This window comes from Balaenoptera physalus, assembly GCF_965194825.1.
Source record: "Balaenoptera physalus genome assembly, chromosome: 11".
Classification (NCBI taxonomy): Eukaryota; Metazoa; Chordata; class Mammalia; order Artiodactyla; family Balaenopteridae; genus Balaenoptera; species Balaenoptera physalus.
The window spans coordinates 8,464,093-8,608,271 of NC_138896.1; the positions used below are offsets into that span (position 1 = coordinate 8,464,093).

The window sequence follows — 144,179 nt, forward strand, 5'->3', positions numbered from 1 at the left end:
TTTCAAAAGACTTTCCATTTCCCAAGAAGTGCCTTGACACTTTCTTTGAAAATGTATATAGATGTGGGAAAAAGGTATATGCAAGGTATATTCAGATACTTTATCTGTAACTCTCAGTAGGATACCAGAGTGAAAGAGTGGGCCAAGCATTAAAAATAATTTATGTGGTTACGAATCTATTTTCATCAAATATAGTTTTCTTTTAAATATTTCTTGATGTCCATTCCAGAATGAATCGAGCAATTCCCTTTGATTCTAAAACCATGTGAAGAGTAACATCCATATTATGATAGCAGAAATCATTCCACCCATCATTTAAATATATAGGCTTTCTGGTGAAGAGCAGCTTTGTTCCAGATATTTGGGCTTGGTAATGTTCACAAATTCCAGAATTTTCTTTAAATGATGCAAAATGAAAAAATAGCACTCAATTTTACTCAAAAATCCAGATCTATAATATTGATAAAATCACCATAATTTAACTTTCTATATTAGGAGTGCCAAAATAAGCTAATATTTAATTTTGAGACAAGGAAAGAAATAGAGAAAAAGAAAACCCAATGCCTATGAAAACAGACATCTAAAATTTTAATGATTTAAAAATAGCCTGTATATACAATGTGGGAAAGAGAGTGATACAGATTGAACATTTTGGTTTGGAAAACGTGAAATGTCACCACTTTGCTCAAGTCTGTCATCTCCTAGAAACGCACTTTACACAATGAAATCTACAAGGACACTTTTCAACCTCTTCTTCGTTGATTTTCAGCAACCTGCTTCTTCCTTCGCACACTCTTTCTTGTAACAATACAGCTTCTTCTGGCAGAGCAGAACGTCAAGAACTACAAGTGCGGTGGTTCTGAAAAGCACCTTCTAGGGTAAGTTTCACTGATTATTTTGTATCCCACTTAGATCATGCGCCCTCCTCTCCTAAATCCTTTCCTGTTCGAATGATTTGGTTGTTTAAAACAAGCAAGTCAATTAAGTCAAGGCATATATTGCAAACCAAAACGTTTTCCAATCGGCTGGAATAGCATCATTAAATAAAAACTGGACTGATAAACCGTAATTTGCTTCTTGACTTGGTAATATGTGACTACATTTACCCCCCGGGTAAGAAGTGTGATGAATCTGATGGCTTGTGGTGTGTCTGTGCTGTGCCAACCCCAGCAGGGATGAGAGGACAGACTATGGAATGGACGGCTGCTGTGCCGAGCTGGGAGACGGTGGTGGGCGGTGTGCACAGGGTCATTGGCCAGACAGAGCTGTAACGCCTAGATGGGCTCCATACAGCTGCTCTGAGTGCCGGGTCTGCATGTGCGTGTTTTAGGGAGGGTACAGGATCAAGCATCGGATTCTCTTAGAGTGGGATGTGGCCTGGTGGCTCTAATGTTTAGGTGATCAAGGAACTGGCCAGTTTCCCTCAGGTAATGGGGTAGTAGCACCTAAGGGAATGTTGAGAGTCAGAAAGGCCCCTACTTACAACTGGCAGATGGGACCATCCTTCCTTTTGTGGATGATCATAGTCTGATGTGTCTTTATGAATTCCTGCTGCAAATAATATATTTTTTGCAAATCTAAAAACATCCTTTGGAAAATCGCATGGCCAAGTCACTCATAAATGCCAATGATCAAAAAGCCCTGCGGAAACACATCCTCTCCATGCTGAAACAACCCTAAGTGGGGACATGGGCCCTAAGTACACGTGTCACTCCGCCAGCACCTAACATGTCAGAGTCTGGATTAACATATACTTTCCGAAACTTTCTCTCTAAGAGGGCTTTTTCAACCAGAAGTGAGGCATCTTGCAATAACGTGCCCAAGACAGCCAGTTTTGGAAGGGGTTTCAAAAACAAAAACAAGGCATAGCATGCCTCCTTATTGGAAGGTGCACACCTGCAAATATACTTTGCTTCCCAGACTTGGGAGTGACAGGCTCAGAATAATCGCTAGTATATGTAGAGCAATATTACAACCAGCTGGTATGTTTTCTAAAAAAACAAATGCAGCATTAGGAGGTGCTTACTAAGGTGCTTCTTAATTCATGGTTTTCAATGGAATGTATCAGACAAACATCTACGAACGAACACGAACACAGAGTCATACACACACACACGGACAGGATTCTGTACAGTTTACGTCTTAGATGCTTAGGTGTGTACACAAGAACCACGCAGGAAAAAAAAAGTTCCCCTAGAGTTCCCTGAATTTCTGAATGTCGTCTAACCCATCAAATGTTAAAATATTTCATTTTCATATAAAATATCTACAAAAATAGATAAGATTTACAAAAACCAGAGAGTATTTCCAGTTTTCCTCAGTAATCCAAGTCGGTCCCTCTTTGGCTGGTCGTCTTCTCAGAATGTCGCCATCTCCAGCAGAGAGCGCTTGAAGAGCTGCGCGTTCCTGGACAGGTCCGTCACCTGGTGGACCATCTCCTGCAGCGCGGAGGTGCTGGGGTAATGGAGCGCGGCCGTCTTGGTCGCCAGAACTATAGTCTTGAGCTGCTCGCAGAGCTGGTTGCTGGAGTTCATCACTTTGTTGCGAACGTCCTGGGCGGCCACCTGCCTTGTCAGCGTGTCTCCGATGAACACCAGTTTGTGGGCGCTGAGGATGACGAACTTGCTGTGCGCCACGAAGATCCGCGGGGGCTGGGCCGAGCTGAGGCAGCTGAAGAGAGCGTCGATGGCGTTGAGGAGGGAGATGTAATGGGTCTCACACTGGTCGTAGTAGAAGCACAGCAGCTGCCTGTCCTGAGCGCCCACGCCGCTGCTGGTGCTTGGGAGGCTCTGGGAGGGCTTCCACTTGGAGATGTCGTTCTCCACGGGCTTTGTGATTTCTTGTTCCAGCAACTGGAACTGACTCAGCTGCAGGGAAGGAAAAAGCCGAGTTTGGTAAGGATGAGGCGGTGCGCCGAAATGGAAATTAACCAGGGCTTGCAGTTAAAACGCGGGGATCTACATCCCAGTGTGAGGTGCTTATTAGATGCCAAGACTCGTCCAGTTGCCTGGCTTTCCTAAGTTGTGAAATGTAGAGGCTGACAAAGCGGATCCCTAAGGAACCCTCCAGCTCTGACTCCTGTGATGGGACACGATTGGTCTCTTCTGTCCTAAGGCTGGAAGGCAGCATAGGGTTTAAACCCAGCTCTGTTACCTACACCTTTACGAAGGTTAAATGAGTTAATATTTGCAAAGTGCTTAGAATAGTGTTTGGTATAATGGAGACTAGGTAAATGTTTATTAAATGTTGAGTGGTGGTCAGGGAAAAGCAAACGTAGGGATCTCTTTGTCAAGTCAGTCACTGACAGTTTGCTCCTTCTGGGGGAAAGCCTTGACTTTGTCCCTTCAAGGCAATTAGATAAATGACAATTCATGACCCTTTTCTATTTCTCCTACTCTTTCTGTCCAGATTTATAAACGTTATTATCCAGCACTACAGGGTAGACTACTGCATATAAATACACGTGCACTGTGGAGGAGAACTTCTCTAAGGGAATCTGAACGCAGGCTGTGCATCGTAACACTTAGACCCCCAGAGCGGTCGAAAGGAAGGGGCCTCCCACAAGGTCAGACTCAGTGTTAGCTTTCTCCCTTCTCTCCTCACTGCCCCCAGCTGGTGTATTATTTGAACTGCAATGATAATAATTTCCAGCTATTGCACCAAGTGTCAGGAGAGGCTCTCTTTTACAGGCAAGGACTATCTATCTGTGACCAGAGTTTAGGACTCAGTCTTCTGCCCTGAAATAGGGCTGAGTCTGAGCAGGGTCAACCTCACGCAGCTTCTCCCCTGAGAAGTGCACAGCGAGCTTTCCTTTTCTGTAGACCCTGTTTTCTTCTTAGGAATTACTATGATTTCAACAAGTTCCCGGAAGCCCTGCAGTCTTACTTGGCCAAATGCCAAAGCAAACATAAACAGATACAGGGCGATGCTTCAAGATATTCAGCTTATGCTTTTCCAAGTATGTTCATAAATATATCATATCATTAGGTCGGAGGGGAGAGGGACTTTCTCATTTTATAGAGAAATAATCGAAGTTCAGGGAGGTTAAGTGACTTGCCTGAGGTCATATGATTGGTTGGCCAGAAAGCACAGATCAGAACTCTGGTTTCCTGAGTTCAGTGCGCCATTTCATGTCCCTACACGCCATTTCAGTTCATCCTAAAAGGCCTATAAATCCTCGATCCATTTCTCGTTATTTTTGTGCCCTTGTATTAGCAATACCCATTATTATTTGCCCCACTCATGCCCAACTTTTGAATGAAACTGCCTTGCCCAAAGCCCTTAGTAAATGGACTTGGATATATTTTGAAAACACTGGATCCTGCCCTCCTCCCCTTAGATTGGACCAAGAACAGCCAAGCCATAGGCTTGGGTAATAGGGGAGAGATAGAGATAGAGATGATAGAGACAGAGAGACAGAGGGGAGATAGATAGAGATAGATAGATAGATAATGGCCCAGACTCTTTTTTAAGGAATTTGATAAACCACAGAAGGGGCTATTAGTGAGGAAGCTGAGATGAAAAACTATATATAGGAAAGGCTCTGAGTGTCCAGCTGTGGGTTCTGTAAAGTTACAGGGGAGCCAAATGAGTAGATAATCAGAGGAAACTGCCAGAAAATAGAGGCCAAGGAAGTCAATTTAGAGAGACACAAAGTTAGTACAAGGAGAGGAAATTGACAGTCCTAGTTCTTTAAGACATGGCTAAATCTTCATTTTCTGTTCTTGAATTCCCCTATTATGGCTTTACTATAAAACACGTTTGCTGGGGCCAGCTTGAGAGGGTCTTGCTCCTTGAGACCAACCGCCTTAACCCAATAGTCTTAATAGGTTAGATGTACAGGCTTAGCCTGGAAAAACTGCTGTTTGGACCAGGTACACCCAGCTAGATTACTAAGGCCACAGACCTTCTCTTTGTTCTTATACCCTATTATGTGCCTTGGAGATTGTTTATGCCAAAGTGTACTGGGAGGATCAAAACCATGACCTTTTGAAGTTATACTTTCCTTACTAAGTGGGAAATCTTTTCAATACCAAGTAGTTTTTGTTCTGATTGAACGTACCTGATGATGTTCCAGCTGCATCTTGTTCTGTTTGATGATATTTTCTTTTTCCAGGAGCTCCTTCTGTTGCCTCTCAAACTCCTCCTTACCCTATTATTTTTCAACATAAAGAAAACATGACGTCACCACTATGATTCACTTATGCTAACAATTTCGTTGACAAACACGTAAATACTCTTCCATTTTCCACTGCCTTGGCAATTTCCCGCATGCCCAGTTAGGCCCTGTGAACCCCAGGCAGGGGTTCTCGGCCAGACTTCTGGAGTCACTGTGTAGATGAGAAATGAAAACTAAAACCCATTTGCATGTGGGGTGCCATGCTCTCCGCTCCACTTCACCATTTTTGGAGGGCTAAGCATGGTCCCCTTCAAACCTCCTTAAGCGGTAGTTTTTCTCAGGGCTCTTTTCTAATAGATTATATGCAAACCCATTAACCTCTTAACGTGGGTCTAAACATGGCCCACACTGTATTTCTAGTTTCTTTCAATCATCTACAGCTCTACACCAAATTAGCATTTCCCAAGAGGCAGAGTTGGACAACCAGCCAGGTAAATGTTTAATGCCTAGCTCTACTCTCTCCCCATACTTCTCTTCAGCACAAGGCGTGGCTCTGCTCTCCCCTCCCCAGTTGTACGCAAAGGAACTGTGTGTAATAATCCTCAGGATGCTTCGCGGCTGTCAGTCAAATGTAAAGAATGGCAGAATAAGATAGTAAAGCAAATTCTAAATAATGGATCTTGTAGGATGTTTTAATCCCCCGAAGGGAAAGGGCAAGCTGTCAGGATCCCGAGTCAACCTGGTGGAGTTTCCACCTGTAGGACGCAGACTGTGATGGCCTGATTTCCATACGCTGTTAAGTTCTAGGTCAATTGGCAAATGCCCAGGGCTCTTCAAGCTAAGCCTATGGTGGGGTTAAGTTTCTCTCTGAGTAATTCTACACACATACACATACACAGGATAGAGCTGAAGGGACCTTAGAGAGTCAGAGGTTTCCAAATCTTTTTCCTTAACCGTGAAACACCCCTCGCCCTACTTTTTTTTTTCAAATAAAGTATCGTGCAGAACCATATCATGAAATGCAAACAGAAGTGGAGCTGGTATGTTTATTTGCGGGCCCACTAACCTACTTGGGGGGTCTCCTCCTGCTTGCCTGAGGCATATCCATCAGATCTAATCCAACCCTGTGCTTCATTCATTTTGCAAATGAGGCAATGAGATGAGGTTACATAAGTTGGTGACACAGTGTCACGGAAAAGTCTAGAGGACTCAGGACTCTCAGGCCAGTATTCTTCCTACCGGACAACATTGCCTCCAATCTGTGAACCATTCATCATGTTTCTGAACATTAGTCTTGGTCTCCGCTCTGGCAGTCTAGCTACCGGCCTTACGGGCATGAGCCCCAGGCCCCCGCGTGTGAACGCAGGCGCCTTAGGAGAGCGGTTCTTTACCTGGAGGTGGACGTAGTCGTAGTCGTCCATCCAGCTCCGCTCGGAGCCGTCACTGCTACCGCCGTCGGGGGGCTGGTCCTCGCCCAGGCTCGGGGGCAGCGGCTTGTTGAGGGCTGGAGCCCTGTGGTCCCCGGGGTGCAGCAGCTGTACCTGGGAGCCGGCGCGTGGGCACTCAGCGGAGTTCGTGGTGCTCTCAGGCCCGCCCTTCCCGTGCGAGCTGCCAGGGCCCGGCTTGAAGAGGGCCTCCGCGTTGGTGTTGATGGTCGTGGTCAGCTGCTTGGCATCGTCTGGCACCGTCTTTGCCACCATCACGAACCGGTCCAGGTCATCCCATTTGTTCTGGGGCTTGTTGACGGCCAGCACGTTCAGGGACCAGCTGCACTCGTTTAAGTCGTGGCTGGTCTGGCTCAGGATCTGGTGGGAGTCCTCCAGCCGCTGGAGCTCCCGCCTCACCTTGTGGTGGAGCAGCGGCTCCGGCAGGCGGGAGGCGTTGGCCGCGGCGCCCCTGGCGAAGTGCACGTAGTCCCTCAGGGCCAGCTCCACGCTGTCGACGGCGGCGCGCACCTCGTTGACGTGCCGCTCCATGTACCCGTAGCCCCGCCAGTCGGTGGTGACCAGCGCCCTCAGGCCCGAGACGCCCGTCTCCAGGGCCTGCTGCAGCCGGTGGAGCCTCTCGATGGCCGTGTCTGGGTCCAGGAAGAGCCTTTTGTCCTGGGCCGGCGAGGCGGACAGCGCAGAGTCCTTGGAGGTGGTGGAGGACGTGGACATGGTGCTCCGGGTGCTGCCGGTGCTGGAGAAGGACAGCCGGTTGATGCCGTCCACCACGTCCGGGGGGCCTTTGGCGTCCGGCGGGCTGTGCAGCGGCACGTCGTAAACCCCGTCCCTTTCCTCGAGGTTTGCTTTCTCGCTGGTTTCTGCTGGCGGTGCCAGAAACTGGACCCCCCGGGGGACATCGTAGGCGTCGTTCTGGGAGCCCCCGGGCTGGCCCAGCTGCGGGGCCGGGTGGCTCAGGGAAACGCTCTGGTGCCTCCGCGGCGCCAGCTCCGCTGCCTCTGCAGCGTCGCCGTTACATTTAGCGTGAAGGTCCTTCCCCAGGGGCTTGGTGCCGGCTGGGGGGATGTCATAAACGCCCTCGGGTCTGCCGTCGGGCCGGCCGGCGTGTCTCATGGGAGAGGGGAAGTCGTACTCCTTCTCCCTAAGCCCGGCCTCGTCTCTGCAGGCAGAGGGTGGAATGGCGTATCCCTGAAAAGCAAGTGGAGAGCGAAGCTGTTACTTGCTCAGTTGGCTCATGTGACGGTGCGGAAACTGAGCGGTACATCAGGATGAGGGCCAGGTGCTGCCTCCCCCTCGCTCGCCGCCCACCCCTCAGTGTCTCCCAAGGCCCGGCCCTGCCCTCACCTCCCCCGCCCTTTGACAAGTGCATCCTTCCCTGGCCTCCAGGCCACCTTGCGTGGACCCCTCCTGCCTGCGCTGCTCTCCTGGGCTCGCATTGCTGACCACCTCCTGGGTCTCCTTCCTCAGCGCTGCAGGCCGGGAGGGCAGATGATGCCTTAACAGCCCGGGCCAGGCGTCGGGAGGCCTAGGGTCTCTCCCGGACCTGTCAGCCGTGTGCTGCCCAGTAAACTCCTTCAATGTTCTGAGACACGGTTCCCTCATCTGTAGAATCAGGATAACTGTACTTCCTGGGCAGAATGAGTCCAATGCGTTAACCCATATATATACGGCCTGAGTAAGCTGTGACACCCTATATAAACATGAGCTATATGAGATACAGGAGTTGCTTGCCAAATGGAATTGATTACCTTCTTATTGGCTCTCCTTACTGACTCCCCATTTTTTTAGTGGGGGCCCCTAAATATGGAATTCCTAGAATTATCTTTATTGCCGTTTCTTCCTCCCTCCCCCCTTCTCTTCCCTCCCTGTACTCTCTTACAAAGCCTAGCTTCTCCTCTTTGGTTTGTTTATCCCAGTACACACACACACACACACACACACACACACACACACACACGTTTTTTGCTGCTCTGTAGTAGCTCACTTACCCCTTTGGTAGGAGGGATGTCATAGACCCCTTGAGGTTTTATCTCTCCCACTGGAACTGAGAACATGGGGCCTTTCACAGATGACGGTGGGATGTCGTACACCTGAAGAGAAACACCCCACCAGAGTTACCCAGCACGGAAATGTCTTATGCTTGTCATTTTTTATGTACTAAGCTTTTAATGACGGATTTATTTACCAGGTTGTGTGTTCCCTTGCCCTTCGGCTGAATTCTATGTAATAAAGTGTTGATGGAATTTTTCTTTTTCAATTTTGTATTCTTTGACTTAGATTGAATATAAAAATGATCTTAGGTGAACTGTCTACACTGTACTTTAAATTGTAGCTTCAATTTTACGCTGCCTGATAAACTGATAAGCAATAAAAGCTTTGTTAGATCAAAGCCTCGATTTCCTAATAAAGCAAATCCAGAAAACATAACTTAAATAACATTGGCTAAAATGGCCCCTGGATAGACAACCCAAATAAAGCGTCACAGGACATGTACATATTTTGTGAACTTCCCTTTCCTCTGTAGCCCTGAAGGAAAGCTGCCCTCTCCCCCAGTGACCACATTTCTGGTACGCACCCCGTGAGCGGTCTGGGAAGGAGGAACATCGTAGACGTCCTTTTGGTATCTGGATGGGTACTCGTACACGTAGCCATGGCCTGTCCTCATCGGCATGATCACCTGTGGCAGGAAGACACGGGTAAAATTCCAAGCCGAGTCCTGAGGGCACCTCCCAGCCTCCTGATGAGACACTCCACCCTCATCTTTCACCCGACTACAAAGAAAGAAAGAAAAAAAAAAAACAACACACACACACACACACACACACACACACAAAGAAAGAGGGAAGAGACAAAAGGAAGGAGACAAGGAAGGAGACACCAGGCCCGTAAACTTTTAAATCCCTCTTGAATCCCAGCGAAGAACCATCCCCTGAAATATCTCTGTCCCCATTCCTCATGGTAACAAAATCACCTCAAAGTTAGTCAGATAAAGTCTCCATTCCCAAAAGGTACTTGAAAGGAGAATCATGTTTGAATTATGAAAGTCCTAGATCAACCCTTTGGAGCATCAAAAGCACAGCATTTAAAAAAAAAAAAAAAAAGGCTCTGAAACTATTTGTAAATAGAGTTCAGCCACTTAAAATTCCTCTCATACCTTCCCCAGGAAGCCTCTTCATCTGACTTTATTATGATTATAACTAAAATTCCATAGGCCACTAGAGTACTTTTATGAAGCTAAGGCTCACACAGCGCTGCCCTTAGAAGCCTCCAGGAGCTTTCATTTTAACGAATGAAACACATGAAATACTGAGTCTGGGAGCCGACCAGGAAGAGAGTTGAGGTCTAACCATTTTCCCATGTCCACCGGGGAAGCACACATCCAGACGGTACCTACGTCCACGTGATGCCAAAGTAAAGTACACTCATCGCAGCTCGAGCATCTGGAACCAATGTCACTGACACAAATCTCACCCGACAGGCTCGCATTTTCATATCTACACACTCCATTCTGTCCTAAGCACAGGTAGAGAAACGACTGGAACTTAAACTCCTCTGAAAATATATTTAATCCCCCCAAAGCTTCTAAACGACTAGGGTCTTGTTTCTGCCTAACCCCTGTCCCCCGAATGCTAACAGCACCCACCTAAGTGTTGCTCATGACATTTGCCAGAACAGACACTGCAAATTAGGAAGAGTTTGTTGTTCCCTAAGAAACCATCATCTTTTATCCTTTCTCTAATGTGAAAACTCTGGCGTCAGGCTGCCTGCAAAACTATGCGAAAAATGCTCATATCCATCTTACCCCGAAATGGGTGGAACTCAGCCAAATGCACAATGCCCTTCTCCCTGGGGGCTCTAAATGCCCGGGATCAATTTGCTTTTAAATCCCTGGTGCTTGTAGCTGATTATGTCTTGCAATGAAGGTAAAAGAGATTAGCATGCAGCCACCATCCCATCCAATCTCTCCACTGCCTCTGTTTTCAAAAAGGAATCTCTTGCTTTAAGGTTTGTTGGCATGCGACATACAGAACCACTTTACAAAGTGGCTACTGTACTGTGCAGAGCAAATCTTCCTTTTTAAAGCAGGATGCTCTTCGCTCAAGAAAGATACACTGTGTTCCCAATGCCCTTATATAATTTTTTTCTTCACTCACTATTGTCCAGGAGAGAAATGAAGTTATCTTCTCTTGGTCTCTCTCATCAGCTCCTCTATTTATAGCTCTCTGTTTCGGCTGTTTAATAGAACCTGCTCACAGCGCCGCTTTTGTTCAGTCTACAAGTTTCTAAGAGTGGATTCTATCCAAGGTTGCCAAGTTAGTAATAACGCTAATGGAAAACCAAGGCTGGTTATGCTGAAGGCCAGCAGACGGGTTTCATCTTTAGTTTAAAAAAGGGAGCGGGGCTGGGAGATAGATGGGGTGGTGCTAGTATCTGAAAATAGCGCTTGGTGACATGTAAACGTAAGGGACAACCTCAGGAAGGCGGGTCGCCAGTGAGGCTCTGCCTTGCCTTTGCAGATCGTCCCTGGCAGGGAGCATTAATGCTTCCCAGTATTTAAGGTCTCACTTCCTGACAAATGTCACAGAACCCCCCGCGTGCTCTCTCCTTCTCATTTAGAGGATGCCTGTGGTCATCTGGTTTTTTAAAAACTTTGCATTCCAAACCAGTCATTTTCCTTGTTTATGCATTAAAAGAAACAGATGGTGAAAAACCACAGGGGGAAAAAGCCAACAAAATACAACCTTCCCCGATGCCAGCATCCTGATGTTACTATCCAATTCCCACCGGTCCACGAATGTCATGGAAATGGGACCGGGGTTGTGCGTCTGGTCAGACACAGGCAGGGCACAGAGTGAGCCCCTTTGTGACGCCTGAGAGAACAAGGAGCTGGACGTCCTCTACTTTTGGACCTTCTCCTCCTCACCCCATGGCTTGGGTCACTTTCATGCCAATTGTGTGTTCTCTCCTCAGAGGAAAGTGCTGACTGTTCTGTACCTTACAAAGTATCCAGTTTTGTGGTTCATAAGGCCTTTTCTTCCTGCTTGACATAGTACACAAAAACCTTTCTACTTTCCCAGGATTACTGAACCTCAGCCTATGAGGAACACCAAGGTCTAGCTAAGGGGATTGTACATTTGGGAAGAAATCTCCTGGGCATTTGCACAGCAAGGCACTGATGTAATTGCTACACAAAGGGCATCTTAAAAACTAATTTTCTCAATGAAATCAAGTCAGGTTTTTCATTTCCTTTTTCCCTCCATTTGTTTTTCTTTCCTGCATTCCTTTCATTCTGCGTATTTATTTATAGTTATAAGGGCTTAGCCTTAGGAATTACCAAACTGACCTCTTAGTTCTTTAGCGTTGCCACAAAGGGGGCTGAACCGTGGGCTCCCCAGGGTTCTATGACCGACTACTTTCCTGGCTCCCCTGCAGAGGATTTGCATTTTCCAAAAATGGATTTTCTGTCCAGATGAGGAATCCAACCTTCCTTGGACGTTAGTATACTGTTCTTGTCAACTAATGGAAAAGTCTGAAGGTGGACCCTTTGAGAAGAGCTATGAAGCAGAGAAGGGCAGACTAGAGACGTTTAGAAAGGGAAGAGTCCATGGAATAAATCTCAGAGGCCGGACCCCAGCAGGGGAGGATCTAAAGCCTGGAGATTGGGGTCACGTTAGCTCTCTACTAATTCCGCTTGTAGAAAAAAACAAGCAAACATACATGACTTACCCCAGCCCACACTCTGATTCACACCATTTTGAGCCTCAGATTCTGGGCAGCACGAGCTTTTTAGAAATGTTATTAAGACTTGCGCATCTCATAATTTTGAGAGCCGAGCATGCTGATATTTGAAAGGGGAGTCTGTGTCCGGGGTAGCAGCGAGGGCTAGGGAACATTGAAAACCACCAGGTGTGAGAGTCAGTGGGCTGGGACAGAGCCCTGAGGTCTGTCATTCGTGTCTCCACATTCAGTTGGCTTGAGTTCGCACCTGTAGCAGAGCCAGGGCTTTATGCTTAGATGCCTGTGGGCTGAGCAGGCTGGGTGAAGGGAGAGATAAGCCGAGATCCTGTGTTGGGGACACAGAATTCATACTCTTTTGAAAGGTGGCAGCCAGTCCTCAGCTCCAGACAACCACCATCCTGAAAAAATACTCCCTGTGTTGCCAGGTCTTTCCAATTTTCATGAGAAGTCGGGGGGGGGGGGGTTCCTTAAAAAACTAAAAATAGAATTACCATATGACCCAGCAATCCCACTACTGGGCATATACCCAGAGAAAACCATAATTCAAAAAGACACATGCACCCCAGTGTTCATTGCAGCACTATTTACAATAGCCAGGTCATGGAAGCAACCTAAATGCCCATCGACAGACGAATGGATAAAGAAGATGTGGCACATATATACAATGGAATATTACTCAGCCATAAAAAGGAACGAAATTGGGTCATTTGGAGAGATGTGGATGGATCTAGAGACTGTCATACAGAGTGAAGTAAGTCAGAAAGAGAAAAACAAATATCGTATATTAATGCATATATGTGGAACCTAGAAAAATGGTACAGATGAACTGGTTTGCAGGGCAGAAATAGAGACACGGATGTAGAGAAGAAACGTATGGACACCAAGGGGGAAATTTGGAGCGGGGGTGGGGTGGTAGTGGGATGAATTGGGAGATTGGGATTGACATATATACACTAATACGTATAAAATAGATAGCTAATAAGAACCTGCTGTGTAAAAAATAAATAAAATTTAAATGATAAAAAAAAAAGAAATCTGGATTTTTATGTGATACCTGATTTTGGAAATTGGCTCAAATATTTCAAACAGCATCTTGGCCAAATGACACGTCTCTGGCCCCCAGGGTGCCCGGTCCTTGCTTTCATCTGTGTATTTCTTCCTTCCTCCTCAGTCCGAGGGCAGGACCTGAAAGCTCTTCACCAGTTCTGTGCTTTGGCAAGACTGAACCACTCCATTTTTCATAGATGCCCTGCGTGCCACACCTCTGCGTCTTCACTCACACTGTGTCTTTGTCTAAGATGCTCATCTTTCTTTCCTCATGTGCAAACTTAATTCAATTTTCAGGGCCAACCTGAGTGCCTCTCTCCCACAAAGCCTTTCTCAGACAGATACGATATCTCCGTCCTTGGAACCTTCCACGTGTGCATATACATCTCTAACACTGCTTAACCCTTGAGGTTTCACTGTTTCAGACCATCTCTTCTCTTCTCTTAGCATTGTGGAGACAGAGACCATTTCTCCTCCATTTGTATATAAACAGCAGGGCCTAGCAGAGTGCCTTGAATATAGTAGATCTTGGATAAGCGTATTGACTGAATATATTAATGAACTAAAGGAAAACTCAAGGCTTTTCTTAAGCAAACTGGTGTGGATCTGGAGAGGACACTAAACAGGTCTGCCTATACAGGATGAGGTTGGTTTCCAGGTAAGTCAGCTCTAGGATGAGTGGGACCCATGGGATAAGGGGCATGTCTTATCAGCCATGCATGGTAGTGCTGGGCAAGTGGGCTGGCCAAGAAAGCAGGGTGAATGTTAGGTAAAGTTGAGAAATCAGACACCATGGAAGAATTATCACCTGCACCACTATTTGGTGCAAACCATGGTTGGATGGTGGCCAAGAAGGGCCACTAGATGGTTTCCTTTTTCCCAGTCTAGAGCTTGCATGTGACCCAAACACCTGCATTCTTCTCAGCCACAAGCCAGAAACATATGGGGGAGTTTTACAAAAAGAAATGAAAACTAACTCTGCTTTTTACCTTAACATCAGAAAAAAAATACAATAGAAAGGAACAGGAGTCATGCTTTCTCTAGTTCTCAAAATATGTGACAGGCCTGTGTTGCATGAAGTCTTCTACCAAAGGCCAAGGCCACATTGGGTCTTTGGCTCATTGAAAGGATTAGGTCTGATGAGGGGAGTGATTGAGAACGTAAGCTGGACCCAGGCAGAGCTGGATCTAGATCCTGGCTCTAACACTTAGTAGCTGTGACGACATGACCAAGCTATTTCCTGGCCTGTTTCCTCATTAGTAAAACAGAAGTAATAATAGTTAGAGGCTATTAGGAGTATTAAATGAGATCAAGTACATAAAGTACCTGGCAAAGCATAAACCCGTAATCCTCAGCTATTTTTATCATAATTGTTACCTAGGTTAAGCAGATTTTACTTTTGGGCTTAAACTGTGGACTAGGTAGTTCAGATCAATCACCCTAATGAAGACAGGTTTAAAAAAGTGAGGAGAATATATGAAAAATCTTCATGATAACATCAAAAGTTAAAAGATAGTAAAGAATTACCAGGTCAAAACTGAAAAGTGGAGAAGGAATTCATAGAGGGAAGCCCAAATTTTGAGGCTGCTTTTTCTCTGGAGGCATTTGCTGATCTAAAACAGGTCTGAGGGGCTACATTGGGTTTTTTCAGCTTCTGTGGGGGAAGGGAAACATTGGACTCTAGGGCTCACCAAGGTAGGGGTCCTGATAACCATCCTGCAGTTTGGGTTGGGACCCTAAGGGCTGCATGCGAAAGTAAGGAGTAGCTGGAAGTGAACCTACCCTTGTACAGGCTGAAGCTAGGTTTTAAGTCATCAGGCTTGGCAAGAACATCTCAAAGCCTGAAATTAGATTTATGTGTGCCTGTGAGGCTGGCAGAGGAAGTAAAATCCTCTCTGGATTTTTACTCTCTCTGAACAGCTTTATAGGCCTTGTATTATGTCTACAAATATTTTTAAAAAACCACAATGTCCAACACACAATCAAAGATAACTAGGAATTCAGGAGACAAGACAACAGAAACAAGAACAAAACAGCCAATTCCTGCTTCCTTCCAAACAGGATGAGGATGGTTCTGTCTTGGTGATCACAGATCTCAGGGCTGTTTGCTTTCAAAATGTTTCATGATTAAACCGTAGGAGAATACAAAATTTAATCATTCCTAGATTTAAGTCATGTAAAAAGAAACTAATCTTCACAAACGTACAAAGTGTTCCCAGTGAGGTCTACGAGGCAATGGGAATTTCAAATTAAAGTGGTACATGACAAGAGACTTTTGCCCTTGGTGATCATCAGTGTATTTACTTGGGTTACTATTTTACTCTGGTCATATCAGTGTTGCCATTGTCACAGTTATCACCATAACAGCACAAGACACACCAGTGGAAAACCCCAGGAGAAAACGTGCTTTATAATCTGAGAGAGAAAGATATTTATCCAAGAGAAAGACAGCAAAGTCCCAAACCCAAGAGACTTTATTGAATTTCTCCTCTGCATTTCTTTTCAGTGGAAGAGCACATGCTGGGTTTGTCAAGAGGATCTCACCAAGAAGTAGGACGCATACCCATGAGGAATGTCTAGAAGCAAAACACTTTCTATAAAGACAACTTCTGTTCACACGGTATCGCTTGTACCAAGGTGTCAGCGAGTCTACTTGGGGGTGCTGCTTCCTTGGGCATCTAGTTTGTCTCCTTAAAGCTGAGCTGGTGGGAGCCTGGGATGGGGCATAGCAGAAACAGAGGCCCCGTGGTTAGGAGAGCTTCAGCAAGATGCTGCCCATTCAGGGGTGCGCTGGGGGAAGTGGGAAGGGAGCAGGCTGTGCCATTCACGAAGGCAGATCCTCCTTGACCACCCACCGACCCTGTGAAAGCTGATTAATAGGGTCTCAGGTCCCGCCATGTTCTGTGCTCCCTCGCACCAGCCCTACTGCTCACATACTTATCACAAATTCTCATTTCTCTCCTCCAACACTCGCCCGTGTTTTGACTCTTTCCCTCCTTCCATGCTATCAGCAACTCGAAAGAAGAACAAAACAGTAAAAAGGATGCAGAAAAATCCTCCTGTTTGACTGAAAGAATTGGGTAGAGTGGATGAGACCAAGATGGGAAGGGGAGGAGCCCGGGGAACTTCAGCAGCATTGGTCCTGTTCTAGTGTATTATTATCATTCATAGTTCTACACTGGATGTATGTACGTATCAAAAAAAAAATCAAAATCGTAAAAATAGAATTTTTTATAATTTTAACAAAATTCTAAAAAGTAATACGAAATCCCACTTGGAGGGGTCGGGAGGAATCTTTTGTCACTCTTTTCAGTTTTTGTATCCCATGATTTCATTGTGTCCAAGTCTCTACAATCCAAAGCAACATTAGGAATGGTGTGAGTTACACAATCCTTTGCTTCTGATATCTAGGTAATGCCTCGATAATGGCCCAGTGGAGTTTACCCATGAATCCGGCAGAGCAGGAATGTGTGTAACCAGCTCCTGGTGTTCTGCCCTAAGGCCTACTCAAGAACTGGGCAACCCAGGTGGTGCTCAGGAAATGTAATGGGTAATTATTGAGAAGTTAAAAAGTGCCACTGTGCCATAATGATTACAGTACAGATTTATAACCTCGCCATTAACAGCACCTAAGATCATCTGAATTCAAAAGTAGGCCTCACTGATTAGCAGCCATCTTTTGCATTTTTCTAGACATATGTGGAAAGTAAAATTACATTGCTTCCTGTCTTTCTTTAATTCCTTGACACCCAGTTTTATTTATACTATCTCTGGGACCTGTACATTAACAAGAGTATTTTGATTTCTAAAACTGCCTGTTGGAAAGGACTTATTTCACTTAAATGCCCTTAAAAAGCATTAACAGAGCCACCACAGTATTTATTCGATCTTATAAGAACCTCTTTGTCTTAAAGCCCATGAACTGTGTGACCCTTTCCCTTTAAAGAAAACCCTAGGAAAAGAAACATCAGAATTATCAGTGACTGCTCATTAGAACTTGGATCCCATTTCCAGAAACTGCAAAGTTATCGAGGTTTGTCTGTTTCAAATCCAAGATTACTTGTTGCTTTTCTCTGACTGGATTTATTAATTCTCTATAAATTCTTTCTGCCCCACTTGGGTGTAGCAGTGAGCCCATTTATTTACTTGTTATAGCAACAATGTAACAAAAACTGAGCCCGGCCTTAAAAATACACCCTCATGGGCCCCGAGCACCGTTAACCCTTCCTACTGCTTCTCTCGGGCTCATCAAGATTTCTTCCCCTGTATTTTGGGAGGTGATTTACTTTGCTTCAAAGACATTTTGATGTCTGATTTTATGCTAGAATGTAGCCTTTTGCTAGCCACCTCTAAATCACTGCCAGGCTCTTTTTTCAAATGAGGAAAAAGTCACAACTGAAAGCTCAGAGGTGGAACGGCGCTCCTGGGTCACTTTCCTTTGACACAGCGTTTGGACGGCAAACCACTCCATACAAACAGTGCCCCGATTGTCAGGCCTCCAGCATGTCTCCCCTGCTGCTTTCAGGAAGCTCTTTGTGTAGCAAGTGCTAAAGCAATATTTAGTTATGGAGTGACCAAGCGCCAAAGAGCAGCTAGAAGCGTTTAAACATGAAAGAACATGATGGGAAATGACTTCTGGATTCTGCAAGTGTTTGAGGTGTTTCTCTGGACGAAGCTGAATACAGCCCGGGACAGAGGTGGGCACAGCACAGCCATTTTTTTATATCTCATGGACCGAAATGTTCTTTGAGTGAAAACTATAAAAGGCACGAGCATTTTGGTTCTTTTTTTGTCCAAATAAATTCAACAAACCACTAAGCACTAAATCTAGATTTTTGAATTGGATTTTAGAGAGGTGCCCACAGACAGCCTTAAAGGGATGCGATTATGGAAAGAGGAAAGGGATGAGAATTTCTGCACCCAGATGCCTATGGGTATCGTCTCCTCCTAAATAGGTACAGGAAAGACGCTGTGACTTAACTGGGAGAAACGACATGATGGAGGATGGAGCAAACAGCTCACACGGCAGAACTTGGTGCCAGCTCTGAATGGCGCTGACCCAAGGCTGCGGCAGGGCTGTCGCTTAAAGAGGCATCAGACCCATCAAGGGTCTCACCCAAGCCGAGAGGGTGAAACAGAGGAAAATGGGCAGAAAACGAGTTCCAGGATGACACACTGTCTTAGCTCTTGGTAACAAAGCAGGGAGGAGAGTTTTTAACGAGGCGCTCCCCGGAAGGGTTCTCATGTATGGGACCAAGTCCGCGAACTCTGCGGCCCCCCGCTCAGCACCCCTGACCCCCCTCTCCCGTGCTCCTGCCTGCTCCTTGCTTTCTAAGACATGGTTCTATCCTCTAAAGGAGACTGCGGTTTCCAGATAGAAAGGTGGACAGGATCCTAAAGGAAGGTAAAAGAAGGATATGCCAAAACGTAGGGGTCAACTGAAATTTACATCAACGCCTGAGTGTCTTTTCTTCTTTCTTAAGAATCTTGAGGCCAAGTCGTTTTACTAAACTTTTCAAGTGACTCTGGGAAAGAATCAGATAAGGATGTCTGGGTCATAAAATTTTAGCCAAGACCATTAAGCGATAATCCAACCCTACTCTCCATTTCACAGTTGAGGGGACTAAAGTTTCAGAGGTTATTCAGCTTGATGACCACAGGGGTGTGAAGGAGCACCTCGGTTAGCAGGGTCCAGCAGCCCATCAGGGCCCCCCCTTCCAGTGCCATGTTGGCTACACAGTGTTTATAGGCTACACAGTGAGACAGATTAACTTCACAAATAAATACTTCTCTAACTTCACAAATAAATACTCCTAAAGAAAGTTACTTCCTTATTTGAGAGGCGAAACTTGAAATCTGGGTATCTGATGTTTTGGGGGTGTCCCTTTCACACTGGCAAGCCAGTTCTGGGAGATTTGACTGTATCTGGTTAAATGAAGTTATTCACTTGGAGCAATGTGAAGTCATTTGAAAAGACGGTGTTTCCAATGGCAGAGAAAGCCACCGTAGCAGTACGTTGGTACCACGGTCTTTACAGCACCTCGATGACCCGTTCAGGCCTTCTGAGGGTCAGCCTGCCCTGGAGCAAGTGACTGCAGCCGGGTGGCGGGCATCTTCTTGGTCGTTAGCTCAGACTCCCTCAGCACTGAGGCTATGCTCTGGATCTGAGGTGGGAGCCTTTGGCAGTGCCTTTCATTCTTTCTGACCAACAGGATGCTTTTTAGCATGCAGGGTTCTGGTGAGCTGGAATTGCTCATGAAGTGTTTAAATAGGCCCTCTTATTTTAGGGCTTGGCAACATCAACCATTAGCTGGGACGTAAAAGTCATTAGCTTCAGAGTCAGACAGACGTGGGCTCAAATATCAATCCTGCCTCTTCCTAGAGGTATGTCCCTCAGCAAGTTCACTTCTCAGACCTCAGATTCCTCCCCTGTAAAGTGGAGGCTGTGACGAACACCTTATGAGACTGTTGGGAGGATTAGATGAGATTATGCACGTAACGCCCCTAACGTGCAACCAAGCTCAAAGGCACCTGCAAGTCACCCCACTTTAGCTCTAAAACGATTCTTAAAAGAAGTGAGTAGCTTAATAACATGCTGAAACGTGAAAACGCATAACTATTCTGAGAAATAACTGGTTTAAGCACACCATGCTTTAAGAAAAGCAAGTATTGGGCTTCCCTGGTGGCGCAGTGGTTAAGAATCCACCTGCTAATGCAGGGGACACGAGTTTGAGCCCTGGTCCGGGAAGATCCCACATGCCATGGAGCAACTAAGCCCGTGTGCCACAGCTACTGAGCTTGCGCTCTAGAGCCCATGAGCCACAACTACTGAGCCCACATGCCTAGAGCCCATGCTCCGCAACAAGAGAAGCCACTGCAATGAGAAGCCTGCGCACTGCAACGAAGAGTAGACCCCGCTCGCCACAACTAGAGAAAGCCCACGCGCAGCAACGAAGACCCAACGCAGCCAAAAATAAATAAATAAAATAAATTTAAAATGGATTTCTATTTATAAAAAAAAAAAAAGAAAAGCAAGTATTATAAAAATTATTCAAATAAATCAGATGTGATTATGGCCTTGCTAAGGGATTTGTTTTGGCTTCAAAAATTGATCTACTGTGGGGTCCCTTTAAAGATGGGACTCCTTGGTGCTCTTCACACGTTGCTGGAATCACAGCTTTGAAGGGAGACATACACGTCCCGAGTGAGTCGCACCTGCGCCCCTTAGACAGGAGCAGGGTGCCTCTCTGGATGGGAACCTGGACAAAGAGGCTCACGGCACAGCTATTTAAGAAGGCGCCCAGCTCTGCATTTTGCACAAGGGACTCAGACAAGTCTGCTTCTAAAAATGTGTTCAACCAATAGTAAGTCTCAGTTTTACAGTCAAATCACCAAAAGTCCGTATTCTTTTCTCTCCCTCACAGATAGAGCATTATCTACTGAGCCAGCCAGCATACTATGTATGATGCTGACCTAGTCTGATAAGCACAGTCACTTAGCATGAAATCATTCAGGGAGGAAGGAAGATTACCTCTGTTCGCTTCGTTTTGAGTTTGTAAGAAGTTACTAAATCGCTCCTAGAAATACGCATTATCTATGAGCTTTATAAGCAATTGCCACCGAGTTTGAAGGCCTTGGCATTGACCAAACAAAAAAGACCTTTGTTCATTTCTAAGGAGGTGTTACGGTTTGCTCATTCCACTGGCCTGGGTGACTTAACTGGGAAGAGATACTTTTCCTTTTTAAAGTGAGGTCATAGAGCCCTTGAAATGCTCAAGGACCTCGAATTTTGTGTATTTAAATTTTATCTTGACTCTTGAGGGTGGAGATTTTAGGTGAACATTCACTTCTCTGCATACACTAAAGAGCCATGGTACTGAGGAAAAAAATTCATTTAAATCAGGATTATCTTTATATAGGAATGCATAATTCTGGAACAGGGTCATATTTTATTGAGTTTATAAGTGAAGAAACTGGAGGTACCCTCTGCCCTGTCAAACTCTGATTCTCCCCAGTATTTTTGAGGGTGTGTGTGTATGATTTTGTGTGTGTGTGTGTGTGTGTGTGTGTGTGTGTGTGTAGGAAGGGAACAAAGGAATGTGAGGTGAAGTCAGAGTTTATCTTCTCTGGGAGCTTTCATTTCCTCTTAATTTATTTTTACTTGTTGGTAGACAAATCATACTGCTAATATATAGCAGTTGGTTTGCTGGTATATGAGTGTTGTTCTGGGCAACCAGATTTCACAATGCTTCACATCCCAATAAAGGAAGTCCTCAGTTCCCTAACCAATGGCTTTGGGTGTGTGTGTGCCTGCGTGTGTGTGTAATTTATGATGACTCAGTGTCTAAGAAGGCACAAACATTGTAGCATAAACTATTTATGGTTCTTATATTACCTTTCAAGGAATGGGCCTGGAAGACCTGGTTAAAATCTTTGAATCATTTCCTGCCAATATTTGGCTATGTCTCACCTTGGAAGGTAGGAAATGGTCTTTAAAGATGATGTCATGGGGTTTAGATAAATCTTACTGTTACTTGAGTTTACTGAGTGCTACCCCCGAAGCAGTACTTGCCCAGTCCATCATACACACTATAAATGTGGGCCATTAAATTTTTAATGAGCCTGTGAGCTCCCTTGAGATTAAGTGAAATTACAACATATTTTGGGACCACAGAGGCAGGAGAAACTGTTGGGGTGCAGAGAAAGCTTCACAGAGGAGATGAACATTGAAATGGGTTTTAAAGTATGAATAGGAGTTCACAGGTAGCACAGATGAGGAAAGGCAGTAGATACATAATAGCATAGGTAAAGGAAGCACTGTTCCTCAGTGGGAAAAGTGTGGTTCTCCTTTTTAGATGACTATAGACGTGTTAACTAATCTTGTTGTCTAAATTTGGCAAAATGCATAAAAGTTAGGCCCTCAGAAATGTTGAACGTGACATTATGCTTTGGATGCTCATTTGTTGTGAACAGAGAGTTAACATTTCAGAAAACAGATGGTGACACTCTCCAAGACCCTTCTGGGGGAAAATGACCATGTAAAATCTGACATATGTCATAACAGACTAATGAGCTGGACACGGGATTTGACTCGTGTGTGATGGTGAAGGGGTGATAAGATCAGAACCACTCTTCAGCTTATTTAAAGGTCAACTCAAATTAAATGCTTCGTTTCTCGCTTCCGCCTGTGCGTTCACTCGTTGGCTGTTATCTGTGTGCTGATGGTTTGCTCTGAGCTTGGCCTATAGCAGTAAAGAGACAGCCATGGCCTCTGCCTGCCTGAATGGAATTCATAATTTAGCCCCAAACTGATCTTCAGAAGGATGCAAAGCAAATCTAATTCCGCCAGTTAGAATAAAAGCGACAAGTCCAAAGAATAATCGGAGAAACACACATAATTCCCTGTGAAGATCAGGCACAAAATGGATGAAGTCAGGGGGCAGGTTTTGATCTTTGAAGTAGAGAAATTAAGCTCTTTCAGACCTTTGTAGGCCTTATGCTTTTGAAGTTTGGGTCTAAATCGTCCCCTCCAAACCACAGTCCCATATTAACTACAATTTTGCCTTTAAAAAATCGAGGACACTTCTTAAAAATATAATTCAGCTTTTCAAATTATTGGACTATGAGTAACTCATTTAATTTAGAAATGCCTGTGAGTTCTTGGCAATCACAGGCGTATTTAGAAGTCTTTGCAAAGTGAGAAAAATCTAACCTACAAATTGTTTTCACATGTAATGAAATAGTTATGACATCTAAATGTAACAATTAATGAGGTTGACATCGTGTTGTTTCCGGCACGTTTGTCTAAACGTTTATTAATTTCTATTTTGCAGTTTTTGTGCTTCATATTTCGGAGCCAAGACTTTTTATTCAGTGCTCCAATGTTCTCGTAGACCTCCGGCATTCTGCCCACAATGCCTAATGGATAAAACGGCCCTGCACACAAAACCCAGAGTGAAAAAGACCAATGAAATTAAGTCAAGGTGTCAGTGTATATGGTTTCCAGATAACTTTGAGAGTTCTTTCCACCCTGTACAAAATTTCTGGAGAACCAAAGAGAGAGCCACACACTCAAAGAGAACAGCATATATGCTAGCAATAAAGTAGTTGCCTATTCAGTGCAGCGTATGAAACACAAACAGGGCTGATCAGTTCCAAATAAACTCTGAGAAAGGAAAGAAAAACAAAGCAAGGGGCACTAATTTTTTTAAGCCCCTGCTTTGCAAAACTCTGTGCCAGGTCCTTTCTATACAGTGTTTCATTGAATTCTCACAGCAACCCTAGGAGATAGCTATGATTATTCCCATTTGACAGATGAGGAAACTGAAGTCTAAAGAAGTTCAGTTACTTGCCAAGGGATTAACAGCTACCAAAGAAACAGAACCAGGAGTCGACCTCACCCCAGAGCCCAGGCTCTTTTCACAATCCTCATGCTGTCTTCTTGTTTCAGGAAAGGGTGGAGATTATATGATTTTCTTTCTCTCTCTAACCACTGATTTAATAAGTGATGAATCTCATTTTACGTGGATGGGATGCAAGAAGGTGGGTGGGGGCTGGAGTTTCCCAGACAGCAAAGTTGGAGTGATACAAGGCAGAATTCACTGTCTTTTTTTCCCCTATGTGATTCATTAGTAGAAAAAACTGTGGTGGATAAAACTTCTGAAGCCCACAGTCTGTAGCAACATCAAGGGAATCTTTAACTGTGGAAAGTCCCGAATCACAGATTGGAACATATCCAGCCCCCTTCATGGCCCTGTAACAATGCTTCTCAAAGTGCAGTCCTGGACCACCTCCCCCAGAACCATCCCAGGAGCTTACTAAAATGCAGATTCCCCGGCCCTGGGGCTAGCATCTGGGGGAGGCCTGGGAATCTGCATCTCAACTCACCTTCTCTAGCTCTCTGGGTGATTCTTATGTTCCCTAAAATTTTAGAACCACACTTTAGTGATTCAGAACAAGATTCTACCGCCTCCTCTTTCTCTCCTTTAATAGCTTTTAAGGACTATGACGTAAGCTACCAGGAATGTCCAGTTCTGGGTTCACCATCATTTTACAGATGGGAAATTAAAAGAGAAAAATGGGTATGGGGCTATTTAGTAAGTCAGCAAAACTACTACAATGAGAACTCAAAAAAACCCTGCCGGATCCCCCCTGTACTGAGATTAACCCTTGGAGCCTTGGCTTAAGTCATTAGTATGATTCTCACCCATTGAGAAGGTCTTGAGTCAGAAACCTCACAGAGGGAGAAGTTGATGGAAGTTTTTAAAGCAGCTGTTTTTACTCAGAAGGTTAAAATCACCTGTCAGCAGCCAAGTCATCTCCACTACAAAGGAAGGAAGGAGGGAAGAAAGAAAGGGGGAGAGAGAAAGAAAGCAAAAAAGGGTGTGGGAGAGAGAGAGAAAGGAAGGAAAGAAGGAAGAGAGGGAGAGGAAAGGAAAGAAGAGGGCACACCCACTCCCATGGGGCATGAGCCAATGGTCCAGTGGACAGGATAGAGGCGGCAGCCTGAGACCCAGGGGCACTGAGATGACTCAGGGTGAGGTCAGGTGTCCTAGAGAACACGGTGTTTGGCAGGGAAGAGCCAGGACCGTCCCCTCCTGCCTCACCACGTTACCACCTCAGACCCCGACGGCTCGAAGCTCAGCACTCGGGGCACTGCCTACCCCTGAGCTCTGGTCAAGCCTCCCCCAGGTCTGTGGCATCCCCTGGAAGGGCTGGCAGAGCGCCCTTCTGGAAGCTGGCTTCCCCCTACAGGAACCACCTACCTCTTGCTAAACATAAAACCTTCCACTGATTTTAGAATTAAAAACAAAAACAAAAACACTGAGTTCAAGTGCCCGATGGTAACCCCGGCACTCCAACCTCCATCCAAGGGAAGGTGTGTCAAACTCTCTCCCCTCTAAATGGATCAAGGGTCCAGGAACAAACCTGCAGTACAGTTATAGCAAATGACATGGGAAGAAGTCCGAAGTTTTAGACTTTTCAGACTTGGAACTAAAAAGGTAGAGTCTAAAAAGAAAAACATGTCACCTTCCTGCCAAAATAAACTGTGATGAAAGCTCAGACCCCACCACCTTTCAGCCAAGCATTTCCTGTGCTGGCCTCCCCAGCTCTGATGAGGGAGGGCTATTATTAAGATGCACACAACCAGGGCTAAGAATGAGAGAAGTTATTTATTTATAGTCACACCTTTCAACTGTTCTTTTTCGCTCTGGAGATAGAGGCCTGGTTTGACTCTCCCTTTGAATCTAAAATCCCTGGGGTAAGAAGGACTTTGAAAGGTCACGGGCGCAGTCTATGACCCCCAGACAGGGATCACTGTTCCAGGCAATACAAGTCGGAAAACTGTTAACTTCTTGAGGAATCCCTCCTAATGTTTATACACTCAGCTTATGTAACACCTGTGCTCTTGAGCAGTGTTTTGTAAAACACACGTTTTGTATAAAAGGTGATTTGAAAATACATTCGTGGCTTTGTTATTTAAGGAATCCGACAGTAAATCACCTCCTCCTTTTTTTTTTTTTTCCAACAGAGGATTCCATTATCACGCAAATAGATATTCCATAACCTACTTGGGACTGTAAATTCAAACTCTGTATTAGGTTTTCGCAAGGCAGGGCACATGTATACGTCATGTTCTAAGCATCAACAAGCTCTTTCTGGCATCCAACTGCATCTTTCCTCTTGTGATTCAGGGATCTTTTCTTACTCTGTTAAATTAGCCCCTTCTTAATACCAAACCCCACTGGACCCATTGTAGGCCCTTGGAATTTGCCAGCAAACTGAAGAGAAAAGCCCTCCCCTGCAATGCTCCCAAGAGCATCACCTTTGTGTTGGCTATTACCCTCCACAAGTTCACTGGTATTATTTTCTTCACAGCACAATTCCCCACCTGACATTCAGTGTCTGCTTATGTCTCCTTACTATAGCCTAAGTATCATGGAAGCTAGATTCACTCTTGAATTCATCACTGTATCACAAGCATTGAAAATATACTAGATGCTTGAAATCAAATCAGTTTTCTACTTATCTCAAATTGTTACGGCATGTGGAATTATATAGAGTGCTGAAGCGGGCCTTCCTTTTTTTTTTTTTTTTGACATGATGCCTTCCTAAATACCCTAGCCCCACTATATTCACCCACGACCTCAGGTATTATTATAGGAATGACTCGAAGGACAAGAGGACGGCTCTTTTCTAAATTCACTAGTCTATGTGTTTTAAATGAGTCACCCTTGAAGCTGACAACTCTCCAGGACAAGTTGGTTGGCATGACCCGCTCCCACCTTCCCTGCTGCCTCTACTTCTGGTGGGTTCTTTGTGCAGCCAGGCCAGTGGGGTCATGATTCAGCTTTTGGTGAAAGGAGAGTCCTTGCTGCCTCATTGTGCTTGTGCAAAATGTGGTGCCTTGTACCACTCAAGGGAGAAAGAGAAAAGACTGGAAACTGAGTGCAGAGTCCAGGTCTAGAAGCAGGTCTATCAGAAATTTGGAGACAAACACTTGATGATGCACTATGGCCTGGCATGGCTCGGGAACCCATAATGGCGACGGATCAACAGTACCTGGCACAGGGTGGGCGTTTTGCTGACCAATGAATGGAAAAATAATACCCAAGCTAGGGTATTTAGATATTCTTACTTCTTGGAAGATATACTTACTTCTCTGATGTACTTCTTGGAAGCTCCAAGTTCTTATTTTAGGAGCGCGAACACACACACACACACACACACACACACACACACACGCTTTGACTACAGTGGAAAAAATTAACTAAGAACAAAAATCGAGTCTGTTGTTCACTCACCTTTTTACTTAAGTGGGGGCCATTAGCCCCTGCAATGCCTCTCTGCACTGATGGTGGGACTTGATACACATCTTGTTCCTGGGCACCGTGGCCAGTGGGTACTTGGTAAATTCCCTGATTTTGGTAGGAAGGTGGCACTTGGTAGATGGTGTCTCGAGGGGCGCCCTGGGGGTTTGGCATTTGATAGAGCTTCTGTTGGCCAAAGGGCTGGTGCATCAGTCCAGAGGTCGGCGGGTCCTGACTGGAGGAGGTCTCCTGCACGGGGCCAATCAGAAGCTTCACCCGGTTGCCTGGGACAATGCCTTGCCGACCGTGTAAGGAGCAGAGCCACCACCCTTCCAGTCCTCCTGTGTTCTGCTCTATGACAGTCAGGATGTCTCCCTTGCGAAAGGCCAGCTCCTCAGCACACTCTGGGACGTTGTCGTATAAGGCCCTTGCCATAAGATTCTAGGAAGGAAAGAACAGAGGGAACCCACATTAGAATAGTAGCTCAGTCCCTTTAACACCTAAAGCCCATGCTCTTATGGAGAGGCACACTTCCTGGGGAGAAGAGAAGAATCTGAACAATAGCCTGTAAGGAGAAAAACAGATGGTGCAGACAGAAGACAGACCCATCCATACTGTGTCCGCCGCCAATGACATCAGCCCGCCTCCCTGGAAAAGCTCAGAACGCCCCAGAGAGCTTTCTTCCAGCAGTACACGCTGTGCCCAGGGAGTTATGAGTAGCATGGCTAAGGGTTAGAGAACGGTTCATTCTACAAAACATTCCTCTTTCTTTCTTAAACCCAGTCGAAGGAATAAAAAATTCCAAGATATTCAGATGCACTACAACAGACATCTCTTATTTTGGTAATATATTGGAGGTAAAACGAGTCAAAGAAAATCCCCAATAACAAACAGCACAAATGGCATTGATATTCAGTGTTAAAATGGAAACAGAGGTACACTGATCTCTGCCTTGGCAGGGCTTAAAAATTCTTATTCTCAGTTGATCAAGAGGTCCTTGGATACGGGGAGAATCTACAGGCAAGTGATCTTTCCATGACAATCACGCACGGAATGTAGTGTGATGGTAGTCTACATCTCCAGATTTGATCGTGGGGAGCTACAAAGAAGTTACCCCGCGTAGGTAGATAGATACGTAATCTCTTCCTCTTTGGTCTTTTATTCCTACCTTTCCTGAGGGCCCCTCCTCACCCTGCCACTTTATTTCCTACTTCTTGAATCTCACCATTCACATCGGAAAGGCTCTGCTTTCCCCTTTCATGGGCCCCAAACACTTTCTCTCTTTGTGTGAAGGCCTGTCTGGCACTTTCAGTACTAAGCAGACAGCCAAAGTAGGCATTCAGCAGAGAGCGGGCAGGCAGTACATGCTGACATTCTTGGAAGCCTTTCAAAGGCTCCAAAGATTTCATTTCTTGGCATCAGTCACGTTTCGCAGCACGATGGCAGCCATCACCCCATGCCTGCTCCTTCCCAGCACACAGAGGAGTCGGGGAATGCTGTAAATTCATAGCAAGCCGTCAGAAAGCTCAAAGTGATCTCTCTAGTGCCTCGCTAGAAAGTTGGGGCGCACTAGGTGTCACTGTGATGATGGTCACTTGTGGGAGAAAAGACCGCTGACTGGACGGAGTGTGCTGTGACTCCACATTCGTGGCACCTAGGGCTGTTGTTGTTTGGACTTCTGCCCCCTGTTTTCTTCTCTGAAAATGTGGATTCGATCTTTCAGCTTCATGCTTTTCATTCCTTTATCACTGACATCCGTTAATCATCTCCCCCTGTACTCCGCCCCGTAACCGCAGGGCTCGCACGGTGGGCTGGTTCTCTGCTGTGCAGGCGCTGTGCCATGGGAGGGTCTGCCCCCAGTCAGCAGCTGGGGGGGGCTTCTACTTTTACTGTTAGCCACAGTCCTCTTAGTGAGTGAGGAAAGGAGATAAAGCCCTAGAGCTCAGCGCCCAGGAAGCCTGGTGATGCTCCTTAAGAATAAGGTTGACGTCCTTGTTCTTGACAGTTTTCTGATCCAGGAAGTCTATGATGTGGACAGGTGAGCAGTAAGGGAAGCTAAAGGGATACTGAGGGCCTCATGTTCCAGGTGAACGTTTTACTTAGTATCTCTATTCTAGGAAGCTTTGTGTTCCTTCTAACAATTAAGAGTCCACATACTGAAAGATAAAACCATACAGCACTGTATCCTGGTTTGAGGAACCAGTTAAGGATGTGTCCTAATCCTAACATCCCTTGTTTCTCTTCTTCCATCGTTTGGGTGTTCCGTTATCGAAAGAAAAGTCATCGAGTTGAAGAAGACAAGATGCTGGTCCTTTGTACCTAAATGATCAGAAGGAAATTACTCCACCCAAGTTGTACTGTGATGATAGAGCAGGAGGAGAGCTGACGGCTCTGGTCTCCATCCCTTTCTCTGGGGCCCTTTCAACAACTGAGAATGGCTGGTAAGGAGGCCCTGAGGTGAAATCAGAAGTGATGGGGGTGGGACCAGTCCTGTGGGAGCCGAGGGTGGAGAGCTGTGCGATTATATTGGCTACCAAGAAGGGAAAGAAAATAAACAGAAAACAGTAGAAGATGAAGGACCACAGACCTCATCAGCATACATGAACTCCAGGCATTCGGAGTTGGGTCACATCCACGGAGCTCCATCAAGCACTGAAGTAGAGCCCCAGACCATGCCCGACTCGAGGCAGATCGAAATCCCTGTACGAAGGCTGTTCTGGATGTTCTTTATCTCCTGTCCCAGTGACCTTCCCACCACCAGCTAAGCAGCACACTGTTTCTAGACAGGCCTCCAGAGCTGCTTCTCCAGGAAAACCTGAAGAGCCTCTTGTGGATGCACAAGATGATCACAAGGTGATTTCTGACTAGCTGTCCTCCCCACCACTCCCAGAGATTGGGATTCAGAGAGCTTGGCATGGCTGCTAGTGGAAGCACCCGGTGCCAGCTTGACACCTCACATGCTGAGAGTTATTCTCAGCCTCGGGTGAATGGGAATAAGTTATTTAATATCTGTGCCAGCTACAGGGAGCCAATGTCTACAGCCAGCCACTCTCCCACACAGGAGGTTACGGATCCTGAGACCTTCAGAGAACACCTGGGCCTGACCTCCCTGTTTTACAGATGAGGAAACAGATCTGGGGTGGGGGGGCGGTTTATCATCTGCCCAAGGCCACACCGGTGGAGTCAGAGATGGGAAGAGAACTGTGGTCTCTTGGCTCAGTTCTCTTTCCAGAACTCTAAGCCACCTTAGCTCTGCTACACAATGTCCTCCTAACTGGGCTCCGTTCCATTTTACAGTAAAGCTCTGAAGGTGACAATTCTTTTTGTCATGTCTATGGAATAAATCAGTTCCTGGGGTTTGGGGTCCTGGCTGTGTGACGTGGGCAGGTTACTTCTCCCTTGGCACCTTAACTTCCTCATCTGTAAAATGAGAATGAGGAAAGCATACCTATGCCATGGGTTTGCACTGAGGATTCGGGGAGTTAATTCAAGTCAAGTACTTTAACATCGTGGGAGACTTGGGAAGATATGACTATTTATTTAATGTGCTGATGGCGCTTTGATCTTAAGCTCCCTAGCAGATTACCTCCACAGTTCTCAATCAAAGGTTGGTCCTATTCTAATGTTGTTATTATACATATTTTTATACACATCTGATATTTCTCTTGCTCACAATTACACTTGAGAACTGTATCTTGAAGCAGTACTTCTCTGAATTAATAATGAGTTCTGGTCACTGCAACCTCTAGTTGAGTATTTGCCTATAAACAACAATAAGGAAACTACTGGTTGCATTCAAGAGACATTGAGACAAAATAATAATAATAATAATAAATTACTAATGTAATTAATAATATTATTATAACCAGCAATTATATTAATATAATTATATGATAATATTAGTATTATTATATAATTATATTATTTTTAATGATATATCATTATATTAATACCATCACAATATTATTAATATTATATCATTATAACATTATTAATATATTATTATTATTACTGGACAAATTATGGATAAATCTCATTAGATTCCAGAAGAGTACAATCCATCAGAAAGTACGGAATAACACGGGTAAAGAGCTTGGCTTTTGAAAATACTTGGTGTGTTGAGGCAAGAGCTTAGTAAGGAGCTAACAGCAAAATTAACTTCAACCAGAACACAAACCGTCTCATTCAGAAGTGCACAGGCAGGTCAAGAGTTAATTTCTCTGGCTAGGACTAGGTGGAGGGACCCTTTCCTTCAGGGCAGAGTTGTGATTCCTTAAGGCCACAAAGTCAGAAGGTGATTATCTGAACATCTTACGAAAACCCAGGAGAGGCAGTTTGTCTATTCAAGACCTACTCCTTCTCCCACCCTCCCTGGGATATTTATCTCCAGGGCAGGAAAGGTCAACACAGAAACACGTCAAGGAAAGATAAGAGAGCTATGTAATTCTATATCCAGCTGGATGGTGAGCCTCCAGAGGCTGGCAGTTAGAAATGCAGCTAGAGCTTGGCAAAGCACCAAAACAGTTGGGTCATAGAACTTGAAAGCCAGAGGCACTTCAAACAATTACAGTTCAACTCGTTCACTTTACAAATGAGAAAAATGAGGCCCAAGAAGTTAATGATTTGCCAAGTCAGCTGGCTAGAAGGTCACAGAGCTAAGAACACGGGCCTCTTGTCTCCAGCTCCAGAATTAGGACGGTACTGAATAAAGTCAGAGGCATGTGCTACAAAAGCTGTGGTTCTAATTAGGATGGGAAATCTGCATTTAGAGTCTCAAATCTTATTTGAGGGATCCTAATTGTAGCAGCCTCTAGCATTGACCCCACCCCGATCTTTGAGAAGAAACTGTCCTCGGCTTCCATGATTCCACGTCCGGTCCTCCCTCTTCCCTTGTTCTCATGACCGCTCATCTTCCTCCTCCTTCACAGACTAATTTCTTTTCCTGTCCCTTTAGTGATCACGTTCCAAAGGGATCTCTCGTCTCTGAGTTTGCTCTCTACAGGACATCTCATCCATGCCGATGGCATCTAAACACGCAGGTAACACTCAGATCCACAGCTCCAGCCTCGATAATTCCTCTGCTCTCCAGTCCCATATTTCCAGTTGTCTAATGAGTATCATCTTCACCTCTCACTCAACAAGTGCAAAACCCCTTTCTCCTGATCTCTCTCAGTTAACAGCACGCATAAGGTCGCCCAAGATCAGAGCCTCAGAGGTTTGCTGAGTCACTTCACAACCTGAACCTTGGTCAGCTGGGACCTGGCTTTTCTTCCTCACTGCCACTCCTCGCTCAGGTCCTCAGCAACTTTTTTTGGGGGGGCGGGGGGAAGGTATGACAATTGCTACCCAACTGGTTTTCCTGCGTTCAGCCTCTTCCCACCTGCAAACTCATCTTCCACATCACCAGAAGAGTTCTCTTCCCAAAATCTATCTCATTGTTTTCCTTTCTAGTTCTCTGTGATAGTATTTCTTATAGTACGACTTGTACCGTCCCATTCAAGACTGGGAACTCCTTAAGTTCAGGGAAGCTGTTCTTTCTTTGGCATTTTCAGGACCAGTGTGTGAAACAAAATACACACTCATTAAGTGTTTGCTAAATTGAAATGGATTCTGGACTCTGATTTCCTGGTTCTCTACAGAGAGGGTGAAATGGTTTTCTAGAGATGTCAGCAAGATATTCGGTTGAAATTTTCAAATGGACATGGGAAGATCAACTAACAGAACCAGAAAGATAAATGGCATGTCCAAGTCACCTAAGCCTCACGGCCAGAGAACGTGGGAGACGGCGAGCAGGAAAGGGCCCGTCCCTCCCTGTTAAAACAGGATGATGACGTAGATGGGAGCTGCATCTAGTGCCACAACCACTGAGCAAACAGGAAGGCCAAGAGGAGCCAGCCATCCCCGTCTGATTAAATACAATGGTCTCTGTAAGAGCCTTTTCTCCCTTTCGTGTAGCAACCTACATCTGGCGATAGATGACCGAGCACCATTCATGCTTTGCCAGAACGTTTGGGTTCTGCAGTTCCTGGTTCCCAGGCTATGCCCAAGGACTGGGAAGAAAATGCTGTGCAGTATTACAGCAAGTAAAGAGAGCTCCAGGTCACATGATCATTTCCACACCACCCTGCTCTTCCCTGCCCTTTTTTTTCCCCCCACTACTATCAAAATGTCAAGAAAGCTTATTACTCCTATTGCCAGGGAAACTATCTGCTATTCCAAATACAGAGAGGTGTGTGACATAATTTCCATGACCATTCATGCTGCTGTTTGAAGAAAAATGAGACACAATGTCTGGTGTGTCACCCCCCCCTCCCCCACCGGACTGATAGCATCATCAATGGCCCAGCTTCCTCTTATTATTTTACTTCATTCTATATTTATCATGCAGGAGCTCCTGCCAAGCCTCAGGGCTGCCACATTCTCAACAATGTGGCTTTCCTGTACCCAACCCCCCAAACTCTAGCCCTGGACTCTGGCAGGGACACACATGGACACACACACAGTAAAGAAGGAAATGGCCATTGTCAAGAAAATCGGTCCCAAAGGAAGTGGCTGAGGGATGAGCGTCAGCAGGGTCAGTCTCAGGACACACTGGGGAAGAGAAAGAAATGAGCCTGTGTTTTTACATTTGTCTGCCGACAAAAATCAGCTTAGGTCTTTTCCATTATAGTTTATTACAAGATTTTGAATATAGTGTCTTGTAATAAACTATAATGGAAAAGAATCAAAAAAAAAAGAATATAGATATATACATATATATATGTATGACCGAATCACTTTGCTGTACGTCTGAAACTAACACAATATTGCAAATCAAATCTACTTCAATTAAAACAAAATCAGCTTCCGTCTGAGGGCCATCCAACCCCTTCGGCTTCCTCCTACCCTCATCTTTAGGATACAGGGGGATGCGGGATTTCCCCAGAGAAGGACACAGCCATAGTCAGAAAACACGGATATCTACAAGTGTCTGGATTTTGATTCTTGGAATACTTGGTTTACACTGGGTATCTGGAATGGTGAATTTTTTTAAGAGTTGAATCCTCTGGAGATTGTTAAGTAGCAGACACTAGGCTTTTAGGTTTAGGAGTTAGAAGATATGATGCAGAGCACATCCAAGTTTTTTCTCAGCAATATTTGTCCATTGCAATCTGACACACTTTTCATTATGTGATCTGAACTAGCCACAGAAAGGCAGTGTGACATCCTGTGAGGTTCCCAGGCATACTTCCTGACCCCTGGGGAGGTGTGTCCAACACGTGCCACCAAAGGGCCCTTTAGCACCTGGACCACATTTCAGCCAATGATTTTCATTTTCTGGAAAGTGCTTCTACACCCCTATGGTGGTTATAAAGCTTACATGAGTATCTTGGACTCTCTCTAAATATTCATGTCATTTACTTTGCCCCAAGTCCTCACATCCTCTAAGATGGTCCAGCTTTGTGAACATTAGCCATGGCATCCTCTTTATGTGCGTGTACACACGTATGTGTGACCTCACAGCCAACTTCTATTGCTTCTTGGCCGTTTGTGGAGGATGGATTTGATTGCTAATAGTATGTGAGAAAAATAAATTAGTTTTTCCTCACAACTCTGATGATCATAAATAATACATATGTCTTTAAGGAATCAATTCTCCACTCTTCTGTGGTCTTTGGGGTTTTCTTGAGTAACTCCTGAGGGTCTGAAAGAAGGTGGGAGAACACCTAGGTTTCTGTGGATACTTAGAACCAGAAGTCACCCATGGCTTGACCAGACCGACTAGGCTAGAATATTAGACTTCGAAGGGACCCCAGGGATCAGTCTCACCCAGTCTTCTTGTTCTACAGCCCAGACGGTCTCTTATTACATCAGCAGCAGAGCCAGAACTAGCATCTGGTTCCCTTCTTAATCTAGGATTTTTTTTCCACTGGACTAGGGTATGCTTCCTGGGAACCTTCTCCATCTTAGAATTTAGTAATGCTGCTATTAAGCCCCAGAATTTATAAGCATTTGTCCCAGGTTGCCTGGTTTTGATAGATTTAAGCATAGTGTATTGGCAAAGGATCAAAAACACGGGGCAGGCACAAACGCTTTTCAGGGTCTGTCCCTAGATAAATCTGACAGGCGCCATATAATGATGAAGGCCTGACACCCACTCACCCAAAAGATAGGTTTATTAATGGTAAAACAACCATCTGGATTTCAGCCAACATTACAGTATTAGCATCAAATCACTTCTATTTGCCTGTCTAGACAAATCCCTCTAACATCCAGGTACTTGGGGCAGTGAAATGAGAATTAAGTTATAAAGGAGTAGGAGACTCTAGCCCACAAATATTACAGTATATTCCAAAAACTGTATTATTTCTCAATAGTCAAAACACACAAGTTCTAACATCTAATAAAGTATCTGAAAGAAGGGAAAGATCTTCCTATTTTTACATTCCCATGTATCTTATCTTTCTACATCAAGGTATGCAGCCCCCAAGGTATGAAGTTATATCTAAACCCACGAATGCCAATATGTACACATACTAGCAACCCTCATCTGCCTCCCAGTCAGAACCCAACTGATGTAACTTGGACATCACCCCTCACTGGAACTCTTTTAGATGACCCCTCAACTAGGTTCGGTGCCTGATTGCTATTATCCTACTTAACTTGTGAGGTCCTCAAAGAGTTTTAAAAAATGGATTCGCACACTTGGCTGAGAGGGTGTGTACAATCATATACTGTCAGCACTGCAGTTGCAGAGTTGCCTCAAGAAAGAATTTTTAATATTTATTTATTTATTTGGTTGCGCCGGGTCTTAGTTGCAGCATGCGAACTCGTAGCTGTGGCATGCATGTGGGATCTAGTTCCCTGACCAGGGATCGAACCCAGGCCCCCTGCATTGGGAGCGTGGAGTCCTATCCACTGCACCACCAGGGAAGTCCCAAGAAAGAATTTTTAGAAGCTGCAAGCTTCTCAGCTAGAAGAGAGAGGAAAGATGGCAGAAGCAAATGGAGGAGAAGAAAACCTCAAGATGAAACTGATGAAATTGTTTAGCGGCTGGGGATATAGACAAGCTCCTACAGGTACATATGCTACAGCAGTTTATGAGAATAAAAGAGTTTTCTTCAAGGCCCATTATTAATGGAACATGCATTTAGAACTGGGCCCTGAAGAAAGCTATTTTATATATTTATATATTTTATATAAAATAGGAGGACTATTAGGAAAATAAAGCCAAAGGAAGACTTCAGAGAATTCAGGTTGCCTTTGCAATGGTCTGATGGTTTACATGTGACCTAGTGAGACACTATGCTTCTTAGTATTTTGTGGTATTCACTTGAACAAATTCGCGCTAAGCGTAGAAGAGGAAGCTTCCTTTTGGTTAGGAACTGTTAACATTAAGCCCAACCTCGGTCATGATAAAATTATGGCAAGCAGCTTTATGATTGTATTTTTGTGCTTCTATTACATAAAACCAGTAAGGTAATTATTTTTAAGCAGAAGGAAGTAGGGGAGATTATACCAGTGATTCTTCACTAGGGGGGATTTTGTCCCCCCAGGTGATATTTGGCAATGTTCAGAGACATTTATGGTTGTCACACTGTGTGTGTGTGTGTTACTGGCATCTAGTGGGTAGAGGCCAGGGACGCTGCTAAACGTCCTGCAATGCAAGGGACAGTCCCCACTACCAAGAATTATCCAGTCCTAAATGTCAATAGTGCTGAGGTGGAGAAACCCCGGATAGCGGGATGGACATGACACTGTTAAATTAATAGAGTCTAATCTTGGTCCTCATCTTGTAAGACTAATGACAATGAAAGCACTGCCTTTTACGCCTCTGTTTCCCCATTTGCAAAATGGGGAAGAAAGGGTCTCTGTAAAATCAAAGCACAGTTATGATTACTGCACTATTATGAGCTCATGAAGTTGTGTCTTAAGAACTGTACTCCTCCCCCTCAAAAAAAAAATTCCTCCGGGGAAAGAAAACAAACCAGAAATGATCTCATCATGATTACACCTGCCACACCAAAAAACAGACACAGTTCAGAGAAACTAAATTCTTTCCCTCCAGCAATGAAGTAAGCTGCATCTGTAATTAAGATCTTAATAAGGGAGGTAGGAGGCTTGATACAGACGCTGCAGGCTGTGAGGCACGGAGCTATCCTGCCAGGTTTCAACAAGAGCAATTGAAACACAAGCCCCCCTCGCTGCCTAGCGCCCTCAGGTGTTCTCTGCACAGTCCGTATTTCAAAATGGGCTTTCCTTCATTGCTAAAGATTCCTACTCCTGCAAGGAGAAAGAAAAGGACTGCCTCATTATTTACAAGCAAATGTCGTGTGGTAAATATTTTTTACAGGTAAATATGAAAAATTTGCCGGAATCCACTTTAAAAAAGCCTCTTAGATAATTTCCTGACAAGAAGCTGAAAACAAGTTAGATAAAAGGCTGGCATAAGGCAAAAGGGATAATGCCTTTGACGGCTGATTGATCTCTGAAGCAGCTCGTGTTGACTGTCTAGAACGACCATGTGTTCCTAAACTTTCCAAGACGGTCCCCGTTTCAAATATCCTTCCCATTGTCAGACCATCTGTCCCATTTTTGGGTCTGTGAAACATGGATACATACCTACAGAAATGATATATATTTTAAACTAAAAATAAAAGATAGGCATCCAAGTACATATCTTGCTAATGGATCTGCCTTGGCTGAATTTAGGATTTGGGAGAAAAAAAGGTAAGTACTGATAAGAATCTTAGGTTTAGTCAATGGACTGTTCTCTCATTGACAAGACGATCTTCATAAGGAAACGAGATCTATTCCAAGGGCATCCTGGCCTCTGTGAGACTGTCGAGCAGTCCAGCTTCACGGTGAATGCCATTGGGCTGACTGTGTTCCCATCCCCCCCTTCCTTTACCCTCCCCCCCCCCCCCATTTAAGGGGATGCTCGTGGAACTTAGCTCTGAGTGGAAAAGATTGGAGAATCAGAGAATAACATGCAAGTTCTAACCCAGAGGAGCACTCAAGGGAAAAAAGACTTCAAAATTTTGCTCTACCAATGCTGTTGTGACGGCTCTGCAGCACTTGCTGGTCCACTCAAGCCATTTCCTGCTAACTCTAAGTCATACCATGGATGATTAATGACAACAAACAAAAAACAGTAACAACAAACTCATGGGCAGATCACTGACATGCCCTGTTAGAAGGCTGGAGTGTCTACAAGTCCACCTTCCTGACTTCCCAGTGGCTGGCGTTGCTTGTTATGGTTACTGGGGGCTGGGGTTGGAATCCCAGCTCAGTCTTTCAGTAGAGCACAGAGCCTGGGGACAGAGAAGGCTGAGTCCTGAGTCAGCCCCATCTTCTGTGGGAGTGAGGTGCTAAATTAAGGGCAACAAACTGACTACCACAAATCAATGAGATTAAGGCTAATTCATACAAGAGACAGCGTAACTAACATAAATTAGGAAAAATATTAATGACATATCATACTGTCTAAATAAATATTGCTTTAATTAAATAGAAAGATCTGGTTCAAATCATAACCATTTATGCCTTTTGGTGGTTGCAACTTTCTACTGAGTTTCACAAATAACACCCTCCCACACACACCCCCGCCCTGCCCACACACAAAGAGTAAAGAAAGGAATTAAATTCAAAATGAGCTATCAAACCTTTTTGTGCAGTGCTTGCACTTTTACATATTCATGGTTGATCAGTCTTTATTTCTGGTAATCATAAACATCAACATTCCACATAAGGAACATTTTTGGTAACATCTTATAACTATTACCTTGACATATTAGAACTACCAGGAGGAATTCTCATTTGCAACATACACACCAAGATCTGCAAAGAAATAAGATGCCTCCATATGAATGACAGCCTTTGAATAAGGCTCATGCACCACCTACCTAAATACCATTTAGCACAATTAATGTGCTAAACTAATTGGGGAAGAGGTTGAGGGAAAGGGACTAGCCATTTTTTTTTTAAAGAATAAACCTGTATCTAGTAGTCCATGATGAGGCCCAAGTATATGTATTTGAAAACATTCCACTGGCAATTTCATTATCTCCATGATCAGCTGTCCCACCTTCCATCTCAACCATGAAAAATCACGGTCACACACCATCACTACTCGTATTTTCTGGAGTGCCTGTTCCATCTTCCTCAAAGCACATGCCTCAATTCACCTAGATCACATTGTCTACCTTCTGAATCACTCTTTCCAGTGGAGGGTGGAAAAGGTCACCAATAAGGCATTTATCTTAAAATGAAGATTCCTCAGGAAGACAGTCGTTTGCAGCTAAGCTGTAATGTTCCCCAGGCCTGCGGAGTCCTCACTAACTAGTAAGAATTCCCTCAGGGGGATGATTGGAATGTTCAAAGTAAATAAGACGGAGGGGGTGTTGCTGACAAAGTATAAACAGGGTTTTTTTGTGTTTTTTTCGTCCCTTCTCCATGCCCATACTCTTTGCAGTCATCCATTGCCTAGGTAACTGGTAGCTATTCTCTTCATTTTAAGTTGGAAATAGAGGATTTCTTCCCAGTGGCCCCGTTTTGTTTATCTTGGCAAGGAGGCTTGGTAATTAAGTCTATATGTTACTGCAGAGTAATTCCATTGTCCCAGGGGCTGGGATTTCAAACCAATTTGTTTAAGTTTCTTTCTAACCCTAAAATGATCTAAAAATATATCACCAACACCTCTTACTTTACATCTCCATCACTCTTAACTGATGGCAGTAGGCTAGGGATATGGTTTCCCTGAGCCCCACTCACCTCCTGGGCATGTCACCTTTGATTTTTTACAGTCATGACTTTCTCTTTCCCTCTGTACTATTTTTGTTGTGGATAAACAATTGCAGCAAAGGTTTCCTCTTACATTTTTATGTATATAATGCTTCTGCACCTATATTATCTGAGTATATATATTATATGTATCTTATGGTGCATCATATAATACCTGCCATTTAAAAATGCCTATTATGTACTAGAAACAGATGATTTTCATATATTATATCCTTACAACTATCTGATGAGACAGGTACTATTACTGCCATTTTATAAATGAGGAAATGGAGACCTGAAGTAGCTTGCCTAAAATTATACTGTTAGGAAGTAACAAAAGTGGGATTTGAAACAAAATCCACTATGCCATACAGCGAGACTCTTTTAACAGCTATTTGTGTAAGTATTATATGTAATTCAACATTCAATTCAATGTTTGTTGAGTACCTACTGTGAGCAAGGTCCTATAATTTCAGGAATATCAAATCTTATTAATAACAATGAAGATGCCAAGTCATTAAAATATTAGCAAGTGGGGACAGAGGTGTACTGGTAAATCCCTATGTCTTCCATCTGCATTTCTGCAAGACATCTCCAGGCCCATGGAATATTCAATAATACTCGATTATCTTAACCTAGTGACTGGGGTTTTGACATAATCCTGTCACCAAGTCTTGAGTCCACACTATCCTTTCAACATCTATTGGGCACCTACTTATATAAGGAGAGCTGGGGCCGACTAGCATTGTCTACTTCCATTACGCAGGAGCCATGGTAAATACCTTACCATGGAAAATGTCTTGCTTAGGCTTTAGAACAATCCTATGAGGCAGTTATTATCCCTATTTTACAGATAAGAAAACTGAGGCTCAGAGAGCTTAACTTGCCCAAGGTTACAGAGCATCAAGTCACAGGAAACAGAAATGCCTTTCCCCAAACCTCATATTCTATCTTGTCTCTACTGCAAGAACACAGAAGACCAAGTCCCTACCTCCGCCTCCCACCCCCAAGGCCACAACAGATCCTGGATCATACTTTTTATTCAAGGGACTCGTCTGTCAATCTGCTTCTACATACAAATAGAGGGTGAGTCTCTCGTATTCAGTGGGGCTTACCTAAAACTGGACAGCCCCAGTGGGCAACCTATGTGAGTTCCAGGTATCATTTAGATAGTGATTTGATTGAAAGAGGTTAATGAGTAAGGTAGTGCTAACAGAGTAGGGCAGAGGTGAGAAACAGAAAGCCTATTGTAGGGATTATAGGACAGTCAGGGAGACAAAGGTTTAGGCTTCTGATTCTTTTATACTGTGGATGGATGAGGAGGCTTGACTCGTGGGAAGTGACAGACGAACCAAGTCACGTAGGCACAAAGAGACAGGGGCAAATGAACGGGAGCAGCAAGGGACCAAGATTTCCCATAGCAGAGTCCAAAGAGAGGAGGGAGGTAGGGGGTACAGAATGTGCTTTAAGTGTGTCACGTCTGTGTAGGTGGGGAGGCAAGCCCTACAGAAGTCGGTATTAGAGAAGCATAAAGAATGCTTGAATGAAAAAAATGAGAGATGATGAGGTCATAAGGGCATGAAAGGGGACGGAATTGGCAAAGAGGCTTGAAAAGTGGAGAGGAAGTTTTTTTAGAAGTGGGGGGCACAGAGTAGAAGCCACTGATGAATTCTCAGAAGAGGACTGATGTATATTCCAGCAAGGAAAGGATGCTGAAGGAATCTTCGTTACTGTGCAACCTGCTAGATCGGTGTTCTCAGAACATCTTCAGCTCTACAAAGACTCTGATCTCTGTATAGGTAAATCGTTTAGCTCTGAAAATGGGTTTGCTCAGTTAAGAAATAAATATGTAACCAAATAATTTTTTCAAAGCATCTTTTGGTGCTTTTAAATGCATAGATCTCACATAAGATTTAAAAAGGAGGCAGGGGGCAGGAGTCCCTCATTTGGAGGGTGTGCAACACATCATTTAGAAGAGAATAAAAAATTTAAAACCAAAATGTTGAAGCCAGGAAAGAATCAGAAATTATATAGATTATAAATGACCATGCTGACTAAATCAAAGACACTCGATCACATGTTCTCAAGCCACCTTGAGAAAATAAAAGTATTTTCCAAGCCCCCTAGAAAGCTTTTCATAGTACACACTTTCTGGTTTCCCTAACCTACTTTACCATGTTCATTCACGACGCACGAATCTGAATTTCAGAATGCAGTTTTCTTACTTGTGTTCTAAGCTCTACCTGCTCTAACGTTCAATCGGAACATTCATGAATGAGTTTGCTGAATGGCAGACTAGATAAGTAATTTAGCATTTTAATGTAGGCACACAGGGTACAGAAATTTGGCCTAGCCACAGAAGCTGCTCAGCTATTAGAGATCAAACAGGCGGGGCCCGTGGGGCACTGACCAGGCCTGGGCCTGCACAAAGTGGGTGGGGCCTCGGGGCTCTGCTCAAACACAGCTGTGCACCCACCCTCCAATTACCCTCCTGGCAGACAGCAGCGATAACCCACCCCCAGACCCTCAGGAGGGAAGCCTTCCCCGAGCAAGCCAGGGCCAACCGAGGCATAGCCCCCAACCCCAGTAGCCAGAACATGCTGTGTATGTTCCGAGGAGCTTGGGGAAAATTCTTGATAAATGAAGTCCCCCGCAATTTACTGTCAGAGAACCTCAGACGGAATCCTTTAAAAAGAAATGGAACTTTACGTGCATATGAGAGTGACTGCACCCTTTCTGTGAACAAATAGAAATACATACAGTGCAATCAAAATAGACTAGATATAGGCTAACCAAAAAAAAATTCACCAGAGTAATAGCTTGCATTCCACAGTGCTCAAGATTACCGTAAGTATAAGCCGGCTGAGCTGGAGCTGCGTGTAAAAGCTCAAAATGAGTGGAGGCTCGGTTGTTCTCTAGTTATGGTCCTTGAAGTAGCCAAACCAGATAATCTGGTTAAAAAAAAAAAATCTTAGGGACTTCCCTGGTGGCTCAGTGGTTAAGAATCTGCCTGCCAATGCAGGGGACACGGGTTCGAGCCCTGGTCCGGGAAGATCCCACATGCCCGTGGAGCAACTAAGCCCGTGCGCCACAACTACTGAAGCCTGTGTGCCTAGAGCCCGTGCTCAGCAACAAGAGAAGCCACTGCAATGAGAAGCCCGCGCACCGTAATGAAGAGTAGCCCCCACCTCGTCGCAACTAGAGAAAGCCTGCGCGCAGCAACGAAGACCCAACGCAGCCAAAAATAATAAATAAATAAATTTATATAAAAAAAATCTTAAGAGTGGCTGGATTATAAGTCTCTCAGTGAGCATTTTTAAGTCTGACTGTGCTAAATTTATAGTGTTTAGAGCAATATAGTGTCTAAAAGGTAATTCCTGACTCCAGGATTTTACAATCTAATAATTATCTGGTTTTACTACCTAAGTGGCTCGAATTAAACAACACTACCAAACATGCATTTCACTTTGCTTTGTAGAGTTACTGTCTTAAAAAACAAAAAAAAAAGAATCTATTCTGCAGGAGTACTTTTTTTTGAGTTCTTATGATTTATTCAATAAGCACGAAAGGTCTTTTATATAATTGTTACCTTGATGTGCAGGAATACTGTAGATGACACAGAGTCTTAAACTTCCTGGGAGAAGAAAACACCAGTCACACAGCACATTTTAGGGAGGTCACAAAGAGTTCTTTCTTTAACAGTGGTTTAAAGTCACAAGTTCTGGAGCCAGATCACCTTGGTTCAAATCCCAGGTCTGCCACTTTTTAGCTGTGTGGCTTTGGATAAAGTACTTAGCCTCTCTTTGCCACAATTTCCACATTTGAAAATGAGTATAAAGTATTAACACCACCTCATGGAGTTAATTGGAGATTTAAATATGGAATCCTGTATTGTCATGGTGAGTCTTAAGAAATGTTATTTATCACTTGTCTACCTTTGTGCCACCTCCTCTACTTAAAATTACAAAATCCTCTCCTGAAATAAAGTCCATTATTAACTTGAGAGAAAATAGGCTTTATAAGAAAGGGAAAGTAGATTGCTTCAGCTATTGGTTCCTTTTATAGTCACCACAAGGTGTCAATCTGTCATTTGGTTAGTTGGGGAAGTCAGTAGTTTTGATGGTGAAGATGTGCACAAGCTAATAAAAATCATACATTTACAACACTTGGCAGGGTGTTCGACACTGGTAAGACCCGGCAGAGAGGCAGGTTTTCCCCATGAATGGCAACCACAGTTCACAGCATCAGCTGCCATGATGTTTTCTTTCCACAAAAGTAAAAAACTAAACATGATGAGGTCACTGAATAAAAGTGACTTTAGACTTTGTCACTTTTGTCACTTCCCAGATTGCGGCACTCAACGTTAAAAACAGCCATTTATACTTTCCAATAATAAATGTAGGAACGTATTTTCTCTTTTTTTCCCCTTCAAGCTGGTTTTTATGAAACTAAAGGCATTCACAATAGGCAGAAGAGGGGCAAAGATTCACTGAAGGCTAAGTAATATCTGGTGATAGGACATTATGATATCCTATCACTGTTCAAAATAAGGGAACTGTGGAAATACGGGTGAACCATTTCAAGAAAGAGCGCTTTCCTGCCAGGTAGAAGGATTTGTTTCTGGGTGCATCCTAAAGTCAAAAATATTAAGAATCTTCAGGATTATCCATTCCCCTGATCTCTCCTATTGAGGTAGAAAATGGAAAGCTGATAGTACAGTGATAACTGATACCTCTGCCTTCAGAGAGTTCTAACCTTTCCAAGGAGAACTATAACTCATGCATCACAATAGAGACTTTCAACAGTTAGATTTAGAGCTACTGAACAAGATTTATAGCTTTTGAATAACAGATTTATCACTGAGGTTAGCCAGTGGCTATTAGCCAGAACTGAGTATTTACAACCTCACATTAAAAAAGGATGAGCCAGAACCTAGGTAATTTGGAAAGAAAGCAAAGTAGCTCTCAGCTAGCACAATCTTGAAGGTCAGACAGGTAATTCAAATTGCCAATCCCAAAGCATAACCACCTTGCCTAAACGCGTTTTAATAACAGCATGTTTGTTTAAATGCACTGGTACTGTATCTATTCTAAAACACACGCATTCATCCTCCAAGCAAAATTCATATCCAATCCCTTGCAGTCTGCTCTGAATAGGGCCTCTGGAAGCTGCTTGCCTGGTTAGATGGGGGCAACTTAGACAAAAGGGGATATTCTAAATAAGTTATAATCCTTTTGCCGAGAATAAACACACAAAGGTGCGAAATGCATGGGAAAATATGCTGCTGAGTGTCTGACACTACTATGAGTTTCAGGGACGATAAGCTCGCTGGAGCCTTCAGACCCTCAGTCCATTCAAACGCCAATGAAAGTGTTTTCAAGAAATGGCAAGTACTCATTGGTTCTGAATCCAATGTCATTTATGGATGTCAAAATTCTCCATCATCAGCTGTATAAGGGTACCTGGGGCTTTGAACTTCTCCCACTAAAAGTACATATGGCAAACTGCTTCCCGAAGCAAACGCTTTAAAGCAAAGGCTGAAAACTGCTTGAAGAGCCAGGCTGAGAGGCTCAGCTGTTCTGATTCCTCTCTTACTACGTCTCCCGGGACAGTGGCGGCCAGGCCCGGGCGCGGAGTGCTGAGCTAAGGCGCGCTCCGCTTGGAGTTAAGACACCCTCTGATCTACAGTGGCCACTGCAGCTCCGCCAGACTTTCAGGGGAGGTGGACCGGGTGTGCTGTGAGCTCCCGGCGTGGGTCTTAGAGGCTGGATCTCTGCCTGCCTGCTTGTATGCCAAGCCCAGTGACTGAGACCCATCTCAGAACAGAACACAATCGGGAACAGTAGGGGTCCCTGCAGAGGAGCTGTCCTGCAGAGGACACACGGACACACACACACACACACACACACACGGAAACCTTCTGTAAAAGGCACTCTCTTACCTTATACTTCATCTCGGCAGCGGTGAATCGAGGCGTTTTCCTACACTAGTTAGACTGCATTAAGCACTGGCGTGTCCGCCGCTCCATCTAGCGCTGGGCTAAATGAAAGTGAGAACGGCCCGGCTGCAGCCAGTTGTCAGCGCAGCACGGAGCTCCGGCACCGCTACGCCCGCCGAGCCTCTGAGCTCACTGTTTTGATTGAGGCAGGCCGAGCACGGAGCTCATTTGCATACCGCCCCGCCATTGGCTAGTGGGCCAAGGTAATACGGACGCTCCGCCCACCCTTAACTCCTGAAAACTGACAAAGAACTTGTAATGTGATCATTTCTTTTTACATTGTCAGAAAGGGTGGAAAATAAAGTCAGGAACCTTCCCGAACCTTACTCCACCCCCACCCCCAAAACCCCTGGAAAAGGAGATAAATTCTTTTTAAGCTTAACCCAAATTTTAAAGAAATGGAATTCAGAAAGCAGTCTGACAGTCGCGCTTCCTGTGACCTAGCAACTCCTTCATAAACCCATTTCATTTCAAAGCCGTTCACCTCACAATCTCTACATGAAACAAACTCGGGGAACAAAAGGTTTTCTGTCTCCGGGCCCCTTTTTACTAACTACCCCTGCTGATATCTCTCTCTCTCTTTCTCTCCTCCCTCCCCTCCCCTTTCTTGCGGCTGTTTGCTTTTTTTGTTCTTTTCAATGTTCAAAGTACTTGCAATGTCAGTCTGCAAGGAGCCAGAATACAATTCTCCCTCAGTGAAAAGGAACTTGGTAGCTCAGGCACCAGGGGTTCCCTGGCCGGCTTCTCACGAGGGCCTCACAGAGTTGAGTGTCAGCCACATTCAGAGACCTTCTCTGGTTTTGCTGAGGATAAAGGTTAGCTGTGACCTCTTAGATGGGGCTGGCCAGTGCACGCCCTATACATCATCACTGTTCACCAAGTACTGTGTTCTTTGATGGCTGGCATTTCTAGCTCCAGCTTTGAACACTGCAGTTTTTCCTTCTGACCTCTCTCTTGAAGATGACCCATTAACCCACCAACACTTATTATCCAGGGAACAAAAAATGCCCACTGTTTGACGAGCCTAATTTAAAAAACTCAGTCTTTTCCCAGTGAAGCACAGAACATTTGGTTCAACTTCATGCTTTCTATAGAGAGAGAGGATCACCCCGGAGAGAACAGAAATGGTCACCTTCAGCAACTCTTCTGAGGGATGGAGCAGTGAGGGGAAAATTCCGTTTCATGGGACCTCAGGATTGAGACTCGGTGAGTGCAGACAATAGCTGTCCCCGAATGGGAAGGACTCCTACCAGACTACACGACTTGGATGGAAAAATCAGCCTTTTTCTCCTGACTGGGTTGGATCAGAATCAGTTTGATTTTTTTTCCTTCCCAATTCCCAATGGATTAAAATTCTACTTTTATGGGGCTTCCCTGGTGACGCAGTGGTTAAGAATCCACCTGCCAATGCAGAGGACACGGGTTCGAGCCCTGGTCCGGGAAGATCCCACATGCCGCGGAGCAACGCAGCCCATGCGCCACAACTACTGAGCCTGTGCTCTAGAGCCCGTGAGCCGCAACTACTGAAGCCCGTGCACCTAGAGCCCGTGCTCCGCAACAAGAGAAGCCACGGCAATGAGAAGCCCGCGCACAGCAACGAAGACCCAATGCAGCCAAAAATAAAAAAAACAAAGCAAAACAAAAAATAAATAAATTTATTAAAAAAAAATTCTACTTTTATGATCTAAGCAAAAAGAACAGGAGAGCAACTGTCCTACAAAAGTGGTTTCCAGATACAGGGCTCAGAGTTTAGATCACAGTTTAATGTGGCACCTATTCCCTGGACAGGACCCTGCCGCCCCAACCAAGGTGGTCATAGTGAGGTTGACACAAGGTTTGGGACCTCCACTCTACCTCTCTCCCTCATTTAGCCTTAGAGTGAAAATGAGCCTGAGTGATTTTGCAAGGTCCTTCTGAATACACGTTAAGCATGCCACATATTACACTGCAAGGATCTTCCTAAGGGTCCCACAGACTTATGTGAGAGTCTAGCTGGCAGGAAATTGTTTTTGGTGTCTGCCTGGATAAGTCAAAGGCCTTCTCATCTGTAAGGTGAGTCTTGTGGCCTCCAGGAGATCTAGATAACATTCCTTTGGCTTCCTAAGCAGTAAAGCTGAATCCGCCTTCTGTTTTGTTTGATGAGTACCACTGAATAGTGAACACTATCTCACCCCTTTTTAATGCTTTCAAAGAGTTTCCCAAAGCATATGCTAGGGCTTTTTCTTTCTCTAGGTAAAAGCTTAATTCACACCACGTGGCTCTCCTACTTTCCTGTTTCTGTCCTGTACAGAATATACCTGAAAACCTACCTGAAGTTTATTTCAAGGTGGTTTGGGTCGTTGTAATTGTTAGTAATATAGAGAAAAGCATGAGGGTGGTGGAGTCAGGTAAACGTGTGTTAGAATCTCAACAAATTTCTAACTTCCTAATTTTGGTGTCCTGAAGTGTAAAATAGACAATAATATCAACCTGCTAGTGTTATAATGAGGATTAAATGAGCTAATGTGGATAGAAGTTAATAGTATTTGGCACATAGTAAGACCTTAGTAAATGATGGCTTATTAGTATTATTACATTATTATTATTTTAATATTAAATTTATTATACATTATTTTATTACTATATCATATAACATTAACATCCTATATCATTATAATATTGTTATATGATATAAATTAATTTTAAATTATCATGTTAATTGTAACTATTATCACTATTAGACTATTATTGATATTATAAGTGTGGTGGGCATTCAGAAAAAGATGGAGGAATCCCCCCATCTCTGTGCCATCCTCTCACTGAGCAGCTTTCTAATTTAACAAATATCAATTCAGAACCAACCACGTGCCACAGCTGTTCTAGGTAGGGAGAATACAACAACAGCCCAGTTAAAGGTCTTACCCTCACAAAGCTTACAGTCTAGTAGGAGTGGAGGACAATAATTAAAGGAATATATAGTACAGTTTTGGTGTGGTAGATGCCATGAAGAAAAATTAAGCAGGAAAAATTGCTAGAGGAAAACAGACCAAGGTGGGTGAGGAGAGTCTTATTTTAGAGCGAGTGGTCATGTAAGGCCCTCTAAGGAGGTAATATTGAAGCAGGAATCTGAACAACATGAGGGAACCACTCAAAGATCTGGGGAAAGAACGTTCCAGACAGAGGAAGTGACCCATGGGAAGGGCCCGAGATACAAGTGAGCTTGGTGTATTTAAGAACAGGATGCCCAGAGAGGGGTACCCAGGGGACGGAGGGAGAGAGGGGTACCCAGGGGACGGAGGGAGAGAGGGGTACCCAGGGGACGGAGGGAGAGAGGGAGGTGGCAGCCATTTGGATTTGCTCCTGAGTGTGACAGGAAGTCATGGGAATGTTTTGAGCAGGGAATGATATGATCTATTTCTCTGTTTTTACCCTTGGTTTGTTTAAACACTCAGGGACAGTAGACTACTAGTTAAAAAATATTGAGCTCTTTCTTAATGAAGCTGACATAATGCTGATAGCTGTTACTTTATTCGTGTCATCTGCTGTGTTTCCTTCAGAACCCTTTGGGGAAACACAAATGCTCTCCATGAATACAGAAGCAGCACCACCACCACCCCCCCCATCTATCACCTGACCTTCCGGATGAAAAGATACTGTTTAAACTGTGCTATATAAACACTGTCGATTGGTTTATGTAGCCAGCCTAATGCTCCCATGGGTGACCTCATAAAACGGGTCAGGACCCCAGGGCTCGGACACTAGCCTGTGCTCAGCAGCACTCTCTTGGCCTCCCCAGACGCCCGTGCAGGCCAGAGGAAGGGAAATGGCACGGAGGCCATCCAAACCATTTTCCAGCTGCCACTGGGCACTGGTGTGGATACAGCAAAAAATCAGAGAGGATGCTAGAGGGAAGGGATTCTTCCACCCACAATTTAGGAGAAGCCCATGTGGCCGCTCGCTGAGAGTGAAGGGGAAAGTCAGAGCCTGCGAGGGCAGGAAGCAACCTTGGGAATCATCCAGTCCAGCCCCTGGTAGAGAGGACGGAGCTGCTGCTCTGGGGGTGCCCTGCCCGGGGGCCACCAGGTTAGATCCTAACCACAGACAGTGCTTTAGGTCAGTCCTCTGTACCTCCTGTCTGATTTATTCCAGCCATTCCTTTTAGTTACCCTGCTTGAAATTTCTCCTTGTTCTGGTCTATGTTCCACATTGCTACCTGCTTAGTTTCTGGAATACAGAGCTGATCACGTTACTACTATGTTTAAAGACCTCCAGGAACACTCCAATGCCTTAAAAACAGGATCCACACGCTTTGGGCTGGACTATAATCGGATCCCACCCTTGCTTTCTGGCCTCATCTCACCTCCCCTCGCAACCCACATCCCACACTGTAGCCACACATTGGGGCGCGGTGGAGGGGCGAACTCACTGAATCCAAGACGCTTGTACAGTCCTGACTTTGCACGGACGGGTCCTTCTGCCCAGAATGTCCTCCCTTCACTCTTCTGTTATCAAGCCCAGTGCCAACACTCACTCTTTTGTGCTTCCTTGTCTACACCCCCAACCCTGCCCACCTCGTCTTTTCAGAACGAATCCCTCCCTCCCTGTACTATGCCCCTATTGTACTTGGACCAGGGCCCTAGCACAAGGCTCGCCACATGGTATCATGATGATTTGTTGATGTCTGTTTCCCCAGCTTCCAGGTGAGCTGGTATCTTGTTCAACTCTGTGTGCCCTGCAGGCTTATACCTTATAGAAGCTTAAATGCTTTCTGAATGAATGAGTAAGAGGACCCGCGCATCTTCAAAGGACTTGTGTAATCTTGAGGTTCTGCCTGTTGCTTAGGAAGGCAGTGGGGAAACTCGTGGTTGAGGGCGGGAGTGCCGTTTACATTTATTAGACCTGGAGCTAGGATGCACCTCTCCAGAACCAGCTCAAGGCCTGTTGCCAGTCCTGGCTCTTGGACACAGGTCAGTCAGATAACTACGGCTTGTGGGCCGCCTGTTTTTATATGACCTACGAGCTAAGAATAGCTTTTACATTTATAAATGGTTGGAACAAAATCTAAAGAAGGATAATATTTCATGAGATGTCTATAAATAAAGTTTTATTGGAACAGGCGCACCCATTCATTTACACGTTGTCTGTGAGCTGCACCAGCAGACTTGAGCAGCTGCGACAGAGGTGGTTAAACACTGAAAAGCCGAAAAAATGTATTATCTGGTCCTCCATGGAACAAGTTTGCTGACTCATGCTCCAGAAGAGTGCAAGATATATCCATCCCTGAGTTCAGATAAGTATAGATTCTGCCACATCCACAGAGAAACAACATAGAAATACCCACTCTAGAGCCATGTTTTACCATTTTTAGTTCGATACCAATTTCAAAAAAAATCTTCATTATAACAAAGTTATTGCAAAAAAATAATCCGAGGCAGCAACTTTTCAATTCTACAGGTCTCCAGAAACGTCCCCAAACGAAGATGAGCCATGGAGAGTTTTCTCCTTCAGTCCACTGGCTCATTCAGGTACCAGGCCCTGTGCTGGGCCGTCACAAACATCATTTCTCTTAATATTCATCTAACAAGCCTAACGAGGTGGGTCGTAGTGTTCTAGTTTTACACGTCACAAAACTGAGACTCGGAGAGGTTTCCACAACTTGCACAAAGGTCCAGGCCAGGGAGTGGCAGGTCTGGCATGTGAACCCAGGCTTTCTGGCTCCCGGGTCTGTGTGCTACATGGCTGCAAGGCTTCCTCTGGGTGCCTTCATTATCTGAGCCCCCATTTGTCAGTTCGATAAATTAGCATCTCTACCCTAGTGGCACTAAGCCTACCTGAGGAACACGTATTGCTCTGGAGTCGTGACTAAGGCTAATAGTGCGCACGCACACACACACACACACACACACACACACACACATCTTACTCACTCATACTTTCAAGCCTGTGTGTGTGTGTGTGTGCGTGTGGTCCCTCTTGCCTAGACTGCCTTCCTTTCATCTTCTGCTTACCTAAATCTCGTTTTCCCCCCAGTTTGCGCCGCATCTCCTGCGTGGATCCTTTTCTAGAAAATCTCTCCATTGTTGATTCCTCCACTGCCCACCCCCGCACCCCCTGTGTCTTTCATCACCTATGGCCTAGGTCAGGGCTTCCCAAATCTGAGCTCCTTTAAAAACCAGTTGTGGATGCTTCGGCTTCTCCCCTTTAAGTTGGATTCCGCAGGCCTTGGAATCTACACATGAGGAAAGATCCTCATAGGATTCTGTATACAGCGTTTTGTGTGTGGTATATCATTTAGTGCTTAGTTATTGCATTGTACGGTTTCACCCGTGAGGGTGCCTCCCCCAGAGTGAGATTTAAAACAACTTGTAGGAGAGGATCCTGTCTTTCCTTCTGTCATATCCCCCTCTGCACCTGTGTAGGTAACCGCCTCGCATCTATGTCTTCTCAAAGCCTTCTGCCTTGTCGACACGCCCAGCCTTCATCGATGTCAATATGAAAGAAATAAGCCACTTTTCAGCAGGCAGGGGAAGAACACCTCTCACTCTACGCAATCGCCCTCGTGTATCTGTTGAGCGGGTCGAGCTCTTGGAATGAATGAAAGTCTGTTATTAGAGAGACGCTCAGAACAGTCTCCAGGCTTCTTCATGTGTGTGGGGTGGAGCTTTCACTCACTTTCCCTCCACTCCTATTTTGGCACAAGAGACCTCATGAAGGCCACCCAAAGCCCACCCATCTTCCCCGCTTTTCACAGCAGTGTCCTAGGAAGAATATCTGTTTTCTGAAAGAGTTGTTAAAAGCACTGTTTCAACGTTAAGTTTCTGCAGATGGAGGGTGGTGTTTACTAAAAAGGCTGTTGACTCATGATCCTTGAATTACTTCTGCTTTGGTTCCTCCCTGACTTATTTCTTGTTTTCGCTCAATGACGAGCCACCTGGGGTGAGGTGGGGCTCTAAAGAGATTAGCAGTGGTTCCTCCAGACCTCTCTTCACCCTCACGCATGACATGTGGATTCCCACACTGTGAAGCCTTTACAAGGTCTGACTGCCCCTTTTCACTCAGTCACGTTTGTAAGTGTGTCACTGTCACCATCTTTTTAAAAGTCCACCACCCTCTCCCCCTTCCCACTGCCCTCTGCCATCCATCCCAGACTCTACGAGGTGGCTTTTAATTTTATCAAGGGTGAAGTGCTAACATTGAGTGTCTTAGGGCCCTCTGAGTCCTTGGTAAACCATGCAAGAATACATGTAATACTGTGTCACTAACATGCTACAAAGACTCCTGTAAATGGGGCGATTGTTGGCAATAACTTGACTTGATTTTTGAAAAACTTGTGCAGCTGTAAAGTTTCTGATGATATATATATACACCTACATACTACTGATATTATAACTTTAGAATACTTAATTACTACCTTTTCCCCCCACAAAGGACTTAAAAAACGTAACTGATTAAATTATATGTCGAGTAAATCCACTCAAATCTAGTGAAATATGACAAGCATTTGTGAGGCGCCATCTTAGCATTTAGTGTTTTCTTTACATGAAGGATTTGGGGAAGTTAACTTAGGGGTGAAGTAATAAGAAAAGTTAGAAACACGTAATAAAGATTTATGTTTATTCATCATCATAAATGTGCAAAGGCTTAGATTGCTACTATTTATATGTAACCAGCTGGGCAAAGGAATGAAGTTCAGTAGAACAGAAGGAGTTTTTAACAGTAAAATTGTGCAGGCTGCTGGCAAACGCTCCCTCCTGTTTTCTCCACCCTGAGGTGTTCTATTATTGCACGCTTTAGTTTGTCCAAATAAACAATTTGTTATATGAAACTGTCATGGAAATCTCTTCTGCTGGTAGAAAGTTGGACTGTGGGTTTTTACAAAGGTCAAGGTGATCTGCCAAGACCAAATAAGCAGGAGTGCCGTGACTGGACGGAAGATGGCCTCTACTCTTCTGAAGGCAGGGTCCAGCACAGTGATATTGCTACACGATATGTATTAAATAAGCAGTGACAAAGGCGCCATGGTTTCCTTCTTGGTAACTTTTGTTCTTCCTTTGTGTATTCTTAAATTTGAAAAGTCTTCCTGACCCCTCCTCGCATACGTAGCACATCACCCTCTAGAAGGCAGGACGTGAGATCATGGCGCGTTATGCTAGAGCTTTGCCATCCCCTTCGCACTCTCCACTCTTTGCTACCATCCAGGTGGAATGAGCGGAGAGATTTATGGACTGCGTGCCCTAAATTCCCGGATGGGGCTAGATGTTCTGTTTCCAATCCGCTCCTGAGCTTTACCATTCTCCAGACACACGGGCCGCTAAAAGTCACCCTCCCCATCTGGCATCCAGCGTGACTCCAGGGTGGAGGTGGGTGGGGAAGAAAAGGGGGGGCGGTGTTTCAAACCCCCAATAGTCACTTAACTGGAGGCACAGGGTAAACCATTTCTTTAGGGTTTGGAGATGCATTTTCCCGCCTGGGGCCCAACGAGAGCCCGCTGACCCAGTCCTTCAAGAGCCCCTGCCTTCTGTCCCCCACCGCCCTCATCAGCTGAGGCCAGTGGATGTCCAGCAGGCCCTGTCCCAGGGCATCCGGCCCGTCTGAGCAGCCCAGGCGGCCGCCAGCTGGCGCTGATGAGGGAGTCGAAGGAATCTGAGTAATGCAGGGCCTGGGGTCGGAGTGGGGAGGGCAAGACGGTAGGAATGTGATGTGGGAACGCAGCACACCCGGCGCTGCTGAATCCAAGCTTTTGAAGAGTTTGATTCATTTTAGAAAGCAAACAAAGCACTCCAGCTATCAGCAATCTTTTATTTTGTCTGCCAGAGGAATGCCTTTCCAGCGTGGGCCGGAGACTGGGCGGCTGTGGAGACACCAGCGTCCACCCTTGGCTTGCCGAGCGCGTGTGGACGGTGCATTCCTTCCTGCCCACTGAAGCTGGGAAATAAAGAGCAGCTCTCTCCTCTGTAAGGAGAGCCGAAGAGGAGCCCAGCTAACGAGCAAGCACAGGACTTAAAGGCTCACTCACGCACAGCACTGAGGTTTACAGATGTTAAGTATGAGTTGCCTTAATTTGCTTAAGTCCTGGCACCCTGTGATTTAGACCAGAAGATGTAGACAAGGGTGGGGAGGCTTTCTTGAACTTTGATGCCTGCGGTTCTCATGACTCATGCTGTAACCAGCCTGTGGAGCTTCTGGTCATAGGAAGGGTCGAGGGTCGGGAGAAGCAGCAAGGTCACGGTCCTCCTGTCCCTAGAAGGTGGAGGCTACGTGCTTCTCACCTTTAGATTTTCCCATCTCAGACTCGCTCTCTATCTTCTAAAGCCAACCCCTGTGCAGTCAGCTCACCAGGAAAAAAAATCTTCCCTCCTTACCCGACAGCTCTGTGCTTTTTAGCGTCCCCTCTCAAACCCACCCCGGGACTTAGCTCCCCACCTCTCCCTTCTCCCATTCCCACCCCTGATCTTTCCCATCCTGCTCTCTAAAAGAACGTTTCGGCCTTCCTCATCCTAAACACAGATCCGCGGTTCTTTGTTCAAAAACCTGGAGGCCAGACGAGTTGTGGAATTCAGAATATTTCAGCCTTTAGAAACAGATTTCGTGTCTATATGGCATGCTACAAAACTCCCAGTGGGACCTGGGCCAGCATCCCGCACGCAGACTCATTCAGATTTCAGCAGATGTGTGCATATTCATACCACGGTGGGTAAATGAAGACTATGCATCACCTTGGGCCAATCCAGTCAGGTTTTGCTGCCAAATGAGTCATGAAAGAACTCTAGATTTTTATGCTTTGTAATCGTGGGTGAACGACCCTGGACCACTACCACACTCTCCAGTTCCTCAGGACTCCCCTCTGACAGCTCTCCTTCCCCCAGCACCACACCAAGCGCTCTGCTCTCTCTTTTCCTTGCCACCATCTGCCAGTGAGCTGCGCAGTCCTGGCCGGCCCCTCCTCTGCCGTCCTCTCCAGCCACCTCCATCCCGGGCAGTGTAGCCCAAGCTCCCCACTGTAAAGGACCAGCGTTTTCCATTCCTGAGCCATCACGCACCACTTAAAAATACATTACTAGGGGCTTCCCCGGTGGCACAGTGGTTAAGAATCTGCCTGCTAGGGCTGCCCTGGTGGCGCAGTGGTTGAGAGTCTGCCTGCTAATGCAGGGCACACGGGTTCGGGCCCTGGTCTGGGAGGATCCCACATGCCGCGGAGCAACTAGGCCCGTGAGCCACAACTACTGAGCCTGTGCGTCTGGAGCCTGTGCTCCGCAACGAGAGAGGCCACGATAGTGAGAGGCCCGCGCACCGCGATGAAGAGTGGCCCCCACTTGCCACGACTAGAGAAAGCCCTCGCACAGAAACGAAGACCCAACACAGCCATAAATAAATTAAAAAATTAAAAAAATAAAAAAAAGAATACCGCTAGAGGCTTCTATGCCCCTAGTAAAAACAAAAAACAAAAAAACAAAACATTACTAGGAAAATGCAATGAAAAAGACTTAGGAAATACAAGCCTTGCTTGTTGTTGTTATTATTGAATTCATCTGGTATAAAATAACCCCTAATTGCTGTCAGACTGCAAAGTGCTCACTCTCAGTTTCACTCCCGCTGTGGGCCTGGGCAGCGTGCAGCCCGGGGCGGGTCTGCAGATGGCGTTTTGAGGAGCGCGGCTTGAGATCCTCGTCTTCCTTTGCCCAAGTTGGGGGCTTTCCTCGGTCCTTTGCATCCCCTTGCTCACGACATTCTCCCCCACCCCCTGTCCTGAAACGGCCTCCTCCTTCGGCTTCCACAGCGGTGGGCTCTTCTTACTCCTCAGCCTCTCTCACCGATAGGTGCAGTTGGCCTCCCTGCCCTCGGTATTCGCGGGTTCCGAATCAACGATTCAACCACCCGCAGATGGTGTAGTATTTTCTGTCCAGTGCTGGTTGAATCCACAGATGCAGAGCCCGTGGATGGAGCATCCTCAGATTCTGGTATCCGTGGGAGGGTCCTGCTGAGGATCCCGAGGGACCACTGCATTTTAGTCTTCTTTTCAGGCTGGCTTTCCCCAGGGTTGCATCTTTAGCCCTTTTTCTTCTGCATTTTCTCCTTTATCTATCTTATCCTCTCCAATGACTTCTACTCTCGTTTCTGTGTTGATGACAATCACATCCCCTGACCTGTGCTCTGCGTTCCAAACCCTCATTTCCTCCTGCACCCAAATATTCCAAAGGCTTCTCATCAACTCGTATTCACAGATTGTGACGGTTCATTTTATGTGTCAACCTGGCTAGGCCACAGTACCCAGTTATTTGGTCAAATACTAGTCTCGACTTGCTGTGTAGATATTTTTTAGATGAGAATAACATTTAAATCTGTAGACTCTGAGTAAAGCAGATAAGCTTCCATCATGTGGGTGGGTCTATCTAATCAGTTAAAGGCCTTAAGAGAAAAAAGACTAACGCCCCTCTAGGGAGAAGGAATTCTGCTCCAGATGGCCTTTAGACTGAGCTGCACCATCACCTCTTCTCTGGGTCTACAGCCTGCCAGCCTGCCCTGCAGATTTTGGACTCATCAGCCTCCACAATTATGTGAGCCAATTCCTTAAATCAGTCTCTCTCTGGGCACACACACACACACACACACACACACTCACACACACATCCTATTGGCCTGTTGGTTCTGTTTCTTTGGAGAAACATGACTAATTGGCATATGAACTTCCCATTGAAACTGTGGCTACTTCTAACTATTCTATTTCTATTTATGATGCCACCATTGTCCCAGATGCCTAGAATCAAAAGTTCAAATTGATCTTTTGCTTCTTTTTCCCTCCTCTTCCCACATCCAATCAGCCATGTCAATATTTATGGCATAAATACCCTACTTTCCATTCATCCACGAATGGAGATCCCTAACTACCAGACAGGCCTGGTTTGTCATAGAATGTATCCCCACATTGCCCACAGTGATTGGTCCAAGAAATTGGCATGTGACCCAGAGAGAGTGACTCTGAGATCTTCTTTGAGATTTTTTTTTTTAAGTGACAATTTTTTTTTTAATATCCTTATTGGAGTATAATTGCTTTACGTTGTTGTGTTAGTTGCTGCTGTATAACAAAGTGAATCAGCTATATGTATACATACATCCCCATATCCCCTCCCTCTTGTGTCTCCCTCCCACCCTCCCTATCCCACCCCTCTAGGTGGTCACAAAGCACCGAGTTGATCTCCCTGTGCTATGTGGCTGCTTCCCACTAGCTATCTATTTTACATTTGGTAGTGTATATATGTCCATGCCACTCCCTCACTTCGTCTCAGCTTACCCTTCCCCCTCCCCATGTCCTCAAGTGCATTCTCTATGTCTGCATCTTTATTCCTGTCCTGCCCCTATGTTCTTCAGAAATTTTTTTTTCTTAGATTCCATATATATGTGTTAGCATACGGTATTTGTTTTTCTCTTTCTGACTTACTTCACTCTGTATGTCTAGTTCCATCCACCTCACTACAATTTCGTTTCTTTTTATGGCTGAGTAATATTCCATTGTATATATGTGCCACATCTTCTGTATCCATTCATCTGTCAATGGACACTTAGGTTGCTTCCATGTCCTGGCTATTGTAAATAGTGTTGCAATGAACATTGTGGTACATGACTCTTTTTGAATTATGGTTTTCTCAGGGTATATGCCCAGTAGTGGGATTGCTGGGTCGTATGGTAATTCCATTTTTATTTTTAAGGAAACTCCATACTGTTCTCCATAGAGGCTATATCAATTTACATTCCCACCACCAGTGCAAGAGGGTTCCCTTTTCTCCACACCCTCTCCAGCATTTATTGTTTGTAGATTTTTGGATGATGGCCATTCTGACTGGTGTGAGGTGATACCTCCTTGTAGTTTTGATTTACATTTCTCTAAAGATTAGTGATGTTGAGCATCCTTTCATGGGTTTGTTGGCAATCTGTATATCTTCTTTGGAGAAATGTCTATTTAGGTCTTCTGCCCATTTTTGGACTGGGTTGTTTGTTTTTTTGATATTGAGCTGCATGAGCTGCTTATATATTTTGGAGATTAATCCTCTGTTAGTTGCTTCGTTTGCAAATATTTTCTCCCATTCTGAGGGTTGTCTTTTCATCTTGCTTACAGTTTGCTTTGCTGTGCAAAAGCTTTTAATTTTCATTAGGTCCCATTTGTTTATTTTTGTTTTTATTTCCATTTCTCTAGGAGGTTGGTCAAAAAGGATCTTGCTGTGGTTTATGTCACAGAGTGTTCTGCCTATGTTTTCCTCGAAGATTTTTATAGTGTCTGGCCTTACATTTAGGTCTTCAATCCATTTTGGGTTTATTTTTGTGTATGGTGTTAGGGAGTGTGCTAATTTCATTCTTTTACAGGTAGCTGTCCAGTTTTCCCAGCACTGCTTATTGAAGAGTCTATCTTTTCTCCATTGAATATTCTTGCCTCCTTTATCAAAGATAAGGTGACCATATGTGCGTGGGTTTATCTCTGGGCTTTCTATCCTGTTCCATTGATCTATATTTCCGTTTTTGTGCCAGTACCATACTGTCTTGATTACTGTAGCTTTGTAGTATAGTTTGAAGTCAGGGCGCCTGATTCCTCCAGCTCCATTTTTCTTTCTCAAGATTGCTTTGGCTATTCGGGGTCTTTTGTGTTTCCATACAAATTGTGAAATTTCTTGTTCTAGTTCTGTGAAAAATGCCACTGGTAGTTTGATAGGGATTGCATTGAATCTGTAGATTGCTTTCGGTAGTGTAGTCATTTTCACAATGTTGATTCTTCCAATCCAAGAACATGGTATATCTCTCAATCTGTTTGTATCATCTTTAATTTCTTTCATCAGTGTCTTATAGCTTTCTGCATACAGGCCTTTTGTCTCCTTAGGTAGGTTTATTCCTAGGTATTTTATTCTTTTTGTTGCAATGGTAAATGGGAGTGCTTCCTTAATTTGTCTTTCAGATTTTTCATCCTTAGTGTATAGGAATGCAAGAGATTTCTGTGCATTAATTTTGTATCCTGCTACTTTACCAAATTCATTGATTAGTTCTAGTAGTTTTCTGGTAGCATCTTTAGGATTCTCTACATATAGTATGATGTCATCTGCAAACAGTGACAGTTTTACTTCTTCTTTTCTGATTTGGATTCCTTTTATTTCTTTTTCATCTCTGATTGCTGTGGCTAAAACTTCCAAAACTATGTTGAATAATAGTGGTGAGAGTGGACAACCTTGTCTTGTTCCTGATCTTAGTGGAAATGGTTTCAGTTTTTCACCATTGAGAACGATGTTGGCTGTGGGTTTGTCATATATGGCCTTTATTATGTTGAGGTAGGTTCCCTCTATGCCTACTTTCTGGAGAATTTTTATCATAAATAGGTGTTGAATTTTTTCAAAAGCCTTTTCGGCATCTATTGAGATGATCCTATGGTTTTTCTCCTTCAATTTGTTAATATGGTGTATCACGTTGATTGATTTGCATATGTTGAAGAATCCTTGCATTCCTGGGATAAACCCCACTTGATCATCGTGTATGATCCTTTTAATGTGCTGCTGGATTCTGTTTGCTAGTATTTTGTTGAGGATTTTTGCATCTAGGTTCATCAGTGATATTGGCCTGTAGTTTTCTTTCTTTGTGACATCCTTGTCTGGTTTTGGTATCAGGGTGATGGTGGCCTCGTAGAATGAGTTTGGGAGTGTTCCTGCCTCTGCTATATTTTGGCAGAGTTTGAGAAGGATAGGTGTTAGCTCTTCTCTAAATGTTTGATAGAATTCTCCTGTGAAGCCATCTGGTCCTGTGCTTTTGTTTGTTGGAAGATTTTTAATCACAGTCTCAATTTTTGTGCTTGTGATTGGTCTGTTTATATTTTCTATTTCTTCCTGATTCATTCTCGGAAGGTTGTGCTTTTCTAAGAATTTGTCCATTTCTTCCAGGTTGTCCATTTTATTGGCATATAGTTGCTTGTAGTAATCTCTCATGATCCTTTGTATTTCTGCAGTGTCAGTTGTTACTTCTCCTTTTTCATTTCTAACTCTGTTGATTTGAGTCTTCTCCCTCTTTTTCTTGATGAGTCTGGCTAATGGTTTATCAACTTTGTTTATCTTCTCAAAGAACCAGCTTTTAGTTTTATTGATCTTTGCTATCGTTTCCTTCATTTCTTTTTCATTTATTTTTGATCTGATCTTTATGATTTCTTTCCTTCTGCTAACTTTGGGGTTTTTAAATTTTTCTTTGTCTAATTGCTTCAGGTTGTTTATTTGAGATTTTTCTTGTTTCTTGAGGTAGTATTGTATTGCTATAAACTTCCCTGTTAGAACTGTTTTTGCTGCATCCCATAGGTTTTGGGTCATCGTGTTTTCATTGTCATTTGTTTCTAGGTATTTTTGGATTTCCTCTTTGAGTTCTTCAGTGATCACTTCGTTATTAAGTAGTGTATTGTGTAGCCTCCATGTGTTTGTATTTTTTACAGATTTTTTCCTGTAATTGATATCTAGTCTCATAGCATTGTGGTCGGAAAAGATATTTGATACGATTTCAATTTTCTTAAATTTACCAAGGCTTGATTTGTGACCCAAGATATGACCTATCCTGGAGAATGTACCATGAGCACTTGAGAAGAAAGTGTATTCTGTTGTTTTTGGATGGAATGTCCTATAAATATCAGTTAAGTCCATCTTGTTTAATGTATCATTTAAAGCTTGTGTTTCCTTATTTATTTTCATTTTGGTTGATCTGTCCATTGGTGAAAGTGGGGTGTTAAAGTCCCCTACTATTATTGTGTTACTGTTGATTTCCCCTTTTATGGCTGTTAGCATTTGCCTTATGTATTGAGGTACTCCTCTGTTGGGTGCATAAATATTTACAACTGTTAAATTTTCTTCTTGGATTGATCCCTTGATCATTATGTAGTGTCCTTCTTTGTCTCTTGTAATAGTCTTTATTTCAAAGTCTATTTTGTCTGATATGAGAATTCCTACTCCAGCTTTCTTTTGATTTCCATTTGCATGGAATATCTTTTTCCATCCCCTCACTTTCAGTCTGTATGTGTCCCTAGGTCTGAAGTAGGTCTCTTGTAGACAGCATATATAGGGGTCTTGTTTTTGTATCCTTTCAGCCAGTCTGTGTCTTTTGGTTGGAGCATTTAATCCATTTACATTTAAGGTAATTATCGATATGTATGTTCCTGTTACCATTTTCTTAATTGTTCTGGATTTGTGTTTGTAGGTCTTTTCCTTCTCTTGTGTTTCCTGCCTAGAGAAGTTCCTTTAGCATTTGTTGTAAAGCTGGTTTGGTGGTGCTGAATTCTCTTAGCTTTTGCTTATCTGTAAAGGTTTTAATTCCTCTGTTGAATCTGAATGAGATCCTTGCTGGCTAGAGTAATCTTGGATGTAGGTTTTTCCCTTTCATCACTTTAAATATGTCCTGCCACTCACTTCTGGCCGGCAGAGTTTCTGCTGAAAGATCAGCTGTTAACCTTATGGGGATTCCCTTGTATGTTATTTGTTGCTTTTCCCTTGCTGCTTTTAATTTTTTTTTTTTTGTTTTTAATTTTTCTTTTTTAATAAATTTATTTATTTATTTATTTATGGCTGCGTTGGGTCTTCGCTGCTGTGCATGGGCTTTCTCTAGTTGCAGTGAGCAGGGGCTACTCTTCCTTGTGGTGTACAGGCTTCTCATTGTGGTGGCTTCTCTTGTTGTGGAGCACGGACTCTAGGCATGCAGGCTTCAGTAGTTGTGGCATGCAGGCTCAGTAGTTGTGGCTCATGAGCTCTAGAGTGCAGGCTCCGTAGTTGTGGTGCATGGGCTCAGTTGCTCTGCGGCATTTGGGAACCTCCTGGACCAGGGCTCGAACCCATGTTCCCTGTATTGGCGGGCGGATCGTTAACCACTGTGCCACCAGGTAAGTCCCTGTATTTAATTTTTGATAGTTTGATTAATATGTGTCTTGGCATGTTTCTCCTTGGATTTATCCTGTATGGAACTCTCTGCACTTCCTGGACTTGACTGACTATTTCCTTTCCCACATTAGGGAAGTTTTCAACTATAATGTCTTCAAATATTTTCTCAGTCCCTTTCTTTTTCTCTTCTTCTTCTGGGACCCCTATAATTCGAATGTTCATGCATTTAATGTTGTCCCAGAAGTCTCTGAGACCGTCCTCAATTCTTTTCCTTCTTTTTTGTTTATTCTGCTCTGTGGTAGTTATTTACACTATTTTATCTTCCAGGTCACTTATTCGTTCTCCTGCCTCAGTTATCCTGCTATTGATTCCTTCTAGAGAATTTTTAATTTCATTTACTGTGTTGTTCATCATTGTTTGTTTGCTCTTTAGTTCTTCTAGGTCCTTGTTAAACGTTTCTTGTATTTTCTCCATTCTATTTCCAAGATTTTGGATCATCTTTACTATCATTACTCTGAATTCTTTTTCAGGTAGACTGCCTATTTCCTCTTCATTTGTTTGGTCTGGTGGGTTTTTACTTTGCTCCTTCATCTGCTGCATATTTCTCTGTCTTCTCATTTTGCTTAACTTACTGTGTTTGGGGTCTCCTTTTTGCAGGCTGCAGGTTCGTAGTTCCCATTGTTTTTGGTGTCTGCCCCCAGTGGGTAAGGTTGGTTCAGTGGCTTGTGTAGGCTTCCTGGTGGAGGGGACTGGTGCCTGTGTTCTTGTGGATGAGGCTGGATCTTGTCTTTCTGGTGGGCAGGACTGCATCCGGTGGTGTGTTTTGGGATGTCTGTGAACTTAGTATGATTTTAGGCAACCTCTCTGCTAATGGGTGGGGTTGTGTTCCTGTCTTGCTAGTTGTTTGGCATGGGGTGTCCAGCACTGGAGCTTGCTGGTCGTTCAGTGGAGCTGGGTCTTAGCATTGAGATGGAGATCTCTGGGAGAGCTTTCACCGATTGATATTACATGGGGCCAGGAGGTCTCTGGTGGGCCAGTGTCCTGAACTCGGTTCTCCCACCTCAGAGGCTCAGGTCTGACACCCGGCCAGAGCACAGAGACACTGTCAGCCACATGGCTGGAGTGCCTTCAGAGTTGGAGAAGCTGGCCTGCAGTGGCTGTCCTTCTTTGCTGCACATTAGAATCACCTACTTCTTCCTTGTTTTGCCCCAAAGGCAGTGTTTCACAGAGAACAACAGTAGCCTTGAAAATAGTCACAGCTCTGAGATGGTTTCTTTTTTTCCTTTGTGCTTAGTTGGGTTTCACTTGCTCACAGTGGGCTACGTGCGGAGGCTTTGCACCCGGCTCTTCTGACCAGAGTTCCTAGTGCGGAATCTTCTTTGAGATTTTATAAATGAAGCTTGGGAAAGAGAGGACACTTCTTTCCTTGGATAATAAATGCAAATGTCTGCATGACAGCGAACATCTCTTCCTCATTGTAGAGAGTGTCCACAGCAAGAGAGAATGAGTCCACACACAAAAGAAGCAAAGATATTTGGAGTGGAGGAATGGCGAGAACTCTGATCCTGTTGTGTGTGCCTCTGGATCCAGCCATGCCTGAACTCTGATCTTAACCCAATTTCTAAAGCAATAAGCACACTTTTCTGCTTAACCTAGTTGGGGTTGAGCTTCTTTCACTTGCAACCACAGTGTCCTGACTAAGCCTCTGCCAAAAAGTACTCTCCTAAAGGGCATGGACTATACCTTATTCATCTGTATCCCCTGTGGCACCACATTTAGGATCTTCTCAGTCTATGTGTTGCACTGAATTCCCAGCTTGTCCTTAAGCTACCAGCTACCTTGTGAAATTGCGTGTGAATGAGAGGAGAGAGAGAAATGAAAGGAAGGAGCATTATTCCTTGGCTCCTATGAAGGCAGAAATAAAATGGAGACTTATGTATTAGGAAAATTCCATTTGGGAATTTGGTGACCCAAATGAGAAGCAGATCTATCCTTTTATTTTAAATTCGTTGATTTAGATACACAGATTTAACAGTGAAAGGAAAAGCAAGGCATAGTTTTACTGCTAAGTGCAGGGTTGCAGTGTTTTGTCTACCTTACCTGGAGATCCGTATAAATATTTATATTACATTTCCTTTGCCAATTAACTTGTACTCGTTAATCACTGCTGAGATCTCATTCATCCCTCCACCAATACTTAACTAATTGCCCAACAGAATGCCAGGCACCATGGGAATTACAAAGATGTATAACACCCAGATGCTGCTCTTACTTCTTAAATACCTATTACGGTAGCAGCCAAAGGGACTTCATGAAGATAAACTTGTATAGAAAAAAAAAGCATGCCGTAAAGTTACGTAAGTTTCTATTTTAAAATCATCTGGTTCTAATTTACTAAATTTAATACTTTAGCGTCAATGCCAAAGTGCTACGTTTGATTTATGGAAATACTTTAGCACATTTTCTATCACACTCTTGTACAATATATTTACTGCTCTTTTGTTATGGTTAGAAAGATTATGGACCTTAAAAAAAGCCCTCTTTACGAGCTTGCTGATATTTTACTATAAAATGCCATAAGATGGAATAAGAAGTCTAGTAAACAATAATATTCACTTAGGAGCATTCCACATGGTTTAGCTTTTTGGGTATATATATATATAAATTTAACAGAGAGGTCCATCTGGAAAATGGATGTTTAAAAACTTTCACTTTAGGCCAAACCACTTCTTTCATGGCAGACAAGTACTTGGGGACAGGACGGGGGAGAGATATTTAAATAGCAGTCATACTACACTGCTAACAAAATAATAATAACGTTAATACCAAAGGATAAAAGGATGCCAGAGACGCAGACTTCCATCACCCCAAAGAGGGAACTTGCAAAATATTCCAGTGAAATGGAATATAAGAATATGGCCATCTGTACCTCTGTTTGGCTTTCCAGGCCCTGAGCTCGACCAGCTTACCTGGCATGGTAGTTTGGCGACTACCCCACGGCATTTTACAGAAAAATCAAGGTCTCGAACCAACCTCTTCACTGAAACCTCCCAGACGTGCTGTGGTTTAGCCAATGAAGTCTGCCCTGAATTTTCAAAGTGGTATTTAAGCCCGTGCATACTCATTTTGCTCCTGCCTTACCCCGGTTTTGCTCGGCTTACAAAGCATGAGAGGTTTTTCACTACACACCCACATAAAATAAGATGGCTGCCTAGGAATTCCCCCTGTGCCTGGCAGCACTGTGCTTGCTTCAAACAAAGAAACCTCATTTCCCTCAGACTTTAGACAACTCTTACAACGAACAACTGCAAAGGCCAGGCCAGTCAAAATGTTTTCATCCCAACAGGCCATCTTCACGTCAGGTTAGAGGACCTCGGATGCAGGTGTTCAAAAGCATCTGAAAGAGTTTTCATCCCAACAGGCCATCTTCACGTCAGGTTAGAGGACCTCGGATGCAGGTGTTCAAAAGCATCTGAAAGAGTTTTCATCCCAACAGGCCATCTTCACGTCAGGTTAGAGGACCTCGGATGCAGGTGTTCGAAGGCATCTGAAAGAGCGATAAGTGACTGCCTGGCTCCAGGGCCCCAGACACCTACATCCGGGGTCCTCCCACGTCAAGACAAGGCTGAATTAGTATCAGAGTAGACCCGTCTACTCTGCCCTGTCCTGCCAGGATTTGCTCTCCCAACTCCTCTGCCCTGGAGGCCAGCCTTCCTATCTCCCCTTGAAAACACCGTAATAAGAAATGAAATTAAAAAGACAACAACAGCAAAGTCAAGACAACACCATGAGCTCTTACTCCTTCTGGGTTCTTCTTTGGAATGTCTCTTATTTCACCTCTTCAAGTTCATCCATTCCTCCCTCATCCTCAGCTTAAGTCTCACCTTCTCCTTGAAACGTACTCCAATCTCTATGGATGAGTCCTTTTCCTGAATTCGTGCTATGCTCACTGTCTGTGCCACCTCATCTAACACGGGCGTCCTGGCGCCGTTGCGTTTGACTTGTGAATCTCTAAGGGTGGTGGCGAGTCCCTCTCGTTTGCATAACAGTTGGTCTTGGAAGTAGGCATCCCCTATCTGACTCAGGCAATTTATTGAGATGCAATTCACATACATGCAATGCACCATTTTAGTGTGTGCTATTCAGTGGTTTTTAGTAGAGTCACAGAATTGTACCACCATCGTCACTAGCTCACTCCAGAACATTTCTGTCACCCCGAAAAGAAACCCCATGCCCATCAGCAGTCGTTCTCCAACTCTCTTCCCCCACCCCTCCCCCCAAATCCCTGGCAACTATAACCCCCATTCTAATTTCTGTCTAGCAATAACAATTTATAACTGACTTCATGTATGTCTTTCTAGTGAAATTCCAAAGGCTAAGACAAACATGAGATTGGCTATGACATTTTTTGTATGCATCTAAAAGGATGGCGTCAGTTGTATGAACACAAGGATACATTTAGTACTTGTGAGAGAATGTAGAGTGATAACAACCAAAAAATGGTATTTCAATATAGAAAGGAAAAGCAGAAGTTAGGGAGTGTTAGAGAGTGAAGTCTTTAGAGAGAGAGGAGAAATAAGTTCTCCCAGAGACATGGAGATTATTCTCTTTGTAATTTACCACAAAGAGGTCTTATCACATGCAAGATACAGCTATGCGTATCATCTGATCTCCATAACAACCAGTCAGGTAGGGGTTAGGAATCCTGTACCAGAGGTGAGGAACCTGATGCCCAGAGAGGTGAACGCCTTGCCGAGGGTCACACAGCAAGCGTTTAACTGAGGCTCATCAGGCTTCAAATCTCATGCTCTTAGTAACTTTGTTATTCCCTTTCAACATCGTGCTTACATAGATCCTCAAACTGGTGCCAGAAAAGTACCCTGATGAAGAAATTGCTGTTCTATGGAAAACAGGCAGAATACAGAGATAGGTATTACAAACACTCTCCCAGTCTGGACAGGAAAGGGTCTGGGCTGCTCTGTTAGGCTGCAGGGCTACTTGAGGGCTTCATAAAGTCTGCAGAGATTCAAGTTTCTCCTGTCTTGTGCTTTGCTATCTTCAGTACAAGGTCCAGAGCTGCTCATTCCAGCCAGCAGGAAGAGGGGGTGAAAAAAATGTGCCTTTTCCCTGAAAGGTGCCCATGGACCCTCTGCTCTCATTCCATCAGCCAGACTTGGTCACACGGCCACAGTCAGCTACAAGGGAAACGTAGTCTCTATTCTGGGTGGTCATTCCACGACTAGGGAAGGGGAGAATGGGCATCAGAGGGTGACAGCGTCAGCCATGCGTACCTACTAGGTAAACAGCGTAACTGTGTATAGTAAGTGCTCGAAATGGCTGAATGTATACACCTCAGGCTTTGTCTGCCTGTCAGGATAGCTCTCTGCTCACGGCAGATACTCAGACTGGGTCGGCAGGTTATACACTGCATTTCCCTCCCCCTGCCCAGAGGTTACGCTCTGTCTGCTGGCCTGGGCTTCCTCCCAGCCTCTGCCGCTGGTCTGCCCTCCTGGGGCACGATGAGGTAAGTGTAGAGGTCCTGGTGAAGGGGCTCCGAGAGGCTCCTGCCAGGACCAGGTCTTTCCCAGCCTTCCCCAACCCACAGAGGTGTCTGGGTCCCGAGCCCTCCCTCTTCCCGACACTCCACGGGGAGAGGTGTGCAAATAGATGGGTATGGCCAAAGCAGAGCCAGACCACCGCCTAGCTTGTGTTTCAGAGAGGACAGGAGGGAGGGAAAACTGGGACCAGGAGGGGAGAGAGACCCCGCTGCTCTTTCTCCCAACTGGCCATTGTCCCTAGAGGTCAAAGACGGTGTAAAGTCATAAAATTTGTGAAATGCTGGCTCTGGATGAGTTAGAGCCCCATGACAAGCATAGTAGCCAAAGCCTAAATTTAATCTGACACACCATGAAAATGAGACCATTGTACACTAGCCATGCTGGAATCCCCACATGTCACCCTCCACGGGCTTCCTCCTCAGCGTGGCTTCCAACATCTCTCCTTTTCCTCAGCATCACAGATGGGAAGGGAAAGCATCCCTTGGTGTCCTTAACCACCGAAGAGGAGAGAGGCTGCTTGGTGCCCAGAATCACATTCTGAATCTACCGGGGAGGTTTTAGCTGACCGTCCTGTGACCCTCCCCACGTGCTTCACCCAGCAGAGGGATCCTTCCTCCCCAGATCCCAGAGGGATCTGTTAGCTGAGTCCAGCGACGGTCTTTCAGCTTGACTACCATTGTTTCCTTGGGATAAAGGATTTGGGGAATGTACTGTGACTTCAGCTCTGAGATTCCAGAACTGGGCACAGCAACCCTGTCCCATTCCTCTGAGCACTGAGGTTCCTTTAAACTTCACCCTCCTGCCCAGTTTCAAAGTTCTCATTTGCAAATCAATTTAACAAGGCCCCAGGCGGAACCCCCTGGTTAACACCATTAAAATGGTTCTTCTGACTAGACGGAGGGGGTGGGGGGAATAAACCACACACCTGCAAATTCCTTACTACCTTTCACTGTAATCTTTAACCGTGGGTCAGTGTACCATATTTTAATTTCTCTAGGCACTGTGCCTGGATTTTCCACCTGTGGAGATGTCTCCAGAATTTCACTCCTATGAGGAGACATACGGAAACGATGGAGTATGGGATAAGTGGCCTTTTAATTTGGGTTTTCAAGAAATATAACCTACAATGGAAAGAATATATGCAATCCTATAAAAAATAAAGCCCTATAAAAACTGGTTGCCTATTATTTCATTCTCTTGATCTTAAGTATCTCAACATGGAAACATTAATTCAAATTTAACTAATATAGTTAGCCCCATTCTAACATTTCAGGCAAGATAAAGGTTTTGGGGAACAAAAAAGACGTTTTGCTGTGGTGGCTGTGGTTTTGTTTAAGTCACCTTTCTGGGTCTCTTGTCTTTTATTAACAGGGCACCTATGATAGGGACGTCTCAGAGGGTTTGGTGTTAACCAGGTGGGTATATTGGAGTCTTGGCAGTTAAGTAAGGAGCTCAATCCATACTGCAGAGGAAAATAACAGCCTTCCTTGTGGAGAAGTTACATCCAGGAGCATCGTCAGTTCTCATGGCTCTCTCTCTCCCCTCCAAGGTGGGCAGGACCCATGTTAGGACCCCAGTTTTGGAAGGAGAAGGCTGAGCCCTGCTCATTTTCTGTGGAAGTGATTTGCCCAGGCAGCAGAGCCAGTTCAGCCTGACTCCAGGCTTCCCGGTTCGAATCCAGGTCCCTCCCACTGACGGGTTTGTTTCCAGTGACCCATGAAAGTCTCGGTGACAGACACTCAACCACTTTGGGGATTTAGGAACAGTTACAAGGGGAAAACAAAGCAAAACTGGGAATAGGCAAGGTTTAACTGAAGAATACAGTTCTTTTCTCTGTGGATCAATTCCAGGGTATGTTTGCCATGGGCTCTGCTGCTTGACACCTCAGGCTGAGTTTGTGTGTGTGTGTGTGAGCCTGTGTGTGTGTGTTGGGGGGTGAAGGGCAGAATTCTCCCCTTACCTCCTGCTTAGACTTCACATAAATACCTCCCCACAGACTCGTGTGCTTCTGCTCTGCCCACGGTTTGAGGTTATATTATTTGACCCGTGTCAGTCACAGGCTGTATTTTGCTCTCCCCACGTGAACCATGTGAATTAGAGCCTAATCTTCAGTCCTGGGTGTTGTAGCTCTACCCCTGCTAGATCTTCATTTCAAGTCTGTCCTTGGACTCTCAGCTGTGGCAGTGGAAGCCTCTCCAGAAACAACTGGTATTCTCATTTTCTACCAGCCTGAGCGTGTCATGAACTTTTTGGCCCACTGGCAGCTGAAAATACAGATGAATGCAAAAATCAAAAAAGGGTTTTGGAGGCTTTAAGAAGGTGCCAATCAAGTGAAGGAGTGGTAGGTTCCCACTGAAATATCCAAACCAGCTCTCGTGTCCCTACCTTGTGCTAACTCATTTATCTCTGCTTGCTTTGAGTGCCTCCGCAAACCTGTGCTAATATAACTCTCTGTGGGTCCGAGGGGGCCCTTCCTTTCCTTTAAAGAGAGCAAAACAAATTAACACATGCACACAGACACCCCCCACTCCCCAACCCCTCCGTATACACACACACACACACACACACACACACACACACACACACAAACACACACACAGATACACACTAAAACATGATTCATGGAGACTGGCGTTAAAGACCCTGGAAGTTATGGTTGACCTTTTCCCAGGCTTCCTGAAAGCATCCCCTTCCATAGTCAAAGAAACACTACAGAGATCAGAAAGGAGCCGCTAGGAAATCGACATCTTTGTTCCATGTCACTTCCACTGTTTGGTTATATAGAGCCTTTTCCACAGGCAAAGCATCACTATCTTAATATGCAAAGTCAGAAATGGTGACTATTGGAGAGAAACTCATTCCTAGCCTGGTGTAGTTCTAATTTCCCAGAAAAAGCTCTGTCTCTCAAATACATGGTTTGTTTTTGTGTGTAAATTGATTTTGCATCCTATGGTCAACATAGCCTTTTTTAAAAAAAGAAATAAAAGTTAGAACAGAGAGAGATGATAGGAATGCATTCCCCCTGCTCCATTTCAACACAGAAATCATTCTTCTGGAAAACTGGGCTTGAGCAGATGTTTTTGACGCTTCCTGATGGTTGCCTAGGAATAAAACATTATCTTCTGAGGAAATTGTAGGGACACAAGACTGTTTGTCTTAATAATCTAAGATTCTTGCAAACAGCTGAGTCCCAAGGAGGTCAGGACATATTCTTGCAAAAACCTCTAGACAAGGATCAGATTATGGTCAAAAGAAAATGCATAGACTTTACTCCTAATAGGTTCTCAAGGCAAAGTCCTATGTTGGTTTTGCAACATTCACATGTGCACATGGTCCCTTAACTCAAAAAAAACTTGTCAAATCAAAATGAGTTTTAATTCTTGTTAATAATAATAAAAAAGTCTCGCCTTGAAGGATTGTAAGGGAGGAAAAGATATAATGAAATCAAACAAAGCCTCCCCGGTTGTGGGCATCTGGCCACCTCCATCGAGGTTACAGGGAGCAAATGTACTGTAGCAGTCAGTATTTCTGCAGGGAAAATTTGATCAGAGTCTCTGTCTCATTCTTCACTTTTATTTCCTCCTCCTTGAAAAGTCATATGTCTCCAGGAAAATTGCAGGAAATATACGCTTTTTCTTCTCCCTGTACAACCCTATGCCCTAGGACAAACTCACATTTGATTGTGAGCTAAATCCTGAACTTTCAGGTTAACTTATTTAAAATATTCAAAATTGATTTCTGCTTTTCTATTTGTTTTTAACGTATAATTTTATGTATGGGAAACTATGGTATTATTTTGGAATTTAACTCTAAATCTGTGAGAATGTTATAAAAACTATCAACAAAGTCCATTCTTTCTTCCCGAACATAATAGGCAGCAAGACAAGTATGCATTAATGGCACGTATGACTGCAACATCACCCTAAGGACTGTACACAGATGACAAAATAGATCCAGCACCCGCCCTTTAAGACAGTGATGATTCAGTCAGTGATATGACAGCCTTAGAGACAAACCAGTAAACACTGAGACGGAATTACATTCATGTGATCATTTTGTATCGGCATTCCTGTGTGTGTGTGTGTGTGTGTGTGTGTGTGTGTGTGCGTGCACACGCATATTGTTATTTGGAACTATCAGTTAATATCACAGCATCTCCAACCATATGGTAAAAGCATGTGGTTAAGACTGTTAGAGAAAATACAGGATAAGTTCCATTTGAATTTCAGATAAACAATGAATAACTTTTTAGTATAAGTATATCCCATGAAATATTGGGGACATATTTCTGCAAGAAAATATTTGTTTCTCTGAAATTCAAATTAAGCTGGGAGTCCTGTATTTTTATTTGCTAAACCTGATAACCTTACATGCAGAGAAATAGTGTTACTGCCCTGACAGCCATCTGGAACAAGAGGAGAAATCCCAAAGATGACAGTAACTTACTGTTAATTAGAAGATGTTCACAATATACCTAGTTTCTCACCCTCTGCGAAGAAAGCACCTCTTCCCATCTGCATTCTGTATCATCTCTTAGAAGCTCAAGTGGGTAGAATGTCACTGGTATTAGTGTTATCTGAGAGTGGCTACTTGAGATTATCCCTATCACCGGAGCTTTAACGAGTGGCATTTCAGTTCAACAAATATTTATTAAGCACATACAACTTTGCAGAACAGTAATGTAGGCTGAGTCTCTTTTCTCCAGGAGTTCAGAATTCAAAGGGGGATACTAACATGTCTACAATGGATGTTAATTAAACTGTATATTTGATAATTAAATATATATTTTACATATTTAATTTAATAAGAATTAAATTGAAAGATACAAATAAAGAGCTACAGGATCACAGAGAGGGACAAATAAATTTTGTGAGCGCTGGGAGATGAGAGAATTTCACAGAGGAAAGAGTGGGTGAACTGGGCTTGGCAGGAAAGGAAAACTCTCAGTGGGGAGAGTCAAGCCAACAGCTTCCCATGCTAAGAGGATGGAAACACTAAAGAGATGGAAATAAGAATGTGTGTTCAGAGAGAGTATTCTACCCAGGAGGAAACGATTCTTTTGCTTGCTTGTTCAGTAGGTGCTTATTGAACATCTATGCACACATCAATGTATAACGGCAATTGTGTAAAGAGCTATGAAGATGAGGCACATGGTGCCATGACCTAGTGAGGGAGGTGGGACAAACCCTTTGTGATGGAGGCAGTGATTGAGTTGAGCCCTCAAGGGAGAATAGAATTAACCAGGCGACAAGGGGTGGTGAGGGCCTGGGAGGAGGAGGACATAAGGCAGATGAAACAGTATGTGCAAAGGCCCTGTGGCAGAAGTAAACAGGAAGCCTTTAAAGAACTGAAAGAAAGCCAGTGTGTTTGGAGCACAGAGAACATGGTAGGATATTATGTTTGAGAGGCAGGATGCAGTTGGATCCATGCCAGGCCTTTTGGGATCTGTTAAGGAATTCCATCTTAATCTCCAGAGCACTGTAGAGCCATTCTATGTGTTTAAGTAGGAGTATAACATAATTCGCTTTGAGTTTGAAAGAATCACTCTGACTACACTGGTGAGAAGAGATTGGAGGGGAACCGGATAGCTGTGAGGAGACCAGTCAGGAGGCGACTTCAGTAATTTGGGCAGGAATTGAGGGACACCTGTATTCTCCAACTTCTCTGATGATTTTTTCGCTGCATTTCCAGAGGGATCTGGGAAGAGCACCACTAGGCCTCTAATCAGCATATCACAGAGCATCTGGGTCCTGATGGCCCAGCAAAGTGAGAAGAATTTCACATGTCACTATGTGTGGTTATTGCTAAAGTGTAGTAAGGCGTGTGGTCTCATACCTGTTCAGCAGAGTGCTAAGGGGATATTTCAGGCCTCAGATGGGTAGTGGAATGCAGGCAGACTGATAAGCCTACTGGCCTTGGCAGTTTGGAACCTCCTTTCCTGTGCCACGCACCTGACAAGGCAGAGCCCCAACTGCTCGAGCAGGGGTCTTCCTGTGGCATCTTCAGGGAACTAACATTTTTCTTCTTCCATTGGTTCCTTTCCTGCCAGGTGTACCGGGGGCAGGAGGGCAGAAAGGTTCTATAACCCTTGGCAAACTCTAGACCCTCTCCAGCCCACTCTAAAACCACAGGGGCACCTCTGCTCTTAAGAGTTGGCTGTACTCACCAAACAATTGCCAAGAACGGTTGGTGGCATCTCTCTCATAGTATTATCTTTTTTTTAAAAATTATTAGCACCTTTAATTATTATTTATTTATTTATTTGGCTGTGTTGGGTCTTCGTTTCTGTGCGAGGGCTTCCTCCAGCTGCGGCAAGCGGGGACCACTCTTCATCGCGGTGCGCGGGCCTCTCACTATCGCGGCCTCTCTTGTTGCGGAGCACAGGCTCCAGACGCGCAGGCTCAGTAGTTGTGGCTCACGGGCCTAGTTGCTCCGCGGCATGTGGGATCTTCCCAGACCAGGGCTCGAACCCGTGTCCCCTGCATTGGCAGGCAGATTCTCAACCACTGTGCCACCAGGGAAGCACTTTTTTTTTTCTTTTTAACTCCGAACGCTTTTATTCTTTTCCTTCCATCTTCTTTGGTTATAGAATTTTTATTTGCCATGGTGTATAAAATTTACATTTTGTTTTAAAGTTTTACAAAAGCTTAACATGGAGTCCCTTATCTATTAAATAGCTTTGTTGGTCACCAGACATACTCTTGCTTATTTTTCCTTTTTATTTTTATATATTATTTTTTCTTTCTTATTCATTTCTTCCTTGCCTGGAAACCATTTTTAGAAGAATGTTTGTTGATTTGAAAATATTGTCTTTACATTCCAGTGTCATATTTGCAGTTTAATTATTTCCTGGATCATACTTTTCTTCCCCTGAAGACGTTACAGGCATGATTTTAATATCACTTAGAGAAGGCTATGTTGTGCAGAAGTCTCTGGTCAGCCTGACTGTTTAGATGACAAAGGATTATTTCTTTTCCTTTGTCCTCCAGGATTTTAATTAGGATAGAGCTTGCTGTTGATAATAATTCTGTCAACTTATCCATAGACATCATACAACTTTTCAGTATTTTGAAGCACTTTTTTTTCTGGAAGGTTTTAAAAAATTATACATTTGTATAGTTTTCTTTTTCCATTTTCTCATTCTCTTCATCGGAAACACTAATTAAGAAATATTGACAAATACCCCCGAGGGGGCAGAATGGCCCTTAGTTGAGAACCCCTGGTAGAGTCTACCCTCCTCATTTATCTAATGGGAAAACTAGGACCCGGAGAGGGAAGGATGCCTCCTGAGGGCCCACGACTCCACGGGGACAATGTGGAACTAGCCCTTGGGTCTCTGGACTCCTAGTCTGGGTCTGTCTCCCAAACAGACCATTTTTCTGAACTTTGCTTTGTTTCTCTCGCTGTCCCCACTCTAGACGCTGCTCCTTCCCCTTCTCTTCTGTTCTAATTTCTCCTTTTATTGGGTCCTCTTGCTCCTGAGGTCTGCCTAGAAGCACGAGGAGATTTGCAAAGTCAAATTCCAAGCCAACAGACGAGCTGGTCTCAGGCAAAACTCTAAACAGGATGAGAACTGAGGCTTTTCATTTCTGCCTTCCCCCAGCCCGCAGGGCTCCAGGCACAACGTAGATGCTTCGTGTGTGTGTGTGTGTGTGTGTGTGTGTGTGTGTGTGTGTGTGTGTTTTAACTGCGGAGCATGAAGGTTATCCTTTTTATTCCTTGTCTCCTGTTCCAGTGATTAGTCTCTTGCTCATAGACAAGTGTCCTATGTCCATCTGCTGCTTTAAAAACGGAATCTTACAGCCTTCATTCACACCAAGATATGAATAACTGATAACAACCACAAATGATAAGTTTCTGCAGAGTTGGCATAACCTGAAAGAGGCAAAGTGCAGAGGCAAGAGGCTCTGCTGCAACTATGTAACTGGTGACACTTCTGTAGCACCTAAGTATGGACCTCTTTCTAAATGAATCATCTAAAACCAAAGTCCAAAGTGAGCGCAGATGAACTCAGATTTCATCCCAGCATCTTGTAGCATACACAACAATTTCCTGGCATAAGTACATGTTTACAAGACTTGGACCTTTCAGCTATGGAATGCTCTGAGGCTTGTATGTGCCCACCATGGAGGCTCAGGGGCTTAGTCCGGCCCCCACTGCTTGCATATCAGCATTTTCCTCGCAGGAGAACAGTGTGAGAGCTGGGCCCCAGCACCCAGATGCGTTCTGTAGTAAAAGGTGTGAATGCTCTTCTCTGAACTTTGCTTACTTAATGATCTAACATGATTGCTATCAAGAATGTGAAGGGAAGTGGTTTTGTGGGTTTTAATGCATTTTTTACGTTTAACTTTTGGGTCACTCACTTATTGGTCTGAAGCCGCTTTTTTGCTATCTGACCTGCTTTGAAAGCCAGTTTGCCATCTGTGCCCTTCACCTGGAATCTGGACTGGAGTTTGCAGGTTCTGAACCACCCGAAGCCACGCAAGTGGTGACAGCCCCTGGGTGACCGTGCCCACACTTCCCTCCTCGAGTGAGGTCATTACACCCTCCGAAGGGGTGATGTCGCTCCAGGTGGAAGGGCACAAAATCATAAGCTGTTCAGGGCTGGTTGTGTCTCTAAGCAAAGTAAAGCTGGTAAGCGTCTGGGGGAAAGGTTATTTATTACTTCATAGGTCTCTGGCGTTGCAGATGTTATTCTGTCGTAAGAGGAGCTGCAATGTGAAACCAGAAAACACACATATCATGTCTCTCTGTTGGCGCTTGGTGCTGCTGTTTTTCTTGGGGGTCCAGGGAGTCTCTTCGTGCAGGATTGCGGGGGACTTGGAAACATGACCCAGCTCTGGGCAGTTCACGTGATGGACCCGGACGTGGCTTCCAGGTCCGGAGGGAAACATGCTTGGCCTCTGTGCTACACGAAGTGGGTGTCCCTGCCTCTCTTCACCTGGTGACCCCAGGCCGGCTGAGAAGGCTTATGAAATAAGACCCTCTGGTGGGATAAGGACTCCTCCCATCGCCTTTACTCTGATAGCCTTGCAGGGAGGGCTGTTTCTGCCAGTGAAGGTATTCCTGGAAAGCACTCCCCACCTGGAACCTGGTTATTCACGGCATTTTCCAGTTAACCTAAGCTTAAAGACCTTCCACCTCCAAAGGCCAACTTGAAAGAGGGGCAGAAATGGTGAATCCCAAGTTTTTTAAGAGGCAAATCATTGTTTAGATTTCTATAAATTAAGCATGTGATCATATCCTTGGAAAGAGCAGGGCCCTAAGAAAACTTGATGTAAAAGGCAGATTTTGAAGATGAGTATTAGTCCTCTCTCCCCAAACCAGCCTTACAAAGGGGTGCCTCCACGAACAATTTTATGAGTATGTATAAACATCCAATTTTAGAGCTCTCGGCATGTGTTATTATTAGCAAAATTGACTGCTTGTACAATGGAATTCTGTTTGTATGCTCTTATTCTAAGCCAAAAAGTGACACCCTGCAAAAATAATACACAGACATGAGTGGTCTGAAACGTACTCCTTCTCCATCCCTGGAGTTAGAAAAACAAGTCAGATCTTTAGAATATTGTTTTAAGATAGACTGACCAAATACGAATGTCAGTAATAGCCACTTTTACATCTAGGATAAAGACATTTACAGCCACACGAATAAGATCAGAACTATGAGAGATCAGATGAGATGGCTGACTGAATGGTACGGTGACAGGAGTTCAGTGGTTGCCTTTTAAAGCAAACACACACACACACACACACACACACACACACACACACACACATCATATTTATCTTGATTTTCATCAGCTTAGTTGGTTTTCAGTTCATTCATTCAACATATACAGAGCCCTTTTTATTTGCCATGTGTCATATAAGGCATTAGGAATCTATAGATAAATATGTCACAGTCATTGCCCTCAGGGAGCAGTTAAACTGTATCCTGTCATTTACAAACTGTACCTAGTTTATAATTTTAATTTTCCTAATTAGAAACGGAGACATACTACCTGGCAAGTATGACTACTTTTATGGGAACAACCGGAGACATGATATGAACACAGGTGATAGAAAATCCAGGATATATGGTGGTTGTTGATAACTTCTGCCATGTTTTTACCTCATTTTCTCTGCTTCCCCTTATTCTTGCTCCACCAAAACCCCAAATGGGTGAAATCTGGGCGGTGAAATCTCACACCGGCCCGGTGGTGAAGCTTGCAGACCACCACATGGTCATTGTTGGGATCTGTTAGATTCTTGTCTTACCCTGAGGATGTCAACTTTGGAACTGATCTTCTTGGAAGAAACCTCCATCTCAATCACCTCCCAAATTCCTCAACTTCATCTGACTTTGAAGCATTATCTTTTTAAAGAAATAGACAAATCAAAAGCCTCAAGTGTTCTGGAATATTCCCCAATGTGGAAGTTTGGTGCTGAACATGTGTCCAGACTAGATTTGCAAAGGGCTGTGGTTTTACTGAAGGCTTTTGTCTTGCAGCCCCCTGGACCAGGTTCTATTTGCTGTGAGTTGCTAGTGAAGAAGCTCCGGCTTTCAGATGGCCAGAAAAGGAAATTAGCAAGTAAGTTTCAAAAAGAAAGCACCAAAGAAGCTTTGCTTTAAAGATTTACTTTTTTCTGCACTTTGAAAAATTCTGGCGGCTATCTTGGTGACAGGTTTGTGGCAACATTCTTCTGGCCTAGGCAAATGTTTGCTCTTTTCTTTCCCTCCCAGACTGTGCAATCAAGAGCATATGGGTCTTGAGTCCCTCCCTTCCCTAAGGTGGAAACATGCCACCTGACCTTCTGAGTGTAGAAGAAGGAACACATAGACTTTGTTCACTTCCCGGATTCGCTGCTTGAAGCAAGTTTAGGAATTTATGTGTGGTTGGAATGGGGATTTGATGATTCTGGAACCTGCATACCACTCCACATTTCCAATTTGGCTTCAATTGTTATCCCAGGATAGGGTTCTTAGAGAAAAGCATTTCCATCCACAGAGCCCAGAAAACTGAAATAGAAAACTCTGAGTTAAACATAATATAGATTTGCTAAAAGACTAAAATAAGTGAAAGCCCAGCAAATACATGGAAAATATGTTTGTGGAGGCGCAGGGAGGAGGGATGCTGCTGGATTTCAGATAGGTGTGGTTTTGTAAATCATGGCACCTGCTTTATGTAAAGGTCACAAATAAAATCAGGTGACATTGCAACATACAGAATCCTACATTAAAGTGTAAACTCTGGGCCACATTCTCACCTAAGAAAATTAGATCGAAATAAGTTATTCCATTTTTTTCCATAGCATTTCTATGAAATCTAGGATAGCCAATGTTTTAACAGAAAATCTAAAGGAAATGAACAATAAGTCTGTGGCTAATTGTTAATTCTCATAATTTCATGATATGCATGGCAATTGCATTTTTGGTTTTGTTTGAGTCCATTTCAAAGCTATTAAGCATATGTTCCAGGGTGGGTATGTATTCCAGGTAAACCATTGTTTAAATATTTAAAATCATTTAAATCAAATAACCAGGCAGGATTTTGTAGCTTTTTTGCGGGGAGCAGGGGTCGGGTGGGTGGGTTGAGATTCTGATTAAATGTAAAACAGTTCAAAGAAGTTCAAGAGTCTGGTCGGCACGATTAATAGTCTGCAGTAGATATTAGAAATCCAGACAGACTAAAGGCAAAATGCCTTCCCCTTGTAGACAGACTGTATTCTAACCTCCAAGGACTCTGCTTATTTAGTCACTCTCTCAATTCATCTGCCTTTGCCAGCCCAGGCTTCATTGGATTAGAGAGTAGTGGAAAAACCCCCTCCCAGGAGTAATTGTATCAAATTCCCCACATGGTTAATCTGTCTGGCACACGGATGGCCCTCTTGAGCTGTAGAGAGCACACGGCAGGGAGAGCCGTCTTGGGCTGGCAGTGCTTGCGCTTGGAAAGTGAAAGCAAGCTGTTATTTTCTCCTCGTCAACCCACATTCCTGGCCTTCGACAGCATGAGGTCATCGTTTGGTTGGAATGGAAGAGTGTGTGTTAAGGTCACACATGGAAAGGTGTCATTTTTGTCTGGGACACTTACACAGGGAGCTTGTAACCTCTTGGGGATGGAGCCCCATTGTTTTCACAGGAAGGAAGTTCATTAGTCCTAACCAAAATTTTAATTCATGGTTCGATAAGCCTATATCTTTGCAAACCAAAGTGAAGATGGAGGACAGTCTATTTCCCTCACAGTAATCCCTGTAGAGCATCTCTTAGTCCTCCTGGGTTCAGGTTCAGACTTCCCCACTTACTAGCTGTATGATGTGTGCAAATTCCTTACCTCCTCTATGTCTCAGTTTCCTTGTTTTTAAAACAGGGACACTAATAGTACCTTTCTCCTAGGGTCGTTGTAAAGATGGAACAAGATCACTTCTGTAAACAACTTAAAGCAGCGCCATGTACATGGGAAGCACTCTGTTAACTATTATTATGGTTAAATTCTATATCCTGATGCTTCACTTATTTTGCTATTCCCTCATGCATCCTTTTTTCCTGAGCCCTGGAGCACGTTAATAGAATTCTTAAGACATCCCCTTTATCAGCAAATGTTTAAGAGGCTTTTTGACACAATCTAAAAAGATAACTATTCATACAGTCTGGACTTTCCATGTGCTAAGATTAAAAATGCAGTCCAAATGCAGCAGGGAGAGAGTAGGTGATAGTGAACTGAGTGACACTTGAAGAAGCTGGAGATTTACCTGTCTTGAAAGATAGATAAGTACTTAATACCAGAATGTCGCCATGGAATCATGGGATGATTAGTCTTTGGTTAGTTCATATGTATCATTTTGGAATGAATGGGAATATTAAGAGTATATAAGAAGACCTCTTTGGTACCCACTAGGGTACTAGAAGAACTAAAATAACAAGGTGTGCCCAAAGGGCAGAACTCAACTGCAGATCTTAAGTGGGAAAATTAAGCAGAAAGAAGACTGGAGGAGAGAGAAACGGTGGCTTATTCAGGGAAAGGGGAGGGAGCGATGGCTCCGTGCATTCTAGATCCAATGGGAAGAGAGAGGGAAGAAGGGAAAGAGGAGCCACCTGAGTTCCCTTCACGTGGAAGGCGGGCAGTGGGAGAGGAAGGAGGGTCTGCTCCTGTCCTTGTGAGAGAGGAAGAGGTGGCTCTGAGCACAGCACAGGGTGGGGAGGCCAGAAGAGACTTGCCCAGAGCTAGCAGTCCACCACCTCTGCTTTCTGAAGGGCAGCAGTGGCCTTCAGGTGACTGGAGCAGGCCAAGGTGTGGCCTCAGTAAGTGACGTCCCAGAGAGGAGGAACCAGGGAGACCTGTGGAACCACAGCATCCAGTGTCCAGTGGGCTCAGAGGTCACCGCAGTGGGAACTGGCCGTCGACTCCAGCAACGATCCTGGAGTGGCATCTGTGAAACTTGAGGGCAAGAAACGGTCACTCAAGAATTGAATCTCGGGGCTTCCCTGGTGGCGCAGTGGTTGAGAATCTGCCTGCCAATGCAGGGGGCACAGGTTCGAGCCCTGGTCTGGGAGGATCCCACATGCTGTGGAGCAACTGGGCCCGTGAACCACAACTACTGAGCCTGCGCGTCTGGAGCCTGTGCTCCGCAACAAGAGAGGCCGCGATAGTGAGAGGCCCATGCACCGCGATGAAGAGTGGCCCCTGCTTGCCACAACTAGAGAAAGCCCTCACACAGAAACGAAGACACAACACAGCCATAAATTAATTAATTAATTAATTAAAAAAAAAAAAGAATTGAATCTCCAGCCAAGTTGTCTTTGGAGTATGAAAGTGGCAGACAGCTGTCATCAAGGATTCAAAAGCTCAAGAAATACAGCCTCGATGGGTCCTTTTTGCAAATAAGAACTGTCTTGAAAACCAATCCAGCCATAAAGAAGATGTGATATATATATATACAATGGAATATTACTCAGCCATAAAAAAGAATGAAATAATGCCGTTTTCAGCAATATGGATGGACCTAGAGATTATCACAGTTGTAGAGAACAGACTTATGGTTGCCAAGGAGGAGGGGGCATGGAGGAGGGGAGGATTGGGAGTTTGGGATGAGCAGATGCAAACTATTATACATATAGGATGGATAAACAACAGGTCCTACTGTATAGCACAGGGAACTATGTTTAATATCCTGTGATAAACTGTAATGGAAAAGAATATGAAAAATAATATATATATGTATAACGGAATCATTTTGCTGTACAGCAGAAATTAACACAACATTATAAATCAACTATACTTCAATAAAGAAAACAATCCAGCCAATTAAAAAAAATGAGTCAAAATAAAGAATTCAGGAACTGAGAGGCTGTGGATTCATTTAAAATGGAACTGAGACCAAACAACTGTAGGAAGTATGGCTGAGGAAGAGAACTTAAAGGTCACATGTAAATATAACAAATCAAATTGGGGATGGGAGGAACAGTGGTAGGAGAGAAATATAAGTTAGCTAACTTCCTCATGTTTCCTGTTAAGAGAGTCAGTACATACCATTTAATGTTGAAAGAGAAGTTTAAAAATAACAATTACTTCAGCTCTTAAAATTTTGCATAAACATTTTCTTAATTTAGGGAGACCTCCTAAGAACCCGTCTCTCTAGCAGTTGAAGAAACATTTATTTGAAATTCGTCAGTTTCTTCAGTTTTCAGTTTCTTTCTCATCTGAAAATTAAATATAATTCTTTTAATTTAAAAGTGCCGGAGTATAAACTCATTTTTGTAAATTTCAATATGGAATCGTGCGATAATTAACCCTGGACTATTTTGTAGAAGAACTTCTGTATAGAATCAGGCTTTATACCTGTCTGTGTTCATGGAAAGTATTCTGGAAGAACATTCACAAAATATCAGTAACGGTTATTTCTGCATGGTGAGATTTTAGGTGATTTTTAAATGTTGTTTTTCAAAATTCTCTCTATCACTTGAATTTTTCGAGCGTATTTGCTGGGGTTTAACTTATTTTATTCGTTCAACAAATCTGCACTTAGAGTTTTCAATTTTAGTTCTCCAGGACGTGTGGATGGAAACACGTTTCTCTAAGAGCTCCATCCTGGGAAAACAATTGAATCGATTCATGTATTGTCCTTGTGATCCAGAAATATTGGTAGGAAAGCTGTATAAACTAAAGCTGGTCATCTTTCTACAGAACAAGAGGCAATTCTTTTACAGGGCTTGGGAGTGAGGAGTTGGGGGAGAGGTGTCATGGGTACAGAGGGAACGTGTTTATTAAATAATGGCCTAAACCAGTGGTTCCCAACTGGGGGTGATTTTGCAACCCCTGGCCCCCTGCCCCCTCCCTGGCCCCAGGGGACATTTGGCCATGTCTGGGGACATTTTTGATTTTCACAACTGGGGTGGGGAAGTGCTACTGGCGTCTAGTGGGTAGGGTCTAAGGATGTTGCTAAACATATGAAATGCATAGGACAGCACCCACACCAAAGAACTACCTGGCCTGAAATGTTAATAGTGCCAGTGCTGAGAAACCCTGCCCTAAAGTCTTGGAAAAGAAACCATTGTAGAGACAATTAATTCACTCACCAGAGTGAGCCCGGAGGCAGAGGAGCCTATTTTGGAGATGAAAGCTCCCTAAGAAGCTGAGTTTATTCTTTCTGGACACAAGGGTTTTTAGCCAAATACGTTTATTAAAAACAAGTTTTCGGTTTTGTGTTGGTCTCTAATTAGTCTTCGACTACAGTATTGATTCGTTTGTCACTGACAGATGAAAAATTGCCATTGGAATCAGTGGTCTAAGTCTAACCGAGGGCAGATGTAGTTTGCAGTAGTGCTTTGACTGAGCTGGTCTCTGGTCTTAGTGCTTCAAGCCCAGCCAGGCTATCTGAAGTCTCTGTGAAACCGGGTGATGGTCCGGATCAGCCGCATTAAGCAGGAAGTTAATGCAGGAACGCTGGACCCGTCTTGGTGTATAAGCATGTAGGGAACAAACTACCCTCCCCTCACTCACCATAAGGACCATCCATCACTGTGAATCAGGAGCAAAGCATCAACAGGTGGGAGCAGAGATGGCTTCAGCGGAGTAGAGATTTTGCTGTCAGCCCAACAGCTTTTACAGCACGCATATGCCAAAGAGAATCTGCACATGCTGGAATTACCTGTCTGGCTTATGATTATAAACGGCCCTCATATGAAAATGTCAGCATCTCTGGCTGCTGCTTTCAGCAGCTCTTTCTGAAGTCAGTATTCCTTGATGTCAATTATTTTATTTCAGTCACAGTCATTTCTCTGGCAGCACTTCCTGCAAATGTGTCTTTTCAAGAAAACGCAACCTGGAAATGGCTTGTGACATGCCATCCGACTTTATCATGCCAAGAACAAATGACTCTTGGGCTTATTAGATGCCAGATGAACTGATGAGCTGAATTCTTGGTCTGAAGTTTTGATGAGGTCAGACGTCTCTGCAAAATAAAGAGCTACCACTTCCTTGGTTGCAGGGGTGTAGTTTCCAAATATCTTTTTATAATGCCTTAAGACTTGTACTTTGACTTGGCTCTAATGTATATATCTTAAGAGATGTAGAATTGGCTTTATGGTAGTAGAGAATCTTTTGGTACTGGAGAGCAAGCTAGGCATCCAGGGCTGTTAGAGGCTTTGGCTTTCAGCTAAATATGCTGATTGCTGCATATATTATTAATTTATAACAGAGATCCTAGGGGGAAGGGGGCGGTGTAGATGTAGCACTAATGAGATAGTATGAAAAGAAAAAACAAAGCTATTATCATGTCTATTGAGATAAGGATCTTATCTGGGGGAGAAGAGTCGACTTTCTTCAATTTTCCGTAAACTCATTATATTTGAATATTATATCTAAGGCTTATAATAAGGTTTATTTCTAAGCATATTCCATAAAAATAGATTGAATTTAAGTAGAGAAACGTAAAAAGGGAAGCAACTGACCTCTGAGGCCTCTCCCGACAATGCCTTTGTCCACAGCAGTCGGGCCTTAGCAAGTCTAAGGTTGGGAATTTTGCATACAATTTTTAGGAACAAGTTATATTACATGTGCGAGAATCTTAGAGCTTTCTTGGATCTAAAATAAAGCCCCATCTCCCTGCAAGTTTCCCCCTTACTTGGAAAGTTTTAAAACCACGAGGATAGTGTTCGCCAGTCATATTTCAGAGAAGAAGCTTAAGACAAATCCTTAGGGCTCAGTGTATGCCCCTTGCCCATACGTGGACTTGGACACATTCTTTTTTTTTTTTGGCTTGCGGGATCTTAGTTTCCCAACCAGGGATGGAACCCCATGCCCCCTGCAGTGGAAGTGCAGAGTCTTAACCATGGGACTGACAGGGAAGTCCCTGGACACATTCTTCGGCTCCCTTTCTCTAGACCCCATGTGGTCTACCAGCCTTTTTGCAAACAAGCCTTTCCCCACGCACTTTGCAATGTAATTGAAAATTATTGCAAAATGATACTTCCTTGACAGGGACTTATGTATTTCCTAAATCTCCCTTAGCACACATTTACAAAGCACCTCAAAGATGACTATTCCTGGTCATGGATAAATCTGCGTATTTTGTGTTGATTTTCATTAGATTTTCTAAGGGATCAACATCCTGATTTTATCCTTGATTTGGATTCATTTATCATCGTCCTCTATGGCCTTGACTAGCTCTCAAAGAAATGTTAGCTTAACATTAAAGGTATAAAGCATTTGTAATATTTGGAACCTTAGGTATTTTGTATTAGCAACAATAAAGACTTCTGTTACCATTAACATATTACATTTAAATAGCACTGTGTTGTTATGAATCATTTCCACAGGCAGGCCATTTTGTTATCTGATTTTGTAACAGGTACAAGGAAATCAGGAGAGGAGGGAGAACAATCCTCTCATTCCCTCCATCAGCCCTGGTGTGTGTACCAGGCAAACGCACCTGCCCTGGGATCAGCCAGTCGCACCCTCACCCCCATTTTAGCTCCTTTCCCTGGCAGCTGGGGAGAAAGGCAATCTTACATGGCATCTTCGAACAATTCTTGTGAGTCTCGGGAGAACACAGAAATAAGCATACTTTGAAGTATTCTATACATTGAGCTTACAATTTAACTCTCAAGTGGAAATCTTATTTTTTCAATTTTCCAGTTATTCTAGGGCACCTTTCAGGAGCTCCCACATACTCAAGACATGAGCCAATATGTCAATTTACTAATGTACTATGTCCTTCTCAGTGACTTGTCTACTGTTTGGGACACCCCCTTTACAGAGCAGGGCATGTGGGCGGCAGAATCAGGTATCAGGAATATGTACAGAATTAGGGAAAATGAATTGAGGTTTGGAGAGATACTTGGCCTAAACCTTTGAAAAATGTGATGAAAACCTCCTGAGCTGACAATATATCCGCATCCAATGTCCCCTTCTGGTTATTACTTGGCTTTCTCTGTAAGTTTTCAGGTAGGGATCACACGAAATGCCAGCATTCTGTTTCTTATGAGAATAATTTCAAAAAGTGAACCAACCGAGTGGCTCCAGATTAGGACAGAGCTTCCCGTACGACCTGAGAACTGGGAGGGAATCACGCCCACACGATTGCTTGGTCTGGTCCATGGTATTTTGAATAGATTAGGCATTCTAGAGGATTCCCTAAGCACATCTGCATTTTGGTTGATGTCACCCCTGGACACAGATAAGAGCAAGTTTCTGGGATTCCAAAGCAGAGCACGAACTTCTAGAATATAACTATTTGGGCTGGCCAAAAAGTTCGTTCGGGGTTTTCCGTACTGTCTTATGGAAAAACCCAAACGAACTTTTTGGCCGACCCAATATCTTCTAGAAGTACCAACTTGTGGGGTGCTGCCTAGCCTGGGCTCCACCTGACTTTCCCACCTATTCTTTCTCATCTGATTTCTATAGGTTATACATCAATTTCTTACCCATTTGATTAATCTGTAAGTTCCCGAGAGTCTGATTAGTTCCGGGACAAAGAGAATATTTATTTATTTGTTTGTGTGTTTATTTACTTATTTATTTATTTTGGCTTCTAGGAGCAAATCCTGGAATGCGGCGTTATCTGGGAACAGGAGGCAAGTGGCTTAGTTGCCTGGCTATTCTCTCCTTTTTAGCAGCTCTATTTCCTTGACCTCTAACTGAAACGCAGCAAATGGAAAAAACAAAAGGAGGTATTTTCTGGGAAATTCATAACAATAGAAGTGTTGCTATTTTGTTTGCTGTAACGTGGTAGAAAATGAAAATAGATCTTCAATTAATTTACATCAAGTTATTCTCTGATTTATAAACTATAAGGTAGCGATTTTAATATTGGACATCTATCAATCAAGGTTAACAATAAAACCACTATACTTGTAAAAGGCATTCACTTTCTAACATAAGAGGAATAAAAGAGCAGATATAGGAAATAAAATAAGACTAAGTTAAAGTTGTTGGCTTTTAATGATAATAAAGAATTTTCCAGTGTTTGGAAAAAAGGGACTAAATTTATTTTTATTTTCATTTCATCTTAGTTCCTTAACCTAGTTTCAGAGATATTTAAATCTGTTTGAAATTAGAAAGAGAAATTTTACTTGTTTATAAGAAAGTTCAGCGAAGTTGAAATTAGAATTTGTGAACTTAAAGACAAGGCCCAAATTCCCGAGATTCCTTATCATGCAAAAGTGCTGTTCTCTTCTAGTTTTAGATTATCTAATGTAAGTCCAAGGGTCTGAATTTAACTGTAGTCAGTGACTCTAACCCGTTCACTACAAACTGGGTATCTGGTGAAGGTTTTGGGCTGGGGGAGGGCTGGTGATAGGCCTCTGGAACCTCTGCCCCCATGGTTCTGTCCTGTTCTCTGTTTGATTAGGTCATGGGGCATTCTCGCTGCTGGGAACTACTTGAACAATTAGTTTCTGACGTTCTCTCATGTCTTAGGCTATTTAGTAAGCTGGTGAGACCTTTGGGAAGAAGACTGAGAGAATGGTAGCTGTCCCATTTGTTTTGGTTTGTTTTTATTCCCAGGGGTACATATATTATGATGACAAAATGGATCACTTATTATTGGTTTGTGCTGGGCTAAATACTGAGGTGGTGCTCACGACAAATAACTGGACTCTTCCCTCAAGGATCTTCCTGAGAATAATCTCTTTACTTCCTCTGGTGCAAGCCTACAGTAAGCCATAAAAAGTAAACAAACACTCCCTATTGATAAACAAAGAGAAAATGCTCCCCTGATATAAGAGGTATGCCATAAGGCTCCTTCTAGCCTTCTGTCAACTTCAATTAACAAGCAAAGCTACAGTGTTCATTACCCTGAGGTTACTACATAGTAGGTAGTTATTAGCTGCTCTTAAGGGAAGCTATAATTACAGCATCGTCAAATGCAGGGTATGTGCTGTCTCCCCGCCCCCTCCCCCCCAACTTTTAATGTGCCAGGGATGCCAACATATCTTCACACTGTTCTAATTTAAAAAGTCTCCAGTGATCTCCAGCCCCCGGCATTTCCTACCCTCCCAGGAATAATAGCAACACTTATCTACCTAAAATAAACAAGCAGACACTTTCTGGACAGCCGGAGACCTTGAATGGTCTCGGCCACAGCTTATCAGCCTCCAGTGACGCAGCCGCAAAGCCAAGAAAGTCTTGAGCACTTAACATTACCCTGAACAGCAACATCCCTAGCAATGTCACGTCTGCGTTCACGAGCTGAAACTCCAGGAGGTTAAGTGGCTACAGATATATATTAGTGTTACTCATTTATTCACTAGCTGAGTGCCTACCATGGTGATTGGTTTTAGGAACACAAAGATGAAAAGAACATTGCTCCTGCCTCCGAAGGGTTTTCAGTCTAGCTGGACAGACAAACCCAAAGAGATAGTTAGGAATCCAAAGGGGGGAATCAATGAAAGAGAATTGCTTCAGGATTTCAGGGTAGGCTTCTAGGAGAAGGTAACACCTTAGCTGAGTATTGGGGGAAAAAAAGAGGAATTAGCTGACAGAAGGGAATTGGAGGAGGGTGGGGCGTGGGAGAGAGAGTTCCAAGCCAAGGTGATGGTAGAAGCCAAGAGAAGCTGCTGAGAAACAGCAATTGATTAGTGCTCGCGGTTGACATATTCCTAGGACTTTAGAATCCTTTGCTGATGTGTTTTCCCTGCTTTTGAGTCTTCGGCAGGGCAGAAAGCTCTGCTCGGGCAGTGTGGGCTTGTCCCGGGTTGCAGCGTGATTTGGCTGCAGAGCTGAATCTGGATCTTAACAGTTAGCAGGTGCAATCTGAGCTCTTGGGAGACACCAGCGCCCCAAGAGAAGGGCCGATAGGTGCATTCCAAGCAGTTAAAATACTGCACCTGCAAAAAAAGGGGCCCAGTGTAGAGAGGGGGTAAATACACCCTGGAATTTTAAGAAGTAAAGGTAGAACATCATCTGCTTTATTTTTAGTCCTGTTTTATGTCCACCCTTACTCCTTCTGTGTTTGGAAGGAAAAACGCAGAGTCATGACACTTTGACACCAATTACATTACAACTGAATCTGGAGCTTCATTCATCAGGGAAGTTGTAGGTCATCTGTTCCGATGTTTTAATTCTCCCTCCGTCTTCCTTCCCTCCTCCCCAACCTCACTGAGCCGTTTTCTCCAGCTGTCAATGGTAAGGAAATAGTAAACATGCACATAGTTTAAGTATGACAATACTATACAGAGCTGCATCTGTACCGCTGCTGTGTAAACCAGGCTCGTGTATCGTAAAACCACAACGAGCAACAAGACACATCCCTTCCCTTAAAGCATATTTCTGTCTGGTTCTTGTATTGAGACATTTCCCCAAGCTCATCTTAGGTGGTCCCACTGCAGAAGATAGCTGTCGTATCAAAGGACAGCCCAGTGAAGACCTGGCAAACCAGAGCAGGACGTGCTCCCCCTCTGCTTCCTCCACTGGCCCTGAACCTGGGGACTCAGTTTACCCTCCTCTACCGAAGCTGAAGACATGGCATCCCCATGTCTCACGGATCGCTCCTTACGCGAAGATAAGAAATCTAGTCACTCTTTCCATCCTCACTGGTCACAATCTGTGGCTCCTCCCACCTGCCCAAGCCCCGTGGAAGGAAGCAGGGACTGATGCGATATGTCCTTTTAACATTCAGCACTTCCCAAAAGCTATGATTGTTTTTTCAATAAAAGGAAACAAAGCGATCACCTCCTACTTTTCAGGTTTCTTGCTACAAGTACAACTGACAGCAGGTTGACCTAGATGTGTCTTCTTGGCTTGCAATGTGTTAAATTAAGGTAGGATGTGTGAGCACCAGGTAAAAAAATGGAGAATACCACTGTCTGATGGATTTTCTTCGAGATCATGAACTGGGAAGATTCCATTTTTCACCAATGGCAGAAGGTATGTTTCCTTCCTCTTTCCCTAACCACAGGCTGGACCCTTGCCTCCCCCTTGCACAGGCCTTGGCTTCCACAGACCCTGGAGGTATGTGATCTAGGTGTAGAGCGCTAGGAATGAGGCCTCGGGGGGGTTCTCCAAGTTAAGGAAAGAAAAGCCATGCTTGGGAACTGCAGTTGAAAGCACCATTTCTTTCCTTCTGGCCGTATCCTATCCCCATGGCATCGCACATTCCGCACTGTGCAAAGGAGAGCGCTGTTGATCCGCACAGATACTGGACTGTTGTGCTTCTTCTTATCTGGTCTTCATAACTGTCTGCTTGATTTTCATTTCTCCTCCCTCCCGGTTTGATTCATCACTTCTCTCTTGACCCTGAAACCTTTGGTGTGTCCAAAGTGAATGGATCTGCCGCACAGCTTTGTGCGGGGGTGTGAAAGATATCCCTGTTGCTTAATTGTTGCCTAGTTTAACTCAGTCAAGGAAGTGGTTTCTTCAGGGTAGGCAAGGTGAAGGCTTGTTGAAAGGGGTGTCTGAGATTATGGTGTTGTGAATTAAACAGCCATATGATTACCTATTTACCTTTCCTTACAGGAGTGTATATTTTATAATAGCTATGTTCGTTTTTTAAAATTATAAATTTATTTATTTATTTATTTTTGGCTGCGTTGGGTCTTTGTTGCTGCACGCAGGCTTTCCTTAGTTGCGGCGAGCGGGGGCTACTCTTCGTTATGGTGCGCAGGCTTCTCATTGCAGTGGCTTCTCTTTGTTGAGGAGCACGGGCTCTAGGCGCGCAGCCTTCAGTAGTTGTGGTACGCGGGGTCAGTAGTTGTGGCTCGGGGGCTCTAGAGCGCTGGCTCAGTAGCTGTGGTGCACGGGCTTAGTTGCTCCTCAGCATGTGGGATCTTCCCGGACCAGGGATCGAACCCGTGTTCCCTGAATTGGCTGGCGGATTCTTAACCACTGCACCACCAGGGAAGTCCCAATAGCTATGTTCTTGAAAATGGGTATTGATGTTGAAATTTTAAAAAATTATTATAAGTACTAGCGCAGAGGTATTATTTAAGACTCTGGTGAAATGAAAAAGTACTTAATAAATGAATAATCCTTCTCTAATTTGGTTTCCATAAAAAAGAGTACACCAAAGGTTGAATTGAATTTGCTTAAAGCGAGGGCAAGCGGCATCGTGCCACATGTCACACAGAGCCACCGAGGCTGAGGCGTGCATACCCATCTCCGCCTGCCCACTTGAACTGCCTTTGACGCGGTGCCCGTCAGCCATCAACTCGCTGCTCCTTTCCTGCTGGCAAATTCCATTCTGCCAGTGACTCAGTATGACGTCATTGTTATCAAGGAATTGATCCCACAGCTGGAGGCAGGACTGACATCCGTAACCTGTAGAGCACCTGTTAGCAGTTCTCAGCACGTTCAATGTGTGGTTGTTCCCTGGAAAATGACTCTGTCCGTCTGGACCACCTGACCTCCATAGATGTGATTCCTGCACTCAAGGGCTCTTAACACTTGTGCTGGGTCTGTTCTTTCCTCAGTAGCATTTCCCCAACTTGAGCCAAGAGAAGAGGCTGCCTGCATTAGTGGTTAATGACACTTCCTCCCTGTGTAATAATGGCATTCAGCCACAAGCTCCAGTTAAATCACAGAACGCTACGGGGCTTATGGTCCTTAATAATTTTCTTGAAATGTTTTCAAACCAAATCTAAATGTCCTTTTGAGACCATATTCTTCAACTCTTTCTATGTCAAACCTGAGAACTAGGTTAGAATTTGAATTATTACTTGTTAGGAGCCTTTCGAATGTACCTTAGTTTTACACATAATCTGGTCTTCAAGTTTTATGGGAGTAATGATAGAATGATAATCATGATAATCGTGGTATCAGGGACTAAGTAATCTGGTCCTTGTCTAGGCTGCCCAATCATCATGGAGCGTCTTTGCCATGTGTCTGAAGGGGGATGAAGGCCTTGCCCCTAAGATCTTTTCCCAGCCCAGGAAGAGACTCCCCAGTCCGCAGTCACTGGCTCAGTTAACCCCTCGGTGCAAATGGGGCTACGGCTGGTGCCACACTCTGGGCCTCGTTGCCAGGGAAGGTTATGGACACTTCCTCCCTTTCCCACAATTACTCCTAAACCTATTCCTGCTCTCCAGGAGCTTGAATGCCTATGTTTTCCCATTTTCCATTAGTCAGTTATTTGATCAATTCATTCATCCACCCCTCCTTGGCCTGCTGAACACAAAGCACACAAAGTATTCCATGTTGGGAAGGCTAAGCTGAATAAGACCCACTGCATGTCCCCCAAGAGCTCACGGTGCAGGGAGAAGGCCACCACGTGCATGGCGAGCAAGCACAGCATCTTGTGAGAGGTGCTGTGATAAAAATGCAGACAGAGCATCAAAACAAACGGAGCAGGGACTTCCCTGGTGGCGCAGTGGTTAAGAATCCACCTGCCAATGCAGGGGACACGGGTTCGATCCCTGGTCCGGGAAGATCCCACATACCACGGAGCAACTAAGCCTGTGCGCCACAACTGCTGAAGCCCGCGCACCTAGAGCCTGTGCTCTGCAACAAGAGAAGCCACCACAATGAGAAGTCCGTGCACCACAACAAAGACCCAATGCAGCCAAAAATAAATAAATAAATAAATAAATTTATGAAAAAAAAAAACAAACAGAGCAGATGTCACCATGACAAGTTCATCATTTACTTGTAATAACGTTCATCACTATGACCCAAAAGCTGAGACATTCTTCAAAATCACTCATATTACTCAGTATTGGACCTTGTCTTTTCTAGCGACACAGGTGGACAAATGAGGGGTAGCGCTCTTGGAGATATTGGCTTTGCTAAAATAGAGCCCACCTTGAAAAAAAATGAGAACTGAAGATATAAAATGCATACTTCAGCTTAAACAGGGAGTTATCTTTGGATAATTTCTACTTTAAAGTATTCTTGTCTTGACATCATCTTAAGACAAGTCTTCAGATACTGATGGATACTGATCTTGAGTAAATTCATGGATGTGACATGAATTCAAAATTTCAATCAATAAACTAGATTTGGAAATGGGAGACATCTTTCAGCCACAGAAATTATGCATATAAAAACAGAGATGGATTAAGAAGTATAGTAAAAATCCCACCTATACCATTTGAAATGGAAATTACCTGGGTAGAAAACCAACCTTGATTAAGGGAAATGCTTACATTACAGATTTTTAAAATGCAATTCAATCACTATTATTTACATACTATTTAATTGGCATTCATCCTATGCTAGCCTGCATTATTAGTAGTATGTGTGTGTGTGTGTGTGTGTGTGTGTGTGTGTGTGCTGTATCCTCCCTCCTTATCTAAAATGTAAGCTCCTTAAGGGTCAGGATCTACTGAATCCCTAGGGCCTATGTGTCTATGAGTGCTGCTATTTCTGCTATTAATGTTTCTGGCCCACTCTGACCCCGAATCAGCAGTCAAAATCCTGCCAACTCAAATCTCACCAGGCCTCTCTTGACTTCAATCCAGCTCTTTCTTGGGGCATTGGCACCACCCCTGTGATGCTTTTGCTTACGGGCACCTCTGTCCTGGGAGAGGGACAGGAGGGCTTTCATCTTCTCTCTTTATTCAGAAGAGCCCAGTAGTAACATTTGCCAGGCTCCCGAGGGGGAACAGAGCCAAACAGTGGCTGTTAGGATAGCACAGTGTGTATGTGATGGAAAGCATGAGTCCGAAGGAATTTGGAATGAACATAATGGAGTAATGAGGATGAATAGTTCAATTAAATCTGGTCAAGGAATATCTAGTTATAGGATCTGGAGAAAACATGATGATGGCAATGAGGACAGGGTCATGGCAGGGTCTCCAGTGCAACCGAGCCTGTGTATCAGCACCGAATCTGAACGTTCCAGATGCACCCAGGCGTGAATCTACAAGTTAATCATTTTCATTTGCAATATGGGGCAGTGGCAAAACACGGAGAGGAACCTGTCACACTGCGTAGATGTCTACGGGGAAAGCCACCCCGAGCCCTCTGCCTAGAAGCCGCTGGCAGATAGGGGCTTCTGCTTCTATTTAAGCAGCTCAGTACTCGTAGGTAGTGAGACTCCACGGGCTGTTTTGTAGGTCAAATGTAAACACATCGGAGAATGGCTACTTAAGTAGAAAGTGGGCGGTTGGAAGACTGGAGTCTTTATTGGAGAAAAGGTCAACATTCATGAGTGAGAAGAAAGAGGTGGTGTTTGGGGTGGGGAAGAGATGGAGGAAGACATTCCAAAGTATGCTGTCAGTCAGGCTCAGGAATGTGTTTCAATTAGCAAAGGGAGGGAGCCAGGAGCTCTGTTTTCTGAAGCGCAGGTGCAGGGGACGGGAAACAGACCAGGGTGAGCAAGTGGGAAAAGGGCTCAGATAGGAGCAGGAGCTAGTCCACAGGGAGGAGGGGCTCTGCTCTGAGCCCTGAAACACCCAAAGAGCTTAGGATACTTTTTAGAAATTGGACTTCTGCCCACAGCCATGTGTAGCCATCTCAGTTTGGCACGGAAGGTCTGTGGTGATGGCACCTTTCTCCCAGAATGAGTGTGGTTTGAGGGGCAATTCTCTGTCTGATTCTACAGTGGATGCCATGTCCACTGTTCATCCACGCTAGGGCAACAGGGACTTTCTCTGGTGACTTTGCAGCTCAGGTAATAATTCATAACAGATACGTGTGCTGGTTTTTCTCCGTTTGCCTCCTTACCCACTCAGATTCATTCTCCCCTCTTTTCTGCTCAGCTCTGTGCCCTGGGAGGGTGACGCCTGAGGGCTGCTTCCCCTCTGCCCCCTGGCTTCTCCCTGGGTTCAGAGGTTGGAAGGAGAGAGAGGTCATGGCATTTCTTCCCTGCTCCGTCCCTGCTTCTGTGTCTCCTCTTTGACAGTTGCCATGTCTCTCTACAGCCTCAGCTTCCACTGGATTCTGTTAACGCTACTGCTGCCCTTCCCCTTCCAGCCTAGGCTAGTTACAACTTCCCACCGCAGCCAGTCTCTGGATGCCATGGCACCCCAGGTTTGCTCCCTTAACCCTGCCCACATCTCCATCTCAACTCCTTGACCATCTGAAGTGTTTAAAATTTGTTTCTTGCCAAACCCTGAACTGATAACACTAACTTTGTTGAGTGTTATTATGTGCCAGGCTCTATTCTCAGTCCTCTGTGTGCACTGACCCACTTAATCCTTAAACTTTATTGATGAGGCCAAGGCACAGAAAGGTTAAGACATTTGCCCAAGGTCACACAGTAAGTGGCAGAGTCAACTTTGAACCCAGGTATTTGAACTCTAGACTCTGAGTACTTAACCACTGAATCATCCTACCTTTCTCTAGCTTGAGTCACTTCCCTGGAGCACAGCTAAAAACGAGAAAGTGAGACCCAAAGACCTCTAAAATACATGCCCCAAAGGTTCACTTACTAAAGCTTATTCATAGGCAGATGTCTCAGATCACAATTCACTCTCGTTTTATGCCTAATTATGACAGGATAGGCTATCAAATTTCCCATCGCAGTGGTTCTTAGCCTTGGTTGTACAACAGAATCATCTGGGGAGTTTTCATCTATCCCTATGCCCAGGCCATGCCCGAGACTAATGCTTTCACAACTTTGGAGGTGGAACCCAGGCTGGAAAATTTCTTAAGCTCCCAGGAGATTTCAGAATGCTGCCCAAATCTGAGCATCTGAGAACTGCCCTAACCCACAGCAGCAGTTACTGGAAGGCAGGGTGATGAGTGGACAGGCCTGGCGATATAAGTAAAGGGTAACAGCTGGCAGCTATCCGAACGGAGGGTGAAGAGGAGCCATGGAGAGTCTGCCCAAGAACCAAAGAAATAAATAAAAAATAAAGCACGATCTGGGTTCCTTTGGTGCCTGGCAAAACTGCTCCGAAGTCTGAAGACATTTTATTTTTTTCTTATTACTACATTATAGTAATTGTCCCGAGTCACTTTAAAAGGTAGAATTATTGTCAATATACTTTGTTTCTTGAAGCAAAGGACATGTATACCTTTTAGAAAACTTTTTACCCCCAAAGATTACATCAGTAATGTTATTCTTAAATAAGGTAGAGTCAGGTACCTGGAAGATACAGTTACAATACAATATTTCTGATTGATCTATAGATGCCAGATAAAGGAGGAATTGCTGTTTGACAGCAAATGTTTATCAAAATACACTTGCTGACCTTTAGCAGAAGCTAAGCTCACCTGCTCTTGATTCATGGTCACAGTGGACATTTTTATATTTTTCAGTCCTAACATGGGTGCTAGGCCTTTGTAAAAACAGAGGGTGCTGCCAGCGGCTGGTCCTCTTGGAAATGGTCAGCACAAGGAAAACACAGGCTTCGTGTATCTGAATGTCGGATGCGGTCTCCTAGTTGTTATTGTTGCTTGTTCCTTTTGGACTGGGGTTGGAATATTCCAACAATCTGTTCCTGGCGGCAGACCAAACAACTTTTATTCCTTTCTTATGTTTCTTGTGGCTGGTCTTCTTGTTTACATGCTTGCCTGCACAAAGCTAATGTGGGATGTGATGACGGTTTGCACGCTGCCCCGCGGCTGGCGCTGGTCCACTCACCGCACCCCCTCCCCACCCACCAGGAGCTCAGAAGCAGGGGCACTGACCAAGGGGAAACTCAACAATGGCCATTCCAACGCAAGCAAGGGCCCCTCTTCTCCTTTCACCCGCCTCACCCCTGCTCCTCTACTCCCACTAATGCCTCTCCCCCCTCCCTGCTCTCACAGGGCCCTAGTGCTCTTTTTTTATTATGGTTTTTTTTTTATTATGGTTTTATTATGGTTTTTTTATTATTGTTTTTTTATTATGGTTTTTTCATGGTTATTTCACCATGAAAATAAAGTTTCAGCCCAGGTACACTGGGGGAACTTCAGGGTGTGGCTCCTGGGGACCGTCTTACAGTGACAGTCTTGCACAGACAGTTCCTGCTGAGTGTCTCATCCTCGGCACTGGTGACACTTGGGGTCGCATCGTCTCGTGGGGGGCTGTCCTGTGTGTTGTAGGACGTTTCGCAGCATCCCTGGCCTCTACCCACTAGGTGCCAGTAGCAGCCCTTCCCCCAGGTCGCGACAATGAAAGATGTCTCCGGACATTGCCTGGGGGGCAATATCACCCCTGGTTGAGAACCACAGATGTAGACCCTGACTTTCAACTTCCACTGGATGCTGGGGTCAAGGACTAAGCTAAAGTCTCAGTGACTTTCGTGCCAGCACTTGGCTGTGAGATGGGTGGGCTGCTGTCCTCTAACTAAAGCATCGTCATGGAGACGAAGAGTTGGACCTGTTTTGTATGGACCCCCAGGCTGACGGGGAACTTTCCAGCAGTCAAGAGTTGTCCCAAGGTGAAATGAGTGGCTTCGGAGTGGCTGGTCTTCCCTTACAGGGCAGGCCAGATATCCTCTATTCGCCCTTCCAGAACCGTCTCCACCCTTCTCTCCCCGTCTCCGTGGCCCAGACTCTCACCTGTAGGGACTCCGTGGATGGGCTTCCTTGCCCTCCGGCTTCTAGTTGGAGGGAGGGAGGAGGTGAGGTCAGGGTGTTGATTCCCTGTCTTCCCTCATCCTGCAAGGTTGCTACGGGCTGGCTGGGCCCCCGACAAAGGCTGAGCTCCAGTTGGGTGGCCGCCCTTCAGTGCGCTTGGCCTCTTCCCAGGGAGGCCTCAGGTACCAGCCCTGGTGGCCGTACCACCCTGTAGTTTTGCTCTGCCCAGCCCTCTCTCGTAGCTGGCCCTGGCATCAAATCCTCTGAGTTCCTGTTAAATTAGGATAATTTGGATATATCATATATTTCTAGCTGGGACCTTGTCTAATACGCAAAGTCGTGGTGACTTTATATTGAGGATACACAGACCTTCAAGGCCTCTTCTGATCCCCGGATCTATGATGCTATGGTAGGCAAAGGTGAGTGTTTCAATAGTTGCTTGAACGGTACTCCGAGGAGAAAAATCTCTTCAGCTTGGCTGAGAGATAATGCATATTTATTCATAAATATTTGTGTCATCTCTGTGGAGGAAAGACGGGCATGTTGGGAACGCCGAGCACTTGCGTTGCAGATGGTATCAGTCATCGGACAAAGAACCCCTCTTACAAGCCCTTCTCTCTCACAGAATTCTGCCTGTTTTCACCCTCAGAGTAGCCATGTCCTTCAAGAGACTCTGGGCTGTTCCTCAGCCCCAAGATGTGAATATTGATTTATTTCATTCTTCCTGCTAAGATGAGCTTAGGCACGAGTGTGTGACGCGTTCTGCATTAGCTGGAAAGGGAGTTCATCAGAGGGGCTGCTAGTAAAATTTCCTCACTCATAAAAGAAGAGACACAATAAAAGGCTCTTCCCTTTACCCCACCTCTGGACACTGTGAGGGCTGTGATATCCAGAGCTGCAGCAACCCTCTTGCTACCATAAGGAAAGTGGAGCCCAAAGATGAAGGGATCTTGGGCCTTGATGCCATCTTTGAGTCAATGAATTGACCAAACTTAGAACTACTCTTCTTCCAGAGTTATATCATGTGACATAATAAATGTTCTGATTGTTCAAGCTACTTTTACGTGAGATTTCTGGTACTTGGCCAGCAGCCCAAAGTACCCTAATACACTGTTCCAGCTGTTCATCTCATTTAATCCAGTAATGAACCGTAGAGATTAAAAATGTCGTCTTAAGCCTCTCAGCAGCTTTTGCTCACTCCCTCCTTGAAAATCTTTTAAAATCGGGCTTCCGTGTTACTGTGCTCTCCAGCTTTTTCCTCTGCCTCATTGGCTATCCCATTTCACTCTTTTTCTAGATTCTCCTCTTCTTTTTGGGACTCTTCTCTTTTCCAGCAATAGTCACCATGTGGGTTCCCTCACCCGGTGCCATAAATTTCATTACCAGGCAGACGCCGATGGCCCCACAAGTAAATCTCTAGCCCTGATTGCTCCCCTGCTGCCCAGCCTTGTATATCCAGCCACCTACCTGACCGGCCCCTTGGCCATCTAATGGGCAACCACAACTTCACGCGTCCGAAACAAAGTCTTGGGGTGCCCCCTCAAAACATCTTCTTCTCCAGGTTTCTATATCTCAGTAAATGGCATCCTCTTTTTGCACAGGCCAAAGTATCGAAATCATCCTTTATTCCTTTCTTATTCCACAACATGCAACCCACACCCTACACCTGTTTAACAAATGTTCCAAACATTCATTTCTTACCTCTTTTCACCACTGCTAGTCTAAGCCACAGAGCTCTCTGTCCTGCACCATGGCAACAGCTCCTTCTGGCTCCTCCTGCTTCTCTGGCCACCCTACAGTCTGCACTCGGCACATCAGCCCCAGTGATTTTTCTAGAATAAGTCAGATCTTGTTATTCCCCTGCTCAAACCCCCCGTGATTTCCCATCTCACTCCGAATACACTCAGAAGTCACTGTGCTGGCCTACAATGCCCCATATGATTTGGCCCCTAGACCCCCCTCCAACTATCTCTTTACTGCAACCATATGGGACTCTTTTATTTTCCTTGAACATGTTTTCTTTTCCTCGAGCCCATGTCTACCTTATGACCTTTGCGTTGACCACTCCCCATGTCTGGGATGTTCTTCTACCAGCTAGCCCCATGTCACATAACTCACTAAACTTTTTATTAAAGTATAGTTGATTTACAATATTATATTAGTTTCAGGTGTACAACATAGTGATTCAAAATTTTTATAGATTATACTCATTTAAAGTTATTACGAAATATTGGCTCTGTTCCCCGTGCTGTACAAGATATCCTTGTAGCTTATTTATTTTATACATAGTAACTTGTGCCTCTGAATCCCCTACTCCTATCTTGCCCCTCCCCCCTTCCCTCCTCCCATTTGCAACCACTAGTTTTTTCTCTATAACTGACACCACTCACTTTCTTCAGGTCTCGACTGGACTGCCACTGCCTCAGAAAGAAATTTAACACTCTACCAAAACTTAACACTTTAAAACTTTAGAACTTAACTTTAACACTCTGCCAGAACTTTAACACTCTTTAACTTTAACACTCTACCAAACTAGCATTTCTTTTCATTTTCCATTTCTTTACCCTGCTTTATTTTTATGCTTACAATGTCCCACTCCTTGACAGTCAATTACGTATGTGTTTGCTTATTATCTGTCTCTCTGACTTGAATATAAGCTCTGTGGGAGCAGGAATTTTGTTTTGTTCGCTGCTACATCTCCACTTTAAACAACACCTGGCTGTGTAAGATTTGCTGAATGAATGAATGGCTCAAATCCATTATCCCTTTATTGTATAGCAGAGAGCTTAAGTGGAATCTTAGGTTACAGAGAGAGGGAAAAAGGCAGCTATGATTAGGACCCAAACCTTTACTCTTCTGGTCCAGGGCTCTTTCTGTTACTTTATACTGTCACATACCTGAATAAGTTAATGATTATTTTTCCTTCAAAGGTAATTTGTGATTTTATAGGGAACAAAGTCATCAAGCACAGAAATGGGTTTCCAATTGGGCAGTTTGTGTCAGCAAGCCAGGAGGGAGATTATGTGTGTGTGTGTATGTGTGTGTGCATGCGTGTGTGCGCGTGTGCAGTGGTGGAGGGTAGGAGTGCTGGGTGACAATAGGTGCAAAAAGTCTTCCTGGACTTTTTGGGTAGGAGTGCTGGGTGACAATAGGTGCAAAAAGTCTTCACACCTCAAAACCAGTCTAGTATGTAACCTGGACCCTTCTTTACCCTATAGCAAGTAGATGCGTCTTCATGAAGGAGTTAGCTTTCTAAGGATTTTAAAAACAATGAGAGAAAAAGAAATGCAACATCCAGATTGTAGAATGGGGGGGCTGTGTTCAGTATCAGGGTCAGGTCTTTTAAGAATAAACCTCCTTCCAGAAAACAGTTCAGTCTGCGATATTCAAATCAGAAGGGAGGCATACCTGAAGGTGTTAACCAAGTAGCCTAGTTTAGCCGTATAAGCTAATAATAAAATCTACCCTTTATTGGGTGCTTACTATGTTTCAGATGCTGTTTAAGTGCTATTAATGATAAAATCAACACCCATTGCTAACATTTATTTGTGGCTTACTACATGACAAGAATATATAATTTTAAGTGTTTAACAAGCTCATTTGACCCTCATGAGAACACTTATAAGGAAGGTGCTAGTATTTTCTGCATTTTGCTGATCAGAAAACTGAGCTCTAGATGGATCGTGAATTTCCTAAGATCGTTCAGCTGTGAGGGATTTGAACCCAGGCAGTTTGACCCATAGCCTGTGCTATATTAAACTGCATACTTGTGCCCTCTCATTTAATGATCACAATTCTAGGAAATAGGTACTATCATCCCCTCTTTACAGTCCCTGCGTTGAATTGCCATAAACCGATACAGGGGTTTAAGCCTCTGGTGCTTTTAAGTTAGTCTTGAAGACATTGGTCATCCTTCCTTATGGTTTGTGATTGAGAAATGTTCACAGTTCTCTGTACACTGAAAACTACAAAACATTGCTGAGAAAATTAAGGAAGACCTAAAGAAGTGGAGAGATATGAGGTCTTCATGGATCAAAACATTCATTATTGGTAAGATGTGAACTCTCCCTAAATTGTTTATAGACTCAGCACCATCTCAATCAAAAGCTCAGTGGGTTTTTTTTTTTGTAGAAATTGACAAACTGATTCTAAAGCTCATATGGAAATACAAAGGACCTAGAATAGCAAAAACGAAATAAAACAAACAAAATTTTAAAAACAAAACAAAAAAATGATAAAAGAGGAACAAAGTTGGAGGACTAATGCTACTTGACGTCAAGGCTTATAAGGTACACTATTCAAGCTTCAAGATAGACCAATAGATCAATGGAACAAATACATATATAGGCAACTGATTTCTGATAAAGGTGCAAAGAAAATTTAGTGGGGAAACATGGTCTTTCCAACAAATGATGTTGGTACAATTAGATAGCCACATAAAAAAATGAACTTCAATCTATACCTTCCATCATATATAAATATTAACTCAAAATGGATCAGAGAGACATGTAAAGCCAAAAACTATAAAACTTCTGGAAGAAAATGTAGGAGAAAATGTTTGTGACCTTGGGTTAGGTAAAGATTTCTTAGACACCACACCAAAAGCACAATCCATAAAAGAACAAATGAATAAATAAGACTTCATCAAAATTAAAAAGGTCTGCTCTTCCAAAGACAATGTTAACAGAATGAAAAGACAAGCCAAAGCCTGGAAGAAAATGTTCACAATACAGATATCTGACAAAATAATTACATCTAGAATTGATAAGAAACCCTAAAAACTCAATAATAAGAAAACAACCTGTTAAAAATTGACAAAATATATGAACAGACATTTTATTAAAGAAGACATATAGATGACAAATAAGCACATGAAAAGATGTTGAACATCATTAGTCATTAGGGAAATGCTAAGTAAAACCGTGGTAAGATACCACTACACATCTATTTGAATGGCTAAAATTAAAAGAAAAATATGACCATACCAAATGTTGGCAAGTGTTGTAGGAACTGGAACTCTCATATACTGCTGATGGGACTGTAAAATGGTACAACCACTTTGGAATCCAGTTTGTCAGTTTCTTAGAAAGTTAAGCATAGACTTACCATATGACCTATTCATTCCTTCCTAGGTATTTATTTAACCAAAAGAGAAGAAAACACATACTTATGCAAAGATTTTAATTTTGCTGAGTAAAGGGAGCCAGAAAAAAGGGTATGCTTCATTTATATAAATTTCTAGGAGTTGCAAACTAATGTGCAATGGCAGATAGGAGATCAATGGTTTTCTGGGATGGGAGTAGGAAGGGGCAGAAGGTGGGATTATAAAGAAGCATGAGGAAATTGGGGGAGGGGTGATGGATATGTTCATTATCTTGGTTGTAGTGATGGTTTTACAGCTGTACGTGTATGTCAACATTATCAAAACTTACAGTTTAACTATGTGTAGTTTATTGTATGCCAATTATACTTCAATAAAGCTGTTTAAAAAAACCAAGGAGTTAACATCTGTGGAGATAGCTTTATACGTGTGTGACAAGCTGGCATGAGGTCACAGAGTATACAAACCCTTCTCCCTAGACACACAGGAAGACAGACAGGCAGACAGACAGACACACATAGACACACTAATAAAACACCTGTAGAGACTAGGGATAATGCTCTCGAGTTTTCAGGCCATATTCTTTATCCCCTGCATCTCTGCCCTTTATGTACTGTCCTATATATCCCAGAGGTTCGGTAGTAGAGCCTTTTGACTTTATTTTCACTTCAACAGGTTTGTGTGAAATCTAAAGCCTCAAGTGCACAAGATTCCAGACAGAGTTGTGGGGTGGAGAATGGAGAAGGACCTACCATATAGCAGTAGGGAGAAGGGACAGGGGTTAGATGCTAACCCACCAGCCAGCAGGTGAGAGGTGCCACTTAACCTTTCAGCTTCTGGAAGCTGAAATTTGTAATGAGCTGTCACTCTATTTATCACCTAACAGTTACTGCGATTGGATAAGGTGTGGAAAAACCTGGAGAGCATTACCTGTCAATGACCTTAGTATCTTTGATGAAGCTGTCTCTGGTGGGGTCCCAGATGTAATTGAAAGTCAGCACGTAGCCTGTTAAAATGGTTTAGGTTCTTTCCATCCCTCCATTCTGTGGACTGTTTCTGGCTTACAATATGGCAATTGTTTTGTCAGATCACTAAAGACAGTCATATTATTAGAACATCTTGATCTTGACTTTATCTATGTTTCAGTCAAAATTGCACGAGGCTGGTTCAGCTGCAGTTCCAGAAGCGTGTAGAGTGAACCTGAGCTGTTGCTGGGTAACAGTACTGCCTGCCCAGGTGCACCCATCAGGTGATGTTTACCTTGATGTATATACCATGGTCTAAGGTCAGTTAGGTTCATAAAACTGATTTTGTTGGCATGCTCAAGGTGGAACTGGCTCACAGCATCAGCTATAGTTAGAGTAATTTAAAATAAAAAATACAACTGGCAAGTAGACTAGAAAGTTTTGAGGCAGCTCTGTAGGCTCAGGTAGGCTCACTACATGAGGAGCCAAATTATGACAAGGTTGCTTGGTGTCCACAGAATCATAAAAAAAAAGGCTCTTAATTGGTCTTAGAATGTTACCGTCAATGGTTTGAGGCACTTTTGCCCACAATAGGGATGGTTTCATCAAGAGAACCATAATGCTTTGGTCAACACCGCCAAGACTGTGTCTTCCCTAGATGCTTCACGTTGATGGGCTCTGCCATCCAGAGGGCTTCTGTGACACTCTGATTCTTTTTACTGCTTCCTTGGCTAACCAACTCCTGTTTACATAGCCTTCATCCAAACAGGCAAGATGCAGCCAATTAGTTTTCTACTCACTAACTTAAAATCACGTGCACATCCTGCCCATTACTGTACCCCGGGATCTGTGGGGCTGAAGTTTGAGATGCTCCCATACACTTCTATTTTATATATAGCTGGATAGTTTCTTGGCTTATTTCCACAGGTGGCTAATTATATCCTTCCTGTTTTTGCCAGTTTGTATGCATTTTATCCGTGCATTTTACTAGTTTCACTCTGAAAGCGACCTTATTTCCAGGTTCCTTAAAGACACCTAACTAGCCTGCCTCCACCTTTCCTGCTCCCCATACTGACCACTGATTTGAGTTCAAGTTTTGCCAACAAACCTAATCCCCTCACTGTCTTAATAAGATGGCCATGATATTTCCCCAACTCACAAGAATAATTTTTTTTAAAGAAGGGGAGCAGTGAGCATGGAAAATAGAGAATGAGGGACTTCCCTGGTGGCTCAGTGGTTAAGAATCCGCCTGCCAATGCAGGGCACATGGGTTCGAGCCCTGGTCCGGGAACATCCCACATGCTGCAGAGAAACTAACCCTGTGTGCCACAACTGCTGAGCCCGTGTGCTGCAACTATTGAAGCCCACATGCCTAGTGGCTGTGCTCTGCAACAAGAGAAGCCACTGCAATGAGAAGCCCATGCACCACAACGAAGAGTAGCCCCCGCTCGCCACAACTAGAGAAAGCCCACGCGCAGCAAAGGAGACCCAATGCAGCCAAAAAAAAGAAAATAGAGAATGAGGTAGAAAGATTGTAAAATAAAGGCACATGTAATTAAATTTTGTACTATTTTTAGTATCTGATCTGTAAACCTGGAAATGTGATTGTATTTTGGCTAAATAAAGTAATATAATTGGCACTGCCATAAATCTAATTCCTATTATTATTGTTACTTGATTTTATGTGATAATGTTTAGAGTAAATCAGCACCATAATTTCCAGCCAAGTGGCAGCTATTATTTTTATTTCTTTTCCCTCCCTTGCTGTTATGGTGGTGGAGGGGAGACCTCAGAATGTTAAATAGTTTGACTAAGATTCTTAGAGAAACTAAGAGAACTAATGTGCAGCCTTTAACTACTCAGTGTCAGATCTCCAGATGAGAATGTTAAAATTCAGGCAAAAAAATCCAGATATAGAACCTGTGTGAAGGTAAAGTCAGAATTTTAAACAGTTATATAAATAACTGAGTGTTCCATAGACACGCAGGTGGTCAGAGGTGCGGCCAAGGTTTACCCAGATTTCCACACGGGAGTTCTTTCCACGAGTGAAGCACTGCTCTCCAGACAACTTTCAGAACCTGACAAGGAGACCAACCTTCCCTGGGCCCACTCTCTCATTCTTTTCCAGGTATTTTTTGGAAGGCTCTGTGTCTTCTCATGTTCGATTTCAACTGCAAGGAGGACATCAAGGCATCTTTTCCGTGAGACAATGTGATGGTTGTAAACCAGGCTGGCACCATCCGGAATTTCTCTTCCTATAAACTCCGTCTCCACCCTTTAAGTTCTCTTGACAGAATCAAGCACAAAACACAAGCCCTAATAGGTGACTTTGGCCTCCGAATAAAGCATTACATGGTATTCTGCTTCTATTTTTCTTGACTTTCCGCAAAGTAATTTAATATCCCTAAGGAGCCAAGAGGCATTTCCTGTAATTAGGGTTTGCTACTGGCACTTGCTGCCTGAAACAGTCATCTGTCCAGCTCTCAGACTGAGGGGACTGTGCTGGAATTGTGGGTTCAGGGCAGGGTGGTCATAGTCTTCCTCACCCTGGAGTCCTGGATAGAAGGTTCTAGAAACGATGCTCCAGCTGTATCTTGAGATTTTATGAGCCCTTTCATACATTAATTGGAAGCAACAGGAATGGGTAGGAGGCCTCTTGGCCAGCACTGAACTGAGCTGTCACTGATTAGCTGTGTGTAGCTTATGTTCTCTGGGTCTTTGTTGCCTCAACTAAAAAAAAACTTGAAAGGATTGAAAGCAAGGGGCATTTAAGGACTCTCTGAGGCAAACACTACTATCATCTTTGCACTTCTTAGTTCTCAGCCTTCTTTGGGCCAGTAGCATGCTGGTAGAAGCAATTTACTCCACTTTCCTGGTCTGCTCCCTAAAAGGTCCCACACCCTCTCTCTTCTTATCTATGCTGCTGGAAGGGAGAGACCCTGAGATGTGGGGGCCACATGGTGGAAAACCCAGATTCCTGAGGAGAGCTGCCCAAGAAAGCCACAGACTATCACAGGAGTGAGGGCTGAACTGTATTGTGCTAAACCACTGAAATTATAGGGTTTACTTGTTACGGCAGCTCGCTGCAACACTACGCTGACTAGTGTTTTCTTCCAGCTCTAAAATGTTGTGTCTGAGGAATGGCAAGTATAGGACAGAGGCAGAAAGAGATGTGAACACAGGAAGGAAGCACTAGATGTAAACCTACTGTTTGCTTGGATGTCATTCTCAAGGATGCTTCTCTCAAAGAGCCAGTGAAAAGACAGAGAGGGCTGTGGATAATACTTAAAGCATAGGGGATGCATGGTTCTTTATGGTGTAACGGCGACTCTGTGTGTGTTACAAGGCCCTGGTCAAACCCGGAGAAATATTTTTAAAAAGAGAATAAAGGACAATTGTGAGAAAATGATGACAGAAACCTCCTTCATCAATAAGAGAACTCAGAATAGGTCTAAGGACAAAAAGCTCACTGATTCCCACACTCGTGATGTTTGTGTGGAGATGGTGAATATAGAGTCACCTCAGACTTCTTAGTGATTGCGATATTTTTGTTGTGCTCTTCTAGAATTTTTTTTTTTTTTTTTTTGTCATATGGAAAGTGATTAGGTCTGGGTGGCTGCTGATCATTTGGGGAAAACAGACTGTTCTTTCCATGTTCTTAGTTTAATCTCTTTTCAGAATGGATCCCCACAGATAGCGTTTTCATCTTGACTTATTTTTACTGAGCGAAAGTACCATTTTCAAGAAACCCCCAAAGCTTCATATTTTCGAATAAATGGGGCCTCTCTGTGGGAAAAGAAAGCCACAGAAGACAGTGGGAAACCACGTGGCCCCGTGTTAAATCAGGGGAAACGTCTGGTAGGGATAAGAAAGCTGGTCCAAGCTCAGGGGTCACTGTCTGTGTTCCGGCTCCTGTTTACTTTCTGGACCTAAGTCAGGTGTCTCTTTGACAGTGTAATTTCTGCAGTGCCTCTGGGCTTTGCGATCCATAATCAAACACAGTAAACCTTCAGCAATCCCATCCAGGGGAGCTCAATTTGACTTGATTTAGATGAGAAAGTTAAATCTCTGTCCAGACATGCTTCTTTGCAGGCACAGCGACTCTTACACCTGCAGGACACTTCATCTTGGAATATGCTTCCCATTTCCCAGACAAGCTCAGGGGATCTGCGTCCCCCAATAAAATTCCTGTCTGCACTAAATTGCCTTATAGTAGTGATTTATACCTCAATAAAACTACATCTTGAAAAGGAGAATTGGTTTGATTGTATAACTGACGTAATTTATGCATGTTTTAGTTTTGGAATAGACTTGGTATTTATGCAAGGGGGAGAGGTCTTTGTGATGTGATGTGTATTTCCACATCGACAGAACTGGTGACAGTCAGGACAGCGGGAAGAAGTATCCTCAGGCACCTTTAGATCACACCAGAATTTGAGAAACACCCTCCTTCAAGTTAGGAGATCAAACCTCTCTTCCTGGCTTGTAATCAGTTACCACCCACTGACTATCTGCTGAAAGAAAGGGAAGGGAGCAAATGCTTTTTGGATGACTTCTTTGTATGAAACATTATGCTACATGCTCTAAGTATATATGTTTTATTTAAATCTTTCAACAGTCTAACAAAGTTGGCAGTATTATCCTCATTTTGCAGAGGAGAAATCGGAGGTTGAGAGAGGGTAAGAAATGTTAGTAAATAGTGGGGCAGAGATTTGAACCCAGATCTTTCTGTCTCCAAACAGCATCCATCCTTTTCCCACTAAGCCACTCGCTCACTCACCATCCTGCTCGGCTTCCTCTATGTGTCCAGAATTGGGCTCAGTGTTTTAGGGTTCAGAATAGGTCACCTTTTAACCTACTGAGAGACATAATGAGAAATTTCTTAAGAAGATGATGGTAAATTCTCCCATGCACTTAGGGAACTTCTGTTCACATGTATGGCTGTGGACACTGCAGTGCACTGACCAGGAGTCCCACTTGAGACCGAGCAATCACGCCGTCAACGTCTGAAGACTCGGCCACTGGCAGCTCTCAACCGAGCCCTCCTGAGATTGTCCTCAGCCGAAGACAGCCTCTCAGGCAGGTCATGCCTCCTCCCTGGGGCAGCCCACGTCCTGTAACTAGTCTCCACCCCCTTGCCTTGGTTCCGGACAACTCCGAGAGGCCACCCCAGAGGGTCTGTGTGATCAGCTGGGGCCTCTACTGTGACGGCACTGCGGTCCAGCTCGCCCGCTGCCTAATCCTGCTTCCTTTGCCGCTCGTATGTGTTCCTGACAGCGCTCCCCGTAACCCCCTGCACACCAGTCTCCATCTTTCCAGAGTTTGCTTCTCTGGGAACTCGACCTGTGAGGCTGTCAAATCAAATTTGCCCTGTGGATAAATAATGCTTATGCTTAGTCAGTTAACAGGCTCATGGCCCCCTCCAAATTCATAGGGTGAAGTCCCAACTCCCCATATCTCAGAATGTGACTGTGTCTGGAGATAAGGTCTTTAAAGAGGTGCTTCAGGTTAAATGAGGTCGTTAGAGTGGATGCTACTCCAATAAGACTGGTGTCCTTATAAGAAGAGATCAGGACACAGGCACACACAGAGGGGAGGCCGTGTGAGGACACGGCGAGAAGACAGCCAACTGCCAGCCAAGGAGCGAGGCCTGAGAAGAAACCACACCTGCTGACAGCTTGACCCTGGACTTTCTGCCTTCAGAACGGTGAGAACATACAGTTCTGTTGCATCCCCTGGGCTGCAGAACTCTGTAACGGCAGCCCCAGCAGACTGATACAGGCAGATTTCGAGGCACTTCTTCATTTCAGTCCCTATTCTTCCATCTTTACTCTCAAGGAACACCCAGAAGTCTGAACAGGTTAAACGGTCTTTTAGATGCAAGGAGGTAAGGTAATAAGTCTCAGTAGACAGTTTTCATATTCTCGAAAATATGTCGAAATAATCATATTTTTAAAGAGGTGCAAAAGGAGTATGTGAACTACCCCATCTCGTTGCATATTCCGTTTTAGGACAGTCATCACAAGCCTATAGGTCCTCTGTCTGACACCTCTGTTGGGCCTGGAGTGAACTTATATTTCATGGGAAAAGGATGCCATCTTCAAGCTCCGTCAGTCAGCACTTTTCTGGCCCTCTGTGAAGCAAGAGGTCAGCGTGGCTTTTCTTCTTTAGGTACACCCTAACAGACCATGTCCAACTGCCAGCTTCCTGCCTTCGTACAGAGGGGAAGAGTAAGGAACGCCAAAGAAAAAGCTTTGCAGTTTAAGACATTTTTCTTTCAGTTTTTCCGAACCAGCCTTTGTATCTTCCCCAGCAGTGCGTCGGGGAACGTTTAACTACCAGCTTTCTAAAAATGAAACAAAAAGAAGCTGCAGATTCCTGTGGTGTAAACACCCCCATTATGGCTGGCATCAGGCTACCGAGGTGGGAGTGCACAGTGGGTCTGCGGGCCGGACCAGCTGCCTTCACACGTGCCGATTCCCGCTGTGCGGCAGAAGAAGGTCGTCCGCTGGCGACCCTCAGCTGGCCCTCCACGTGGCCCTCCAGGTGGGGCCTGTGCTCTCCACTTTCTCCTCAGGGCTTGACATTTTCATGGTTACCTCAGGGCTTGCTGTTATTTGCAGAGCTTTTTGGTAGGGGCTTTCTTTTAAGAGTATCTATGAACGTAGCACAGGTTTCCCCAAACGATGTTTCTGGCCATGCATGCACTCACGGTGTCTCCACTGCTTCTCCTAGAACCAGAAAACCGCAGCCCGAGGGGGCTCAGGAGCACAGCCACGTCAGCCTAAGTTCGACTCTTAAAGGCCCATTCTCTCTCCAGGCTTTCCTTACGCTCTGCTTCTCCCATCTTCCCCCTCTAGTGGTTTCCTTTAAGCTGCAGAGACTTCTTTTTCTTCTGTGCTCTGGAACTCCAGGTCTCATTGGGGGGTTTGGTATGTGCCAAACACAACTCTTAAGCTATTTACATACTTCATCATCAAAACATCCCCTCAAGGTAGGTGCTATTCTCACCCCCATTTTATAGATGAAGAAACTGAGGCACAGAGAGGTAAAGTAACCTGTTCAAGGTCCTACTACTGTCAGTGGCAGGGCTGGGATTCAAATCTGGCAGGATGGCTTCACGGCCATATGTTTAACCAGCACACTGCCCTGCAAAGAGCAGTAGGAATATAGCCTTAGGAAGCACTGACAACAGGGAATAAATGCTCCTTTTTAATAGGAGACGCTAGCAATTGCCAAATAGTTACATTCTACGTAGTCTAGTATAAGTTACATGTAAGTGTGTGTGTGAATGTATGTGTGTGTGTATGGAATATTTAAATAAAGTTCAATAATGAGGGAAAGACTACCCGGAAGAGATGGAATTAATGATCTTAAAGGACCCTTGGACTCTGAACATAGATAATTCCAAAGCAAACTGAGGATTCCAGGTGGTAGGACTGTCCAGTTTTCAGGTTTAGGGCACCAAAAGTTGAGAAGCAACATGTATTTGAAATACCACGGAGCTAATATTCACTGCAGGGACTCAAATGAAATGAAATACTGGCTTGCTTTAGAGAATGCTATCTCCCCTCCCTCTCTCTCCCTCTCTCTCTCCCTCTTCCTTCCTTCCTTCCCTCCCTCTCTCTCTCCCTCTCTCCCTCCCTCCTTCCCTCCTTCTCTCCCTCCCTCCTTCCTTCCTTCCTTCCTTCTTTCCTTCCTCTGCTTTTGTCTCAGTTTAGTAAAACTGGCTGAGTAGGTATAAAAAAATGAGAAGAGGTGATTTTTGTTTCACTCTTCATTAAGAAGTTAATATTCACACTGAATGACTTGAGGAATCACAAATAAATGTAATCTGCTCCAGTTTGAATTCATACTTTGGTTTGGTTGAAGCCTCAAAATGTCCAATTCTGTGACAGATTTTTGTCATAGAATCCTAAGACTAGGAGGAATTTTTAAGGGATCATTACTTTAAAACACTACAGTGATATGACTGGTTTTTAAAGGCTTCCAGGAAAGTCCTTTTATTACTTACCAAAATGTTTTAAGAAAACATTTGTCGTTTTGCTTAACTTACAGCCTTTCTCTGTAAATGAAATAGGGCCCTGTTTGGATTGACGCGGCTGCCTGGTGCTTTCTGATTTATGTTGATGGTTAGTTCTCCACGTGACACACACAACGGATTACTGATCTCAACACATAAGGGAATTAACTTTCTTTCTGTCAAGCACAGGTTACTTTATGTGCACTTTCTCATTTCATCCTCAAGACAATCCTCCTATCACCATTTTATAAATTTGAAAACAGAGATTCAAAAGCCTCCAGTAAGTGGCTCACATTCATGTAGGAGTGAGGCTAAAGCCAGTTCTGACCCCAAGGGCACCGCACGAGGCCCCGCCGCCTGTCTCCAATAGAAGTCAATTAATAGGTGCAATTACACATCACTTCTCCTACTTAGCTTCCATAAAACCTTTAGGAAGCCTTGGTCCGATAGGAGAGTTGACTCTTTTAACCCTAACCTCCACCCCAGGCCAAGGTGGTTTTCTTGGGGAATGGCTGAGCGGAAAAGGAATGGTTCAGAGATGACTGGCAGACAGAGAAAGGAGGCACCAGAGAACTGGCTAATCGGTAACCTAGGTGATCAGTTTCTGGAGGTTCAGAACTGTAACCTCCAGACTTGGGCACTAGTTACACTAGGTGGAATATTCTACCTCTTTCCCACAAGACTGCTTCCCCTGAGATTTCTGAATGGAAGAGGATTTCCCGTGGGCATCAGCATGCCCGTGTAAAAAGATACCCACGTAACAGAGCAAAATCTGGTGGCCTAAAATCAACCTTTCAATTTCAAGTGTTAGTGGCAGTCCTGGGTGGGAAAGGAATGCCATTTGTGTTACTGTTTCAAAGGAATTTGTCCCAGTTGAGTTGGACGAAAGAGACGCACACGAAATGCCTGGTTTTTTCATCGCTACTCACCCTTGTCCACATTTTCCCAGGTGCTTCTGTCTGTTAAGCCAAGGAATGTTGGAGCTCTGGGTCTTGAAAAGGACAATTCCAGTGTTGTAGTCGGCTGACCAGGTTCTTCGTTCTCATAACTCTGCTTAAAGAATACACGATGTTCTCAGGCCAGTGTATGACATTAAGGAATTCACAGCTTCCTGAGCCTGAAAAGAGAAGTTAAAAACAGTGGGTAGGGACTTCCCTGGTGGTGCAGTGGTTAAGAATCCACCTGCCAATGCAGGGGACACGAGTTTGAACCCTGGTCCAGGGAGATCCCACATGCCGCGGAGCAACTAAGCCCGTGCGCCACAACTACTGAGCCTGCGCTCTAGAGCCCGCGAGCCACAACCACTGAAGCCCGTGCACCTAGAGCCCGTGCTCCGCAACAAGAGAAGCCACTGCAATGAGAAGCCCGCGCACCGCAACGACGAGTAGCCCCCGCTCGCCACAACTAGAGAAAGCCTGCGCGCAGCAATGAAGACCCAACGCAGCCAAAACAAAACAAAAACAAAAAAAAAAAACAGTGGGTAAACTGTGGCAGAGGCTGAGATGCTTTTCATCACTTAAGGGTGGCATCATAGCAGCTGGAAAAGCCAAATCTATATTAATGGAATCCATCAGTTATTCATGCAGTCGAGGATAACATTTATGGAGCTCATACTATGCATTAGCTGGAACTTTGAAGATGCATAAAGTATGGTCCCGTCCTCAAGGAGCCCACAGTCTAGGAAGGCAAACCAAACAGTACAGTCCTGTAAAACGTTACAGCAACTCTGGTAGAATACTAAGTGGGTCTGGTGAAGGCACGAAGGAGGGAGAAGGTAAACTTTGGGTGGAGTCTTAAGTGATGGGTAGATGTTTGTCAGGTGTTTGTTTCTTACTGGGGCAAAATGGTAGAAATGAGTGATCTTTCATTGTCTGTAATCTACAACTTCAGTCCTGTTATTGATTTAACTTGTTTTTCTACCCCACTGCCTCATCATCCTCTTTTAAACTAATCTAATATGTTGCTACTTTGATAATCTTGAAGCCACCAAATGTGCCCGGCTCCACTTCTCAGCAGCAGTTTGTGAAGGTCCCTGGAGCCATATGCTTTTCTTGTTTCCCCAAAATGAGGAAAACTTGTACTTTGGCAATGTGGCCTTTAAACAGCTTAGATGCAAAGCCCAGAAATTAGATTTTTTGGGAAAAAAAAATTGCCTGGGCTTTTGGTTGGTTAGTACTGGCCAGTTTTTCACTTCCCCTTCATCATCTCTCAGCCATAAGGTTCAGTTCTGGGGGGAGGTGTGTGTGTATCTTTATGGACAGTAGTTGAAATATATATTCTTAGAGAAACCCTGATACTTAAACCATGTGGGGCACTTGGAAATCTTTTTGAGAATCAGAAATGTGATCTTTGTAAAAGGAAAATGTTTTTCCTATCAAGCATGAAAAAATAAAAGCTAAATGAATGTTTTAAAATGTGGAGCTGAAAAATAAGGGTTGCGTCTAGGACATAGTAGAAGCTCGGCAAACTGTGTAATGAACCCATCCAGCTGCCTTGATGGACAGAAGTCTTCCTAGAACTGCTTTCCAAACAGAGGATTAATTGGGAGTTGGTCTTCTTTCACTTCTGCTAGGATAGGAACAGCCTCCTATAATTTCGGTTTGATAAACACAGTATCTGTAATCTTGTTTAAGAGGGAGGAAAAGGAATTTCCCCCGGAGGCACTTGCAGTGGTTAGGCAGGAGGACACGGGCCCATGACTCATCGTTCTGCCTGAATCTGTCCGTGTCACTCAAGGATCTCGGTCTGGACAGTGGAGAGAACCAGCAGTGAGAGTTATTGCGTTTCCAGCATCTGTCCATTTCCCCCTTAGGTCTTCACACCTTGAGGCATTTTAACGGCCCAAGGTGTCGGAGCTTAAATGCAAACACTCTGAGCTGATTTGTCTGTGGGGATCCCATAAACTGCAGCACCAGCAATAGAACATATAGAGATTTCTTTAATTCTTTATTGTGAAATATAACACACGTACAGAAAGCTGTATAAAACAAATGTAGAGCTTAATAAATTATTGTAAATGTAAACCCCCCCCAGGTCAAGATATAGAATACTGCCAGGACCCCAGAAGTTTTCCAGTGTCTTTCCTAATACAACCCTCTTTTTCCTTTAAAAGTGGTACTGCCCTTCAGAACTCTAATGGAAAACTGATGAATTCATAAAAGTGCTAACAAAAGATAAAGATGAAAAAAAATTAATTACATGGGACTGAGTGAACTAATGAGGATGATTATAATTTTTGTGACTTTCTGTTTGAATAATAAAAAAAAAAATCCCACAAGGACTCAAAGGCAAAAAATATACAAATCAATTTTCACTGCAAAGTAAAGGAGCTGTTACAGTGGAGGATTAATGGACTGAATGTCAATATTATGACATAGTATGAGTGTGTTTCGTGTTTGGTAATTGCAATCATTGTTGCTTTTGTTGTGGTCATCCATTTACAATGCTTGGTGTCAGTTTATTGATCTCTTGTAAAAATAAAATACAGTGTGTGTGTGTGTGTGTGTGTGTGTGTGTGTGTGTGTGAAAAAAAAAAAAAAAAGAATATGCCTGCCAATGCAGGGGACACGGGTTCGAGCTTGAGCCCTGGTCCGGGAAGATCCCACATGCCATGGAGCAACTAAGCCCGTCGTGCGCCACAACTGCTGAGCCGGCGCTCTAGAGCCTGCGAGTCACAACTACTGAAGCCTGTGTGCCACAACTACTGAAGTCCATGCACCTAGAGCCTGTGCTCCGCGACAAGAGAAGCCACCACAATGAGAAGCCCGCGCACCGCAAAGAAGAGTAGCCCCTGCTCACCTCAACTAGAGAAAGCCCGCGTGTAGCAACGAAGACCCAACGCAGCCAAAAATTAAAAAATAAATACATTTATTTAAAAAAAAAAAAAGTGGTACTGCCCTAAGCCGCACACAGGGCCTCTCTGCTGGGCCTGTGCTTTGGGGCTTCAGCTCTCCTCCAGCCATGCCCCTTTCCAACGGGACAGGGGCGTCTGTGAGGCCAAGAGGCCATGTCCACTTGGAACTCATGTCTCCCTTTCCAGACAAGGCAGCAAGCACGGGGGCATTGGAATTCCCTGTCCAAATGATTCCAGGCCCACTCCCAGGTCTTCCCGGGGCTCTTCCTCAGTTCCACCTTCCTGATGGGTGGCCCAGGGGCAGATATTTGTAGGATGCTGTGGATGAAAGTTAGGCAGTACACATACTTGAGCACAAGGTCCTTGAGGTATGGGATGGAGCAGGGGTGGGAGGAGAAGGCGGATGGCCCGAGGGTCTGGGGGCCGGCTCTTCTTGTGTCACGCGTTCCAGCAAGAAGCTTTAAGCCATCCAAGAATTCTCAGGTCCAACCTGGTCTTGCAGGTTGCAATGAAGATACATTTGTCAAGGTAGGAGGATAGAACAGCTGTTATTTAATAGCTTATTAGTTTAATTTACAACTTTTAAATACTAAGGGCTATGGTATGCAGTTCTCCATTTAAGCCCCACAGATGTTAGTGGTAAGCCTGTCTAGAGGCAGCTGTCCTGACTATGATGGTAATCCCTCCTTGCTTTTCTTTATACTTTACCCACTGAAGTCTGCATTCCTATATATTAGTCACTCTTCCCTGTTTTTGAACTCTGAATAGACAGATCATACAGTATATATTTATGTTGGCTTCTTCCACTTGGCATTATGTTAGTGAAATTCATCAACGCTGTTGCCTATAGCTGTAGCTTGCCAATTTCATTGCTGTATAGTGTTCTATTGTATGGACATCCTTCCATTTTAATGCTGATGGACAACTGAGTTGTCTCCGGTATTAGACCATTATGAACAATTCATGCTATGCAGATCTTTATCTATTTCTGTTGTTCATATACCTAGGAATGGAACTGTTGGATGATGGATATGCATATCTTCAATTTTAATGGAAAATACCAAAATTTCCAAAGTGGTTGCACCAATTTATAGTCTTAGCAGCAGGGTATGAGAGTTTCCATTGCTCCTGACAAAGTTTGGTACTGGTTTTTAGTTTTAAACATTCTGTACTAGGAGTATTTTTAGTATGCCACTAAAAAGTTTCTTTCCCCCCTCCCTCCCAGTTATTTCGTATTGGAAGATACTAAAGTGATTCTAGTAACTTGGAGTTCTGAGTTGACTGCTAATAATATCAGTAGATGTATATTAAGAGAAGATCTGTGGCCTTGGAAGATTCACAGTCATAAGATCCAAATAAACAGGGTTGGCTCATGTAGCATTAAAAATAACACAGAGATTAGCAAACTGATGTAGGGTTGAACCAACACACCAGATATGCAGCTGGTGCTGACCTCATCCTTTCATAGGGATATGTGTGTCCCCAGAGCATGCTCTGACCCTTGTGGCTAGGTACAAATTGCTGAATTACCCAGCTTGGGCCAGTCAGGACCACCTTAGAGGAGGAAGATCAGCTGAGGAGCCCATTGGCCACAGCTCACTAGCATGCCACATCTGGCAGCATCTGTCCCTCCGGGAGGCAGCAATGACCGTGCGCTCTGGTCAACAGCAAGCAAGGGGCATGTGCAAGGCTCGTCTGCAGAAACAGGCAGAGCCTGCTCACTGCCCACTTCCTTCTCTACCTACCTGGGGCCCTGAGCTTCCTCACTTCACCCTCCTCTTGCTAACATCCTCAGCCTCCTTGCCCCTCTGTCCTTTTAATGTACCCTCCTGGGCAAAGCCCAGCTCTGGATCAACTCAACTGTTTACTTCCTCTACATCAGTCTCCCAGCTGTTGAGCATTGCTGGAAAAACCTCACACCCTGCAGATGGTGCCACTATAAACTTTGGTCACCAACACCATCTGGACCCTTGTTACAGTCACGCAGCCCTTCTCTGTTCCCCTGGTCAGCTCACCTCTCACTCTTCCATTTTTCTGATACAGCGATAACAGATCCTCTTCTGTAACGATGTATTGGGTGCCTACTCAAGACAAAGCTTGCTATCGTCCACTATACACAGGGCTACTTCAAACTTTCTCCACCCTCCTCAAGTCTCTGGTTCTATTTCCTGTCCATCTACTGAGCCCCAACCCCAAACTCCACTGTCAGCCTCAATAAGCAGGCTCTCCTGCTTCACGAAGAAAGCGGGGCCATTTGAAGCAACTCCCTTGACTTCCCTCCTCCATATTTGTATATCATTTTGCATCCAAACTCATCCCTTTCTCCTTCCCACCTCCTTGTGATAATACAGGAAGTGTCTCCCCTCCTACTTAAGCTAATCCCTCTACCTGGCTTCGGGGCCATCCTCTCTTATCTTCCCAGGGACATCTCCCTATGCACCCGGTCTCTCCCCTGACTTCTTCCCAGCAATGGTCAAGTATGCTCACGTCTCTCCCTTAAGGACCTGGTATCAGGGACTTCCTTGGCTTGACAAAGATCTTCATCCAGACGAGGCAGGAGGCAGTGCTATGGACTGAATTGTGTCCCCTCACCCCTGCCCCGACTCCCCAGTTCATATGTTGAAGTCCTCAAGCCCAGAATCTCAGAATGTGACCTTGTTGGAAAACAGGGTTGGTGCAGATGTAATTCATTAAAATGAGGTCATACTCTCTTTGGATCTCAGTGTCCCCATTTGGGACATGAGGGGTAGTTGGATAGTACTTTTTGTGGAGTGCAGTTCCAAAATCTGTGGGAACAGAGGTGGTGGGATGGGAGAGGGAGTTTAGGAGAGAGGGCTCTGAGCTCTCATCCCTCCTTTGACCAAAGCAGGTCCAGTTTTAACTGTTTTATGTCTGGGAACTTTTGGTAATATTTGGCTTAAAGAGTGTTTCATGATTTAAAAAATAAAATTAAAAAATTCAAATCTACTGGCTTAGGTGATATCTCAGATCCTTTCCAACTGCAATAGCCTATGATTACAAGGTTTTACAAGTTAACACATATGGGTTTGATGAACACATAGCACAGATTTTTCTCAAAAAAAGCCTGATTTAATAAAATTTATTTCTTTTCAGTAAAGGAAATTTGTTAAAGAACTTATGAAAGCAATTTAATTTTTAAGCCTTTTAAAGACCTTCATATAGAACAGTCGTAAATTAGAAAAGCAATCTTTTTTTGGACCAGATGTTGGGATTTGGGGTTTAGAAATATGCCTGCTGTCCACATGGAGCTATTAGACCCATGTGCAAGCAAGCACTTGTACACAAATAGGACCTTCAGATGATGAGCTCTTGAGAAGAATAACTGTGTCTGTTCCATCTTTGTTTCCCCAGGACCCAGCTCAGTATCTGGTACACAGTAGGTGCTTAATAAAAGTTTGTTGAATGAGAACATATGATGAAGTAGACTCTTTCCCTGGAGCTCGGTGAGAACTCTCGGTGGTAGGAAAGAAAAAGAACTTCTTTCTAAAGGAAGGGGAGGGTGGAGTGGAATCCAGAAGAGGGGCAGGCATGGGTAAAAGTGGCAGGGCTCTTGGCCTAGGCATGGGTAAAAGTGGCAGGGCTTCTGTGTGAAGGATGGTTATTTCTGTGGGACGGGATATTCAGAGTTGAGAAAGGCAGCTCTCATGGCTCCCTCAGGACAGTCTAAGTTCCTGGTTTCCTGGCAACGTATTTTATTTCCCACACTGAGGCCAGTGGACCACTGAGTCTACATTTTCCCCATTTCTCACTGGGTGTTTCCCTAGTCTGGTATCTGATCCTTATGTTTAAGTCCTTGATGGGAAGAGGCCTGGGTTGCTACTAAGATAAGCCAGGTTCTGCAACCTTCATCTTCCATCTGGCCATACGCAACTGGCAATGCGGTAGGATGTTCATGGCAGGAAGACCAGTGGCCTGAAATCAGGAGACCTGGGCTCTAGTCCCAGGTGTGTGGCTTTGGGCAACTCAGCCATTTCTAAGCCCCAGTTTCCTCATGTGTAAGATGAAGGACTCAGACAAAAATGTGTCCTCAATTCTGTGTCTTATTTAGGTTATTGCTTGGATATATAATCGGTGGGATACAACGAAAGGTATTATTAACCAAAGACAGTATCTCTCTTTCTCTCTGTCTCTGACCCTGTCACACTGGGTGATGTTTCCACCTTGCTGTGCCTTTGAGATAAGGCCTTGAAGGTGATGGTGAAAATGCAGTGCTATTTAATTAAAAGGCACAGAAGCTAAGCATTTATCAGTAGTGAACATCATAAATTGAGTGTATTTATCTGGTCCCCCTTTCACCACCTGGGTAGTGTCCTAAGGGAATGGGGCTTGCCCTGGGTCAGATTTATGGGTAAAGGTGTCAGAAAGACCCTCATCAGGGGACCAGGTAATGTTCCGTAGAGGAGGACACCAAGAGGAGGAGGAGCAGGGCCCAGGGGCAGAAGCCAGCTGGGTCCCCCTTATGGCTCTGAGGACAACTCTGGGCCCAGGACTAATGCAGCCAGCAGAGCACACTGGATGTTACTGTCCGGCCACTGACCATGCCTGAAACAGAGGCCTCTTGAAACTGCATACTTATTGACTTGTCCTCCTTAGTAATTTCATTTCCCTAGGCTGTGGAGCCCTACTGAGATGCCGGCCAGCTGATGATAGAGTCCTTCTATCATGTTGGGATTCGTGCAGTTTATTTTGGTAGGTAACTAAGACAGAAAGACAGAGTTAATCAAACCCTTCATAAAACAGTCCATCAGCCACCTGCTTGCAGAGCAGAAAGTCAGATATTTTTGCTGCTCTTTGGCAGAAAGATCAGCCTTCCCTTGATTCCCATTCAGAATTCTAACCAGGTTACCTGTGAAAACTTCTTCTTAATTATGGTGTGTATATATTTTCCATTTGTGTAAAAACAATAAATAAATAGCACTTATCTCATCTGGCCACGCCAAAGAAGAATTTGTTGAGGATTTAATACCTTAATGCATTGGACATACTTGAATTTGACTAAACAGTCAACTTGGGTGATTTGGCTCAATTTAACCAGTTTAAATATCGTTGGTGTATAGATTTTCCAATGACCTTGGTTCTTTAAGAGTGATCCCTGAGGGGACTGGCTTTTAAGTGAATTGGAAATGCTCAGGTATGTTTCAGAGATCTATAAAATAAGCCTTTCTTTTGTTTTAAATTGGTAAGACTCAGTAAAGAGAGTGAGGTGAAGAGAGCTGTCTATTAGTTCATCCATGTGCACATCTAAATGTGCACCCCGGAGGCAGAGCAACTAGATAATTCATGTTTAAAAATTTTCTGCAAACAGCAAGATATTCCAAAGTACAGCCAAAACCCTGACCAAGAAAAAGGGAATGGCAGTGCTCATGAAATAAATGAGAATGGCAGTCAGAGTTCTAAGTCCTTTAAACCCCTTTGCACTTAGGTAATGTCTTGCTGAGCGCACGGCCGTGGTTCTTTTCCTGGTCTTTGCCAGCAAACTTTTAGGAACCTCCTGGCAGAAGAAGCCTCTGTTTCAGGCACTGTTTGCTGCACCTTCCACTCCTGTCGAGTTCTTAGATGCTGACTATTTATAGGGACTTTCAGCTGCCTCCTTCTCCCATCTGGTATTAATCTTTATTTCTTCTTCTTTACTAGGTTCTGACTCATCTCTGCCCAGACTGACAGGTTTCCTGAGGCCTTGTTTCCCCAGACGTGGTGCCCCACCCAGGTAACTCAACTTGCTGCTGTCCATGAGGAAAGGAAGGTCTTGATTCCCAGGCTCAGAGAACGAGGCCATGATCACTCAATTTTCCAAGTCAGAATTGGAGAGTTTTCCTTAGCGCTTCTGTTATTCCCACTCCCCACATCTAATCAGTAATGGGATCTTGTCCTTTCCAGCTCCTTAGGACCTCCATACCCCTCCCTTTCCCTCCATCTCTCCATCTCAGTTGTCACTGTCTTAGCTCATTGCCTCTCTCCTGGACTGTTGAATTGTCTCCACACTTCATCCTCAAAACAGTGGGGAAGACTTTGAAGACTTTTAACTGAGAAGTAACGTGATCACATTTCCTTGTCACAAAAATCACACTGAATCTAGTGGATGAATTGAAAAGGCGTCTGGAAGGGTGGTGTAGAGAAATCCATTACAAAGCTCTGCTAGGGTCTAGATGAGAAATGAGGAGGGTCCGGTTTAAGCCCATGACAGAGACAATGGAGAGGTGAGGAGGTGGGTATTAAGCAAGTAGAATGGATAGAGCATAGTAACTGGTTGGAATTAGAAGGCAAGGGAGAGGGAGTGTCTGTTATAAATGTCTCCCAGGTAGAAGCTTAGGAGATTGGGTGGATGATAGTATCATTATGAAAAAGAGGCAATTAAGAATTAAATCTGTGAGAAAATGATGAATTTAATGACATGTTAAGTTCCAGTTTCATGTGGGGAATGTCATATGGAGAGAGAGCCCGTGAGCAGTGACACACAAGTCTGGGATTCAGAGTGAGGTTAATGTTGAAGACACAGATTTTGAGTCTGCGCTTATAGCTGGTAGTTAAAGCCAGGGAAAGTATGACACTAGTGGACGGAGCTTATAAAGTAGGAAAGGAAGACAGTGGGCCCCCAGGGAATGCCACAGAGGGGAAGGGGCTGTAGAGGTAGGAGGAAATTCAGGATGCTGTGCTGTTACAGAAAGCAAGAGAGGAAAGAATTTGACAATTGGATTATGGACGTTCTTAAGAAAATCAATTTCAATGGAGAGTTGGGGACAGATGACAAATGCCATTGGGATGAATAGTGAGAGGTGAGACATTTCAGACAGTGAGTCTAGATTTCCCTTTCTAGAAACTTTACCATAAAAACAAGTGGAGAAATGGGACACAGAAAAGACGACATGCAAGATCCCCGTCTTAGGAGCATGTAGCAGTGGCCTGTGCACAAGAGAACAGAAAGGCAACTGTGATGTTTAATTTTATGTGTCACCTTGGCTGGGCCACAGGATGCCCAGATATTTGGTCAAACACTATTCTGGGTGTTCCTGTGAGAATGTTTTTGGATGAGATTAACATTTAAGTGTTATAATTTAAATGATTTAAGTAAGTAGACTGAGTAAAGCAGATTGCCCTCCCTAATGTCGTGGGCCCTATCCAATCACTTGAAGGCCTAAATAGAGCAAAAAGACTGACTCTCCCTGAGTCTGAGAGAATTCCTCCTGCCTGAATGTCTTTGAACTGGGACATTGGTGTTTTTCTGTTTTTTGACTCGAGACACTGGCTCTTCCTGGGCCTGTCAGCTTTTGGACCTGCTTCAGACTCCACCGTCAGTTTTCCTCATTCACAGGCCATCATACTTGTACTGGAACTAGATCACTGGCTCTTCTGGGCCTCCAGCTTGCCTATCCACCCTGCAGATATTAGGACCTGCCCATCTCTCTAATTACATGAGCCACTTCCTTAGAGTAAATCATACATACATGTCTTCAGGTTATTGCTTCTGTTTCTATGGAGAACTCTGACTAATACAGCATAGAATGGAAAATAAAAGGGAAAACAAAAGGAAATAAGGAAGGAAGGGAGAGTGAAGGGAAGATGTGGGGTGGATGAAGTCCGTGAGAGCCTATGTGCTTCAAAACTGTAAGAAGAGAGCGGGTGACCGTTTAGCTGTCTGTAATCTCTGATAGCATTGAGGACTCATTCCTGTTATGTAACTAGAATTAACCTTCAGACTTTGCTGTCTTGGAGTCTCTTGTCTTGCAGAAGCGAGACTTCCTAGCTTGGCTTGTTTTCTTGTTACTTAGGAGCTGTTGCTAGCATAAGGTCATACTTAGAAAATTGAACCCTCAATAAGATTAGTCAGAGACTTGGCTGCTTTCTCCCTGGCCATTTTGTCTTTAGGTTGAAAAAAGAAACAGCTCACTTTCCTAAAGTGACATCACACATCACTTTGAAATATGCTCTACAGGCCAGCCCTGAAATCTATGGGGTTTTTTGTTTTGTTTTGTTTTGTTTTTTGGAAACTCATGAAAGAGAAACTTTTGTTTTCAAAAATGTTAAAAGATTTTTTTTTTTACTCTAAAAAGTTTCTCTGATAACCCAGTTATTAGGAAACTGTGTGCTGAATAGAAACAGTAGCAGAGGTGAGAATTTGTCCACTTCATACCTGACTCATTTCTGCCATACGATAACCTCAGAAATGACTGGGGTGATTTACATGAGAGATTCATTGGGCACTCAGAATTCATTTCATGTCTGCTCTATTTTTGTAATCCTTTTTGTTATACTATTGAAGTGACTAAGATAAATCACTTTATTTGTGGTTGCAGCCGATGCCATTTGGAGTATCTGCCCAGTCTCTCCGCTCGCTCAGGGTAGTAGGTTCCAGATTTCAGTTTGGACAACATGATGCTTTAGTGTTCACAGCTGCCTGGACCTGGGGTGGGTGCCTGACCCAAGTTCAGAGTCAAAGTCCTTCACACACACACTGAGTCGCTCACGCAGACCCTCTCCCAGTGCAAACTTGGGCGCACGGCTGCATTTCTGCCTCTGGTACCATGAGCTATATGCTTGTCCTTACGATGACCACCTCCCTTCCTTTCTCACTATCCTATTCCCCACCGAGCTGAGTTGAACTGTATTTTATTACTTGCAGCCAAAAGAGTCCTAATTTATTTAGCCATAATTTAAAAAATAAAAATATTCCCTTCTTGAGTTGAAATAAGAATTTCAACGGTAACTGCTGGGAACAGTGCGTTGGGGAACACAATGTTCTAATTAAATAACTACCCATCCTCTCTAGGCTCTTCCTCATCCCAAGAAAGCCTCAGGAACTAGTCACAACAGGCAATGCCACACCCTTGGAGGAGGTGTGGTCAGTGCAATATCTATGACAGGTGACTTGTCTGAATCCATCAGGAGTACACATGCATACACCTGTGGACCCAGCAAAAGCATTTGTGGGAATTTATGTTACAGACAATTTATTGTATGGGTGCAGAAAAAAAAAGTATATACATATAATCATACAGGTGCAAAAAAGACACAGTAGAACGTCACTTGGTAAAGCATTGTTGGGAAGAGCAAAATATCAGAAACAATCTACATTTCTATTAATATAGAATTGGTTAAATAAATTATACAAATCCATACAATTGGAGTACTATGATGCTGTAGAAAGGAACGAATAAGGTCTTTCTGTATGGAAAGATTGCTAAGTGAAAAGAGCAGAGTGCATGAATGAGAGGAACCCACAGCTCCATGAAGCGTTGTAGGAATGAGACAGGAAATTCCTTTCCTGGGGACAAAATCTCCTATTCCTCATATTCCACGATAGAAACCATGCTTAAAATTTTACCATGTCTGAGAGAGAGAGAAAACAGTGACTCAAAACCCACACTAAGGTAAGTAACCTTAAATTGCTCTTTTCCTCGAAAATGAGGATTCCTCATCTTCATTATCGATGATAAAGTCTGAAGAAACAACTTCCGAGCTTACTTGGGACTGCCCAAGATGGTGCTAACAGATAGGAAACAGGCCTCCTAGTTAAATGTGAATTCCAGATAAACAACAAATACTTTGCATACTAAAGTGATATGCTAAAAACTATATTAAAACTTACTTGCCGTTTATCTGAAATTCAGACTTAACCGGTGGCCTGTATTTATATTTTGCTGAATCCGTCAACCCAGGCCCCAGGGACTAGCCTGCCCGAGTGGAAGCTCCAGCCTCCATGGCTTGAGACACAAGTGGGAAGGCCCATTGGTCTCCGTCATTCCAAGGAAATGACAACCAGACACCCACTCATCTAAGGACCAACCAGATGCCCCGATGGGCGTGACAACCGCTGCTAATTTCTCTGCCACCTCCTGCCCCAGCAAATGGCCACCCTCCAGGTCCCACAGAGAAAGCACGAATACCCCCTTCACTCGGACGGGTGACGCTCACAACCATCACATTTGATGGACTTTGTGTTTCTAACAGGAAATATGGATTTCTGCTGCTTTCCCAAATTTTCTCACCTGGCCTGCCCACTCTCATGACTTAAAAAGACAGAATGACTGTGTATTCTGTCAAGAAGCCCCCTTCTAGCAACCAGACTATGGTCCAAGGCAGCCCCTTCTAGGTGCCAAGGTATCTGTCAAGCCTCGAAGGTGGTAACCCATCATCTCAGCTGCTTCATCTGAGAGGAGGAGGGTGGCTCTGATGAAACATCACTCCCACAGCAGAGACCATCTTTCCAGTTATGAGGGGGCCTGCTCAAGTCTTGACTGTGACCCCCCCATCAGAGAAGGGGAGCAAGCCTGTCCTCAGGGATGTCAGCTCGTTATCTGCCCTTCATTGGTTCAAGGCACAGATCGTGCTCATGGAACACTGCTCAGCTTTCCTCCTCCATCAAAGAGAAGAATCTCCTGCATGGGAAGACCTCTTGGAACGTACACCTTGGGTTACCCGCAGTCTACATGTGAGGCCAGCTCTGCAATTACAACACACACGATGACACAGGTCCCAGCAGCCCTCCTCCCAGGGACAGAGGAGATGTGTAAACCCCACAAGTGGTAGGCCTGTCTTCTCTGAACCTCGGTCCCCCCAGGTTCCAGCTTGGTGAGCTGACAACCTGTCTTCTGAACAGTCCATAGGATTGGAGGCTAAGCTTCCAGCTTAGCTTTCTGGAAAAGGCGGGCCCACAGAGGAACAATTAAAGACAATAGCTGTGCTAGATCAGTGCCACAGAAGAGGACTGGCTCTTTCCTGAAGCTGCAGCTCACTGAATAAAGGCCAAGCCACCAGCAGCCACAGTTCAAACAGAGAAGTGCAGCCACTGCAGTCATGATTCAGAGACACTGAACCCTGCACGAAGTGTAGGCGAATAGTCGGGTGTGTTACATCATGGAGACTGATTTCAAAGTGTGGTGAACCCAGTGGGGTTTTTAGGGCAGACACACAACTGCTTGCAAACAAGTAGCAGGTACAATGAGCAGCGTTTTGTGTTTCTCTGTAGGTTTTCTCTTTGGTCTCTCGAGGGAGCTGGAAGAAACCCAATTCTGAAGCTCAAACCTGCATCGGCCATTATTTTCCCTTAAACTAGATCTGAACTTAGGAGATCTTCTGACTTTATTTGCCAAATTCTAATGGGAACTGAGCCCTCCAAATATTATTCTTATTATGTTGTGCTAATATTTTTTGCTGGAAACACATCATACCAAGATGTCTTGGACCCCTTCCTTTACCAGACTATTTGAAAGCTCAAATGAGCAGACATCCAACTTCCGGGCTGATCCAGGTTTTTCATGATCAAGCCAGGGCAGGCAAAGATTCCAGGAAAAGTCTCCTGGGAAGGCCAAGGATTTCTGAAAGTATCCGTGGACAAACAGATGCAATATTACTGGGCTAATTCCCATAACTCAGCTAAACTGATGAAAGTGCTTTGTGGATTATTGGCAGGTAGACTGACTGTGGCCTGGGCCCTGGCACCTGAGGCCTGAGCTGGGGGAAACCGCCTGCCGTTCAAATGCTCCCTGGCTGCAGAGAAGCAGGCGAAGTCAAGGGGCATCCAGTGGGGACTGGGGTTTTGGACACAGTATTGCCAGGCAGTCACCTGGCCAAGTCTGTGGGGATGTGGGAGGGGACCCAGATACTTTTAATCACTCCCAACCCTTCTCCTGTATGTCCCTCTTTCTTCTTCTCCCCTCCCCAGCAGCTCACCAGAAATCATGGCCTAACGGAGCAGGATGGAGTTCAGTGTTTCTCAGGTGAGATGCACAGACCACCTGCATCAGAATCTGTGGAGTCACTGGTTTAAAATCCGAATTCTTGGGGCCTGCTCTAGACCTACCTACTGAGTCTCTGTGGGGAGGCCTGGGAAGCTGCACTGTTCACAAACTCTCCTGGGTGATTCTTACAGGCACTAAAGTTGAGAAGCATCACTAGAAGTAAAAGGGTCTCCAATTAGCAGCCAAAACACCCAAGTTCAACTTACTACCTAGATGGTCTTGGGCAAGTTGTTTATTACTTTCCAGCCTCATTTCCCCACCTGTAAACATGGGTATGCCATTTTATGGGACTGATTTTTCTTCTCCTTGAGGATTCAATGCAATAAGACACAGGACTAGGCTGAGCTCTTGCTAGATTTTAGTACCCAGGACCCCAGGAGAGATAGAAAAGGGATGGTGAGCTAATGAAAATCTTTGTAGGCCTCAGGGTGTATATATTTTACAGCAATCTTCAAAGGCTCAACTTTTTCTGGATGGACACAGAGCACGGAGGTTTAACACCAAGTGGCTTGACTACCCACTAAAGCCTTACTAACATAGCCAGGAGTGGAGGATATGGTGCCACAAGGAAAAAATGTGACAAAGAGATGCTTTCAGACAAGCAGACACAGGCTAATATAAAAGTGGAATAATACACCTAGCTAAGAGCATAGGGTAAAAACCCCACATGCCCTCAGTCACTGATTCTTACCAAGGGCAATGGTGTCCCCAGGGAACAGGGGGCCAAGTCTGGAGACGTTTTTGATCGTCATAACCGGGGGGCGCTGTGGCATCTAGCGGGCGGAGGCCAGGGGTGGCGCCACACATCCTCCAGTGCAGAGGCCAGCCTCCCATTATGGAGAATTCACTGGCTCAAGATGTCAACAGAGCCGAGGCTGAGACACCTTGCTCTAAGCTAACGCAGAAGACTGAGTCATGGTGATGGCAGGAGGTCTCCAGGTGGCTAAACACCTCCCAAGTCACAGGGTTCTGCTGCTGGATTGCAAAGTCTCACAGATGGACCGTGCGACCCGGGGTCCTGCAAGCTGGAGGATCACCATTAACCTCTTTCCGTATCAAGTGTTCAGCGTAGCCAGTTTCCTGCTTGTTTCCACCATGAAACAATCGGGGAAAGCGTTCCTAGAGCTTTGGCAAAGCAGAAGTGTTCTTCTCTGCAGGGGAGGAAGGAGGCCGTCTCACTCCTAGCAATTGCTTCTATTTTTACCAAGAGGGTAGAAGAAGAAGAAGGAACCGGGGAGCCCGGCCGTCCAACGGGGTTTGCCCCTCTAAGGAGCCACGCCCAGGCTCGCGGAGCGGAGCTCACAGGCTTAGATGGGTGCCGGGGAGGGCACCAGGTTTGGGACCAGGTCCAAATGGCGGTTGTGTTATGACAATCCTTTGCCAGCACCTTGCTTCCATGATCCTCGGCTGCCTTTCGTGGGTCTTTCCCGGTTCTTTCAGGTTAGTGTTCGTTAACCAGCTCCCTGGCTTTTCTCCCTCTGCTTGGTCCCCTGTCTCTTGCTGTCGCCTCTTTCCTGGCACGGCTTGTGTTCTGGGGCTATAGCTCCAGAAACAAATCTCTTTGTGTGCCCCAGACTCCTTCTGCACAAACTCCCCGTGGGCAGGGCTGGCCCACCGGTTTGGTTTCTTTCTCAGGACTCCGTCCACATCCCCTGGGATCCCTTGACCATATTCACACATGTGGCCTTCCTGCCTGCAGGGCCAGCGTCATGGGGGTGTGTGACCCGTGTGGTCACCGGGACTTCATGTTCAGAAGGACCCTACGCTGAGTTTGATGCTCTACTGTCATTTTGAAATTCTTAAATGTTTTTCCTTTGAACTTGCATTTTGTAAGTGAATTCTGATGGGGCAACAGAGCATGCACACGAACAGAGGAGATACACATAGTCCGTGTGTCTGTCCCTTCTTGCTGCCCCACTCTCACAGACGCTCCCATGAGCACCGAATTCCAGTGGACCTTCAATGTGTGGGAGTTCACAGAGACTCAAGGCGAGCACAAGGAAAGTGTGTTTTGTCTCCAACTGAGTTAGCTGGGGAGCGGGAGGGATGCTGACAGCCCCAAGAGGCCACACTTTCCATCTGAACCAAGACTTGCTTCTAACCCAGAAAGAAGGCAGTGGTTTCTAAGAAACATGGATGAGCAAAGAGCCCTCTCATGTTCTTTCTTCCTCACACTACTTTCCTGCACTAGCGAACGACTTGACTGATGCTAAAAATGATGACAGAGAAGGAAAGGGAAAGGTCAGGCCACCCATAGTCCCTTCCCTTTCAGTCCTTCTTTACCCATCAGTAAGCTGAAGGTAGAGACTGTTACTAAAATGTGCATGCATCAAGAAATGAAATAAAAGCAGATGAGTTGGTTTTGCGCAGCTTTTCCACTGTTACGGTAAGAATGAAATATGCAAATTGTGTAATTTTGGTGATTAGCATACTCGTTAAATGCTCTTATATTTGCATGTAAAACAGGCATCGCACAATATTGAAATGAAAGGGGTAAAATTTATGCTAATGATTTAAAATTTAAATTTTCCTTCACTTAGAGTGGCATTCAATAGTGGCATTTAAAAAAAACAACAACAACAAAAGAAACGATGACAAGCCAAGAGAGAGACTCTGGAAGAAAGGAAAAAGCTTTTATTTTAGTACCTTTTATTTGGCACCTTTTCCCTGCTTTTTAAAAAAGGGCTCCCACATTTTCATTTTGCACCGGGTCCTGCCTGTATGGTTTTCTTCCTACAGCCACAGTGGATTGTTGTGAGGCTGTAGGAATCTATTAGCCTGTGTGCACAGGCAGTGCCCAGGAAGTGAAGTCCCCTGGGAGCAGCACTGAACCAATGACCGATGGAATGGGAGGTATAAAAACCCCAGCTCCTGTGTTGTCCCTTCAAGACAGCCTTGTCACGTGGCCTGGACCAGCTCCAAGCTCCCCTGTGGGTTTGATCCAAGTCACCTTCTATCCAACTTCGCTCTTGGCAGTGTGCCTTTCCTTTCCTGCTCTTGGCAGTATGCCTTTCCATGGTCCCACTTCCTCACTCCTTACCAGTTTTTCCTGGGGAGAGTTCTGAAACGACCACTTTCATTTGACCTGAAACGCCATGTCCATATCTCTGGAAATCTGGGCCCCAGCCAGCTGAAGCATTCAAGGGTCTGTGGACGAACTCACCTGTCCTCCTCAGTTCTGTGATCTGTCTCTGCCAGGGCCACTTTTTGTGAGGTGTCAATGGTAGATGGCAGGAAGCCCAACGCCATGGACATTCCCAAAGGAGTCTTCTAGAAACGCTGAGTTTGAAGGTTTACAGTGAAACATTTTATTCAAACATCTTTCCATGCAGGTCAGAGGGAATTTGGAGAGTACTTTGGAGAGCGGGCTCCATCATGGGTCACTCTACTGCAGGCAATGTTCTGGGCAGGTCTGGGCCAAGACCCCAGTGAGAGAAGAGCGGACAGCTCCGACCTCAGGGAAATGTGCTCTATTTACCTAACAAGCCTCCTGACGTCACAGTGTCCCCAGCTCTGCTTGCTTTGCTGGGGGAAAAGAGAATAAAATGTACAAACAGAAGGCTTTGTTTTACCTGTTTAAATGAGTCATAATCTATTCTGTAAAAATTGGTCTGGAACCAAAACAAAAGTCGTATCATCTTTTTCCACTCATCCAGGTACATGGTTACTTATCCTGAACAATCCTGGAAAGCCCTTTCACCTTCTCTGCCCGCAGAATTTTTATCCATGCTTCAAAACTCAACACAATGTCAGTAGGCTCTCTTTCCCATTGCCACCTCAGAGCCCCACGTAAGTATTTGCGTGTATGGTTGCTATGCCCCCTTAGGATGTAAGGACTTCAAGTCAGAATCTTTATCTTATTCTTTTTTAAAAAATTTATTTATTTTTAAATAAACAAATTAATTAATTAATTTATTGGCTGCGTTGGGTCTTCATTGCTGTGAGCAGGCTGTCTCTAGTTGCGGCGAGAGGGGGCTACTCTCTGCTGCAGTGCGTGGGCTTCTCATTGCGGTGGCTTCTCTTGCTACGGATCATGGGCTCTAGGCATGCGGGCTCTAGAGCGCAGGCTCAGTAGTTGTGGTGCACGGGCTTAGTTGCTCCGCAGCACGTGGGATCCTCCCGGACCAGGGCTCGAACCCGTGTCCCCTGCATTGGCAGGCAGAACCTTAACCACGGCGCCACCAGGGAAGTCCCATATCTTATTCATTTTTGAAGCCTCCCAACCTGGTGCAACACTTGTTATATTACTGATCTCAGAAGCATTTGATTAAATAACCATAATGGCAGCTATATGAACCAGGCCCTACACTGAGCACTTCACGTGCATTATTGTCTTCCCTCTTCACAGCAACATGATTAGGATCTATAAGGTGGGCATTAGTATCCTTGTTTTACCGTTGGGGGAACTGAGGCCAAGGAAGGTTAAGTAAGATCTTGCCTAAGATCACACAGCCTCCCTAGCCATAGGACAGAGTCAAACAGCACCAGAGCCTGTGTTGTTCACCATGGAATAAATGAAGTTGGTGGATAGATATTTCCAAGGTGGTCAGGAAGAGAGCTCATTAGAAGGCAGACTTGTCTGTACAACGGCCTCTTAATTAAACAGAACAGCACAACCTTCCGAAACTGAACCAGGAAGAAATAGAAAATATAAACAGACCAATCACAAGCATTGAAATTGAGACTGTGATTAAAAATCTTCCAACAAACAAAAGCCCAGGACCAGATGGCTTCACAGGAGAATTCTATCAAACATTTAGAGAAGAGCTAACACCCATCCTTCTCAAACTCTTCCAAAATATAGCAGAGGGGGCTTCCCTGGTGGCGCAGTGGTTGAGAATCTGCCTGCCAATGCAGGGGACGCAGGTTCGAGCCCTGGTCTGGGAAGATCCCACATGCTGCGGAGCGGCTGGGCCCGTGAGCCACAGCTGCTGAGCCTGCGCGTCTGGAGCCTGTGCTCTGCAACAAAAGAGGCCCGCACACTGCGATGAAGAGTGGCCCCCGCTCGCCGCAACTAGAGAAAGCCCTCGCACAGAAACGAAGACCCAACACAGCCATGAACAGATAAATAAATAATAAATAAAATAAAATTTAAAAAAATAAAAAAAATATATATAGCAGAGGGAGGGAACACTCCCAAACTCATTCTACGAGGCCACCATCACCCTGATACCAAAACCAGACAAAGATGTCTCAAAGAAAGAAAACTACAGACCAGTATCACTGATGAACATAGATGCAAAAATCCTCAACAAAATACTAGCAAACAGAATCCAACAGCACATTAAAAGGATCATACACCATGATCAAGTGGGGTTTATCCCAGGAATGTAAGGATTTTTCCATATATGCAAATCAATCAATGTGATAAACCATATTAACAAATTGAAGGAGAAAAACCATATGATCATCTCAATAGATGCAGAAAAAGCTTTCAACAAAATTCAACACCCATTTATGATTAAAAACCCTCCAGAAAGTAGGCACAGAGGGAACTTAACTCAACATAATAAAGGCCATATATGACAAACCCACAGCCAACATCGTTCTCAATGGTGAAAAACTGAAACCATTTTCTCTAAGATCAGGAATAAGACAAGGTTGTCCACTCCCACCACTATTATTCAACATAGTTTTGGAAGTTTTAGCCACAGCAATCAGAGACAAAAAAGAAATAAAAGGAATCCAAATCAGAAAAGAAGAAGTAAAACTGTCACTGTTTGCAGATGACATGATACTATACATAGAGAATCCTAAAGATGCTACCAGAAAACTACTAGAGCTAATCAATGAATTTGGTAAAGTAGCAGGATACAAAATTAATGCACAGAAGTCTCTTGCATTCCTATACACTAATGATGGAAAATCTGAAAGAGAAATTAAGGAAACAGTCCCATTTACCATTGCAACAAAAAGAATAAAATACCTAGGAATAAACCTACCTAAGGAGACAAAAGACCTGTATGCAGAAAACTATAAGACACTGATGAAAGAAATTAAAGATGATACAAACAGATTGAGAGATATACCATGTTCTTGGATTGGAAGAATCAACATTGTGAAAATGACCATACTACCCAAAGCAATCTACAGATTCAGTGCAATCCCTATCAAACTACCAGTGGCATTTTTCACAGAACTAGAACAAAAATTTTCACAATTTTTATGGAAACACAAAAGACCCCTAACAGACAAAGCAATCTTGAGAAAGAAAAACAGAGCTGGAGGAATCAGGTTCCCTGACTTTGGACTATACTACAAAGCTGCAGTAATCAAGACAGTATGGTACTGGCACAAAAACAGAAATATAGATCAATGGAACAGGATAGAAAGCCCGGAGATAAACCCACACACATATGGTCACCTTATCTTTGATAAAGGAGGCAAGAATATACAATGGGGAAAAGACAGACTCTTCAATAAGCGGTGCTGGGAAAACTGGACAGCTACATGTAAAAGAATGAAATTAGAACACTTCCTAACACCATACACAATAATAAACTCAAAATGGATTAAAGACCTAAATGTAAGGCCAGATACTATAAAACTCTTAGAGGAAAACATAGGCAGACACTCTATGACATAAATCACAGCAAGATCCTTTTTGACCCACCTCCTAGAGAAATGGAAATAAAAACAAAAATAAACAAATGAGACCCAATGAAACTTAAAAGCTTTTGCACAGCAAAGGAAACCATAAACAAGACGAAAAGACAACCCTCAGAATGGGAGAAAATATTTGCAAACGAATCAACGGACAAAGGATTAATCTCCAAAATATATAAACAGCTCATTCAGCTCAATATTAAAGAAACAAACACCCCAATCCAAAAATGGGCAGAAGACCTAAATAGACATTTCTCCAAAGGAGACATACAGACGGCCACGAAGCACATGAAAAGCTGCTCAACATCACTAATTATTAGAGAAATGCAAATCAAAACTACAATGAGGTAGCACCTCACACCAGTTAGAATGGGCATCATCAGAAAACCTACAAACAATAAATGCTGGAGAGGGTGTGGAGAAAAGGGAACCCTCTTGCACTGTTGGTGGGAATGTAAATTGATACAGCCACTATGGAGAACAGTACGGAGGTTCCTTAAAATCTAAAAATAGAACTACCATATGACCCAGCAATTCCACTCCTGGGCATATACCCTGAGAAAACCATAATTCAAAAAGAGTCATGTATCACAATGTTCATTGCAGCTCTATTTACAACAGCTAGGACATGGAAGCAACCTAAGTGTCCATCAACAGATGAATGCATAAAAAAGATGTGGCACATATATACAATGGAATATTACTCAGCCATAAAAAGAAACGAAATTGAGTTATTTATAGTGAGGTGGATGGACCTAGAGTCTGTCATACAGAGTGAAGTAAGTCAGAAAGAGAAAAATAAATACCATATGCTAACACATATATATGGAATCTAAAAAAAAATGGTTCTGAAGGACTTAGGGGCAGGACAGGACTAAAGACGCAGACGTAGAGAATGGACTTGAGGACACAGGGAGGGGGAAGGGGAAGCCGGGACCAAGTGAGAGAGTGGCATGGACTTATATACACTACCAAATGTAAAATAGATAGCTAGTGGGAAGCAGCTGCATAGCACAGGGAGATCAGCTCGGTGCCTTGTGACCACCTAGAGGGGTGGGATAGGGAGGGGGGGAGGGAGACGCAAGAGGGAGGAGATATGGGGATATATGTATATGCATAGCTGATTCACTTTGTTATAAAGCAGAAACTAACACACCATTGGAAAGCAATTATACTCAAATAAAGGTGTTAAAAAAAAATCAAAATAGCAAAATTCCTTATGTTAAAAAGAAGCCATTTTACTCTCCCAACTCTGTATGTAAACAATTTTCATTTTAACCAGTTTCTCCCAAGTCCACTGAGCGTTGGTATCAGAAGGTCTCGTTACACAGGTATTTAGTTCTGTTGCAAATTAACAGCAATAAAGAAACCAAGCACAGCCGCAGAACCAGCCTCCTCCCAGCTCATGATTATAGCCTGCTGGGGGACTCTACCAAAATTGCATTGTGTGTTTATGACACAAAGAAATTCTTGAGGGTGGTACTGATATACCCATTAACGACACTGGTATTTTTCACCCCATGGGGCAGACAAGGAAAAGGGATTTTATTCTGTTATGAGAAGCACTTTCTTGCTTATACTTAACTTTTATTGTTCACAAAGGGTTTCAAAGTATTACCAAAGAATATGAACACCATACTTGAATCATCTGGGCATACTGGACTTTCATAGCCTAATGGGTGGTGTTTCACACTGCATTTCTTTTCAATTCATCTTGGATTCATTAAAAATAAAATCACAGATGTTCACCAGATTCCTCACCCCCACCCACCTCCAGCCTCAGGCACTGAGGATGTGGGGCACTTGGGTGGCTTTCTAAGGCTTGGTCAAGGCTGAGGACTTGCCTGCGGCCCAAGTGATCCTGTTTCTGGGGTGTCTTGCTTCCTCGTCCACTTAGGAACCAACGGCCCCATAGTTCAGGCAATCTGGACGTGGAGTTGTCATTTATAGCCACCCACACTTTGAGGATGACGAAGTTATGAAAACATGAGAAATGGACTCAACTAGGAGGAAAAGTTTTGAGAACCACGAAAAAAGAGAAAAGAGGAAGGGTTGTACAGTGGGAAAAGTGAAGAATTGATGGTTAGAGAGACTTAGGTTTTAGGTAGGGTGATCATAAAATTTATTATCCAAATTGCGACTCCTGTGAGGTTGAGAGAGATTACTGCTGATAATTCTGCTGGGACAGCAGGCACTAGTGGGGACTGTCCTGGTATGGCATGGTCACCGTAGTTCCAGGACACTAACTGGCTGTCTAACCTTTAGCAAGTCACTTAGCATCTCTGAGCCTCAACTTCCTTTCACGAAAGAGACAACCTACAATCTTCCCAGCCTTTTTCCATGAAGGACCTCCTCTTCAACTTCAATCTCCATGTTTTCCTCATGCTTCCTCCCAACTTAAGGCCTCTTGCTCCACACCTAGGAGAGTTCTCCTGGAGTGTATTTACAACCTTAGGAGATCAACAGGGAGCAGGAATGGAATAACTGAGCAGCTGGTCATTCTCTTCTCCTGTCTCCCCCACCCCCTACCCCATACTATCTCACTCTAGGGGAAGAAATGCAATGGTCAAAACCCCTCTGCAGATCGGGCAAAGCGGGTCTCAGATCTGAGGTCTGCAGAATCAGCTGGCGAAATAAATAAAGGATACGTTGGCTACCTAAATGCTCCATGGGTAGTGCAAACATTCTAGATTCTACAGCAGCACACTTGCAACGTGCTCAGTGGGGCAGTGCTGCCCACCAAGTGCTACTGGGAAATGAGCGCTAGGGGATGGTTGGTTGTGACAATGACGGAAGGTAGACACCACTAGCATTTTGTGCCCAGAAGTTGGGGGTGCTAAATGCCCTGCGATAAGCCAGAGACACTCGCACAGCGAAGAGTCATCCCACCCCAAATGTTAAAAGCATCCCCACCGAGAAACACTGATAAAAGAATGGGCTTTTAAGTCTTACCTGTAAAGAATAACTTAGACCCTCTTAAGAGGGCTCAGATCACACTGGACGGCTTGCTATGGTGCCGGAGCATTGGGCAGAACTTCCAGAGGGAGCCACTTGGTTCTGACAGGCCCTGACTAAAAGGAAGGAGCAGAGGTGACACCGAAGGCACCGTGTAACTCATCCCCACCCTAGTCTGAAGTACACAAAGTACTTTGTGGGGCGGTTTCTTTTTTCTCTCAATGTTTACAGAATTGTTGAATCATTGTTTTCATTTGCTTATGAGATGATTGACATCGTCCCTGAAAACAGAAAAAACAACTTAAGCTAAATCTAAAATGCATGTATGCAGGCAACAGGGCGGTCCCTGGTCTCTGCTTTGCCTTCTGTGGTAAACTTGGACTTCTCCTGAGTTTGGTTTCATTCATTGCAGCTAGAAGTGTGTGGCGAATAAACTTTTCACCAGTCTTCCCATGGAACGGTTGACTCAGCTTTGCCGTGAGTTAGTGGCCCCAGGGGGAGAAGGCCAGGCCTCCCTCTCCATAAGATGCCTCCTGAAAGGGAAGAAGTCACTGACGACCCACAAAGGACGCTGCGGCCATAAATATTTCAGAATTTGGCTTCCTTAACATCTTAAATAATGGAAAACATTTGCTTGTTTAAGGCTTTTAAGTCCTCCGGTCTTTGGATTCAATCTCCAATGGCGAGGTACAAGCATGACGTCATGGTCAGGAGGAATGCACAGCACATAAAGCCTCGCCTGGGTCAGAGGGAAGCGCTAAGCTCTTGAGAGGGCCCTCAGACAAATATACAAATGTGGCCTAGTACACGTCAAAGACCTGTGCAAGGGCAAACATCTTCATGACTTTGGTCCTGGGAAGAGAGACCCGGCCTGGGATTAGAATTTACAGCTGACAAGCTGCTGATGAGGCAGTTATGGCCATTTAGTGCACGAATGGCCACTTTGGGAACAGGGGGCTTAGCACATCAGGCTGGAAATCTCAGAGTGAAGTGGAGGCAACCCCATTCACCCATGCTGGGATAAGTTTACTCACCCCACAATCTGCCCCCTGGGCCTTTTCTCTGCCTTCCTTTGATTTACAGCCCTCCCTGCAGTTCTGTAGAGCTTTGACATACATGACAATTTAGCATCAAGGGAATTCTCAAGACCAGGGGAAGAATATCTTTCTGGGCTATAAATGTCACTCTGAAATTCTTCTCATCTGTAATGTTTCAAGAGCATGTGAAATGTGCATGGCTTGCCCCCTGCAGTGTCCCCGCGCTCTAAGCGCTCACAACTCCCTGAGCCTATCTTGCTCACAAGTGTGCTTACACATGTCCTCTATGACCCCCAGAGTGTCAGCCAGCTTGACTGCAGTGGTTCTCAACTGGGAGCAGTTTTGTCCTGTGGGGGACGTTTGGTAATGTCTAGAGACATTTTTTTCTTTCTTGGGCCACGCTACGTGGCATGTGGGATCTTAGTTCTGCAACCAGAGATCGAGCCCGTGCCCCCTGCAGTGGAAGCATGGAGTCTTAACCACTGGACCGCCAGGGAGGTCCCTAGAGACATTTCTGAACCACTGGACCGCCAGGGAGGTCCCTAGAGACATTTCTGATGATCACAGCTGGATGGGAAGTGTTACCAGCATGTAGGGGATGGATGCCAGATATGCTTCCAAACATCCTACAATGCACAAGACAATCCCCCACAACAAAGAAGGATGCAGTCCAAAACGTCAGTAGTGCCCACACTGAGAAACCCTGCGCTGGGGTAATGGTGGACCACCTCTGCATAGGCCAAGAAAGTAATTATCTGAACTTGCACTGTGATGGAACTTTCTGTGATAATGGAAATGTTTAGTATCTGTGCTGGCCAGTACATTAGCTGGGAGACACATGAGGCTCTTCAGCACTTGAAATGTGGTCAGTGTGACTAAGGAACCAAATTTTTTATGTTATTTACTTTTAATTAATTAAATGTTAATCATCCCATTCAGCTAGTGACTACTGTTTTGGACAATGCAGGTCCATATAATGGGAGCTTAGAAGCAGTGGAATAGCCTGCCCTGGCGGGTTATCTACTCCACCGGCTTATAATTAGAATTCCACAGCTAGACACTCCTTCTTTAGCTAAGACTTTGACCCCTATTGGTATATTACCCTGGGAGGGAGAGGACCTTTAATTTATCAAGAACCGATACTAATTTAATATGACTAATGGATCTGAAAAATGTTTGGGGGGCCCTGAAGTGAAGGAGAGGCCACCATGAGATGGGGGGCTTGGGGGCGGCATCTAGAGGAAAGCTGAGGGGGTGGTGACATGTGCTAGAGGTAGCAAAGGCCACCTGTGCCTAATTTCATCACATAAGCTCTGCTGAGAAGAGAAGCCAAATACAGTCGCCCCTTAGTATCCGCTGGGCGTGGGTTCTAGGATCCTCCACGAATACTGAAATCCGCGGATGATCAAGTCCCTTATGTAAAATAGTGTAATAGGGTTGGTCTGTGGAATCGGAGGAAGAGGATGCCAGGGAAACTGGAACAGGGTTGGCGGGGAGGGGGCGAACCCGTGGAAGAGAAACCGGAAGCAGAACCCATGGAAGCAGAACCACTGTACTCACAATTCCCACTCAGATATACGTTCTGTGAAGACTAGAGCCAAAGGGAGGCAGAAGAGACCAAGTGTGTCACAAAGGCGAACCTGTTTCCAGCTCCTTCTCCGCCTGCCTTTGGCTTTTAGGCCAAGTCTCCAACCACTAAGATATTATGGGGCTCCCTCCCTTATGTAGCCCAAATAAAAGCAGTAATAAACCACAAAACACAAAATGGTTTTTCCCTTTGATCTGATTATGAAATTTTGGATAAGCTCGTCAAAGCTGTATGGTTGTGATTTCTGCTGGTGCCCTAAGCACATAAGTGCCTCCTTCTTAATCTAGCTCTGCTTTAGGGTCTTAGTTGTAGGGCTTACAGTCTTTGTAGTTCATTGAATAGCTAGCGTATTCTACAAATTTTCCTCAATGAAATATTGTGTACTCAACTTTAAAATTTTCTAGAGAAGGACGTCACCAACCTCACTTGGTAAGCTACATCTACCCATGTTTCTTGAGATGGGGAAAGAATAATAACTAAACCAAACCAAACACAAGTCCTCTTTTCCTAAATGTTCTATAGGGCTCAAACTGGAGGTCCTGGGGGCATAGATTTTGGTCATTCCCCAGGGGAACAATGGAGATTGAACAGAAAGAGTAAGTCCACCAAAATTATGACAGGGACTGGGAACTGTGATATAAGGAGAGCTAAAAAGATGAGAATTCTTCTGTCTAGAAAGACACAAGGTGAGAGAGATACATGATGAAAGAAGACAGAATTGCGAACTTTGACTTTTTCACAGATCGCTAGTTTGTCTGAACATGGCAGGGGTGAGAGGGGAGCAGAGGGGAAGGTAGGTAAATTTAGGACAGTAAAAGGAAGTATTTCTGTCTTAGTCCATTCAGGTTACTATAAACAAAATACCATGGACTGCGTGTTTATAAAGAGCAGAAATTTATTTCTCATAGTTCCAGAGGCTGGGAAGTCCAAGATCAAGGCACCAGCAGATCCGGTGTGTGAGGGCTCACTTCCTGGTTTATAGACACCCTATCCACATGTCTCACATGGAGGAAGGGACAAGAGAGCTCTCTGGGCTCTCTCTTACAAGGGCGTTAATCACATTCATGAGGGCTCCACTCTCATGACCTAACAACTTTCCAAAGGCCCTACCTCCAAACACCATCACATTGGGGATTAGGTTTCAATATATGAATGTTGTGGGGACACACTCAGCCTACAGCATTCTGTCCCTGTCCCCCTGAAATTCATATCCTTTTTGCATACAAAATGCCTTCATTCCATCCCAATCGCTCTCAAAGTCTTAATTTCTTTCAGCAGCAGTTCAAAAGTCTAAAGTCCAAGGTCTCATCTAAATATCATCTAAATCGGATATGGGCAAGATTCAAAGTGTGAGTCGTCCCGTGGCACATTCCTCTCCAGCTGTGAATCCCTGAAACCAGACAAGCTATGTGCTTCTAAAATACAAAGGTAGGACAGGCAGAGGATAGACCTTCCCATTCCTATGGAGAAATAGGAAAGAAGAAAGGGATGTCAGGTTCCAAGTAAGTCCAAAACCTAACAGGATAAACAGCATTAAAACTCAAGGCTTGAGAACACTCCTCTTTGGCTTAGTGCTCTCCCTTCCAGGCCCACTGGGGTGGCAATGTCACCCCATGTGTCAGTGGGACAGCCCATTAGTGGCTCTCTGCTAGGGCTCTGCCGCACCGTGGTTCTCTTCTGGGGCCTTGTGGCTCTCCCAGGGGGCCCTATCCATGCCATGGTCCCACTGGATGCAGCCCAAGCTGGGGGACCTCCCTGCAGGGACCCTCACCTGACCCAGAAAGCTGGTCCCACCCTTTGAAATTACTCTGCTCCCTAGGCCCTTGCGCTCTGGCCTGTGATAGGAGTGGTGTGTGATGGCCTCTGAATTGCCTTCAGGGTCATTCTTCCATAGTCTTGAAGAACAACACTTGGCTTGAGATGGCTGAGTCATACTCAGCTCCTTAGTAAATAGTCGCTTGGCCATATTCTTCATGTTCTCATTTTTTTGCCACATGGACAGGCTGAGAATCTTCCAAATCTTGAAGTTCTGCTTTCTTTTTGCTTAATTCCACCTTTAAGTTTTTTCTCTCCCCTCAAATTTTGTATAAGCGGTTGGGAAGAGCCAAGCTGTACCTTCTGCACTTTTCTTAGAAATAGCTTCAGCTACATATCCAATTTCATCACTCACTAGTTCCACCTTCCACTAAACACTAAAGCACAAACACAATTCAGCCAAGTCCTTTGCCAGTTTATTACAAGGATGGTCTTTCCTCCAGTTTCCAATAGCATGGTCCTCATTTTCCTCTGAGACCTCTCAGAATGGCTTTTCTGTCCATACTTCTACCAACATTCTTTTCATGATTACTTAGGTATTCTCTAAGAAGACTGAGGCCGTCTCTACAGTTCTCTTTGCTTTCTGAGCTCTCACCAGAATCACCCTTAACGGTCCATTTATCTCAATGTAGGATTTTTCTAGCATACTAAAAATTCTTCCAGCCCCTACCCATTATCCTCACTACCCAATGCCTCCACGTTTTACAGTATTTGTTACAGCCGCACCCCACTTCTCAGTAGCAATTTCTGTCTTAGTCTGTTCAGGCTGCTACAACAAAAACACCATAGACTGGGTGGCTTATAAACAGACATTGATTTCTCACGGCCCCGGAGGCTGGAAATTCCAAGATCGAGGCATCAGGAGATTTGTTATCTGCTGAGAGCCCTCTTCCTGTTTCCTAGACAGCCATCTTCTTGCTGTGTCCTCACGTGGCATAAGGAACAAGGGGCCTCTCTGGGCTCTCTTAAAGGAGCACTAATCCCATGCATGAGGGCTCCACCCTCATGACCTAATCACCTCTCAAAGGCACACTTCCTAACACCATCACGTTGAGGATTAGGTTTCAATATATGAATGGGGGGTGGGGGACAAACATTCATTCTATGGCAATTATTTAATACAGTGTAGTAGTTGGTGGGGAGGAGTGATTTAAGAGCCTTTTATCTCAATGCCAAGGGCTGCAGAAATAAAAAGCTCAAAGATGTTTAAATTAAAAATGACAGTTCCATAATGAATTCTTGACTGGAGAAAACTACAGTGTTTAAAGCTAATCTCTTGAGATAAGCACAGAGAGGGGCTCCATCTCCTTCCCATAAGGACCCCTGTGCCGTTCTCCAAAACGGGACACTAGACCCGTCTTGCCATAAGTCTTTGGGGTTTATCTCATTTGGCCACTCCCGCTGTGGAATAGAGGTGAGCTAATCTCCTAAGTGAGTTTGCCATTTACCCATGTTTGACACAAGCAGCTTTTACATGTTAGTGCTAAACAGGCTGAGAAACACAGTACCCCCCTGGGAAGAAGTGGGAGCTTCCCTGTGGCAGCAGCAAGCCCAGGCATATGGGGTTGGGAGCTGTAGTTCAGATGCACTGATAGCTGTTTTTAAACTGATCCACTCTAAGTCTTTGAGTGCAATGGCTGATTATTGGGTCAACAAACATGAAAAGCTTTGTCACTGGCCCAAGTCTGAACCAAAAGCAACATGTCTTTCATGAGCATTTAGGATGAAAGATGTAAGATTAAAACAGAAAATCTTGGTAGCAGTGAGCACCATTTGAGGGTCTTTTTTACGTGTGCTTTGCCCTAAGAGAAAAAGTAAAGCAATAAGATCTATGAAATGTCCTTGATCTTTTTTCAACCCAGGGTTGTAAGCCCTGAGTTACCTTCATGTTTCCATTACAAGAACTGTAGGGTAGGGTTTCCAATGGGACTTTCAGCTTTTAGCTTAATAAGACGATGACATTCATATATAGTGGTGCAGTGAACAAAGGTTCAAAGAAACACTTTACTGAGTGCACATTCGACCATATCATGCCTCTTCTTAAAATCCTTAAAATTTATCGGAAGCTCTCCATTACCTGCAGGATGGGGCCAGGGGTCTCCTGGTGAGTACCTATACCTCTCGTCTTTGCTCCCATCTCATTGAGGTACTTCCAGTTCTCCAAATGCTTCACATTCTCTCGTAACCCCACACCCTTGCACGTGCTCTGCCCTCACAGTCATATGCACCTTCCCTGCAAAACCAAGCTCAACGACCCTTGAACTATCCATAGATTCTCCTTTGC

The 144,179-nt window shown here is 44.3% G+C and overlaps 1 protein-coding gene across 2 annotated transcripts; it reads right to left on the reverse strand.

Annotated features, from left to right (window-relative positions):
- Positions 1-567: 567 nt before the first annotated feature.
- On the reverse strand, positions 568-113,402 carry NEDD9 (neural precursor cell expressed, developmentally down-regulated 9). Of its 2 annotated transcripts, none has more exons than XM_082413281.1 (7): positions 113,215-113,402; positions 27,156-27,602; positions 9,140-9,241; positions 8,553-8,654; positions 6,511-7,752; positions 5,063-5,152; positions 568-2,867 (listed from the first exon to the last, which is right to left on the reverse strand). In XM_082413281.1, the coding sequence occupies exons 1-7, from the start codon at positions 113,224-113,226 to the stop codon at positions 2,358-2,360; spliced, it is 2,505 nt and encodes an 834-aa protein (XP_082269407.1). In that variant the 5' UTR covers positions 113,227-113,402; the 3' UTR covers positions 568-2,357. The 2 variants fall into 2 exon arrangements, with proteins under 2 accessions (XP_082269407.1, XP_082269408.1); XM_082413282.1 differs by lacking the exon at positions 113,215-113,402 and adding an exon at positions 45,865-46,056.
- Between the last annotated feature and the right edge of the window lie 30,777 nt (positions 113,403-144,179).

Coding starts and splice junctions, on each gene's coding strand:
- NEDD9 (XM_082413281.1), bottom strand. Junction 7,753..8,552: donor ACATCCCTCCTACCAAAGGG/GTAAGTGAGCTA, acceptor CTTGCTTTTCAG/GGATACGCCATTCCACCCTC. Junction 5,153..6,510: donor ACGACTACGTCCACCTCCAG/GTAAAGAACCGC, acceptor GAAAAATAATAG/GGTAAGGAGGAGTTTGAGAG.